General features: G+C 53.5%; 1 protein-coding gene across 1 annotated transcript; it reads left to right on the forward strand.

The window, feature by feature from the left end:
- Window positions 1-25,386: 25,386 nt before the first annotated feature.
- KIRREL3 (kirre like nephrin family adhesion molecule 3) lies at window positions 25,387-116,740 on the forward strand. The gene is made up of 16 exons (XM_061202573.1): window positions 25,387-25,480; window positions 25,596-25,745; window positions 30,327-30,476; window positions 76,180-76,337; window positions 85,031-85,181; window positions 91,338-91,443; window positions 96,471-96,619; window positions 98,101-98,228; window positions 99,342-99,468; window positions 102,886-102,986; window positions 105,524-105,722; window positions 107,040-107,075; window positions 110,342-110,524; window positions 111,877-111,986; window positions 115,714-115,800; window positions 116,272-116,740. Exons 1-16 carry the CDS (start codon window positions 25,387-25,389, stop codon window positions 116,713-116,715), a joined length of 2,373 nt encoding a protein of 790 aa, XP_061058556.1. The 3' UTR covers window positions 116,716-116,740.
- The last annotated feature ends 5,156 nt before the right edge of the window (window positions 116,741-121,896 follow it).

Raw genomic sequence — 121,896 nt, forward strand, 5'->3', positions numbered from 1 at the left:
GCTTTATGATTGTTATTCAATTAGCTCGGCGCCTTGGAACAAGGAACCCACCATTTCCATTCTCCTGCCTCCATCTGACGGTGGATTTCGGAGCTTTTCCCCAGACCTGTTTCTCCAGCCACCAGTCCTACCAGGAGACCTGCTGCTCTAAGGCGAGCTGGGGGCCATCTAGACCACAGACCCTGCCAAGCTCCTTTTCAGACTTCATTTTCCCTCACACCCCTATCCAATCCTCCCCAGCACCTAGAAATGTTACCTCCAGAATATCGCTCGAATCCGTCCATCTCTGCCCATCGGACGGCCAGCGCCCTTACCCATCGCCAACCCCCTGACCAGGACTAAAGCTGTGCTCTCCTAACTGGTTCCTTGTGTCAATCAAGCTCAGCCCCTTCCCTCCCAGTTCTTCTTCCATCCTTTAGTCACAGCAATATTTCAAAATGCAAATCTGAAGATGCCACTTTCCTCTTGAAAATATTTCAATAGCTTTCTATTGCCGGTAGGGAAAATACCCAAATCCTCGGCATGTTTTATAAGGCTCTCTGTGACCTAGTTCCTACCAACCCCTGTGGCCTCATGTTGCCCCCTTAATACTCTGTACTCCAGCCACATCAGCGTGCTTTTGGCTCCTCCAACAGGGCATGCTCCCACCTGCCATACAACCTTTGTCTACGCTGGTCCCTCCTCTTAGGATACTGGCCACACTCGCCACACCCCACCCCCAAACCTTCACATAGTGACTCCTGCTCAACTTTCAGAGCTCAGCTGAAGTTATCACTTCTCCAGGGAAGCCTCCTCAGACCCACCCCTCCCCAGTCTCGATCAAGTTTCTATGTTACATGCTCTCATATTTCTTTCCTTCCAAGGTCTTAGCTCAGTCTGTACATAGAAGTTCATTTTGCAATTATTTAGCTCAGACCTGTTTCCCTTCCCAGTCTGTAAGTTCTTCTTGGTCTCCATTATCTCCCAGGATAATGTTTCATGGCATCATGTTTGCACAAAGTAGACAATGAAAGAAGAGCAAGGACAGTGAACTTTTCTGCCCCTGGTCAGTGGCTCCCAAGATGCTGGGACTGGGCAACTTGAGAATCACAGAAGAAACATCAGAAATCACCTGGAAAAGAGGAAGCCGAGACTCAGGACAGTGACGGGCTTGCCCAGAACAGCACAGCTGGCGAGTGGTACAGCGAAGGCTTGAACCCAGGCTCCTGAGCCCAAGTCCACTCCCCTCCCCACCTCACTGTGCTGAGTCCTTGAAATGTGGGCATGACCGGTTGAGCAGGTCTACCAGGGAGGTCCGCCTGCTAAAAGTGTGTTTGGGGCCGTAGGGTTTTTTTTGTTTTTTTAGAAAAACCAGGTCTTCCATTTTTATTTTAGGCATTCAAGCTTTGCTGCCTAGAGCTTATGTTTATTTTAGAGGTAAAGAACTCTCATTTTCTTGGACCACTTCTGGGGAGGGGTGGGCCGTGTTTTGAAAGAGACAAAAAGCAAGGACCTCTGGAGAAAAGGAAGGGAAGTAGGTTTTTTGGATACAGGGGTATGTTTTGACATGAAACATACCCCTGTGAGCCCAGTACTGTGCCGGGTACAGGAGCTTCAGAGGCTGGATACAGCCTCCGTCCTCAGGAACTTCATCCTCTACTTGGAGAGATTAGACCTATTTCAGGTCAAGTTGATTTTGTGGTTGTTTTGGTTTTGGTTTTTCTCTTTAGCCTTGTGGTTAGTATGCTTAATGGTTAAGCACTGTGGCTTGGGAGACACAGAAGTTCAGGTATCGTCAGAGCAGGTTGAGAACCATATCATCAGAGATTCTCAAGGCCAGAAGGGACCCAAGGTCTTCTAGTCTACACCCCCTTCTGATGGCTCAGTATCCCTGCCAGGTACCAATCCACGTAAATACTTTTGAATACTGTGGTGCTGCGTGCTCATTCATTCACCAACCATGTATCAAGTGCTAACTCCATGCCCAGCCCTCTGCCGGGCCCTTGGCATGTAAAGACACAGTCCCTGCCCCAAGGATATCACAGCAATTACAACACAGTGTCATAATGGCTGTAACCAGGTGTGTAAGGAGCTATGGGAACAGAGGAGGGGAATCCAGTCAAACTGTAGGCCAAGTGAGCAGGGCCCAGGAAAGCCTCCTGGAGAAAGTGATACCTGAGCCCTGGGAACAAATTTTATTATAAGAGGCTATTGTAATACACGCACCCCAATGTTCATAGCAGCACTATTTACAATAGCCAGGACATGGAAGCAACCTAAGTGTCCATCGATAGATGAATGGATAAAGAAGATGTGGCACATATATACAATGGAATATTACTCAGCCATAAAAAAAAATAACGCCACTTGCAACAACATGGATGAACCTAGAGATTGTCACACTGAGTGAAGTGAGTCAGGCAAAGAAAGACAAATACCATATGATATCGCTTATAGGTGGAATCTAAAAAAAATGATACAAATGAACTTATTTGCAAAACAGAAATAGACCCACAGACATAGAAAACAAACTATGGTTTCCAAAGGGGAAAGGGGGGGAGGGATAAAGTGGGAGATTGGGATTAACAGACACACACCACTATATATAAAATAGATAAACAACGAGGACCTACTGTATAGCACAGGGAATTCTACTTAATACTCTGTAATGGCCTATATGGGAATAGAATCTAAAAAAAGAGCTCATATATGTATATGTATAACTGATTCACTTTGCTGTACACCTGAAACTAGCACAACATTGTAAATAACTATACTTTAGTAAAAACTTAAAAAAAAATAAGAGGTCATTGCAGCCTATGCTTGAATCCCTCCAAAGACAGGAAACTCACTGCCTACCAAGGCCATGGGCAGCTCCTCGGCTAGGCTCTTATAAAGGAGTTTCAAATAGAAAACACCCCTTCAACCCTGAGAGTCTACAGTTTTGTCATTCTGGCTGCACTGGGGACAATGGGACCGAGTGACAGGTAGCAGCCGCGGGCCAAAATCCCGGGGTCTCACACCATGCCAACTATGCCCTGAGTAGGCATCCTTTCCTCTCTCTGCCTCCCCTTCCTCATCCTCAGCCAGCCCCAGAGGCTTCACCACTGAATGCTGAGACCCTCCCTCCACCCCCCTCCCCAGGGAGGGACAGTCTGAATAAACGAGGGTGCTTAACGGCCTGCGGTGCCATAAAGTTTTAGAGCTGTGTGCCGGAATGAGCAGGTTCAGGCTGAGATGAATTATCCAGACCTTTTATCAAAGGAGAGTCAATAAAAACCTGAAGGAACTTGCCCCATCTCCTCAGAGTGGCCGTGTCACACCGCCGAGCCCCGTGCTCTGGAAATAGTAATCGGCGGGTGCGTCTCCCCCCAATCCATCTGCTTTCTTCCCTATGCCTTCCCTTCTCCAATGTATTCGTTTCCATGGTAACTGTGTTGTTACTGGTATGGGAGGAGTTTAATGACATTCAGAAGTACCAGATCAAGTCCATTTATATAATGGTTTGAAATACACATAATGACCTGTGGCATATAGGACACAGTGACAGTTTCAGTAACTGCGTACAGACTGTAGGATAAATAGAGCGATGTGACACTCCCCCCAACCCCCAAATCAAACGTACCAGGAATAACCACTATTCTTACTACAAGAGCAGAACTTCTCAACCATTACTCAGGAAAGGGTCTCAAAACACAACACCAAGCTGTTCTCTCGTTGAGGAAGGATGCTGGCCAGACCGTGGGTCCTCTGCACCTGCCAAGGTTTGAGCAGGGTGTCGGGTGGGGCAGGTGCAGAGGAGAGGATGCACCGTCCAGGGGAGTGGAAGGAACAGCCGTCCTGCCCTGGGATCCTCAGGCACCCCCCTCGGCCAGCCCGCGGTAGGACATGGGCTTCAAGTGCCTGTGCTTATGGCTCCTTTCTGTCTGATTCAGAAAAGACTCATTAGGCACCCACCGTGTGCCTGGTGCTAAGGGTGATGTGGTGATGAAAAACACGTAGAGGATGCCCTTATCTTAGCTCGGGTTCCCCCAGAAGCAGACCCTAAGCACAGACTCATCCAGGAGGTGCAGAAAGCGCCAGAAGGACAGTAGGGCATTGACAAGAGAAAGGGAAGGTGTCCAAAACAGAGGGTACCATCAGGTCCCTAAATGGCGGGGCAGCTGGAGCCTCATCCCAGTGGGAGGCTCTGGGAAGTGCTGTGGAATCCATGCCTCACAGTCAGGCCACCCAAGGATCAGGGTATCTACAGAGCACTCTTGCCAGTAACTGGCTGAGGGCTGCTCGGGTCGGAGTGTTCGTTCCCTGGCACTTCTGTCCTGCTCTTTGCAAGAACAGAGTGGCCTCTGCAGCTGAAGAGAAAGACCTCAGGAGAAGGGCAGCAGGTGCTGGCAGTTGGGAGTCGGCCTGAGGGATACAGGTGGGGCACTGGCAGAGTTGGCTACAGCCCCCAGGGAATTTTGAGTCCAATGGGGAGACAGGCATATAATGAAATAGCAGAAGGCAGGGTGGTGGGAGAGCTAGAGGGGTGTGCAGGTGAGATGCTCTTGGAGCACAGAAGTCGGGGGAGCCATTTGTCTGACTGCAGTAAGACTGGAGGGACTTGGGGAGAGCGGGAGAGGGGAGGGGGCACCTAGCCCACAAAGTTGTGGGGCTAGGGAGGCACTTTCACACACATGTCGTTTAATCCTCATGACATCACAAAGCGGGTGGTGTTAGCTCCATTTTGAGGACAAAGCAAGTGAGGCTCAGAGAGATTAAGTCATCTACCAAAGGAATAGAGCTAAGATTCAAACCCTGGTCTTCTTACGCCTACTCTGCTTCGGGGAGCTTTGTGTATGTGGGGAGATGGGGATGGGGTAATTCCCTCCATCACCGTCAAGGGCAGACGTGAGCAGAGCCTGTTGTGTATCCGTGTAGTTTTCTCCCCTTGGCCATGGACTGCCCACTCCCGTATCTCCCCGCATTGCACTGTCCATGGACCCGCACTCAGCCAGTCAGACAGCCCCTCTGATCCTGCCCCAGATGTAAGCTGGACTGACTGTACCTAATATTGAGTGAATTATCTGGAACTCACAGCCCTGCGGGTACAGGAAAGAGAAGAGGCAGCCTGAGATGAGGGCTTCGGTTCTAACAGGCCCCACGAGCATGCTTGCTGCCTGTCCTTGCCCTCCCTGCTCTGCCCTCCCAGCCCTGCTCCAAACCCCATTGCCTCGGAAAATACGGCGGAGGAGGGATTACGTACACGCATTTCCCTGGAGCAGCATTTCTGTCGCAGGTTAATAGTTTTTCTGTGAAATAGAGTCTGCATAGTTAAATAAGGTGGGCAGAGGCTGGGTTAACCCTGATTAAACAAGTCTCTCCTACAGAGCCTCTCAGAGCCTTTACTACGCCAAAGGGCCTGGTGAACCCCCAAAAGGAGGATACGGTTCTTGGAGTTTCCCAAACTTACTTGACCACAAAACACTTTCCCTAGAGCACGTTTTAGGACTAGGATTTCTTGGAATCCACTTTGGGACATAATGGTTTAAGGCCAGCTCTGCCGCTAACTCGTCGTGTGAGCTTTGTCAAGTAGGAATAAATGAAGCCTGCCTCATGAGGACCAGTAAAATAACAGGGGATGAAAACTCTTTACAAACCATAAAGGAAATGGTGCCATTGTTTTTTTACATAAAAGATGGTGCTATTGTTTATTCACATAAAACAAACACACTGAGTTTCCCAGAGAACATTTCATTCGGAGTCCAAAATAATAGTAATAATAATAATAGTAATTAATAATGTTTTTTAAGTAATAAGTTCTGCTCCTGACTAGGCATGTGACCTTGACCTTGATCTCTCTTGACCTATGTTTTCTCATCTGCAAAATGGGTGTACTCACGATGCTAGCTCTCTTTCCTCCGTGAATTTGTTGCAATGATAAAATATGCACAATGGTTGTACGGGTGCTTTGAGAAGCATAAAGCACCATAAAATGCAAGGCATTATTATTAGTGCTCCAGGTTAACACCCTCAATTCCATCCCACCTGTGCTCAGGCCAAAACAGGAGACGTGCTGGGGGAGGGGATCGGCTAGTGGGAGACATAACGATGACTAATAATTTTCATCCATATTTATGATGTTAGGAGCCTTGTGTGAGCATGTCGCTGAGGGGAGAGAATGAATATTTCATGAGTGGGCACTAAATGTAGTATTAAGATGAGATGGACAGAAAGAGCCCCACTTGCCTCCGCCTCCAGGTGCAGCTGGGAAGTCAGCACACGTCCAGGCTCATGAGTGGCTCTGGGGAGCAGGGCAGCCAGTCACGAGGGAAGAGCACAGCCCTCAGCACAGATGGGGAGCCGTCCAGCTCGGAGTGGCCGGGGGACTCCTGTCCGGGGAAGCAGGAGAGCCAGCGCCCACTCCATATTCCAGCTGGGTAGCCTTGGGCAAGTGACTGTCACCAACCTGGGCCTCCACTTCCACGCTGTAAAATGGGGTGATAAGATCAGCCCTGCACGGCTGCAAGGTCTCAATCCAAGCTCGACTGTTTGGAAGACGGCTTTGCAATGCACTCAGGTGGGAAGTGTTATTATTCATGGATTCACTTGACCACAGCTGTTGAACATCTACCCTGTGCCGATCACTGCCACGGTCACAGTGTTCCAAACACTGCGTTCATCACTTTATACACATCACCTCGTTTAATCACCACCATGATCCTGAGAGGTATCTGTTATTACTCCCATTTTCTACATGAGGAAAGAAAACCCGGGAAAGATAAATAACTTGCCCAAAGCCATACAGCTACTAAATGGCAGAGTCCGGGGTGGTATGAAGCCAAAACCCTTCATTCTGCACCGACGGCCCATCTTTGTCTGTACTTCTGCAGAACTGGTAGGTACCCAGCCTCCACCCGCCAGCAATTCCCTATTCCGTTCATGCCTGTGCTCCCCCTACCTGCCTTGCCATCCCCTCTTGGCCCTCCAGGATACCCTCCCTTTGTTTTCCAACCCCTACTCCCTTCCTCCAAGCCTCTTTTAAAAGGTCTGTCTCCCGTACAGTGGTCACCCCGAGGATCTAATTTCTGTCCCCATCCATCAAGACCTTTGCCTCCCAAGACCCTGGGCAACCTGTATCTCTTATCTGGACCAACCATCGAGTGGTGTAAAGATTGAACACCTCGCCCTTAAATGCCCTCAGAAGATAAAGCAAGGACAGATGGGGCAGTGCCAGGGATAAACCCAGCCAAGTCTTCCCCGCCTCCTGATGGATGCCTCTGGAGGAGGCTCCTGGCTCTCTCCATCCACCCCACAGCATGAAGACACCCCCATCCCTGCAAATCTCTTCCCTATAGGGCATAACTTCCATGTTGTCTCGGCTCAGCCCTCCTCCAGAGATGAAGAGATTGTTTTAAACCTGCCGCTCCAGCACCTCTGCTTCTGGCTTCCAACGTCATTAAGTTTCATTATAACGAATAAACACCACAATGACATTTATAAGTTACCACTGAGCACAGAAGCACAAATATGAAGCAGATAAACTGGATTTGATCCAAATAATTACTGCAGGCAATATTGGGCTTAGTTTGAGCTGGCAGCCAGGTACCGAGTAATTTATTAGATTGCGTAAGGCAATGTTGCACGTTGCGTTTTTCATTATTGTGTCTCTTCCCCTCTCCGCGGTCTAAATAGGTTAGAGGAGTTTAGACAGTGCACTGCCAAACAAAGACAGACTTTGCTCACGCAGATGGAGGCTGGGAAGTGTCCAGGAATGGCTGCTTCCTGACCAGCACAGCACTTGCGAGAGAAGAGAGGGGTTCAGATTATCTCGATGCTGCCAGCCAAGGACAGTTCCCTCTACCCCGCACCCACTGGCCCAGATACAGAAAGAGGCCCAATGGAGGGAATAAATGGAAGGGCTGGATGGAGCCCCCAGGACACCAGGCCTGGTTCCTGCTGCTGGCTTCCTGCTGAGTTCCTATGTGTTCAGCCAAAGACCCTCTCTACCAAAAGGCCCTCCATAGCCCCGGGCAGCCCCGGGCAGCCGCAGGCCCCAGTCCCAGACCTCTCCTGCAATAAAGAAAGGGGAAGGAAGCAGTCTGCAAGCCAACTCTGCGAAACAAAGCAACGAGAGCTGGCTACCAGCTGCCACCTCCCTGCCGAGCCCAAACTCATAAAGTTTGATTCAGGGGGTTACAATACCTCCTATTCTGAGTCCCTCCTGCCCCATTCTCCAGCCTTAGTAAATTACCCAATAAGCAGCAAGGACCTGTCCTTATTGTGCAGTTAAACGGTAGTTGCCCAGTAAATCCTGAGCAGAGTACTAACGGTGATATACAGTAACTAATTACGGACATGAATTCTCTCCCCAAGACACCAAGTGGTACCAGATATTGTTACATTTCGGGGAGGAGGCTTGAAAGCTGCTCTGTTCTCTCCAGTGAAGCCATGAGTAACTCTCCTATTAAAGGAGTCGGCCCCTCCAGGGGCACTCCAGGCTGGAAACAGAGACGTCCTGGGAGAGCCTTCTCCCAGGAAGACTCCCATTCGCTGCCCCCAATCCCGTGCCCAGTAGAAGGCTGGGCACCAACTGGTCCTCCTTGGGTCACCTTTACAACAGAGAAGACGCTCCGCATCACACAGGCCGTTTCAAAGGCCCAAAGCTCCAGCCGTGTAGGGAATGGAAGTCATTCCTCACACGGCCCTGGATTGAGCTAAGAGAGCTATTTCAGGGGGTCGCCTATGCAAAGGGCTTCTGAACAAGGATGCAGCAGGGTGGCCCGTGCCTCTGCCTGGGTGTGGATGACTTTTGCCCTAAACTGTCACTTACGGAGCCGATCTCAGGCCCAGGGGTTCCCCGGGAGGATCACAGGTCTCTTGGCTGATTGTGGTCTGCAGGTGGGACAGGGCCTGTGGCCAGCGGCAAGAAGCAGATGTCCCGTCCGCTTCCTGTGTGTTTTGGGAGCACAGCTGGGGGCAGCTGGAGGACACGGTAGCCAGCCTTTGCTTTCTGAAGAGGAAACCACACAGCTCAAACACTCTCTGGGCTTACCGGGGACTGTCTAGCAAACAAAGGCCCATAACTCGGGTCAGATGGTTCAGATACCAGCCTCCAGCGCACACGGTGACCTTGGGTGGGTTTCTTAACCTCTCTGAGCTTCCGTTTCCTAATCCATAAAGTGGGATTGATTCTCTCAACACCTCGGGATTACTGAAGTGAAATAGCTTGCCTGCAATTGAGGCTACTGCTTCCAAGGAGTAGCCCGTCCCACCCCATCCTTCTGCAACGCCTGGGCTCAGTGACCCAGCCTCAGCCTCCTGGAAAGGAAGACAAGCCCTCAGCCCATCTGGCACCCCCCAGCAGCCTGCACACTCCCTCGCCTTCCTCTCAAGGTGCTTCCAGCACAAAATCTCTCCCTTACCAACATCTCCACTTCAAACAATCAAAACAAAGACAGGGCAGTAATTGCAAGTTAGTTTTATTTTGTTTCCTTTGCTGCGGCATTCTCAGGGTTGACGCAAATAATCTGAGCCCTTCCCAGGGCCACTGTTAGGTGGTGACAGGAGAGGCCATGTGACACAGAAGAGGGCTGGCATGGGGCATACACTTGCATTAGGACCTTGGCTTGTCATCACTTTGAACCTCGACATTCAAGTGTCTACATCAGGACTGATGACAGAATCTTCTTGACAGGGTGTCAGGGGAGTAAGTTAAGTAAAATAATGTAAGTGAAGAGCTTTGTGATGTATACAGCATACACAAGAGTTAGTTGTGGTTAATATCCTAGAGCAGCCAGAAGACAAGACCCAGAATCCCAGGGCTGTGAGAAGAAGAATCGCCTTTTTAATTAGACACATATATAGTCAGCTCTCAGTTATCTGTTGGCAAATATCCCCATTCCTGGCAAATGCTCTCACGAAGATGCTTAATGAAGTCCTCTGTTAACATTTCACAGCTTCTTATTTTTTTCTTATTTGCATGCAGCCCAAAGGGAATGAAAGTCCTTTAAAGGCAAAATCAGCTAAGATCTCCATCCCCTCCTGAAGAAAGTGTGAGCCATAAAGACAGCAAGCTGGGGAGGGTGAGTGGACGAGTACCAGGGGTGATGTTTTCCACCCAGCTGAGCAGGAGGCCGGAGGGAGCTTCATCGCTGGGTTTTTGTGGCTTTTCATAAGTATTAAAAATTCCCAGTACATCAAACACATCCATATTCAAACATGAATACCAAAATGCATTCCAACGTTGAAAATAAATGTTACTTAGGATTATTCATTATTTTGAAATGTCCATCATTTTGGATTATGCACACTCTTGCTCCTCTCCATTAACAAAGATCATGAAGAGTGGATTGTCAAAACTACAATGAGGTACCAACTCACATCAGTCAGAATGGCCATCCTTAAAAAGTCTACAAATAACAAAGGCTGGAGAGGGCGTGGAGAAAAGGGAACCCTCCTACACTGTTGGTGGGGATGTAAGTTGGTGCAGCCACTGTGGAGAACAATATGGAGGTTCCTCAGAAAACTAAAAATAGAATTACCATACGATCCAGCAATCCCACTCCTGGGCATGTATCTGGACAAAACTATAATGCAAAAAGATACACGCACCCCTATGTTCACAGCAGCACTATTCACAATAGTCAAGACATGGAAACAACCTAAATGTCCATCCACAGAGGAATGTATAAAGAAGACGTGGTATATATGCACAATGGAATACTACTCAGCCATAAAAAAGGAACAAAATAATGCCATTTGCAGCAACATGGATGCAACTAGAGATTATCATACTAAGTGAAGGAAGTCAGAAAGATAAAGGCAAATACAATATGATATCACTTATTGTGGAATCTAAAATATGACACAAACGAACCTATCTACAAATCAGCAACAGACTCGTAGACATAGAGAACAGACTTGTGGTTGCCAAGGGCGAGGTGGGTGGCGGGGGGTTGGGGGAGGGATAGACTGGGATTTGGGGGTGCAAATAGTTAGTAGATGCAAATTATTACATATAGAATGGATGGACAAGAAGGTCCTACTGTACAGCTCAGGGAACTCTATACACTGTCCTGGGATAAACCATCATGGAAAAGAATATTTAAAAAAATGTATATATATGTATAACTGAGTCACTTTGCTGTACAGCGGAAATTAACGCAACATTGTAAATCAACTCTACTTCAATTTAAAAAAACAAGAAGAGTGGATTGTATTTGGGCTCTAAGAGGGGAGAAATTCAGGACATTGCACTGAGATGATCTGCTTCCAATCAGGAAGGTCTTCAGCAGCCACGAGAAGATTCTTCCATAAACACCAGGTCTGAGTTGCTGTCCCTAATGCAGCGCGAGTGAGTGACCCAGAAGTAACCCGTGCTTCAAGGCCAGGCTGCCTCAGCCACAGTGTCCCCTGGATCCCCAGGCCTGCTTTGCACCTGTCAGTGGGACACAGCAATGTTACCCTTCCTGGAACACCTGGAGACCAGCAAAACTGCCCAGGTCCTTCTGATTCCGGGAGCATTTAACAGAGGGACCTTGGGATCCACTGCAGGGGGCCAAGGGGCCAGACTCTGTCCTTCCATCTCCACCCCAGTTCTGTCTCCAACCACGTTATACACCGAGGTTCCACACAAGATTCCATCAACAAAAGGGTATGTGCACTAAAAAAAGTGTGGGAGCTACTGACCTCATCCAGTAACTTCACTGTGCAGCTGAGAAAACCACGGGATGCTCAGAGACAGACAGCAGCTTGACCAAGGCCACACAGGGACAGAGCCAAGATGGGAAAGAATGCTGTCCCTCTCAGCCTGGGCTGTTTGCATACAACAGTGCTTCTCAGAGGTGGACCAAAAACCACCTGGGAAGCTGTGAAAATCCAGATTCCTTGGCCCAGCTCAGACCCACCATCTTGAAATTTCTGGCTTGAAGCCCAGGAAACTGTATTTTTAGCAAGTTCCCCAGGTGATTCTCATGCATACAGAAGTTTTAGAACAACCCGCAACTGGCAAGGCCTATACCAGCATAAAAATGATTTTTTTAAGATGTTTGTTTTTTAAAAAATGATTTAGGGGCTTCCCTGGTGGCGCAGTGGTTAAGAATCTGCCTGCCAGTGCAGGGGACACGGGTTCGAGCCCTGGTCCGGGAAGATCCCACATGCCGCGGAGCAACTAAGCCCGTGCGCCACAACTACTGAGCCTGCGCTCTAGAGGCCATGAGCTACACCTACTGAGCCCGTGCACCTAGAGCCCATGCTCCGCAACAAGAGAAACCACCGCAATGAGAAGCCCACGCAACGCAATGAAGAGTAGCCCCCGCTCGCCACAACTAGAGGAAGCCAGCGTGCAGCAACAAAGACCCAACACAGCCAAAAATAAATAAAAATAAAAGTAAATTTTAAAAAGTGATTTAGGACATAGATATTCCCCAAATAGACCAAATGGTCTTAGGAGATTTGCTTTTACTTCCTTGTGCCTCAGTTTTATTTTTTTGGGCCTTAGGCCCTCCCCCAAAATAAGACTTTGGATAAATCAGAACACAGAACATTAGGGCTGAAAGGGGGTACCTAAGGGATTGACTTCTAGTCTAAACCCTGCATTTACAGATGGGAGTTGAGTCTCAGAGATGGGAAGGGTCAGGCCCAAGAGCACACAGCTAAGAGGTGGCAGACACAGCACCAAACTGGTACCTTCTGGGCCTGGGTGCTCATGGCTTCCTATGTCCGGACAGCATCTCTTATAAAAGGGAACAAGACTCGCTGGACTTCCTAGGGTCCGGGATCCACGGCCCCGCCTCCAGCCTAACCCGGTGGTTCCCAAGCTGCTGTGCTCTAAGAGGGCACCATAGGAGCTCTGTCTGCCTGTAACTGATGCCTACAGCTACCTCTCAGGCTAATGACAGTCCATCACCGCTCTTCAGCCCCACTTTATTTCATGCTGCTCCCTACCCTCCCCCAACAATGGTTCAGTGAGCACATATTCCAATCCGGAAGACACAAGAGCCCGAGACTCAGAGAAATAAGGGGGCTTAGCCTGGGCCCCTGGCCAGCCAGCAGCAGGCCTGAGATGACCTCCAGCGTCCTAGTCTTCAGAGGCTGCCCGAGTGTCTCCCATCTCTACCTTCCCCCATCGCCACCACCAAAGCCCACACTGCTCTGCCCTTCCCATCTCGGTCAGACTCCAGGATGACCACAGGCAGGGATGGATGGGCTCCTTCACAGGCACCGACGCGCCAGTATTTCCAGCAGCCCTTATCAGTGTCTTCTTGGCATCCAGAACTTGGCTGAATGGATGGAAGATCACCTCTCCCAGCCACTAATGAACTCAGGGCAGGCTCGGGCTGGGGCTACAGGCTGATAATCAGAAGGCGAAGGATTTATAGTGCCTTTGGAGTCACCTGCCTCGGCCAGCCCCATTGTTTTTCATTAGAGCCCCACGCTGTCCTGGATAACCTTGGCAGACTGCGTGTCCTAGGGAGAGCCGTGTGGGGTTGGGAGGATCACAGGCTCTCCGGCTGCCCCAGCTCAGGCAAGGAACGAGGTGGGAGAACGCGCCCACCGTACTTCTGCCCCTCATCCAGCCCTGGGAAGAGTAGTCACTCTCTCCCGTGTAAGCCCCAATAAAAATTCAGCACAATTTCTGGAACGTTCATGATATTGGCAAGCTTCCCCACCTGTGTTTCAGAGTCAAGGCTACCAACAGCTGCAGATGGCAATGCTGGGGTTGAAAGCCCCTCTCCCAGCAGAGGTCCAGAAGGAACAGACAACGGAGAGAAGGCTTGTCTTCCACCCCTGCCTATTCTTCTGGCTTCTCTGTATTTCCAATCCTGATCCAAAGGAAGGAGATTGACCTCTTTCCATCCCAACAGGGCTCTAAGCCTGTGCAGACCTTGACAGGAGTTAGACGTGCCACCCGAGGCAGTTGCCCCCAGTACTCCCAGCCTGGAGCAACCGTGTCCCTCTTAGTCACATCAACACCTATAACTTTCCAAATTTGCAGATGAGTTCTCAGGTCAACACCCAATGAGAGGACACGTAGTGAAAACACTTCTCCCACTGCCTGAGCCATAGTGATGCTCAGTAAGTGTGAGTGAATCCCACCTTCTTCCGCCAGACCCAAGGATCCAACTACAACCAGGGCATCTTCTCTCTTCTCCTGAGCGATTCCGGGCCCCTCTCCACAAACATATTTACAACTGAGCTCACTGCCCTCCCCCAAACCTGCTTCTTCCCCTGAGACAGCAGCGGTTCCAGCAATCACCCATTCACCCCGTTCTGCAGGCCAGGGAGAGGGGGGCCTTTAGCCCTCCATCCTCCTCGTCCCACCTCAAGTGCTATCAGTTCTACCTCCGTTGGCTCCTAAATCCATTTCCTTCTTTCCGTGGCTGCAGCTTCAGCCTGAGCCCTTGTGAGCAAAATTCTCCTCATCAGTCTTCCTGCCTTCAGGTTATCCTCCTTCCCCAGCCCTCCTCACTGTGGCCACTGTCATCATTCTCAAACTCAGACCTGAGCCTGTGGGTCAAAACCAGTAATGATTTCTCATCAGTGCAAACTTCTTAGCGTGCACTCCAGGGCCTACGCAGCTGGACCTACGACGCTCTCTCGATACACATCCTACATGCACAGAGACCACGCGCCCGTCACACCAGGCTCGCGGTGAGAGGGCATGCAGGACCCTGTGAGCTTTCCTCAAAGTGTCCTGTTCATTCTCACAAACAACCCAACAAGCATGATTACCATCCTATGGGGAAACTGAGGTTCAGAGTAACTAAGAAATTTGCCCAGGGACGCACAGCTGTAACAGCAGAGCCAGAGATCACGCCTGGACCGTGTGGAGTCCGTGCTTTTATTCCCTGAACACGTTCTGACCTCCTCGCTTCCCTTACGCCGTCCCCATCCCAGGGAACATTGCCTCCTTGCCCTCACCTTGCTTACCCTTCCAGGCCATTTCCGAAGCCAGCCCTTTGGCAACTCCTTTCCCCATTCTCCCAGAAGGAAAAATCTTTCTTCCTTGGGACTTTCTTTTTTTATTATTATTATATAAGTTTCAGGGGAACACATAGTGATTCACAATTTTTTTTTATTATTAGTTAATTTATGTATTTATTTATTTTTGGCTGCACTGGGTCTTCGTTGCTGCATGTGGGCTTTCTCTAGTTGCGGCGAGCAGGGGCTACTCTATGTTGCGGTGCACGGGCTTCTCATTGCGGTGGCTTCTCTTGTTTCGGAGCACGGGCTCTAGGCATGCAGGTCTCAGTAGTTGTAGCATGTGGGCTCAGTAGTGTGGCTCGCGGGCTCTAGAGCGCAGGCTCAGTAGTTGTGGTGCACAGGCTTAGTTGCTCTGCGGCATGTGGGATCTTCCCGGACCAGGGCTCGAACCCGTGTCCCCTGCATTGGCAGGCAGATTCTTAACCACTGCGCCACCAGGGAAACCCTAGTGATTCATAATTTTTAAAGGTTATACTCCATTTATAATTATTAAAAAATATTGGCTATATCCTCTGTGTTGTAGAATACATCCTTGCAGCTTATTTATTTTATCCACAGTAGTTTGCACCTCTTAATCCCCTCCCCCTCTCTTGCCCCTCCCCCCTTTTCTCTCCCTTCTGGTAACCAATAGTTTGTATCTGTGAGTCTGTTTCCGGTTTGTGATATTCTTAGGACTCTATACCTCCCTTGGGGCACCTTTTATTTTAGTTCCCTGTGCACATACTTGTCGCCTCCAGACGCTAAGCTCCTTGTCGTGCAAAATACATCAGTCCCTCCCCTGCATCCCCACACCTGGCCAGGGGTCTTGGAGATTGACGGGGTGGGACCTGCCCCTGTGTGTGGCCAATGGCACATCGCTGGTACCATTACACCCCATAATGATCAGTTTTATTATTAGTCAGGGGGCTAGGACGTAACCCCATAACCCCCAATCCCGCTCCCCTGAGTAGGTCACAACAGGGCATTCCAGAAATTCCCCAAAACTCATTCTCCTGCATTAAGAGCTGGCCCTGTGCTGAGCCACAGGACAGCAGCAGAAGTCAAGACTTGGGCCTCCAGGCACGATCTGAGCCATCCTGCCCTGGTCCTTTCCCACCCGCCTGGCATTGTTGGTGTCGGCTGAGCGCTGAGCTGCCTCCTGCCTCCCCTCCCTTCCACCCATCTGTTCGCTTCTTGGACCCTGTGCAGCTTCCCTTAATCTCATAAGAGACAATTTGCGTGCTCCGGGCTGGGAAAAACCTGGCAACAAATAATCCCCGGTACAAGTATTCTTAAGCCTTCCCCAATTGGTCACTAATAGCAGAGCAGACGGTGACATTTGCGCCTTTTCTGCATGGCTGACCAGGTAGCTCCGGGAGGCTGAAGCCAGTAAAGGCAGGGCTGCAGGAGGCTCAAATGCTCACCTCTCTCACCTGCATGACTCATGGGAAGAAGCAGATTCTAATCGGTCCAACTTCAGATTTGCAAAGCCTCCTTTCCCATCCCTGGGACCCCTCGTGGCTCCAGTTTTAATAGTCCTGGGCTCAGGAAAGACTCACAAATAGTGACGAAAATTAGAACAAACCTTTATGAAACACCTTGTGTGTGCCCAGATCATTTACACATGTGGCCCCTCAACCTCGCGGCAGCTTTGCAAGATAGGTGTGTCACGCTCATTTTACAAATGGGGAAAGAGAGGCTCAGAGTGGGTGAGGAATGTGCCCCACATCATACTGCTAGTGACAGGGCTGGAGTTCCTTCCCAGGCCTGCCTGGGTCTGTGTTTTTTCCACTGTCCAGGACCCAGGCCCTGGCAGGTGACCCGTTAGGTACTCAAAGTGGGTCCCTGACGTTACCCGTCACTCACACCTTTGCTTGTAGTTTTCCTCCCACAGAAGGCCATCTTTCTTCCATCACATCCCCGTACCCTGATTCCTCCTCCAGGAAGCCCCTCTGTTTCTTCTCCCCACCCCTACGCTTGCAGCAGGCCTTTCTTAAAGCCCAAAAGAACTCTATGTGACCTCTTTGTGAGACCCATCACCTTCTCCCTCACTGTCTAGGAACTTGGGTCAAGTGCGGCCGTGCACAGACTCTCAGTAAGTTTCACTGAATGTCCTGGGAGTTGCAGCAAGCAGGACTTCAGCCGGGCTGCCCCCGCCTTCAGGAACGGGGTGGCACGGATGCTCCCTAGGGCATCAGAGAAGTCCTTACTCCACCTGCTCCTGGACCCCTGGGCATCCTCGGGGCATCACTCGGCCTCTCCCTCCTTGCCATTCCCTCCCCGCTGAAGGAGCAAGTGAGGGCGGCTGTGCACCGGGCTCCATAAAAGCCAGGCAAGCTTACCAGGTGGCCCTGACATTCCTGTCCAGGTCTGGCTGGGATTAACCCTAAGGGCAGTGGGCACCTCCCCTCCGCCTGCTACTGGAGCAAAGGCCTGGCCAAAGTGCCCAGAGAGACGGGAGGAGGACGGTGAGCTCACTCCACACCATCTCCCGAGGGGGGCTGCAGGGGATATGGGGACATCTGCACCCCTGCTCCCCGCATCAGGCTTCGGTGCAGAGTTTGCCCTGAGGCTGTCTCTCCTGTTACGCTAACTAACCCCACACCCCTTGCTCTCTGCACTAGTGCATGCGGACCCCACAGAGAGCTGCCTCTCATACCAGCATGGGACCACCTGACCACCAGATCAGTGACTGGGGAGAGGCACAAACACATATGCCTGTAGGGGTGGCAACAGACTTACGACACTGCAGTACCAGAATGTGTCCCCAGGAGATCTGGGGTTGACAATTATCCGAGGCAGGGATGGGTGAGCGCCATGGTCCCTCTGAGCCTGGTAGGCAGGACCCCGGCCACCATGGGTGTGGCTCACTGGGCCCTCTTCCTACCTGTTCTACACACACACATACACATAGACACGCACACACACGCACACGCACAGCCAGAGTCAGGCCGCAGCACCACGAGCTCCTGGAACCTTAAAGCCTTAAAGATTGTCCAGACCACAGTCCCTTCCAGGGGTCTCCAGTGACCCTGACAGCAGAGGGAGGCCTTGGCCTTCTCAGCCTACATTTTAGTCCCAGAAAAAATTCCACCACGCTCCCCCCCAAGTTCTAAACCAGAGGCTTTCAAAGATTCTGAAAGAATAAGAAGAGTTTGTTCAAGCAAAATTGTAAGTGGTTGACAAGGAATAGAAGCAGAAAAGGTCTGACTGGAGAAGGGGTGAGGCCTAGAAGTCAATTCATTCAGCCCCACAGACACGCATGCGTGCGCGCGCGCGCGCACACACACACACACACACACACACACACACACACACACACGTGCATACACCATGGCAGCCAGGCCCCTGGAGCGCGGCTGTAAAGGCATCACTCAGGGTGATCTGGCCCTTATCACCTCAGCCAGCAAAGTGCCTCTTCCCTCCCCAGGAAGTAACTGGGAATTGGGGGGGGGGGACCTCAGATCGGGGGGCCAGAGGTGTGTGAGCTCATAGAGACTCACGGGGTCTTCAGCGTTTTAAGTGTTTTCCTGGAAGACAGTGGGGACCTCCCCGCGCCCGATGGTGATGGCTCTCTCCATGCTAAGGTGTGCTGCGAGGCCCCAGAAAGAGACTGAGGCGAGGGGCTGGGCGGTCAGGGCCGGCAGGGGCGGCCCCTTCGGAGAGCCTGGTGGACTGATGGAGAAGAGGGAGAGAGCGGGGGATGGGGCGCTTTGGAGAACAGTCTAGGGAAGGCACGAGAGAGGTGCTGAGCAGAAAGCAGAGGGCAGGGAGCGGCCAGCAGCAGGACAGGGCAGCAGGGCTGCAGGAGGGGAGGCCCCAGGCTGTGCTGGTGCGGGGGGTGGGGGACCTGAGCCCTCCAGGGGCTTCTCCCGCCGCCCCTCCCCCGCCCTGGGCCAGGCTGCACCCGCACCTGTCCGTCCCAGCGCTGGGGAGATGAGGGTCTTCCCCCCACCGGCCGCCACCCCTACGCCTCCTCCCCCTCGCCAACCGTCAGTGCCCGCCTCCATCCCCATCCTGACTCAGAGCCCGCCCGCGGGGCACACGCGCCGCTGGGCTCGTCAAGATGGGGCTCCTCAGAGCCCTCCCTCCTCCTCGTCCTTCCAGCTGGAAGCAGCCCCCGCTTCCCGAGGTTTGGCGAGAAGGCTCCAAAGGCCCCACCTGTTCAGACTTCCGCCTCTGCCGCTGCCCCTCACCTGCTGCCTCACACCTGCCTGCTCACCCCTAATCCTGACTCAGCAAACCTTGAGGGGGTCACGTTCCCTTTCTGGGCTCGGTGGGGAGATGCAGACTCCCTCCCCTGCCTCTGTGCTGTAGAGGTCTGTTGCAGAGTTGGTGAGAAGCTCTCTTGGCCTGGGCAGGACACGGCAGCCTGGGCGTGCCAGGTGACACGCAGGCCGGGGCAGTCGCCTCAGAGGCTCTGAAATGGCCCCGGGACCACAGTTCTGCAGGGCCCTTCCCTTCCTGGGACAGAACCATCCTCCCAGGAAGGGAACAGGAAAGATGGCCTGCATCCACCTCCAGGATCACCTCCCCCTCCGTCTAACCCACCAAATGTGTGAGAGCTCCAGATGCGTTTCCACCCGGCCCTCTCCTTTAACATCTCCTCGAGACTTTTCAGTTCTGGCCAAGGACGAGGGGAAGGAGGTCTCAGGGGGGTTCTATGAGTTCCCCGAAGCTGAGGTCTAGTGAAGGACCTCAGGATGAGGCCCTGAAACAGGACTGCTGGGCCTGCTGCCCCTTCTCCACCACTCAGCACTCTGGGTCCCCGTACAACCTCATGTTCCCGTGGGTCTCGTGTGGTACCCATTTCATAAGACTGACTATGGAGAGAATTCAATCAGATAACCTCTTAACACATGGTTTACATTCAATGAAAGTCAGTTATTATTAATTCTATAATAATAAAAATACTATGAATAATATATAACTAGTTATATAATATTTATATAACAGTATTATATTAATAATGACTAGCTGTATAACAGTAAGTACCAATAAATACTACACCTCCTTTCTTCTGAACACCCACCCCCATGGTGGCCAGCACTGGAGTCCACTCTGAACCTTAACTCTGCTGGGAGGAGGCTATGTAAACTTAGGGAAGAACCAAGAAAGCGCTTTTTCTCCAAAGATCCTCTGCCTCTCTTTAGATGGTCTGAGGGAGCTGCTCGGTCGGTGGGATGAGTACTTGTTTGAGAATCAAAATCCAGGTTCCAGGCCCTTAATTCAATAGCCAATGTGGGATAGTGGAAAGAAAACAGGGTTTGCAACCAGAGACACTTTTGTTTAAATTACACCTGGGCACACTGTGTGACCTTGAACTACACCTGGGCCCACTGTGTGACCTTGAACTACACCAGGGCCCACTGTGTGACCTTGAACTACACCAGGGCCCACTGTGTGACCTTGAAGTATACCTGGGTCCACTGTGTGACTCTGGGCATGTCATTTCATTTCTAGGAGCCTCAGTTCATCTGCAAACTGTGGGTAATAACAGCTAACTAGCATTGTAGTTATATCCTCCATGAATAACTCAGTTATTTTTGTCTGGTAAAGCCTGACTCCTTGGGACGCTGGCCCTTTGCCTTTATTTCTCACCTCACTCCTCCTGTGTGGCGTGCTCAGCACAATATCTGTCTAATCAGTCGTTTATAATGTAAAAAGCATCTTTCTGCAGTGACCACAGATCTCGGGAGACAAAGCAGAGTAGGTAAGCTTCCTGGGCCACAGGCGAATTAAACCTAGTCACTAAGAGCACCAGGTGGAAAGGTAGCTGTGTCCCTGCCCTCAAGGGGTTTACCCTCTAGTTCTTACTTGCTTTTGTTTCTTTGGCATCTAACACATACAGTAGGTGCTCAATAAAGGATTGAAGACATTAAGGGAGATGGGAAGGAGGAAAAGGGGTCAGCGGGGAGGAGGAGAGAGATAGAAGACCCCCTCCTGGTGACGGGAGCTCTAGAGGTACAAGTGAAGGTCATGGGCTGAGCACTCAGCCTTCAATGATGGGCAGAGCTGGTCGGGGGGCCTGAAAGAGGGGCGAGTTCCAGGAGGGTGTAGCAGTGAGGACTGGGGCCGGGAGCCTCAGTGAAGAGCCAGCCCAGGGTTGCTACTGCTGAGCATCCAGGGAGCAGGGCGGGGTGGATTGTGGAGAAGCTTGTAATGCAGGCTGGAAGGTCAGGAACTCTCCTGCAGACAGTGGAGAGCCACCCCCTGTAAAGGGAGAGAACATGAGATAAGTGGTGATTTAGGAAGAAAAATTCAGCGCAGTACTTAAAAGGATTCATAGTCTGTTGAAAGAACCCCAGTTGAGATGATGAAGGCCTGGGCTTGGATGGTAGCTGCAGGAATGGAGAGGAAAGGGTGGATCTGGGAGATATTAAGGGGGGGAGGCTGGGCCAGACTCGGTGATGGTGACAGGTACATGTACCATGGAATACTATTCAGCCATAAAAAAAGAGTGAAATAATGCCATTTGCAGCAACATGGATGGACTTAGAGATTATCATACTAAGTGAAGTAAGTCAGACAGAGAAAGACAAATATCAAGTGATATCACTTATATGTGGAATCTAAAAAAAAACATGATACAAATGAACTTATTTACTAAACAGAAACAGACCCACAGACATAGAAAACAAACTTATGGTTACCAAATTGGAAGGGGGGAGAGCAATAAATTAGGAGTTTGGGATTAACATATACACACCACTAAACATAAAGTAGATAAACACTAAATATAAAGTAGATAAACGCTAAATGTAAAGTAGATAAACACTAAATATAAAATAGATAAACAACAAGGACCTACTATATAGCACAGGGAACTATATTCGATATCTTGTTATAACCTATAATAGAAAAGAATCTGAAAAACAATATATAAATATATATAAAACTGAATCACTTTGCTGTACACCTGAAACTAACACAACGTCGTAAATCAACTATACTTCAGTAAAAATAAATAAATAAACAGAAATAAAGCATGAGAAGGGAGGTCACACGGGCTGCCGGGCTTCACACCAGGAGAACGTCTTTGGAGAAAATGGGAAACTGAAGCAGAAACCTGGGATGGTGTTGAGTCACAAGGAGAGCAGGACACTGGCTGAGGTAGCACACGCTGCGCTCAGATCAGAGCTGCCGGATGTGGGGAGCCCAGACGTGATCACCTGGACGGATGGACCGGGTCGCATTCCCCCACTTCTCACCAGACAATGCAGTTTCTGTCTCCTGGCAGGTCTCAACAGGTGTGTGCTAGTAAACAAAGGTTCTCAAGGGGCTTCCTGTCTACGCAGTATACTGCCCAGGAGGTTATAGAAAATGATCATTTGCCTTTCACCTCTCTGGACTGGAAAGCAGGAAGTGAGGGAACCGGTGAGGAGATTCTTTGGACAAGAACCTGCCCCCGTGGTTGCACGCCGCACCCCCAAGGGCTCCTGAGCCTCAAGAGGAGGCCTCAGGGCCTGTCCCACTAGCCCATCCCTCCACCTCCTCTCCATCCTCTTGCATTGCAACCTTCATCTCCTCTAGAAGTGACACCTGACTCAGGTTCTGCTTGAGAAAGCATCTCATTGATTCAAAAGAGAGTGTTCTTAGTGGCTTGTATTTAATGCACAAAAATTAAAAGTGTGCTGGGGACTTCCCTGGTGGCCCAGTGGTTAGGACTCCATGCTTCCCCTGCAGGGGGTACAGGTTCAATCCCTGTCGGGGAACTAAGATTCCACATGCCGCCAGGTGCGGCCAAGAAAAAAAAAAAAAAATGGTCAGAGCACTAACTACGCCCTCCCCCCAAATAATTTGCCAATCATGTCCTTTGCGGCAGCTTTTTGAGACTATCCTGTGTACCCGTATCCCTCCAGAAACATTCTTTCCATAGAAAAGCCAAGGGGATCCAAACAAACAAAATGTGAAAGCCGAAAACTCTCTCTGAAGCCTGCTAGGATGGGTCGGGAGACTCTGGTCCCCTCGAGGCCTGCTCCTACTTCCCTGCCTCTCAGGGTCCCTTCCAGCGGCCCCTACCCCAACTCCTGGCTCCGAGGCAGCCTCCAAGGTGAAATCGTGACCGCGCAGTGTCCACGCCTGCTTCTGACACCCTCTCCTCCCAGCCCCTCCAGAGCCCGGTTTCCATGGTGACAGCCCCTCTTCTCCCTGGGGCGCTGCCACACCCGTCACCCTTGGGCTTCTCACCCTCGCCCCTGCCCGCACCTTGGCCTGGGGATGCTTCCTGCACTCCAGCTCTCCAGGCACCCTCACCAACACCAAGAGGAAGCGGGATTGGGGGCGGGGGAGACCAAGCCAGTTCCCACCGCAGGCCTCCCTATTCGTGGGCATTCTGGGGGCTCAGGCTCCACTGCTGAGGGCCAGCTCACCCCAACCCCCCGGCTCTCAGCTGACAACCCGATACGTCTCTCTGATCACACACTCTTTGGCAGCTATTGCTGCTGTCTTGACACTGTCCTTGCAAGGAAGGTGCTGAGATAGAAGAATGCGCTGTGAAATCATCATGAGGGCCTGGAGAAGGAGCCTCGGAGAGGACCGCTCTCCCGCGCACTCATCCTCTCTGCATCCCAGCCTCTCCCGCCCCTCTTTCTCCTCCTCTTCTCCCTGCTGCCTTCTCTCCATCTCTCTCCTCCTCTCCCCTCCTGCTCTCCTCACTCCCCTCCCTCTCTCGCTCCTTCTCCGGTCTCTCCCTCCCTTTCTCCTCTCCTCTCTTCCCTCCTTCTCTCTCTTGTTTTGGTGCCAGAAACAGTCTAATTACAACAGGGAACTTGAAGAGACAGAAAGGAAGAAAAAAAAACAAAAAACCACCCCACCACACATAGCTGATGATAATGTCCTATGAAATCTAATTTATAAAGCTCAAATCAGAATAAAAAGTGTTACTCTCACAATTCAGGGCCGATTTGATTTTTAATGAGATTCCTCAGAGACCCAGCCAAGATCTCATCAGGTTGAAAACTCAGCTACCTTCCCGCCTGCCACAGACTCTCCAGTGTGGACCTCTGTCTCTCCTCCACTGCCATCCCCAGCGCCCCTTGGAGCCACACGCCAGTGGCTCCCTTCTTAGGGCCATCTGCTGCTGACAGCTTGGCCCTAACCGTGGTCCAAGCCTGGGGCTCTGCGCCCACAAGTTGGACAGCAGCTGGTGTCCAGGACCTCTGTGGCCACCTCTGACTCTCTCCAGGTGGAAGGGCAGCCTGCCCACCAGGTTCTGTTTTCCTCGGCTGTGTATCTGCATCTGCAGAGCGGGGGGTAGGAAAGAATACAGGCTTAGACGTCATGAACCCCAGGTCAAACCCCACTCATTAGCTGTGTGACCTTGGGCAGGTTACTTTGCCTCTCTGATCTGGGTGTCTTTGCTATAAAATGGGAATAGTCCTCCTCTGAAGTGTAATTACACGGTTACAGGAGGGACAGCATGGGAAGCACAGATGGCACTGTGGGCCGGGAGCTCAGTGGACGTCAATGTCCCATGTCCTGTTGTCCATTCAGCTGTGGCGTCCCAGGGAACATGGGTCACATCACCCCCCTTCTTCAGCAATCCCTCCAGGATGAGGCGTAGGGGCCTGCATGCAGTAGATGAGAACATGGTCCTTAGAGCCAGAAAGTCTTGGATTCCCTGCCCTGGTCCTGCCGCTAGATGCTCCCTGGACAATTTAGTTAACCTCTAAGGCTCAGTGTGCCGAGTCCCTGTGAAAAGGGGTTAATAAGGCTCCACACAAGTGTTGTGGGGATGTGACAGCCACAGAGAAGGCCCACAGGGCACGTGGTGAGTCATTAACATGCGCAGCTCCTGTTACTATTTTTTTACCTCCTTGGGCCTCATTTCCTCATCTGAAAAATGGGGATAAAAATAGTACCTGCCTCATAGGTTGTTATGAGGATGAAAATATTAACAGGCTAATATTTTTAAATCTCGGAACAATGCCTGGCATATTGTACCCAATGTGGGTGTCTCTGTTTAATAAAATATGAACTGCCTACCTTAGATGGTTCAGGGAGGTGTGTATGGGCAGGTGTGGGTTCACACTGATGATCTGCTCCCAGTGACAGAGGGGCTGGTGCAGGGTCTGCTGCAGAAAAGAAAGGGACAGGAGACGATTACCTGCTCACTCAACTCCACCATCCCTCACACTACACCACCCCTCATTCCGCCAAATTTGGCCCTAGTCCCATCCTGGGAGCCACTAAAACGATGATATTATTGATATTTCTTGGATTCTCAGGTTTAACCAAAGCACACCACGCCCTATGCCTGTTGCCCTCTTGAAGCACACCCCGCCTCCCCCCAGAGTGCTTCCAACTGGGGGGTCTCTCTCCTGCCTCTGCCCCCTTGTGGAAGTAGGCGCCAGGAAGTGGCGTTAAGGGGAAAGAGGAATAACACATGCCAAGTGCAGCAGCACATGGTCCGTTTTGGGGGCTGGAGGATGGCTGGACCACAGCGTGAGTGCGCTGGGGATGGATGGGCAGGGAGCCTGCAGCCGGGGCCAGCTCCTGCAAGCGGGGGATGGAGCTGGGGGCAGTGAAGAAGCCACTGCTGGGCCCCAGGCAGGTAGGGAGGCGCTCTGGAGGTCCTTGTCCCCCAGGGCAGCCTGGGCTCTGCTTCCATAGCTCGAGGGGAAGCCCTTCCGGCAAGTAACTGACCGTTGCACTTGTTTCCTTCCTAGGTCAAGTGTACTCCTTCAGCCAGCAGCCCCAGGACCAGGCTGTGGTATCGGGGCAGCCGGTGACACTGCTGTGCGCCATCCCTGAATACGACGGCTTCGTTCTGTGGATCAAAGACGGCTTGGCTCTGGGCGTGGGCAGGGACCTCTCAAGTGAGTACCCCCGGACCTCCCCAGGAAGGCCTAGAACCCACCCCTGCCCTACCCACCCACCCCCCCTCCTAGGGAACCCCATCTTCCTAGGCATTTGGGGATTAAATCTCAGCTTTCATTGCAGATCCCATGGGCAGAGGCAGGCGAGGCAGGCCCTGGGTCCAGGATGCATAGGACTTTGAGGGCCCCTCTGACTTCTGGTGATGAATTACGAGTAAACCCTCAATTCTGGCAGTCAGTCCTAAACTTAACACAGTGTTGCCCTGGAGGGTCCATTCCAAAGTCAAACATGATTCACATAAAGTCAGTTTTCCAGAAGTAAAGTGTTCCTTTTCCTTGGTCCAAAATGTATTCCCCACTTAAGTCACAACCTTGTTCTTCCCTCCTTCCATCCATTAAAGGGAGCCAAGTAGATTGAAAATGCGAAGAAACCTGGTTGGGTTTAGGGGTCGCCATGTGATGGGGAGAAAAGAAAACAAGTGTTTAAAATAAATTCCAAGCCTCGTTCAGCCCACCACCCAGGCTGGTATTCAGCAAAGATGCGCTGGTGGGCTCCCATGGCTGTTGATGGCTGGCGTCTGTGCTGCCTAGTTGGTGCCCACACCCCATCACCTGTTAACTATTGTAAATGTCAACCCTTAAGCCCATACAGACGTTTTTCCAATCCATCCTCTCCCCTGGGAGAAAAAGGAATGAAATCATCCTCCTGGTCACTCACCCATCAGCCATTATTATTCTCCCCTGAGGAGGGTAGGCATGTGGCTGTTTGCTAACTTAGCATAAACCGCAAAATGCACGAACGAAGAATGTGGGTATCCCTGTGGTTGGGGAGTGTCTGGGGGTGGAGAAGGAGAGAAAAATATGTATTCAACGGAGAAGTAGCTTTGCCTCTCTCATGGTGTTCAGCTGCAGGAAAATAAAAATCGAAGTGCACTCAGGAACATGATGGTTGGGAAATTAATATTTTAAAATGTGAGTTATGTCTTGCCAAAAATGTGTATTGAAACATTATAGCAATGGTCAATAGCATCACAGGGTTTGAGTGCTGCAGCCCAGCTGAGCTTGAATAAAATACACAATCACATCTCCAAAATATACTGTGCTGCCATAAAATTTAAGTATTGTGGGAACCAGCCAATTTCAGGGACTCTGAACCCCCTTACCCCAGAGGAACTGGGGGAATAATACGATCTTCCCAAACCGAGTCCTTCACGCACCACGAGGCTCTGAGCTGGCCCAGCACTGTTGCTGGTTAAGGAAGCTCTCTGGGTTCCTGGTCAGTGGTTTTCAGCTTCCATCAAGGACTGGGGTCTTGTTGGGTCGGTGAAGAGGAAGCCCCAGGTCACCATGGATGGTTCATAGAGTGGTCATCGCTGCATGGATAATTGACCCTCTGGCATCCACTTCCATGAATGGCTTTCTGGGATCCAGCATTGGGTCCTGCTAAGTGCTGGAGGGCAATGGGATCTGATGAACTGGGGTCCGTTTCCTCTCCAACTTGACTCCATCGATAGAAAGAAGGTCAGCCCTCTCCTTGCAGAGCCAATAAACCCAAACTCTTGGTAACGTGTTTTCTCTGTATTTGATCACTTGCCCCAAAATAGCATCGTGACAATAATGACAAATATATGCTCAATAAACGCTGCTTGCTTGCCTGTTAAGAACGTGAGTGTAATAGATCTCAATTCAGTTCAGGAAGTATTTGCCGAGCACCTAACGCTGTGGGGGAACGGGGGCCCATGTTATGGGGTTCCAGCCTGCTACAGCTCTGCCCTCTTCTATTTTAAATGTGTAGCCCCATCCAGTCTACCAGAAATGATGCCTTAACTGAAGACCTTACTGTCTTTCTGGTCACCAAAGCTGGAAAAAAACAGTCGAAGGAAGTGATTTATAAATACACTCCCTCATACTGATGGAACATTTTTCTTCTAAGAAGCTCAAATACTTCTCAGACATTATCTCATAAATCTACAATCATCCACGGGTAGAAAAAGAAGGCTTTTCCCCTTTGTTTGGCAGGTAAATAGAATCACAGCTGAGAAAGAAATTGATTCAAACAAATACCCAATCCCAATGCATGGGACCCTGGCTCGTAACCCCAAAAGCCCTTATACCCTGTCTGCTCTCCCGCCTCAAAACAGGGACCTCTTTGGCTACCCTACGTCATTGTTATGTTCATTTAAACTAGCATTTATAGACTACTTACCGAATGCCAGGCACTTTACATAGATTATCCTATCTGATCTTCACTGTAACTCTGTGAGGTACTAGCATTGTCCCCACTTTACTGACAAGGAAATGGAAAGGCAAAGAAGTTAAAGTAACTGACCCAAGACAACAGAGCTAGGCAGAGATAGAGCTGACATTGGAACCCAGGCAATCTGTCCGTAGAACCCAGACTCCCAATAACTTTGCCTCCCCTGGGAGCAGCAAGAGAGAGCATTGATGCTGTGGAAGGAGCTAGAACTTCCCCAGAATCTGTGCTTCTGGGCCTGTGCTCTCCGAAGATGCTGCCAGTCCTTGGGATAGCATCCCAGCTCGCTGCCTAATTATGCAAATGCAAACAAACCCATCACTGATGTTTTCAGCAGCTTATGAGAGCGGAAGCCTGCTGTTGACGGCTTGCAAGTCAACAAAAACACAAGCTCCGGCCAAGATGCCTGCAGGAGACCAGGGGCTAATCACAGGACAGTGGGATCCAGAGGCTGGGCTGGAGGGGCTAGGGGCAGTGCGCCAGCTACACTGAGGACAGCCCAGCAGGGTGACAGCTGAACTAGCACCCACTTCCAGCCCCTCACCCGGCCCCCGGGAGAGCCAGCTTAACTTAGCCGGGCTCCTTCCCAAAGCCCAGCAGAGGGCAGGAAGGGCGGGCAGGGGGGCGGCCGGGCTCTTGGGGGTACAGCTGATGGCCTTGTAGCATCTCCGGCCAGGCCTGAACAGCTGTGCAGGGCGGGACCTCTTGATGGCATGATGGGGACAATGCTAGTCGTGAAAACGTGAGCCTGAAAGGCTCAGCCACACAGGATGCACCCCAAAAGCATACCGGGGAGTCTGGTGGAGGATCACAGCTACCTCCACTGACCAGAAATGGGTGCTGCTTAACAGCCCACCCCCAGGGAGCCCTACCCCACCTCTGGAAGACCCTTAGGTTATGGAGGGTAAAAGGGGCCTAAGAGCGCCAACATTTCATCCAGAGTAGAAATCTCCTCTGCAGTATTCCTGACAGGCGATCATCCCATGTATGCTTGAATACAGCCAGTGACGGGGACCTCACTACCACCTCTGGCAGCCCAGATCTTTGTGGGACACCAGTAAATTGTAAACAATATTCTAAAGTATTTCCCCATGTTCATTCTGACCCTTGGTCCTAATGCCGTCCTTGGGAGCTACATGAACACATCTAACCCCCACTAAGAGACTTGGAAATATTTGAAGAGAGCTATGGCACGTCCCTCTGTCTCTGCTTCTGTCTCTTAAGCACTAGTCTTCTCTTTAAAAGGCCAAATGTGCCCAATTCCCTCCTCCTATGGCACGTTTCTGAGAACTCACTCTGCCCTAGCGAAGGCCCTTCAGAAAGAGGAGCAGTTTGGGGCTGCTGGAGGGTGGATGGGCCTCTGAGGGGAGGAAGGACCCTGTAAGGCACTGGTGGGGGGAAAGCAGAGCTCTGGGAAGAGGACTGATGGAAAACAGGTCCTGCTGGGAGAAACTAAGGAGGTCGAGGGTCCAAGACCCGGGAGAGAGAGGCTCTGCCTATCCCGGCAGCCACGACTCACATTGGCATTTATGTTCAACCCGCAGAGCATCAGGAAAGCTGCTTAATGATTTATCATTCTCAAGCTTTTATTTATCTGTTATTCATTGCCCATGGTGTAAGAGGCCCCAAATTTTTAAGTACCCCGAGTGCCTCCTAAGTGTTTAATCAGGCCCTGGGGTTCAGGGGGTCGTAGTAGGAATGACCAGAAAAGAGCCACTTACAGTTCCAAGTGACCAGAGGTTCCTGGGAACTGGTGGGTGGGCCTCGGTTTCTACTTCCTATCCATCCTGAAACTAAAGTTTTCCCCAAAGTGACTCTTGATCCTTTTCCAAGTTTTTTTTTTTTCCTTCTTCTCTCTCCTTCTGACTCTGTCTTCTCGGTTTGTACATCTCAGCTTGGGTCTCTCTGTCTCTCTGTGTGTGTCCTTATTAGGATGCATGTCTGCTTTGCAAACCACGGTGCCAAGCGCGCTGCTTTCCAGGGTGACAGCCCCGCTGTGTCTGTCCACACTTAGCACCCCTATCTCTGCTCTCTCCTTCCCGCTCTAATAATAGCTTCCCCAACATTCCTAAACTTAAAACCTACAGTACCCTTGTACACATACACACACACGCACACACACACACGCTGCCCCAGCCCCCTGGGGAAACTCTCTTTTGTGCTCCTTATACTGAGATCAGGGCCCTGTGCAGTCACCTCCTGCTCTGCCAGCCCCTAAGACCAGCCCCGGCTCGGGTGTCCCCCCCGGTCCCCCGCTGTGCCTGTCTGTCATGCCCGGCTCCTCCACCCCCACCCCAGCCCTCCTGATATGCCTGCCGTCTCCACAGGTTACCCACAGTACCTGGTGGTAGGGAACCACCTGTCAGGGGAACATCACCTGAAGATCCTGAGGGCAGAGCTGCAAGATGATGCTGTGTACGAGTGCCAGGCCATCCAGGCCGCCATCCGGTCCCGCCCCGCACGCCTCACTGTCCTAGGTAAGAACCGTCCGTACGCTGGGCTGAGGATGCTATGGGAAGCACCCTGGGCTCAGCTCCAGAAGCCAGGGGCCAGACTGGAGGGGCCTCCCCACTGGACAAAGCCCCACGGCGTCGTCCCACAGGGCTCTGACCACTGCTGCCCCACTGTGTCAGTCGCTCCCCACCCAAAGGGGGAACATGAAAGTTCCTGCCCTGGACATCAGAAGGCCAGCACCAGCTGACCTCTGACTTTGCCCAACCCCAGTGTGTGTGACTGCCACATAGGGAGTTAAAAAGGGCTCCTGGGTGCTTATTATTGAATCAGAAAGCATGTTCTGCACATGTGATCCATGTGAGGTCCTGTGCTCGGTGAGGGAGATCCAGAAAAGAAGGGGACACATCCTCGAGTCCCTTCTTTCTGAATTGCCCTCCCCTGGTGCTGACAAAGCCCCATCTAACCCCCTCCCCTGTCAGACTCAGCATGGAACTCAGTTCTCTCCATGATTTCAGCATCCATAGGGACCACCCTGACCCTGCTCCTTGCCCCCTTTGCTGCTCCCTGGGAATCCCGGCTCTCAGGTGGAGGACCGGGCTGGCTACGTCATCCCCAGGAAAAGTCATTTCAGGTTCTTATGCTCAGTCACACCTTTACCCCTTGGTCGTTCTCCATCTTGGCTTCCCAGGAGCCCAGCATCCCTGGGACATCCTCCTGAAGGGGTTCCCACTCCTTGACTCGGGCACACCTGCCTGAGACCAGGGGATGGGCTCATCTACCCCTCCAGCTGCCTCGTCCCAGCTTAGAGTTCAGCCCCTGTCAACTGCCTCCTCCGGCCAGATGTTAGCCAGGAGCCAGGCCCTCGGGGAACCACGCCGGCACATAAGTAATAATAGCTCACATTTGCATAGCGCTGGACAGCAGCCCTCTCAGCACCTCCACTTATGTTACCGAGCCTGTTCCGACGCCGGCCTGCAGGACTGGGATTGTGGCCCCGGCTGAGGGTCTGAGGCTCATAGAAGCAAAGGGCACACATGGGGGATGGCACACAGGCAGCCAGAAGACAGAAGTCCCTCCCACCCCCGCCTCCTGCAGCTGGTGTGAAGTTTGACAACAGGGTCAGCAGCTGGGGTGCTGCCTCCTTGCCGCCGGCTGCTCAGAGGTGAAATATTTACGAGGGTGTCAGGTTATCTTCAGATCTACATGGCCAGCACACGGGGTAGACTGTCTCAAGCACAGCAGCAGACTGACCCCGGAGGACCACTTACCCAGCTCGGAGCTTGGCTTCTTGAGACGGGAAGGAGGAACTGGGGGCCAACCTCAGAAACCCCCTTCCACCTCTGAGTTTCCCCCCACCTGCGATGGAAGGAATGAGAAAAATAAACCTGCTCTGGAGGGTCAGTAAATTGGGATTGACCAGGAAGTGGGCCTCCTGTGTTAGAGGGAGGCCTCCTGTGTTCATCTCTCCTGAGATGTGGCTAAAATGGGACCCAGTCTATAACCGCTGTGGGGATTGAGGGAGAAGAGGGGAGGATTTAGTGCCTAATATATTTTCTGATCTTTAAGGATTGCAAAAGGCCATATAGATTTGCTAAGCAGAATTGTAGGATCTTCATCTCCAGAGGTTATTTAGCACCACCCCTGCCCTTGTACCCCTTCTAGAGGGTCCCAGAGATGCTAAAATGAGAGGAACCTGAGCAGCGCCCACTCCTGACTTCACGCAGGATGGAAAACAGATGGGGACTCCTCTGGTTCTTAAGTTCACGTCCTGGTATCAGAGCTTCAACCTGGTCATACCCAGCCAGTCACAGCCTCCTTTCCTCTCTACTACCTCAGTTAGGTGACAAAGTCCACATTATCCCAAATGTTTTACAGATAAGGAAGTTGAGGCTTAGAGAGGCAAAGGCTCTCATGGGAGGTCACACAGCTTAATTAGCCCTCAAAAGAGACCCCAGATTTTCCAACTCCAAACCACTTATATTACCTCGCCTGTTCCGACGCCGGCCTGTGGGATGGGGATTGTGGCCCCAAATGAGGGTCTGAGGCTCAGAGAAGCAAAGGGTGCTCTCTGCCCGGCCTCCACATCCCTAAATGCCAGGAAGATTGCCTTTGTCTGGCTGGTTAAGAGCCAGGCTTCTGAGAGCAGGGCCTCTGGATCTGATCTGAACAGACTTAATTTTGTCTTGGGTCACATCTAAAAGGCATTCACTCCCCCGTCTCCCTCTCCAGAGGCCTGACCTGGCACTGGCTTCTGGCAGTTTGGGATGGGAAATGTTTCACAAGTCTGGAGATCAGTTGAAGAGGGGGAAGGCAGAGTTTCCAGGATACCCTAGCAGGACGGCCTGGGTAGAATTCCTGAGGCCAGAAAGGGAGACTGAGCTGGCATTTGTCCATCAGACTTTCATAAGGACTCCACAAAAACCACTTCTCAAGCTTCCCCAGGCTCTGCTACATTCCCCCCTGACTCCTCAAGGCTACCCTAAGTCCCTACCCCTGAGCGGTCCTGTGGGTCCCAGCCCTGACCTGGCCCTGCAGGACTCTAGCTGAGTTTCTCCATGGTATACAGCCCCACCTACTGCCCTGGAGGGAGGCCCTACATGCAGAAGCTGACCCAGCCTTCTGGAAAGGGAGCCTGGTCTATTCATGGTGGTGGATAGACAGGGCTTCTCCTGTCCCAGCAGAGAGAGGGCTGCTTCTACCCTGGGCGGGCTGCTTCTACCCTGGGCAGCCAGCTTCCCAACCAAGATCCCATCTGCTTTGCCATGACATCTCAGCCTGGAAAAATGTCCCAGCCAGATCCCCAAGGGGGGCGCTGCTTTCCCTATGTTCCAGGAATGAGAGAGCTTTCCTAATTTAGTCCTTATTTGCCTGAGATAGATTTTTAATTAAATAAAGTAAGAGCCTGATTAGAACCTGCAGAAGTTGTAAGAGCAGAATCAGATGGTATTCCAGCAAAATTGCAAAGCAAACACTTTGGCTGGAACAGAGGGAGACCCCCAGGGGTCTTCCATCAAAGCACCAAGTGAGAAGGGCAAATACGAGAGATTATATAGCCAACAGATGTGCACTGTTAAAATATGCAACTGCCGGCAGCCTGCTTAGAGAGGCCAGAGGGCCAGCTCAGAGTCTGCCATGCTCCAGGGAGGGCATGGGGACCCGGGCCCGGCAGCCAAGCCTAGAGTCACAGACACATTAATTAGCCTTGTGTTCCCAGCTCTCAGATGCAATCAGGCAAGGAGCCACTGTGAGCCGAGCAGTTGCTACCTCAGGGAGACAGAGGGAAGGAGCCAGGGGACAGAGAGGGGAAAGGGGAAGGGGCAGATCCTGTGAAGCTGAGCGAGGCAAGGACTGGGCGCCCCTCCACCCCACAGAACACCTCTGAAGTCGTGGTGTCAGGGGCAGAGCCACAGGCTTGGAGGCAACAGTCATGGTCCTGCCATTAACCAGCTGTGTGATCTTGTTACCCAGCCTCTCTGGGTCTCAGTGTCCTCATCTGTAAAATAAAGGTGGCGATAAATAAGATGCCCCATTACTATGAAGAACCATCCAGCTCCCAGAAAGCAACGACTTCTGCAATAAGGAGCCCAACTTGCTCTACCAGCTAATTTAGGAAAATCCCCCACTGGAACCCGAATTCATGTGGTGCCTGAGTCATAGACAGTAACTGATGAGGGTATTTTAGGCAACATCCCACTTTGAGGCTATAGAAAGGACCTTTCAAAGTCCTGCCCAGCGCTGGGATTCTGGCTGTACACCTTAGCCCCAGAGGCCTCCTCCACATCCAGCTTCCATGCACACCCAGCCGGCTCTGCCGGGACGCTGCTCAGGACCCCCAGCACGTGTGCAGAGCTGTGGTGCAAGGGGAAGAGGCTGGGCCGAGAACCAGAATACCTGCCTGCCGCTTACTCACTGTGTGACCTTGGGCAAGGTCCTCAGAGCTCCCTCTGGGCCTCTGGTTCAACTCTATAACCAGTACTTAGCACAGGGTAGATACTCAGTAACGTTGGGGATTTTTAAGGAATGAATGAATGAACGAATGAGTGATTGAATGAATGGATGGAGTTTCTGGTTCTTCATCTATAAAATGGGGATGATAAAAATACCAATCTCCTAGAATTGTTGTGAGCATGAAACTAACACACGTGCCACTGAGTGGCATGCACGTTCAAGTTACACACCCATGCACACTGCTGCTTCTCCCACCTGCCAGACCCCTGAGTTGAAAAATACCAAAACCGTTCCAGGGCCAGAGCTGTAAGGGTGATATTGCATGATGTGATCCTTCTAACTTCCTGAAAACCCGGAAGGCAGGGATCTGGGAGACCCAGAGCAGGAGGACACGAGCACCAAGGATTTTATCGACACATATTATGTGCCAGGCACTGGAGATTCATTAGTAAATGAGAGAGAAAAGCACCCCTGCCCCGGTGGAGCTCGTGTTCTAGTAGAGAGAGAGAGACAGCCAATACATAATAAACATTAAGCAAGTACATTGTGTAGCTGTGTAGGATATCAGATGGTTAACAAGTGCTATGAAAATGAGAAAGCAGAGCAGAGTAAGGGGGATTGGAAGTGAGGCGGGGGAAGGATAGTGGATGTCAGGTTAATTATTAAGAAGGGGATTTTCCCAGTATTCCTATCCTATTTCCCTCTTCTTCCTGGTCCATTCTAATATTAACTCAGCTGTCTTGTGGCTCCCATTAGAAATAAAGCTTCTTACAACTTAAGTGTCCATCGACAGAGGAATGGATAAAGAAGACGTGGCACATATATACAATGAAATATTAGTCAGCCATAAAAAGAAACGAAATTGAGTTATTTGTAGTGAGGTGGATGGACCTAGAGTCTGTCATACAGAGTGAAGTAAGTCAGAAAGAGAAAAACAAATACCGTATGCTAACACATATATATGGAATCTAAAAAAAAAAAAAAAGGTTCTGATGAACCTAGGGGCAGGACAGGAATAAAGACGCAGACGTAGAGAATGGACTTGAGGACATGGGGAGGGGGAAGGGTAAGCTGGGACGAAGTGAGAGAGTGGCATGGACATATATACACTACCAAATGTAAAATAGCTAGCTAGTGGGAAGCAGCCGCATAGCACAGGGAGATCAGCTCAGTGCTTTGTGACCCCCTAGAGGGGTGGGATAGGGAGGGTGGGAGGGAGATGCAAGAGGGAGGAGATATGGGGACGTATGTATATGTATAGCTGATTCACTTTGTTATACAGCAGAAACCAACACACCATTGTAAAGCACTTATACTCCAATAAAGATGTTAAAAAAAAAAAAAGAAAGAAAGCTTCCTAAATCAACATGAATTATTTAACTCTGATGGAGAGTAAGTCAGTTTAAATGAAGAAGGCATCTTTAAAATGACGTCAAACCCCAAATACTTTGGGGCAAACGAATAAGGTCCAAATGTGTCTTCACTTTGTGCATTTTTCAAAGCCACAAGCGCTGTCTGCAACTCTTCCAGCAGGGGAGCTGCAGGGCAAGGTCTCTAAGTCCACACTGCTGGCAGCATCCCCCAATTCCCAATCCCCTAACCTTCTGGGTAGGTGGGTCCAGAGAGAGACGGTGCATAACTCAGGTCCTACAGCAAGGGAAGGCAGAGCTGAAACAGAGCCCAAGAGCACTGGCTTCTAAAATCATTCTTCCAGAAGCTGGTGGTGAGAAAGCCACCTGGTCACACTTTTAGTAGGGGATAGCCTGAGTGGCTCTTCACGGGTGAGGAAGCACCTCCACAGAACAAAGCCCAAGCTCCCTCCGTGGCACGCAGGCCCTCTGAGGCCTCCCCTCGGCTTGCTCTCCAGCCCCTGGTCCAGTATAATGACCAGCTCACAGCGGCCTCCACTCACCACACTCCTCTCCTCCACTCACATGTGCTTCTGCCTGGAATGCACTTCCCACCTTTCTTCCCTTGGCTAACTCTTGCTCACCTAACAGGATTCATCTTAGATATCACCTCCTCCAGGAAGCCCTCCCTGAACCCCACATGGCCCGACCATCCCGCTCTGTGCTCCTTAGCCGTCCATCCCCACCTCAATCACAACGCTCGGCACATTACATTGAAAGTCACTGTTCACATGTCTGTCTCCCCCACTGAGTGTCTAGGAGGCAGTGAGCAGCCCTCACACCAGCACAGCTCAGACACATACCAGGGGTTCAGTAAGTGTCCATCAGGTGACTGTAGTGATAGGGGTGGGGCTGCCTAGGGGGATTACACAGAGAACCGTACCTGGCAGACAGTACGCCCTCCATACATGGGAGAGTTGTGTTGTGCTGTGCTGTGTCTACAGAAGCAACACGGCTTCATGGTTAAGAGCCCAGACTCTGATAGCCAGCTTGCCTGCACTTGAAACCTGTGGCGTGACCTTGGACAGTTATTCAGCCACTCTGTGCCTCCGTTTCCTTGTGTGTAAAATGGGGGAAGAGTTGTACCTGCCCTTTTAGTGGTATAGAGAGGATTTCATAAAATAATACGTGTAAGGCATTTCTCACAACAGTGCCTGGTATGCAGCAAGACATGCAAGTGTTGGCTGTTGTTATTACACCTCTCGTTGTTGTTGTTACTATTATTCCTGCAACGTTAAGAGACACCAACAAGCAACTCCTCCTTCCTGGGGGATCAGGTTCTGTTTTCTAGAGAAGCTTTTCCATCCAATACAAAGGCAGAAATCCACGATTCCTGCAGGCCTCTCATAGCTCGCGTGCCTGGGAAGACAAGCAGAATTGATTTCCTTATCTCCTCATTAAGCGTGTTTTTCCTGGGGCCCAGCCTGGTCTTAGGCTCCGTGTCACATTTCTGCTGTGTGCCTGTTTCCTGCCACATTCATTACCCTGCAATCACCCCCAAATTGGGGCAGCGAACAAGCCAGAGATGGGAGAGAGTAGCAAAAAAAAAAGCATCCTTATCTCCCAAAGTTCCAGACGGGAGATGGTGCCTGAGCCACTGTGCCCCTCACCCCGTGCACACCTGCCCCTGCCGCCGGCTCTTTCCTCTCCCTTCCTGCTCCTCTGCCCTCTCAGGGACCCAGGCCACCCGCAAGGTCCCCTGGGCCAGAAGCAGATTCCACTCCCCCCCTCGTTTTGGCCAGAGCTCGCCCCTCTTTGATTTCTTGGTTTAACTCTGTGCCCACCTGCTCGCGTAGCTTATGAGGTGGGCGTGGCTTGGGGTCATTGAGTTACCTGGAGCTGACAAATGGTCCCTCTCTTCCAAAGTATTTTTTTTTTTTTTTTTAATTTTTGGCTGCGTTGGGTCGTCGTTGCTGCGTGCGGGCTTTCTCTAGTTGTGGCGAGTGGGGGCTACTCTTCTTTGTGGTGCGCGGGCGTCTCATTGTCGTGGCTTCCCTTGTTGCGGAGCACAGGCTCTAGGCACGCAGGCTTCAGTAGTTGTGGCGCATGGGCTCAGTAGTTGTGGCTTGCAGGCTCTAGAGCACAGGCTCAGTAGTTGTGGTACACGGGCCTAGTTGCTCTGCAGCATGTGGGATCTTCCCGGACCAGGGCTCGAACCTGTGTCCCCTGCATTGGCAGGCAGACTCCTAACCACTGCGCCACCAGGGAAGCCCCCAAATTATATTATAAGCTCCCTGAGGGTGGGGTTCTGGTCTCTGAGGTCCACACTTGGGTTCAATGCCATATGACCCCCGAGTGGCTGCCCATAGCCGTTGTTGATGGGGGATCGGGGGAGATGGAGGATATTCCTGGAGGTCCCTGTAGCCATTGGGTGGAGGTGCATTGACTTTGGAGCTGAGTCACGATGGACCCTCCCTCCTGCTGTGAGCTAATATCGCCCCTACCGCACCACCGACAGTCTCACTGTTCCTCTAATCGGCCATGTTGTGTGGAGAGGAATGGCCTCTCTGCCCACCCCCATCTCCCTGTTCTTCATCTCAGCCTCAATAGGATGTCAGGAGAGGCCGCTGCTCCCTAGCCAGGGCCCATCCATCATGGTGGGAAGTGCGGGGGAGAAGGAGACTCACAGATGCTGGGCGACTCCCAAGGCTCCAGAGGGGATGGGGATCCATCAGGGATGGAGGCGAGCTCAGCAATGCCCCTCTTGGCCTGAATGTAGGTGGCAGGGGGTAGGCAGGGGCCTCTCCGAGAAGGAGGAGACCTGATGCAAGGACGAACGTCCCCCACCCCCCCCCCCACCCGCCATCGCCAAGGGCAGTTGGAGCAGACTCAGCCAATGATAGGAGAGCTAAGTGGTCCAATCAAGTGGCCTTGCCGAGGTGGCCCAGATGCCCGACACGACGCTGGGAAGTGCTCACCGCTCAAAGCACCCACACGACCACCCCAGGGCCAGCCCCTCCCCTCCCTATTCCAGCTTCTCTTGCTTTCAACAGCAGCACAAGGGAAGGCAGGGAGGTTTGTAGGAGCCCAGGGTCTGCTGTACGCAAGGCTCTCAGCCTCCTGCTCCTGGCCCCCCCACCACTCCATTTTTAGCTCTGCTGAACCCCCCCCCCCAAGCCCCGCACCATCATTAAGTGACTTAGGCTGTCCAGGGCAGCCCTGCGGTCCTGAGTGTGCCTCCACCATGTCCAGGGCACCGCCACTTCTCCAGGTCCAAGCCAGACAAGGGCTGTGGCCTGGAAGTCAGGAAACGAGCATCATGGCCCCAGTCCTGCCACTGAGCAGCCGTGAGACCTGGGATCACGATACTTAACCTCTCGGGACCCACTTTCCTCCTCCTTGGGAAAACCAGGAGCTGGAAAGATGGCATGCAAATCCACTCCACAGTTTGACTGTGCTTCTCCCTCATTGCATCATGGTTTAGGGATCATTGTTCCCTCAGTCCTTCTTCCCTTGCTCCTGAGAGCACGGATAATATGTCCTTCCGCTGCTGTAACCAAGCATGACCCTGGGAGACGCTGAACAGGCTCCAATGCTCAGCAAAGGGGAGCGTGGGCTCAGACCACGGAGATTTGCAATCAGGACCTTGATCCTCTGGTGTCAGCCCTTTAGCATGGAACCCCCCGCTCCATGGCTACGCATGAAATTCCAGCCACTTCCCTGTAACTTTCAGCATGCAGCTGCCTTGAGGAGGCCCTCACCAGCTCTGCCATCACAGGGCTGCCTCCTCTGGTCTGGGCGTGGCCTCCAACATCCCTCCCACCTGAAAAAGCACAAGCAAGAGCCCACCTGTCTCCGGGTGCCCCCCTGGGTCTTCAGTCAGGAAGTCCAGCTGGCCACTGGCCATTTACCAGGCTCCCTGTTTATGCATCCAGACACACAATGACACCGTGCATCAAGGACAAATGCACTGGTGTGCACACATACACACACACACACACACACACACAAGTGCAGAGCTTGGCAGATTCATCAGTGCGCCCACGGTGAAAAGACACAAGAACCCTGAATCAAGACAATAGTAACTGTTGGGAAATAGACAAATCTCGGTGACTCCACTCCTTGTCAGGCCCAGGAAAGAATGGAGTAGGCAAAGCATGACACCCGCAGCATGAGGCCCACTTCTCCACTGATTCCCCCTAATGAGGAATGAAGCAGAGGGAAGGGTCACAGCCAACAGAGAGGGGCAAACACAGCCAGTCGCCCAGGAGTGAAGGGCCTCCTCCTGGCTCCAACCTGTGGGGCAGCACGGGTGTCACGCCCAGGACTCTGCCCGAGGCCAGCCCTGGGGAAAGCCCGAGAGGCTGGGGTGGACAGCGGGACCTTGAAAGGGTAAGAATAGCCACTATTTCTCCGCTCCGACCTCAGCGCGGGCCAGGGACGAGGGTTTCATGGCAAATTATGGATTTAAAACTAGCAATGACTCTCCATTACAGCATGAAATGAGAAAGAAAATGCCACTAAATGGAAGCCTTCCCCCAGCAGCCAATGGGCAAGGGAGGTTAGAGATGAAGTCACACAACCCCAGGCAGACTCACAGGAGCGCTCCCAAGAGCCCCCGCATCCCGGGCCAGCAGAGGAGCCCACGGTGACAGAGGATGCGATGCCGGCCAGCAGAAGCCGGGAGCCAGTCTCTCCCTGCAGGCAGTTTTCTGCAGAGGAAGGATGCCCAGAGCCACCTTGGGACTGGGAACGGCCAGAGCTTTGTAATTTTGCCGCTGTGCTGGGATGAGCCCTTTGTTGTAGGTCTAGCTAGAGAGGAGCATTTCGGGAATCTTCACCCACTCGGTCATACACACAGGGACCTTTTTTAAACTTCTCACCATCTCTGGCAGGCAGGCCTGAGGTCTCCTTTTCCAGATGAGGAGGCTGACACCCAAGAGGCCCATTCACTTGCCCCGGGTCACACCACAACAAAGAAAAAGAGCTAGAACCTGAACTCGGGTCTTTCTGGCTCGAAAACCCTTGCCCTTTCTGCTAAGTCATGCCCCGCCCCTTTCCCAAAATTCTGTTCACAGTTACTGCTGCCTGACTCCTCCCCTTAGGATCACAAGTCTCTTTCCAGCCCCAGGGAGCTCCAGGAGCCCTGTCTGAGCCCTCTCACTGCCCAGGCCCCCAGAGTCAAACCAAAGGCTCCAGAAAACCTGTCCTGGCAGCCCTGTTCTCCAGATGTGCCACGGGAGCCAGGGCCCCTGGACCCACAGCATCCATTTTCCATCCCAGTAAGTCTCATCATCAGGGGACTGCCCGCTGCTTCTTCTCCCATCGCCCTGGGCCTCTAAATTATTCTGTCCCTGTGGAGGAGGTTTTCCTAAGTGGGAGGTTCGTAGGCACCCAGAAGCCCACACAGCTGCCCCTGTCTCGCAAAAATCAATAGCTGAGCCCTACAGCCCACGAAGGCTGGCTTCCAAAAGAGTTTCACATTTTCACAAGTCGATCAAGGTGTTTGTAAATGTTTGTAGGAAGGGAGAACTTTCCATATATAAATATGTCAGGAAAGGTGTCAGCAGCTGAGAAATCACCCAGTGCCAGGAACACCACTGCAGCCTCCAGGGTGGAAGGCAAGAAACTGGGGAGCAGGCTAGTGGTCCCACAGCCATCCTCCCGGAAGAGCTGGCCACGCTCTGGCCGCAAACACGCCCTCCACTCGCTTCCCCTCTGTCTACACACAGAGAAAGACACACGTTCAATAAGGTGATCAAGAAAACTTGTTTTGCAGATGGGTCGACTGAGGTCAAAAAAAGAAATAAACCGGAGGCTGCACGACGCCTGGGAAGAGAAAACTAGTCCTTTCTTACTCTGCAAGACAAAGAATGGCGGGCTTTGAGCAAGGGTCACCTGGGACTGCCCTGTCCCACCTCCAGCCCCAGCCTCAAATACCAACTTGACCTGGGCAACAGTTCTACTAAGGACCCAGAGAAGCTCCCCCAAAGCCAAACCTTGATTAGAGAATATTAGAGCTGTAAGTGTTACCAAAAGTGGGGTCTAGCTGCTCACTGCTCGAAAGCTAATACTCAAGAGGCAAGATTGGTGGAAAGGAAAGTTCGCTTTATTCCAGAGGCCGGCAACTGGGGGAGAGGGCAGACTCTTGTCCAAAGGTCGGACCCCCCCTCCCCCCGTCAATCAGTGGGCAAGAGCTTCTAAAGGGGAGTTTCCAGCATTTACAGGCAGAGGGAGGGGGCTACATGTAGAAACAGCACAGTCAGCTCTGACGTCATCTTGAAATTGGTCATGCGGTCATCTGATCAGTGTCATCTTGACTGTCTTCAGTACAATTAGTCTTCAGTTCCAGGGTCGGTTTGTTCCCATTTCTTTGAGGCCAGTTCTCAGAATTGTGGCAGCTTATGTCATGGCTACAGTCCGGTCACCATGCAGTTAACTTCTTCCACCTGGTGGAGGTTTCAGTATCTACCAGACACCTCACAGGATATGTCTCAGAATATTATCTGTAGCCTTTGAGGAGGAACTAAAGGTCCTTAACTTTGCTTAATGACTAAACTATTATTATTTTGTCCTGTTCGGCTGTTTCCCTTTGCTTCCGCATTTTCTCACTTCTCTGATTAAACTTCTTCTTCGGCTAAAGTTTATTTACAGACAACGGGCAGGTGGCGGACATGGTGGGGAAGAACCACAGGGTCCTTCTCCGTTTCAGAAGGAACCCGCCAATCAAGCCTTCTTCCTTCCTTACATTTTTCAACATACATCTATGTACCTTCTGCACACCTGGCACCGTCCTAGGCATGGGGAATATACATCAATAATCAAAACAGACTAAAATCTCCTGACTCCGTGGAACTTCTATTCTAGCAAAGAGTTCCTCAATAAAAAATAAATACAAGAAGAAAATGTTATAGTTTATTAGAAGGTGGTAAGTGCTATCAAAAAATGGAGAGCAGAGTATAAGGGGTGGGGTTTCCTGGGGAAAAGAGTAAGTTGAGCACTCAGGGTAGACTTCCCAGAGGAAGTGTCCTTTTTCATCTTCCCCTTTATTTTTTAAGAGCTTTATTGAGGTACAATTTATATACCATTAAATCCACCCATTTTAAGTGCACAACTCAATGATTTTTAGTAGATAGAGTTATGCAACCATCACCATAATCCAGTATTAGGCCATTTCCTAAAAAGATACCTTGTCCATCTCTGCTCCCACCTCCAGACCCAGAAACCACTGATCAGGTTTGTGTCTTCATAGGTTTGCCTTTTCTGGATATTTCATATAAATAAACTCAAAATATGTGGCCTTTGTGTCCAGCTCCTTCAGTTAGCATCATATTTTTGAGATTCATCTGTGTTGTAGCAAGTGTCCATAGTTCATTTCTTTTTAGTATCCCATTGTATGGTTTGACACATTTTGTTTATTCCTTCATCACTTGATGGACATTTGGATTGTTTCCAGTTTGAGGCTGTTAGGAATAATGCTGCTGTGAGCACTCACATACAAGTCCAAGTGTATGTATGTGTTTTCATTTTTCATGGGTAGATTCCTAGGAAGTGGACTAGCTAGGCCGTGTGGAAAGTTTATACTTAACTTTTTTAAAAAAGTGCCAAAGTGGCACCAACCTTGAATTCCTGGGGAAAATCCCATTGGGTCATGGTGTATAATCTTTTTTTATGCTGCTGCATTCAGTTTGCTAATTTGGGGTTGAGGGCTTTCAAAGTTTCCAAAGTGGCTGCATCATTTTACTCTGTTCCCACCAGCAGTGTATGAGAGTTCCAGTTTTTCTACATCCTCATCAACACTGGGTGTTGTTTGGCTTTTCTGTTGTAACCAATCTAGTGGGTCAAAGTGGTGTTCCACTCTGCTTTTAATTTGCATTCGCCTAATGACTCATGTGTTAAGCATCTTTGGATCTGATAATTATCCATTTTTTATTTTCTTTGCTCTGTTTATACAAATCTTTTGCCGATTTTTAAACCGCATCATTTGTCTTATTATTATTGTGTTGTAAGAGTTCTTTACACACTCTGGATACAAGTCCTTTATCAGATATATAATTTGTGAATATTTTCTCTCAGTTTGTGGCTTGTTTCTTCATCTTCTTAATGGTATCTTTTGAAGCACAAAAGCTTTTAATGTTAAGCCCAATTTAGTATTTTTTTTTCTTTTATGGATTGTGCTTTTGATATTCTACCTAAGAACTCTGTCTAACCCAAGGTCACAAAAATTTACTGCTATGTTTTCTTTACAAGTTTTACAGTTTTAGCTCTTACATCTAGTCTATGATTCATTTTAAGTTAATTTCTAGGTACTTTGTGAAGTAAGGAATTAAATTCATCATTTTTGCATAGAGCTATCCAGTTTTTCCAGCATTGTTTGTTGAAAAAGACTACCCTTTCCCCCACCAAATTGCCTTTGTCAAAAATCAACTGACCAGGACCTCCCTGGTGGCACGGTGGTTAAGAATCCGCCTGCCAATGCAGGGGACAGGGGTTCGAGCCCTGGTCCAGGAAGATCCCACATGCCGCGGAGCAACTAAGCCCGTGCGCCACAGCTACTGAGCCTGCGCTCTAGAGCCCGCGAGCCACAACTACTGAGCCCGCGTGCCTAGAGCACGTGCTCCGCAGCAAGAGAAGCCACTGCAATGAGAAGCCTGTGCACCGCAGCAAAGAGTAGCCCCCGCTCGCCACAACTAGAGAAAGCCAGCACACAGCAACAAAGACCCGATGCAGCCAAAAATAAGTAAATAAATAAATAAGTAAAATATTAAGAAATTTAAAAAAAAATCAACTGACCAAAAATGTAAGGGTTTATTTCTCAAGTCTCAATTATGATACATTGATCTATATGTCTATTCTTATGTGAGTCCCACACTGTCTTAATTACTAATAGCTTTATATTAAATTTTGAAGTCAGGAAAGGAAGGTCCTCCAATTTTGTTTTTTTTCAAAATGATATTAGCTATTTTGAGTTCCTTGTATTTCCACATAAATTTTAGGATCAACTTGTCAATTTCTGCAAAACGGTTGCTGGAATTTTTATAGAAATTGTGCTAAAGCTACAGACCAATTTGAGGAAAATTGTAATCTTAACAATATTGAGTCTTCCAATCCATGAACATAGACTACGTCTCCACTTAATTAGTTCTCTAGTTTTTCCCAGCAACATTTTATGGTTTTCAGTGTATGTCTTATATTTCTTTTGGTAAATTTATTCCTAAGTATTTTATTGTTTTGATGCTCTTCTGAATGCAATTGTTTTAATTTTACTTTCAGATTTTTCATTGCTAATATATAGAAACGTGATTGATTTTTATATATGGATCTTGGATCCTGTAACCTTGCTGGACTCATTTTTTAGGTTTTAATAATTTTTGTGAATTTCTTAAGATTTTCTGCATGCAGTATCATTTTGTCTAAGAATAAAAATAGATTTACTTTTTCTTTTCCAATCTGATGCCTTTTTTAAATTATTGGACTGGCTAGAACTTCCAGTACAAAGTTGAATAGAAGTGGTGAGAGCAGACATCCTGGCTTTATTCCCAGTCTTAGAAGAAAGCATGCAGTCTTTCACCATAAAGTATAATGTTAGCTCTACTTTCTTCATAGATGCCCTTTATCAGGTTGAGGACGTTTCCATCTGTTCCTACCTTGTTAAGAGCTTTTACCATGAATGGCATTGGGTTTTGTGAAATGCTTTCACTGTATCAGTTGAGATGATCATGTGGTTTTTGTTCTTTATTCTATTAATATGGATTATATTAATTGATTTTCAAATGTCGAACCAACCTTGAATTCCTGGGGAAAATCCCATTTGGTCATGGTGTATAATCTTTTTTATGTTGCTGCATTCAGTTTGCTAATTGTGGGTTGAGGGGTTTTATCTATATTCACAATGGACAATGGTCTGTAGTTATTTTGTGATGTCTTTGTCTGGCTTTACTATCAGAGTAACACTGGACTTGTAGAATGAGTCAGGAAGTGTTCCTTCCTCCTCTACTTTCTGGAAGATTTTGTGAAGGATTGATAATATTTATTCTTTAAATATTTGATAGAATTCACCAGTGAAGTTGTCTGGGCCTGGGGTTTTCTTTGTGGGAAGATTTTTCATTATTAATTCAATTTTTTTACTTGACATAGTTCTATTCAGATTTTCTCTGTAGAAGGTGGCTTCTGAACAGACTTGAGAGGTGAAGGATTTAGCTGTGACTCTTGGGGCAAAATCTCTACTAAGTGAAAAAGCAGAGTCATTGAAGGATTCTAAAGAGAGGAGTGACATGATCTGACTTACATTTTAAAAGCCCCACCCTGGCTGCTGGATTGAGACCAGACTGTAAGAGGACCAGGGAAGGAGACCTGTGAGAGACTCTTGCAGTGATACAGATGAGAGGTGAGGGGACTCAGACCAGGATGGTAGTAGTGGAAGCAGTGGACAGCAGTCGAAGAGAACAGCAGGAGCCAAGGGCGATGCCAAGGATTTGGGAGTGAAGTCTTTTATCCTTATAAAATTGGATGCAAAATTCTGAATGAAGATGTGCATTTCCAGGGAGAGGTGTCACATGTTTAAAGGAGTCAGTCAATAAGCTCCCCAAAATTTAAGAATGGCTAATCTAGACCAACATCTTCATTTTTAGGAAACTATGGCTCAGAACGGTTGGGTTACTTCCCCAAGGCCACTCAGCAAACTAGCAGTAAAGCTAGGGCTATCCCAGCTGCCTTGCCCACCACCTCAGGAGTTTACCTAGTGGTATGTGTAATCAGGACCTCTCCCCACCAGTCCAATGAGACCCATTCACTCCTGCCTAGGGGCACCTATGGGAGAGAGCAGGAGTACAGAAATGGCCCCTCCTCTGCGCCCAGCTTCTGGTGCCCGCCTGCCTCCCAGGCCAGGGTGCCCTTCCCAGTGCCCACGTCTGCCTTCACAGTCACCTGCCCTCCTTGCCCACGGCCGTTGGTCCATCCAGGATCCACAGGCTCAGAAACCCCCCCCCAGGAAGATATGAGAGAAAGCCTTTCTGCCACTCACAGCTCCCTTACCACACAGAATCGCAGAAAAGCAGCAGCTTATCTGCCTAAGAGACTGAGAGCCCTTGGTTTTTATCTGTGCAGGAATCTTACCTGAACAGGTTCAGATGGCAAGAGTGAGAGAGAAGAATAATTAAGGAGGAGGCAGGTGAAATGTTGACATTATTATTACTTAAGTGCTGTGACACTTTTAGTTCACGTTTTTATACCTGTGACACCCAGTGAGGGGAAATCAGCTTGGCCCATTATCTGAGCCACACACCCGCTCACCCCACCTCCCCACCACCTATAAATCTTATTAAAAGGGTTCCATTGGCAAGACAGAAAAACAACTAAGGCGAAGGGAGGTTCATTGTTGATGTTATTATTGTAATACAACAGTCTGTTCAGTTTCTACACCAATGAAATGCAACCAAGGGAAATCACTTTTAAAGATTACCTTTCCGAGATGCAAATCGGAGCGCAGAAAGCTGGGCTTACAGACGAGCGTGTCAAACCAGGAAACATTTCCAAGTCTGTGCCAGACTCTTAGGGGCTTTTAAGCTCACAGTTTACCTTTTGACTGCACTCTATTTTCTTGCGAATCCTTTATTTCCCACTTATTTATTGACTAGACATACAGCACCAAAAGCAAAAAAAAAAGGAGAGTGATTCTCCAGACCCTGGTCCTAAAAATCCATAGCAGGAGATGGTTCTCTGGAGGGAGGATGTTAGCCCTCGCCACTGTGAACGGTGCTTAACTGAATCACTTTCCCTCCGAGGTGTGCCCGCCCAGAGGGGATGGATTCTTCTGATGGCCACCGGACAGAGGAGCTGCCACATCTTATCTTACCCCAGGGAGTGGGCTGGCTGCTGTGGGCAGCATTCCCAGGACAGTCCCCTGGGCCTCGCACACATGAGGAGTCTGGGACTCTGTCCAACAAGATGTGTCAGATGCCTCCTCTGTGTGAGGCGGCGTGGGGTCGGCCAAAGAATGAGAGATAGCAGAGTGGGCAGGGACCCTATGACTCACTGAGCCCAGGCTCACGAGTGGCAGCTGGCAGGCCGGATCCGGCACACAGCCGCATCTGGTTGGCTCCCAAAGCATCTTTAGAGTTTTTTAAATTCATCGCCAACATTTCAGGTTCTGAAGGGTTATGTATTAAAAATACAGATTCTGGCTTCTCTTGCAAAGATCTGGCAACATCAGGCCCATTTGCCTGCTTGGCAACATGTGGGATGGCTGTTCCCTCTGGGGCGGTGCAGCTGCCAGCCCCCGCTCACCCGGGGCACTCCATGCCTCCCGTTACCTGCACTGAATCTGCCACCCCTGATCCTGCCCATCCCAGACCTGCCTTCGGGGAGCTCACAGGGAGAATCGAAGGTTAAACGAGAAACAGGAAGGGGAAAGGAGAGGAGGGAAGGCAGAAGGCCAGCAGCACCCAGTCGTGCCAGGGGAGTCACCAAGGGCAGGGTTGAACCAGTTTTAGGCGAGGTTTCAAGTGTGAGAAGAGTTTGGACAATTCAATCAGTTTGGCCTAGAAGAGTAGAAGCCTATTCCTTCCCTGCTAACAGAGGATCTCTTGTAAAGGGCCCAGAGCTTGGAGCTGAACTCTCTTTGCCACTCACTGCCTCGTATGGAAATGCCCCGTATAGGGTGTGGCCCAGAAACAGGACCCAGGATGGCCTGGAGCGGGGTCTGCTCCGCAGGCAGTGAACTAAGCAAAATGACTCATGTTCCCCAACATGGCCAAGGAGAGGCTCTTCCCCGGTTAAGCTTGCATTCCAGTTAATAGAGTTACCATCAACATCATACCCACATCAGCACGGAAAAAGTAAGAATGCACTAAAAACTGATCCCATTTTCAATTGAATGAATGTGAGTCACCGGAATAACTTGTGAGCAACCTCATTTGATACAAAATGGGCTTTGGTTCCAGGCCCTTCGTGCTGCCCTGGGCAATGGGTCTCTGAGGACTCCCAGTGGAGCCTCTAGATCTTGCTGTCCAATATGGCAGCCACCAGCCACAAGTGGCTATTTAATTTTAATTTCAAATCAATTAAAATTAAATAAAACTAAAACTACAGTTCCTCAGTGGCACTAGACCCACTTCAAGTGCTCAATAGCCGCATGGGGCTCTGGGAAGGCTCGTTTAAACAGGATTCAGGTGTTCCTGGCCAAAGGCCATCTAATCCTGCCCCAAAAACCCCACAGCATCCAACAGTAGACACAGGGTCAAAGACTTAGACCTGGAGGCGTAGAGGTCAGCTTCCCGCCACCATTTGCGTTGATGTCATAATGCAGCCAGTGGGTGGAAGCTTCTCATTAATTCACTCCCTGCTTTACTCACCAAGTCTTTATTAAATTCCTACTATGTGTAAAAGCATCATGTAGATGCAAAGGGGAGGTATAAAACATCGTCTATGCCCTCAAGGAGTTTATCACCATGGGAAAGAGAAAACATACAAACCATTTAACAATCATACAAAGCAGAAGGAAAGAAGTGTTTGGTGTGTAAACAAAATACAGAGAAAGTGTTCATTTCAACTGAGAAAGTCTGGGAGGCCTTTGTGAGGAAGTGACTATTGAACTCTCCCTTGGAAGAATGAGTAGAGTTTTAGTAGACTAATTATTTAAATTATTTGATAGATTATTTTAAAATAATCAGGGAATTCCCTGGTGGTCCAGTGGTTAGGACACCGCACTTTCACTGCCGAGGGCGCAGGCTCAATCCCTGGTTGGGGAAATAAGATCCCGCAAGCCACGTAGTGCGGCCATAAATAAATAAATAAATAAATAAATAAATAAATAAATAAATAAAAAAAAAGACGTGCAAACTTGAGAACATCTGCTGAGACTGGGAAACTAGAAAGAGTGATGTTGTTTAAAAGAAATAATCATAAGTGGGGAGCCATCGCAAGTGCTTGAGGAAGTTCATCACCAAATCTGATGGCCCCAAGGAAGAGAACCACATGGTGTATGGGGCATGGATCTGAAGGCAGGGAGACATTGGCTACCTAGATCCTGGTCAACAGAAGGTAGGACAACCAAGACTTTGCCAAAACCCTTGCTAGAGACAAAAAAGAAAGAAGTGCCCAGAGAGAGGGTACCAAAGTGGGGGTGAGAGTCACCCACCTTGCTTTTTGTTAGCCAGGGAACTTCTATGAATGCCTTTCATCCCATTCAATTCAACTATGATTTTAACTGTAAATATCCCATGATGCCTAAGCCATGTACAGTTTCTTTAATGATCCAGAAGTTTCCATGCCTCGGGCTCCTGAGCCACTTAATAATTGGCATTTGCTGCACACCCACTGAGGGCAGCCCTGTGGGGTAAGAGACCTCAGTCTCCGATGTGCGGGGGAAAGTGCCACCACAGGTGCCAGGTGACCCGGACGCCAGTCGGGCTCTGTCCCCGTGGGTCCACCCACTTCCTGGCCTCTGAGCCACGAGTTCCTCTGAGTCTCTTTACTCAATGGAAGCTCAGAGGATGAAAACCACGGATGTGAGGTCGCCCACTCCTCACAAGCCCCTTCCCCTGTGTCTGTGGCTCTCAGCAGCCCCGGGGGCTATTAGCACCTCCCTGGGAATATTTAACTGAAAACAATTTCTAGTCAGGATCTGTTATAATTACTAATTAGATCTGATTATAATTATCTCTTGCTGCCATCCCTTACCTGGCGCACACGGTAGGACTGGGCCTCGCGACAATTAGCGGCGAGGCTTCCCTGATACACTGGCTGATTAGGAACACAACTGCGGGGTTGAGGGGAAGAGCCTGGCTTATTAGAGGGAGGCTGCTCTTTACCGAGGAATGTCACGATCAAATTAGATTAAAATTAATGCGGGGGGAAAGTCGGAGTGCAGAAATGCACATTTTTTCCCTCAACCATCTCCTTTTTGTCTCAGCTGATGACATCATTTGGAGGAAGAAGCTGAACTCCCTGCTGTGCTCCCCTTCTTTCCCCCATCTCGGGTTTTCGGGGTTCGAAGGCCACCCCCACTGCCCAGAGTGATGCAGTGGACATGATCAAAAGACACTAGTGTGTGACTTTGGGAAAATCACCTGAACTCCCTGAGCCTCAGCTTCCTCATCTGTGAAACAGGGACAACACTTGTCTCTGAGCCAGACACCTGCCATTACCTGCAGGGCTCTGGGGCTGAGGGCTCACTGGGAGCCAGAGACCACGGCTTAATCATCTGGGAATCTCCAGGCTCAGCCCCAGGCTTGGCTCACAGAACGTGCTGGTCACTGAAGGAGGAGCCACACTAAAGTCCTATCCAGGACCCATGGCGGGGGCGTCTCCCTCCCCAAGAGCGGCCGGCATCGCCAGGAGAAGAAAGGCCAGCGGAGACGGGGTTATGCGCTGCTGGACACCCTCACCCGTGCGCTCGGCTGCTTCCTTCACCTGCTCAATAAAGTGACACCTTCTCCAAGTGGTTCACTGTGAAGAGAGGAAATCTGGGCTTGAGTATCTTCATCCAAGAAGAGTCTTCTAGGCTCCCTGAGCAGAGAGACGCTCTAACAGCCCTGGAAGAGTGCAGTGTGGCCATTACACGATCAATCTGGTGGCGTGGGCTGGTGCCCTGGGGAGACCCGAATGATTTTTTTTGAACCTCCCGAATTACCAGGCGGGTCCACCCTCGACCTGCTCTATGCGGGTGAGAGACAGCAGAGACGCCAGGCCCACAGAAGACAGCCCCTCTTGTTGTTTTGGTGAGAGGGGGACACTCGCACACGCACACACGAGCACACACACCGCCAAACAGGCCCCAAGCTCAGGTACCCGCAGAGGTCACCCCCACCCCATGTAAAGTATACTAGTTTATGCAGCTGCTCCAGCTAAGTATTTGACTTGCTACCTGAAAGGATTCTCAGGGGAATCCAGGACTGCTTTCCTCTGCCGTCACCCCAGCTCCAAGAGTGGGCCCTCTGTTCCCTCCACCCTTTGTTCCTCACCAGCAGGACCCCTCCACCCTCTTGGCCCTCCAAGAAGGAGTTGTGGATGATCATGGCACTCGGGTGAGGGCAACCCCAGCTCCCGGGGGTCCAGACAGAGTTTCCTGGACTTAGGATCTGTGTCTGTCCCCCTTGGCTGAGCCCTGCTTCCGCAGCCTGGACACCCATGCCTACCACCCCACCACCCCCAACTTTTCTAAGGGCTCCCGTTCAGGGTGCTGACCTGGAGGAGATGGGAGTCCAAGGCTAGCCCTCGGTCTCTTGATATCCACCCTGGATTTAACCTCCTTTTCCAGGAACGGCCCCCCTTCACCTGACCTCCCCAGAGTCCTTCCTTCCTGCTGCCTCCATCACACCCACCCCTCACTCTGAGCTTGGCCAGAGACTTGGGTTCCCACGTGGTGAGCAGTGAGTTGGAACGGAGCCATGAGTGGTAGAGAAAGCATGGACTTATTATCAGATCCCTAAGCCCTAGTACCGCCTGCCCTTGTCCGCATCGCTCGGACTCTCGGACCCTCGGTTTCTCATCTATAAAATGAGGATTAAGAATACCTGCCCTACCAGCCTCCTGGGTTATCACAGAGAGAAAGGTGACTGTGTATAGGAAAGCCCGTGACGAGCAGCACGGTGCCTCGTGATGGTCTGAGCGCAGATACCTTTGCAAAGTCTGTGCCAGTTCTCTGTTGCTACATAATAAGTCATCCCCAAACCCAGGGGCTTAAAACAGCAGGAATCAGTTATTAAATTCTCGTAGTTTCTGCAGGTCAAGAAGCTAAACCCAGCTCGGCCGGTCTGTTCTGGCTCCGGGTGTGTCATGGCCATCAGAGCCCAGTGGGGCTGGGTCATCTCAAAGTCTCCTTTATTTGCAGTCTGATGCCTGGGCTGGGAATATGTGAGCATCAGGGGGCTGGAGTGCCAGCTCCTCGGCCTCTCTCTCCATCTCTGTGTGGTCTCTCCACGTGCAGTGAAGAGCAGTGAGCGCAGTGGCCTCAGGGCAGTGAACTTCTTACACAGCTGCTTAGGGCTCCAAAGCACATGTCCCACCCCCAGTGGCAAATGCACCAGAAGTGCCCTGTTGCCCTGGGGCACCCAGAGCAGGGTGGGGTCTCAGCCACCTGGCCCTTGGTCAGCCATGTTCATGGGGAGCCCCTCTCCCTGACACACAGCCTGCCCCGCGGGCTCCCACCGGCCATGGCATCCTGTGGCCAGAAGCCATGTGTGGGCACCTGCCGACCACACATCAGCCCCGCCCTCTGCGGGGAGTTGCTCTGGGGCTGGGGGCAGGGAGGGCAGGGCAGCAGACACCTTTTCTGCCTCCAGTGGGTTCCAGGGAGCCGGGATTTAAGACCGGCAAATAGGAGGTCAGTTTCTCAGGATCCCAAATCCAAATACGGCTTTGACGGGCTGACCAGGCTGGCATCTGCCTCATGCTACTCCAGATTCTCATAGCAAACTCACAGAGTCTGAGCACGCTCAGGGAACGCAGCCACGGAGTGGCAGAGCTGAAAAGGCACTGGGGACCAGGAGTGTCCGGCTTAGGACCCGCCTCCCTCCAGCCTCCGCCCTCCCCACTGCAGGGTACCCCCTCACTCATCCTCTCCCAAGCGTTAATCACACGATTCTCTCTCTTCCTCTGTGTGGAAGACGCCTCTCCTCGCTCTTCCCCACCCCACGTGCCGCCCAGGCCCCTCCAGGCCTCGGCCTTCCCCGGCCTCTGATTTAGGGTCCCTTCTAGGTTCCCATGCGACCTATGCTCCCCGTGACAGCCCTCACCACACAGTCCTGTGCTGTGTGGATGTCTCCCCACCTGGACTGCGTGTCTCCGGTGGTCAGGGCCTGGTCTCCCTGCCCTCTGCACCCAGCACCGAGCCCAGGCCCAGCACACGACCGCTGTCAGTAGAGTCCGCAGAACAGATGAATGACCACCAAGGTCACCTATTAGCTAAGGGAGTTTACCTGCCGCTGTAACTGTCCAGGTCAGCTCGGACTGAGGGAGGAGCAGCCAGAGGACTCAACCAGGCAGGGTGCCCTCCGCTCCTTTCCCGCCCGGCTGCCCTGCCTCGGCTTGGCCGGCATTCCCAGCAGGGACACATAGCCCTCCCCTCCCACCTTGAACAAATCAGTTCATCTCTGAGCCCCAGTTTTCTCATCTGATAAATGGGCATAAGAATAGCTGCCCATCTAAAAGGTTGTTATGAAAATCAGACGAATACTGAACGTGAGCATGAACTGTGAAGGTCTGAAGCGAAGCTCAGGGCCCTCACCCTGGCACAGTGCGTGCTGCCCAGGAGAGGGGTTGGCGGACGTCTCTTCCCAGCTCTGCATCCAGTGACGACACGTCGGCAGCTTGTAACTGGCCATAATGGGAGGATTTATACCCTAGAAATTGCCAAACATTACAATCAGGGTTTGTTTGGTGTGTTATGTCATGTTTGGAGAGCAGGGTTTACAGCCGGCCGTTGTCCTGGCCCCTCCCCTGTCTTAATCTGTAAAATAGGAGCAAATATTCTTGTCTGTCCTCACTATTCAAAGAGGCTATTTGAAATGAATGGAAGCGCCCTGGGCTCTTCAGCAAAACCAGGCTGGAGAAGCCCCAAGAGTGAGCCATTATTTCCTGTAATTAATGTCCCTTAGTATAATCACCCTTCATCATAAAACAGGCAAGAGCAGTGACAGAACTGTGACTCATACCGGGAACCAAGCCCGGACTGGACAGGCTGAGGATTTGCTCAGCAGCCTCCCCAGGGGCTGGCCTGGACATGGGCCCCAGAGATCACTCATGATTCAGGCCATAGGCCACCCCGGAGGGCTGGGATGATGAGACTGAGCCCCAGGGGGCGTGCCTCTGACCCAGGGTCTACCCCTCACTCATAGGTGACCTCAGGCCTCTCACTTTACCACGTGGGCCTCCAGGGATGGGCAAGAAGATGAAATGAGATCCTGTATTGAAAGCCATTGGAAAAGTATAAAGTGCCAACCTAATGCAAAGTAGGGACCATGGGTGCAGAGGGGGCCTTCCAGCAGAGCATGAGAGCTGGACGTGGCCTGATGGGATGCAAGTCCATCCACCCATATGCAGATGGGAGAACTTTATCCCCCATCATATGCAGCTAGTAGGCGGTAAGCCGTTTGGATAAGCACCTACTGTGTGCCATTGCTTTTCTGAGCACTAAAGATACAACAGTGACAAAACAGAAAAAGCCACTCTTCTCCTGGAGTTTCCACCAGGGTAAGGAGACTGACAGACAAATACTGTAACGTCCTGAGTGTCAAAAAGCAAAACGAAGCAGGATGGAGAGGAGGAGGCGGGTGGAGCAGAGGTGCAATTTTATATGGGGAACCAGGGAGGGCCTATTTGAGGGAGTAACATATAACCAAAGACCTGGAGAAAGCGAGGGAGCTAGCCAAGAAAACATTTGGAGAGCAAGCATTCCATACCTGGGGAGGGCAGTGGTGGGTACAGCAAAGGCCCTGAGGTGGGAGCGTTCTTGTCATCTTCCAGGAACAAGGAGGCCTTCAGGGCTGACTCAGAGTGAATAAAGGAGAGAGCGATGGCGATGGGGTCAGAGGGAGCCAGATCTTGTGGGATCTTGTAGATCACAATAACGATCTCAGAGTTTACTCTGCTTAAGGGAGAAACCACCAGAAGCTTCGAGTAGAGGGGAGACATAATGCAAAGAGGATCATCCTGGCTGCTATTTTGAGACGAGATCATGGGGGACTGGGGGCGAGGAGGAAGCAAGAATGAATGCAGAAAACCCGGTAGGAAGCCACTGTGTGGTCCAGGTGTCCTGTCCTGGTGACCTGACTGGGACAGCAGTAGTGCAGGTGTGAGAAGGGATGAGATCTGTGTATATTTCAATGGTGGGGCCACAGCAGTTGGAATGTGAGACACAGAGCAAAGTCAAGGGCACACAAAGGTGTCTGGCCTGAGCTGCTGGTAGGGGGCAGTTGCCATTTGCTGAGACACTGGGAGGAGAATCCAGTGTCCTGTGCCTCAGGCAGCGATGCCTTCTGTCAGGAGAACCCTGAGAGGGGCGGGGGCTCCCACACAGGCTCACAGAGGGACCAGACCTCTGAGCTCCCCTCCCACTCCACCAGCCTGACCGTGACACTGATGGAGCCCTCCCTCAGCAGCCACCCCTGCCTGCGTCCTCTGCACAACTTGAGAGCCATGGGTCTCAGAGCATTCACAGGGTCGTGTCACCAGCATGTGCGAGGCTCTGAGAAGGGACCCCAGGTATAAGCCATCGTCCAGGCCCTCAGAAAATTCAGAGTCTGCAGGGGGAGGCGACTTATGCACCCATGAGATGGTTCCATGCAGAAACAAGGCCGGCAAGAACCAGTGAGACAGTGAGGGCTGCAGACAGTCGGGGAAGGCTTCGCAGAGGAAGCAGAACTTGGGTCTGGAGGAGGAACCATTGCGGGGTCAGCCGGAGAGGGTGGAGGGCCCTGCAGGTGGACAGCAGAGAGGGGGTTCATGCGGAGGACCTTTGGTGGCTCGGAGGGCAGGACAAGGTGGGGCTGCTCGTTCAGCTCCGTCCTGCAGGCGGGGGGCCCCCCGGAGCAGGCAGAGGAGGGTGTGCAGGCCACCCCTAAGCTGTCTGCCTCCACCCGCATCCGCTTCCTCCCCTCTCTTCCCACACTCCCTCCCAGCCCCCAGCCCTGCCAGGGTCTGAGCAGCAGGGCTGAGGCCCGCCTGGAAGATGGGGGCTAAGAGGGGCCGGACCAAGTACGCAGCACCCCTTGGAACCGGTCAGGGCCCAGCCCGGCCGCCCTGGCTGAACCTCACCCCTTCCAGGCCCCAGCTCAGAGCCTGCAGGAGCCCTCTGCCCACTTGGCTTCTTCCTGCCTCCCTGTTCCTGAAAGCTGGGGCCTCCTGGCCTGACTAGGGTGAGTGTCACTGCGCTGGGAACTTGATGGATGGCCTTGGGAATGGATGCTCGTCTCTGTCTGTAGAGCCTCAGAGCCCATCCATCTTCCCTTGGCAGCCTGTTCCCGCCCCAGTGCTCACCTTCCCGGGGACTATTCTAAGCCTAAGTGGGTCCCAAGAGCCCGAGGGGTTGGGCTGTGTCTTGTTCCCACCAGGGACAGGAAAGAAGGGCAACTTCCCTCCCTGGAGAGCATCAAGACAGGTCCAAGTTTGGGGTGATGCACAGAATGTAAGGGGCATCCAAAAACTCAGTAATCTAGATGATATTTTAAGGCAATATTTTAAAAAATCAAAGTTAATGCAAAAAAATTAATTTCTGAAAAAAATATCAAAATATTGAATAAAGACAGGAAACAGTAGTAGCACCAAGCCAAGACATACTGGAGCCTGAGGCAAAAGGAAACAATGTGTGCCCCTGATTCCATGATTCCATGTATTTTTAAATAGTTAATTTTCTTTTCAGAACATTAAAGTACTTGAAAAAATATTGAAACATTTAAAAGTAGATGTATTTAAACTCACGACATTATTTTATTTACAGCAAAAACAGAGTTTATTTGGCTTTGATGGAAGCAAATACATCAATAATGATAATAATCTACTTCCCTTTGCTTCTCTCATTTTTCAGTTGAAAAAAAATGGCCATGTTTGATCATTTCTCATGACAAATGACCATCTTCAGTCATTTTTAATTAATTTCAGCTTCACGATCCTGTCTTTATTTAAAATTGTGATAGTTTGTTCATCATGAATACTTTTGCATTTGTCTTTTTTTTTTTAATTTTCATTCAATTATAATTTATCTCCATTTCTGAGGTTTTGGGCACACCCATAAATTTCATGCCTGGCCTTGAGTTAGAGCAGAGGTCTTGGACCGCCTGCCCCCAGCCTGAACCAGAAAAGGGTTCCAGGACCCGGGGCTGGGGGAGGGGGCACTAGGAATGGGCCAGTTCTGGGGCAGCCAGCGGTCACCGTGCATCTGTCTAGGCGAGGCCAGCTAGGGATGGTGAGTGCAAGATTTGGGTGGCTGCAGGGTGAGGTGCCGTGGGGAAATCGTCCTGGACCTGAAGTTCAGGTTCCAGCTCAGATTCCCGCTGTGTGATGTTGGGCAACTCTCTGATCCCTGCTGGGCTCTTTGCTCCTGAGTCCCAGAGGGCTATTGAGACCTGAAACCCACCTCGCTGGGTCATGGTGAAGTTCAAGGTAAATAATACTAATGATCGCCCCATGCTGGGCAGCCAGGGCACCCGAGGCTATTCCACAGCCTCTCTGGTCACTCAGCACAGTGTCAGAAAGTTCTGCTTCGTGTCTGACTTAATTCCTCCACCCTCCCTCCCTGGTCCATCTCTTCTGGAAGACCAGCCTAGAGGTCCCTATTCAGTTCTGCAGCCATTGGCTCCCAGCTGGGGCTCCGAGGCGGCCACCTGAATACCCCTCTCCTGAGCATCAGAGAGGGGGTCCTGGGGGCTCAGAGCAGTAAGATGCCAGAGTCTCCCCTGCACAGCCCGCCTCACAGCCCCCTTCAGCACCTAGATACTTCACACCGTGGACAGCTGTGAGGCATAAATCACTTTCAGAAGGAAAGGCCCTTTCAGAGTCAATTTATCAACGTTTGATAGGAAGCTGTAAAAATTGCCTGACTGCTGTCCCCGCTCCAGACCCTGGCCCTCCCCACCCCCAGTCCAGCCCCCTCCCTCCCCGGCCCTGGCCCCTGCTCTCCGCTCCCTTCCTCCTCCACAAAGAGAAACTCCTCTCAGAGAACCGGATGGGCAGAGGCTAATTGGGAGCAGGGAAGAAACTTCCCTGGCTGGGGCCAACTAATGAGCAAGGCTGGGAGCGGACACAGGCCCAAAGGGGCTTTGGGAAGCCATCAGGTCCACCGTCTGCCTCGGGGCCATGTCGCCACCTGTACGCAACTCATCCCAGACAAGGGAAAACAAAAAACAAAAAAACAGTCTCCGGCCATTAAAAAGAATGAAATAATGCCATTCGCAGCCACAGGGCTGGACCTGGAGATTATCATATTAAGTGAAGTAAGTCAGACAGAGAAAGACAAATATCATATGCTATCACTTATAGGCGGAATCTAGAGAAAATGATACAAATGAACTTATTTACAAAACAGAAACAGAGTCACAGATTTAGAGAATGACCTTATGGTTACCCGGGGTGGAAGGGTCAGGGGGAAGGACAGATTGGGAGTTTAGGATTGACATATACACACTGCTATGTTTAAAATAGATAACCAACAAGGACCTACTATATAGCACAGGGAACTCTACTCAATACTCTGTAATAACCTAAATGGGAAAAGAATTTGAAAAAGGATAGATACATGTATGTGTATAACTGAATCACTTTGCTGTACACCTGAAACTAACACAACATTTTTAATCAACTATGGTCCAATATAAAATTTTAAAAAAATGTTTTTTATGTATAAAAAAAAAAGCAGGCTCTGGAGAAAGAGAGAGAAGACCCCTCTCCCTTCCCTGGTTCAGTGCTTTCTGATGTCTAACCTCACTCCCTTAGGCCGCACTTGAGACCCTCTTCCCTTTAAGTGCAGATGGAGACCCCATACAGGCCATCCTCCATGTATCGATGACCTCTCTGTTACTGAAGGTCCATTGTAAGTTATCCTCATATATGATAAGCCCCAGGAAACTGAGTCAAGCAAGGATGGGAGCCACTGGGCTCATTTAAGGTAACTAAGAAAATAAAAAGTCCGGATTCTGAAATCACCCTTTCCAAAAAAAACCACATCTGCGCTGCAGGGCACCCAGAGAGATGGGCGCTAGTAACCAAGACCACAATTTAATGCCCGGTCTAACTCCAAAAACAGCCCTGCCTCCCTGGCCCAGTGGCCCATCCACGGAGGCAGTGTCTTAGCCCCCAGGAGTTCTGAGCACCTGTGAATCCCACGCCCCACCTCGTGAACAAGTCCAGGCTGAGGGCTGCTTCGTGCAGGGAAAGCCCTGCCCACGTCTCCCGGGACTGCGTCCAGTGAATGCAAATTAACTCTAACAGGAGTCTAAAGTAAACATGGTCAAAAAGGAAAGCCGCCTTCCTCCCCTACGCACACACACACACGCACACACACACACACACTCACAGTGTGTTCCAAAGTCAAATGCAAGTGATACTTTCAATTATACACCAAATTTGAACTATCCGTGCCTCTGGCCGTGAACGTTAGTGGCCATCACAGAAGCCGACTGTGGCTTTAAGACACATCCAGTACATTTCACCCCAAACCAGCACTGAGCACCTCACCCCACCCGCTCCTCTGAGCAGCTGGTGGGCTCTTCCCCAGCGACACGTATGTGAGCAGCACTGACTCCCCAGGTTCCTGCACGGTAACAGTGATGTAGATCTGAGCTGAAACCCGTACATTCTGATCCCAGGACACTCCCAGCAACTCGGTGCTGTCCTGTCTCTTTTCATAGAGTATCCAGCGTGCTCAGAACCCTTTCCACAGTGAGTCAATTGCTAATCAAAGGAAAGGGGAAGCCTTAGAAGGGAGATGGTGAAAAGAAGGATCCAAGGGTAGCTAGGCGTAGCTAACAGGTGCCATAGGGAAGGGTGGTTGAAGGTGGAGAGTGGGGAACACAGAAGTTAAAAGACTTGTCCGAGGTCTCAAGAAATCCAGGGGACACCAGCTGTCCTGGGTCCCATTTGGTGACTCAAATCCCTGTAGCCATCTCCAAACTAGCAATGCCCTAAAACTGGCCTTTGAGTCCCACATGGAGTGCCAGTAGGGCCAAAGGGGACCTTCTGGAACAAAGTAGGTCCTCGATACATCTTAGTGTTTATTAATGTTTCTAGGTCTGCTCCTCTCTAAGCATCCCCATCTGGAGGCTTCGTTTTTTCTACCCAACCCCACTTCATGAAGCATCTCTTCCTACCCTTCACTCGTTTACTCCGCGCTCATCTCTTGAGCACCGGCTCTGTACAAGCTCTCGGCTGGGGCTGGAGAGACAAGGAGGAAAACGACAGGGCTGCTCCCCTCAGGAAGTCACCCCCAGCCAGGCTCCCGGATTCAGCCACCTGCGAGGCGCAGGAGCTCTGCAGGAGCGAAGGGGAGGCTCCCAGCCAGCTCAGCCCCACGACACTGGCAGAGGCACCGGGTCACACGGGGATAAGACTGTCCCCTGCCCCCCAGTACCCAGCCACAGTGTAGTGGGGGTCACATGGGAGGCACTTCAGCAAAGCCTGCAGGTCACATAGGTGCCCGCAAGTCAGAAAAGAAGGATGGGTGTTCCAGGAAGAGAGAGCCACTCCTCCCTGCCCACCCGCCCCCTAGGGACGTGAGGGCAACCACGCAATGGGGTACCTGCAGGCAGGGAACCCAGCGCAGTGGCTGCACCTCGGAGGTGTCGGGGCAGTGATGGAGAAGGACTCACACACCCCAGAGGAGGGCCCCTCCCCAGGGCCAGCAGGGGTGAGGGGGGGCCAAAGGAGAAGGGGAAGAAAACATCACTCAGACTCGGAATAAAGAGAATCTATCTTCCAACTGAGATCCGGGCACACACCAGTGAGTGGGATTTTTTCATCCTGAGGGTCCCATCAGGACCACCTTCCCCAAAGAGTGGAAGGGGTCTGAGTGGACTCCGGGATGTCGAGGAGAGTGGGAGCCTGTGGGGTCCAGGCTGGAAGGAGACCCAGGAGTGCATCAGAATCAGGGCCAGGAGACAGCTGGCCCAGGAGGCTACCACCCAGCACGGGGGGGGGCCCCTCCATCCTGAGGCCAGGGTACCTGAGCCCTCACACTGCCCCAGGCTGCCCAGCCCCTGCTGAGGAGCAACTAAGTGGAAAGGTCTCTAGACCTGAGGTCAGAAAGGGGAGATTAAAATCTTCCTTCCACCGAAAAGCTCTGAGGCCTGGACACCAGCTCTGGTCCCTCATCCCTGGAACGGCACCCCTCACCCACCTCCTAGGGACGTCACCCAGTGGGTGACTAAGGCTGCACCTCGCAGGTTTGTCATAATTGACACTGTAAGGTAGAAAGTTAGTATAAACGTTAGGAATGTCTGGGGAGCAGCCTTCTCCATCCCGGGCCAGAACACCACCCAATTCTGCTCCTTGTCACGCTTGCCTGCCCCGTACGGCTTTCTGGGCAGATCTGATAAGGTTGTCCGTGGCCATTGTCACCATGAGACGTCAGGGCTCTTTCCCCGTTGCTTCTCTTATCTTGCACATAGCATTTTACTTGACCTTTTTTTCCCAACTTTATTGAGATATAATTGACTTATAATAATATGTAAGTTTAAGGTATACAATGCATTGATTTGATACATTCATATATTGCCTGTGATTACCACCACTGCGTTAGCTAACACCTCCATCCCATCACATAATTACCATTTCTTTTTAGTGGTGAGAACATTTATGATCTGCTCTGGTGGCAATATTAAAATGTATAATACAGTGTAATTAGCTATAATCACCATGCTGTACATTAGATCCCCAAATTGTGTTAATCTTATAACTGGAAGTTTGTACCCTTCGACCAGCACCTCCCCATTTTCCTCACCCTCAGCCCCTCGTAACCACCACTCTACTGTCTGTTTCTCAGAGTTCAGCTTTTTTCAGATTCCACATACGTGATATCATACAGTATTTGTCTTTCTCTGTCTAACTTATTTCACTTAGCATAATGCTCTCAAGTTTCATCCACGTTGTCACGAATGGAAAAATTTCCTTCTCTCTCATGGCTGAATAGTGTTCCATTTTACATAGATATATGTATCTTCTTTCTCTATATCGAAAACGTTTTGCAAACCACATATCTGACTTGAGCTTTGTTGGCACCCTGCCTCAACCCCAGGGAGCACAAATCAGGAGAGAGGGCAGCCGACCTCAACCTTAGCCGCCCCAGCTCACGGCCACCCCTGCCGAGGACCTGCTACGACCCGCACCATTCGTGTGCTCCTTCGTTCAATCCTGCACCACGAGAAGCCCATATTAGCACCACTTTACAGATGAGGAAACTGAAGCTCGGGAAATTTAGAAACTTGCCCAAGGTCACCACGTAAGGAGGTCCCCAGGTCCGTCTGAGAGCAAAGACGGTGCCCACTCCTCACCCTGACACTGCTTCCCTGGGGCCAGAGAGGCAGGGGTTGGATGGCCCCAAACCCAGCCCACCGACACCAGCAAACACCAGCTGTGGGCGTGACCAGAGGCAGACGGGGAGTCCTTCCCTGCCCCCCGTGAATCAAATCCAGAGCACGGAGCAGGGCCAGCATCTTCTCCTGGCCAACTACCCAGCTGTCCTCCGAAAGGGCAGTATTCTGATACAGAGCGCGCTGGGGCCAAAACCACACCACCCCACCGCAGTATTGATGAGGAAGAGGGGGCCGCTCTGGGAGAAGAGGCCATGCCCCCCTCCTATGCACACCACCTGCAGTGCACGCTGTGATGGCCACCTCCACTTCCCTTCCCCCTTTCAGGACAGAAGGACTCCTTCCCTCAGCTGCTGGGCTGTCAGGTGGCCAGCTCTCTGCTGAGTCCTCTCTGGGGATTACCTGCGGCCCAAGGGGAGGAAGCCCACTGCCAGTGACTGGCCCCTGCAGGGCATAAAGGCCAGCCTGCCCTCCCGGAATGGGGCAACCCAAAGGTCCCCCTCCCGGCTTCACAGCTTCCTGTTGGGTCCGCTGAGATCTTCAAGGTGCCGCCGCCGCAGTCCAGACTGCCCCTCTGTCCAGTCCCACCTCCCTGATTCCCATCAGGGGTGATCCAGAGAGGCCTCCCCGCTAAACGTCCTGAGGGCTCTGTCTCGGACTTGGCCTACAGGACCCCAGTCTGCACTGCCCCCACCTGCACCCTCCCCAGGATGAGGATGAGCATGACTTGATTTCCCTCCGGTTGCAAAGAGGCCTCAGCCTTGTCACGTTGCACATCGCAGCATCCTGGCAGATTGTAAAGAGGGAATGTTCACCTATAAAATGCACCCTCTCCATAGAAAACGCCATGCAGTGCTCACCAGTTTCTGAGGAGAAATGTGGTCTCTCTCTGTGAAAAATGAGGAAGATAGGAGATTTCAAATATATCTATAATGCTGAAGTACGGAGGAGCAGTGAAGCGCTTTTTGCAATGAATTCTAAAAGAATTGCCCTTTTTCAAATTTAGAGGCTCGTGCTTTTCCCAAAACAGGCTCAGAGCAGAAAAAAAAAACCTTGACTTTTTCCTCTTAAGGATGCTGGCAAATAGTGGATTTGGTAAATTTGCATAAAGTTGAAAGGTACGTTTAGGGGTTTTCTGGGATTCCCTGAAATGAATTTTTGTGGCGAGAAGCCCAGAGAAAGCATTTTGCTTTTTTCCTTGCTTGGCACGCTGCTTTACAGTTCCCCCTGACAAGGGACAGGGTGTTTTCTCTGCTCCCGTTTATCATTTTCCCGAGTGGATGACTTGCCCATCGCTTGGCTCCGTCTCTTCTCATCCCGCCTGTCTGACCCTGTGTGTCCCCCTCCCTGAACTTTCTCGGTCACTTCTCCATCCTTCCCTGCACTTCCTCAACCAGCTACCATAGGGAACAAACACACATTTTTATAATGCAAAAATCAGTGTTCCTAGTGTCTCATCTTAAAAGCCAATTATTAGGATTTCATGTGTTTATTTTTTAAGCCCCTTAATGAGGTGACCTTTTCCTCGTGCCCCTCAATCTCTGTGAGACTCCTGAGGCTCCGGGTGTTGGTTGGGGAGGTTCCACCAGCCTCACTTCCCTCCTTAGTGAAGCCACGGAGCCTCTTGAGGACCCTGATGTGACAGATGGGAGCCTGTTGCAAAACCAACCGTATCAGTTCTGCTTTCTATTTATGGGACCGACCCAGGCACTCCCGAGTCCCGCGGTGTTTTGCTGGGTCAGGATGGCCTCCTTGAAGCTGTTAAAGAGCCAAAGGCCCTGAGACAGCTTCTCACGCAGTTGCAGCCAGGCAGCCCTGAGGTTAGGAGGGCTAACCTCAGGGGCCTGAGCCAGACTCCTGGGTCCCCCCATCGTGAGTTGTATCACTTGTTCCGAGTGGATCTGCCGCTTTGTGCCTCGGTTTCCCCATCTGTAGAATAAGGCATAAGGTTACTGTGAGGTTGAAACCAGTAAATGGCAACCCATGCCACCACGCTAGACTTCTCCCCCAGACCCAGCCATGCTGAGCAGGAGAACCCCAAAGTCAAGTCAAGGTCAGGACGAGCTGGAGAGCTTTGGAAGGTGCTGCAAAGCAGATATGGACCTGAGAAGGGCATTCAGCCCGCCCTGTGGCCATCTGCACAGCAGCCGAGCTGGAGAGGGAGAAGTCCCTTCCTCCTCAGGATGACCCACCTCCCACGTGGCAGGAGGGATGTTATCCCCTGCCCCCCCCTCCCCCCCCCCGCCTGCCCCAGGGTTCCACGTGCTCTCCCACCCCACGCTGTTCTTGCTGCCACTCTTCTCACAGGTCGCCCTTTCCCATCTGGTTTCTCCCTCTGGCCACCAAAGGGTGCTACACCTGCTCTCCACACACCATCACCCGCCTGCGCCGCGAACACACACACACAGACGCACACAGACACACACCCCTCTGCCTGCGTGGCGCCCGCCACCTGCGCCCTCCCGCTCCCCCTCATCTCTCCCTCTCTCTGCTCTGCACACACCCTGTGATTCATCTGTGTCCCCGGGAGTAAGGAAACATCCGTCTCCTCGCAGATGGAGTGGCTCAGACCCTTTTCAGGGTGTAATCGGAAATAAACAGAGAGCACACCCTTCCTAATCTGAGGGGCGAGACAAGCGACTTCGTTTGACTTTGTCCCTACAGCATGTCTCCCTTGCCGCGTCTCTCCCCCCTGGGGGCCCTGCCCATCCTGGCCTCTTACCTCCTGCTCGGCACCATCACCATGATGATGGTTTCGTCGGTGCTTTGAGGCAAGGTGCTGACCAGGCCATCTAGGGAGGCGGAGGCCAGGGTGCAGAACAAGGAGGTAACAGAGCAAGAGGCTGAAACGAGCAATTTCACGTGTAACTGCTGCTCTCTGCGTCCACTTATTGAACACACAGTACTCATATCGGGAGCTAATGAGGGCTGAGTTCTTACTGTGGTGTCGAGCTCTGGGACCAAGCACTTGTATTAACCCATTTCATCAGCACACAGCCCTGTGAAATAGATACTGTAATATCTATGCCATCCATGCTATCTTGCCCGGGGAATGAAGCCGACTGCCCACAGTCACACAGCCAGGAGCCAGGAGCCGAGCAAGGCACCTGCCGCCCGTCTTTTCCCTGCATAACAGGAGCTCCAGGCGAGGGGCGGACTTCCCAGTGTCCGGACCTTTGCAAGTCGCTGGAGTCAGGGACCCCTGAGCTTAGCTAGTCCAGGGCCCCCCAGGCTGGGGGCAGGGCCAGAGCTGAAATGCAGCCTCCAGCCCTCTCTCCTCCTGTCCTTCTGCCCCCAACCTCCCAGGAAAAGTGTCTGGGCGATGGTGCCACAGAATCCGTGGATGACGCATCTTAAAAAGACCCGATTTGCATCTTACCCCAAATCTTCTTTAGGTAGACCTGACTGGGAGTGGAGAGGGTCTGAAGGGGGGGGGGGGGAAGGCACTCACATTTATTAAATTACATATACCTAATTAACACATGTATAGCATTGCCAGATAAAATGCAGGATGCCAGTTACATTTGAATTTCAGATAAACATACTAAAAATTATTTGCAGTTTATCTGAAATTCTAATTTATCTGGGCGTTCTGTACTTTTATTTACTAAATCTGGCAACCCTGCACGTCTCCCAACTCTGCTGCCTACTAGCTGCATGACACTGGGCAAGAAACTTAACTGCTTTGTGCCTCCATTTCCTCATCTCTAAAATACGCATGACCACGTCTACCTGTATAGGGTTGTTGTGAGGATTAAATGACTACTTTTATAGCACTGGAAGAGTTCTGGAGTTCTGGCTGTTAACCATATTATTATTATTTGTTGTTGTTGCTTTCTTCTTATTACTACACCCAAGGTAATAGGCTAGGAAGTGGTAAAAATGCAAAGATGTATTAAGACTCCTCCTGGAGCTGTAGGGAACCTGAAACAGGTCCACAGATCAACGTAACGGGGACCACGGTGGGTGCCAGCATAAAAGGCTAGTGCTAAGGGAGCAGGGGACGTTTTCTTCAAGCTCAGTGGGATCAGACAAGGCACCAGCTAACCAAGATTTATTGAGGCTCCCTCTGAGCTGCACACGGTACTAAGTACTGGGATAGAAAGAAGAACCCGGCGAGGGCCAGTCCTCAAGGAGCTCACAGCGACCAATGGCCACACGAGCTCATGGAGTTGGCACATGGTCTTAGGGCAAGGGCTGAGATTGAGAGAGGGCTTCCCGGAGGAGGTGACAGTAAAGAATGACCAAGAGTTAACAAGGCAAAGGTGGCCTTTGAGCTGCTTGGAGAGAGGATGGGATTCCAGCCTGTTAAGACTCGGGATGGGGACATTCTCGGCAGAGGGAACTTCACAAACCTAAGCATGTAGTTGTAAAGGTGAGGCTATCCTTGCAGAGAGGTGAACAGACCCATCCAAGGAAAGCACACGAGAAAGAGCTGGAGAAAGAAGGCCTAGCTGGAGAGAGCCTTGGATGCGCTCCATGCAGGTGAACTGGGTTTTATCCCGGAGCAGCAGGGAGCGATGGGCATTGTGAGTAGCAGAGATGGAGCCTGTGGGATGGTCCCCGACCATCACGGAGGTGGAAAGGGTTGGAGCAGAGCGGACAGGGTCGCGGCCACGGGCCCAGTGCTGGGACTACTACAGGAGCCCAGCGCTCCGGGCCATCTTCCAGGAGCACACCGGACAGCAGGTTACTACTGAGTGCATCGGTTAGCTTTTGCAAACTTACTGATTCTGTAAGCCAGCGATTTGGCCGAGCCCAGAGGAGGTGCTCACCTCGACTCCACACGGGGTCAGTGGCGCACGTACGCCTTTGCAGCCGTCTAGCGTAACGGCCTCACTCTCATGGGCACAGCATGTGGGGAGAGCGGAGAGAGACCTCTGCTTCCCCAGGGAAACAGAGCACGAGACTCACAAGCCCCAGGCACTCTGCCCACCATCTTTCAAGGGAAGAGCCCAGTCTGCCTGGAGAACAAATAACCTCTCTACAACACTGGACCATTGATAAAGTGTTTTCCCACACTGCATCTCACTTGATCCTGGGAGCTACACAGCAAATCTGGTTTTATTATATTTTCTAGTCTACAAATGAGGAAACTGAGGCACACAGAGGCTAAGAAAGTTGGCCATGGCCACAAGCTAGTAAGTGTAGGGCTCAGCACGTGAACCCAAGCTGCCTGACTTTCAAGTTAGCCAAGGAAAGGGAAAGTGACAGTTGGGGAAGAGTGACTTATTCCAGGAGTTGCAGGTGATTCTCATCCGTAAGAACACATTAGAAGTGATGGAAAATGAAGCAGGAGGGGTTGGCAAGAGCCAAGAAGTTCAGACTTTATCCAGATGGCAGTGGGGGACCTTTGAAAGATTTTAAACAGAGGACTGCTAGAAATTCAGCAAATGGTGAGTGAATGAATGACTGAGTGGATGGGTGAATATCAAACCTTTGCAAAGATCACTCTGGAACAGTGTGGAGGGTAGAGCAGAGGGCGTTAGGTATTGTAACCCAAGTAAGAAATGATGAGGGCCTGAGAGAGGAAGACTGTTGGGCATGGAAAGGGAGAGACAAATTTGAGAGATATTTCAGAGAATTAACCAGGACGGTTCGTAATGCCGGATGCAGGAGAGTGGAATTCAGAAAGACGTGCAGATTTCTGGCTTCAGTCATGGAATGGTGGTGCCATTCCCCCAAATAGAAGTTATGCCTATTTGGGATTTATCGGTGTGCAGATGTTGGCTGCGTCCACAGGAAAGCCTTGTGCTTCTCCACAGATAGTGTACAGAAGGATGTAAGCAGGCCTGAGAATCCCTGGGGAAGACCACCCGTTACGGGTGGGAAGAAGACAGAAAGTAGCATCCAGAGAGGATGGGTGAAAACCAGAAGAGAATCCTAGAGGCCAGTTTAGGATTTCTCTATTCCCTCACTTGGTCCTTTTTTTTCCTTAGTACTTACTACCGACCAACATTGTATTGTGTATTTACCCGTGTATTGTCTGTCTCTCCCACTGGAATATAAACTCCACCAAGGCAGGAGTTTTGCGTCCCCGCTGCTTTGAGCAGGGCCTGGCACATAGTAGATACTCAATATAGATTTTCTGAATACACGTCTAGTGAGCTGGCCCTGAGAAGCCAACCCTTAAAAGCAGGCCCATCCCAGTCGTGTCTTTACAGACTGCGGTTCTGCACTTTGGCCATTAGGTGGCGCATCAAAGTGAGCGAGGAAGCTGGAGGCTGGGGTCGCATGGGGCCCAGAACCTGACAACAGGGCAGAATGACAAAGGTGAGCGAAGCGTGGATCTGAACGGCAGAAATCATTCCTCCTCCCCCTTAGCAGACATCTCTTTCCAACACAAACTGCGAGTCAGGCCCGTGCGTCATCGAGCCGTCGGAAATCAGGCTGGGGGACGGGAGTGCGGGGTCTGAATGCATAGGGATAAAGAGTCAGGACTGGGGCAGGAGGGTTGACGGGACGGGCTGTGAGGCACAGCCCCAGCTTCACGGGCGGCTCTGGGTGCTGCTCTGATGCTGGCAGAACATATCACAGGGGCAAACAAACCTGGGTCTCAATCCCAACCCTACCCCTTACCTGCTGTGTTATCTAGCTAAGTAATTTGCCCTCCCTGAGCCCCAGTTTCCTAGTCTATAAAATGGAGGTCCTAAGAGCACCCGTTTCGAGGAAAACTGAGAATGACATAAGAGGACCCTTGGCCCAGTGCCGTCCACATAAACAAAACTAAATGTCATTCTTAAAAATTGGACCTGATAGTCCATATTTGTCTAGCCCTTTACAAACCTCCCTCCTCATTCTTCATATCATAAAGGTAATCCTCACAACAACCTGCAGGTATCTTTATTGCCCCACTTCCCAGATAAGAGGGCAAACGTTGTCAGATTATATATGTCACCCGCACATCATACAGCTTGTAAAGGGATGGACTCAAGCCAGGTTCAGCTCAGCAAACATACAAGGGATGACCCTGGAGCGGCAGGTGTTCTGTCAGGTGACGAGGACCAGGACGGATGAGGGTGCAGTCTAGGGAAAGGCAAACACACTCGGATCATTTCCATAGAAGAGGTGAGATATTGAGACAGAAGGATGCCCGGGATGCTATGGGATCATAGACAAAAGCCACTTGGTCCAACTGGGAGATCCAGAAAGACCTCATGGACTGGGCAACCCCTTAGCTAAATCTGGAAGGCTGGGTAAGAATGATCCAGGAGGAGAAGGACCCCAGCATCCCAAGTTAAAGAACTGCCCAAGCAAAAGAACCTTCTATTTTTATTTTTTATTTTTTGGATGCGTTGGGTCTTCGTTGCTGCATGCGGGCTTTTTCTCTAGTTGTGGCGAGCAGGGGCTACTCCTATCTGAGGTGTGAGGGCTTCTCATTGCGGCGGCTTCTCTTGTTGCAGAGCACGGGCTCTAGGCGCACAGGCTTCAGTAGTTGTGGCGCTCAGGCTCAGTAGTCGTGACTCGCAGGCTCTAGAGCGCAGGCTTCATAGTTGTGGCGCACAGGCTTAGTTGCTCCACAGCACGTGGGATCTTCCCACACCAGGGCTCGAACCTGTGTCCCCTGCATTGGCAGGCGGATTCTTAACCACTGCGCCACCAGGGAAGTCCCAAAGGAACCTGTTATGAAACACATTCATACTGGGGTCCACCTCTAAATCTAGTGTCTAGTGAGCAGGACACTACCCCAGGAAGTCATGGAGGGAAAGGCACCAACCAAGGCACAGAGGTCCCCACACGTGTTCTCACTGTCAGATGCGCCTTTTTTCCAAAGCACTTATCAGTTTGTAATCATCCTAGGAGCCCTCCAGAGCAGTGTTCCTCAGACTTTAACGTACATACAAATTATCTGGGTCATTTTTAATCACAGATCCAGATTCAGGAGCTCTTGAGGTGAAGCACAAGTGCCTGCGTTTCTAACAAGCTCCCGGGTGACGTGGAGGCTGCAGCTCCATCCCAGGCACACGCTTTGAGTAACAAAGTTCACCCTACCAGCTCAAGAGGGCAGGCTGGGTCTGGCTTTACTCGACCACTATGGGCTCAGATTGGGGCGTGAAAGAGGCTGAAAGAAAGACGTGGAGACATCAATTTCAGGAGGGAAGGAAGGAACACTGGCCGTGCACCCGGGACACTGGGAGGAAGGAAGGTTCTGGAGTGTGGGAGGTGCTGGTTAGGATGAGCTCGGAGGCCCCTGGGGGTCCTCCCTCCCCTCCAGTCAGCTCCCCCACTCTCAGCACAAACTCAGTCCGCTCCCCACCCCTTCCTGACTCCCTGGGGCCTGGGGCTGAACACTGACCCTTAAAAGCAGAGAAAAGCACCGTGGAAGGCACACCTCCTCTTCCCTCCAAGCCAGCAGCCCTCCGAGCTGCCACCCTGCTTGCCGCAGACCTCCCCCTAGCCTATGATCCAGACAAATCAGCCGGGGTCCCTCCTCGACCGAGGGGTCTGGTGCTACCGAGAAAACCAGCCGAGAACCACCCCACCACCCCAAGCCCTCCCGCCTGGGCTCCTCCTTTCCAGAAACGGCAGGAAGCAACCACTCCCCAAGGTCCCACCATAGGGAGTTCCTGTCCCCGCGAGGGGTGGGAGGCCCCTCCTCTTTGCCCGCCACCCCAACTCTACCCACCGCTGCACACACACAGCATAAAAACTGCTGGCCTCGGAAGCAAACGCCTATGCCAGACCCCTCACCCAGGGATCTTTCATTTATTCATTCAACAAACATTTACTGAGCACGTACTGTGTGCCAGGCACTGATCTAGTGACCAAGAGAGACAAGGTCTTTCTTTGCTGTCAGGGAGCCTCCTTTCCGTAAGGGGAGATACAAATGAACCCGGTGATAAAGAGGCAAGGGGGCTGGTGTGACAGAGAGTCATGAGGGGCTGTTACACGGGGTGGCCAGGCCTCGCAGAGGACGTGGCATTTAAGCTGCGCCATCACTGACAAGGAGAAGCCAGCAAGACAAAGACACAGAAAAGAACATTCCAGACGGAAAGGCCCTGGGGCGGGGCGTGGTGAGGGCTGAGTGGCTGAGTGGAAGGAAGCCGGGTCCCAGAGGCAGGCCAGGACCCGGGGTGCAGGTGCTTATAGACAACAGAGAGGATTTCAGATTACGTTCCAGGGACAGTGCAGAGGCCCCAGAGAGCTTGGAGCAGAGCAGTGACACAACCAGACTGTGTTTGAACAGCCCGCTTGTGGAGAAGGCACTGCACGTGAGTTGAACAAGACCCGGGCCTGCCCTCCAGAGAGCTCAGCGTCTACAAGGTGCTCCCGGTACTGATGGGGGCGGGGGGATGGCCCGCTGACCGCCCCACCTCTGCCCCTGGCAACATAAGCTCTGTGTCCGGGCTGCTGGCCTCTGCTGGCAGATGTGTCCCATCCCCCATCTCTGGGGACCAACCATCTGGGCTGACGGAGCATCTGGGGAACCCTGGAAGCCCAGCGGGCTGGAGGGGGCCACTTAGGTGACCAACTGGACTTTGGAGGAAACCCCACAGCGCTGCCCATGGCCTGGCACCGAGAGAATTTTCCCAGCCTGTTGGGGCAAGGTTGACCAACCCGGCAAACCAAGACCAAGGAGTCAAATGAGCTGGGCACAGAGGCAGTGAGCAGTTCCAGAATGAGGCGGAAGCCCTCTGAGCCCAGCTCCACTCTGCTCTCTTTCCAGCCGATGTCCTGCGGGCAGGACAGTCAGATGGTCACCCCTAGCCTATGCTCTAGTGCAGGAGGCCTTCTGATCACAGGAGCACGTCTTAGAGATAGCTGTGGGGCTGGGGATCGGTCCCATACAACTTTTAGCCACAGAATCTCTCGTTGCTGTAAAATGGTATGAAGAACCCTAGTACATAAAACAGATGAAAGCTTTACCCCGGAGATGGAGCCAGGATGCACTTCCCCATCCTCTTACCCTCGCTCCCTGTGACTTTGGGAAGCCACCGTGCTCTCTGGCCTCACACACCTGCCCGCCTCTCCACTGAAGCCCGCTTGCCCTGGGCAGCAGAGCCGGGAGAAAGTCCTCAGGGGCTCCCTCCCACACAGGGAGCGCGGGGCCTCCGCACTGTACACCCACGCACGTGGCACTGTCTACACGGCTGATGGCCAGAGGCGGGCAGAGCAAGGAGGAAGGCCCCCAGCCGCCTGCCCAAATCCTGGATGACAGGAGGGTAAATGGCAAAGAGCCAGGCACCCCCCCCCCCCCACTGTAGAACCCTAATTCGCATGATGTGTCCCTTTCAAAAGCAGCGCCCCGGAGCCAGCCCCTGTCCCAGGGAGGGTGTGACCCCTGAGCTGGCTTCCAGCTCCTGGCACCCGCTCTGCCCGGGCTCCATCAAGTCCTCCCAGGCCTCAGTCACCCAACAGTTAATGCACTTCTCCTGACCGGCAACAAGCTCAACACCAAAACAGTCAACTATTTTCATCTCCGGATTAATCACAAAAGGCTAACGCTTCCACCTTCCCTGTGATTAAATATTAGGAGACCAAGCTCTATAGTGGTTCAGAATAATAACCAATCCTGGGAGGGGGATAATAATGCATCTCCAGGCTCGGGCTTCTCGAGACTTTCTCCCCTCCTGGCCCCCCAGCTCCGGGCCCGGGTCTGAATGGAGATGTAATGAGTCACCCCACCTCCTGTCAGGACCACAGCTGCCAGGAGCGACTGTTGATTTCTATTCAGCCTGCGGGCCCCCAACCTCCCCCCTCCTCCCCCTCCCACCCTCCCCCACCCCAGCCCCCATCCACACCCCCTCCTACCCCATCTGGTGTGCACCGAGGCGAAGGCCGATCCATAATGCATGGTTACGTGAACAACCGGCGTGATAACCACTTATTTGGGAAGATGTAATCAGGGCCCATTCTGGGGGGGGGGGGGTGTGTGTATGTGCGGGCACGTGCGCCTAAGGATCACACAGCACAGGCCCACTCCCCAGTCCCCTCCTCTAACCCGACATTCCAAACACAGCACTAGAGAAGCAGGAAGGAAGGTCCCGGCCCCTCGCTGCATTTGCTTTTTGGAAAGGCACCTTCTGTCTCCGTGCCATGATCACAGGTGGTTACACTGAGCAAAGGCCCAGAGACACTATGTTCTCAAACCTGGTCACACAGCAGAATCCTCTGTGACCTTTAAAATGCCCTGATGCTCTGGTCTACCCCCTGAAATGGGGATTCAGCTGGTCAGGGTGTGGCCTGGCGATGGGACGTTTAAAACCTCCCCCAGAATATTGTAAACTGCAGTGAGAACCACTGTCTCGGGCCCAACAAATGTCAGTGCTGGGGGAACATTCCAGATCCCCTGTTGTACTTCCACATTTTATATCTGAGGAAATAAAACTGGGCAAGGGACTGCCTTCCCACTTCGGCCTCTGGTTTAGGGCACGTCCACAATCTCGCCCCCTGGGCTCAGCACTGGGGAGGCCACGGAGACAGGATGGCCAGGTGTTGATTCTGTTCCGGAAGCTTCGGATGGTTCTTTCCAGTCTCCCTGGCCCTCAGCAAGCTGAGCCTGAGCACATGCATCAAACAGCTCACGGGGAGAAAGCCGCCACCACGGAGGGAGGGGGCAGGAGCCCAGCCCAGCCCTCCCTGCTGGAAGGGCCGGCCCAAAGCAAGGAGATAAAATCCCCTCCCCAGCACTTGTAAAGCCCTCATTAGCCTCCCTGTGGCTCTCTGGCCGCACAGCACCAAGGAGGCCTCTGGCACTAATGAGGGGGTAAAGGGAGGGCGGGGTAGGAGGCTGTCTTTACTGTCCGGCCCACACCCACCATCTGCCTGCACCCAGGGCCCCCTAGGAGGCTGGGCAGGGTTGAATGAGGCCGACTTCCTCCCTGGGCCAGGATCACGGTGGAGTTCTGGGGCTGATGAGAGCAACTTGGAAGCCAGAAGGGTTTTTTTTCCCTTAGGAAATAGAGACTTGGGGGATGGCGCTCGCCGGGGCTGTAGTTCTGAACTAGACGTCCTGGAGGCCGGAAAGGGAGGGGGCAGAGCCACTAGCTGGAGGCATGCTGCTTCAAGTACTTACCTGGCCCCAGGGTCTCCTGGAGTTTCCTGAGGAGCCTGGCGGGTGCGGGGGCAGGGATGGGCCCTGGGGAGCGGAGGGAAGCCAGCAGGTTGCTGGGGGTGCCCTGGGTGGGGAGGGGCTGGAAGGCAGAGCTGCTGGGTCTGGACGTGCCTCCACTGCCTGGAGAGGCTGCCTTCCTGCCCACGGGCCCAGAAGGTCGCACAGGGCCTGGCTGGAAGGATGGACTTTCTCTGGCTACTGGGCAAAGAAGGCCCTTTGTGTGAGGACCCCAACTCTCACCTAATGACCCCTTCACCCATTCACTGAGCAAACACGCAGCTCAGCCCTCCTGACCAGCCCCTCCTTGGGGAAGAAGGCCAGGGATTCCTCAGGTGGTCTCCAAGGAGCCCTGCCCCTTCTGGTTTGTCCAGGGAGGAGAGGCAGGGAAAGCAGAGGCCTGAGACCCTCGTGAGTCCACAAGCACGAACCTCAGAAGAGGCTCTGTGACCTTAAGCCAGTCACTTAACTTCTCTGGGCCTCTTCTCCGAACAGTGGTCATTCATCATCATAACTGCCCATCCCGCGTCGCACGGTCGTCATGGGGATCAAAGGCGTGATTGCACTGGAGTTAGCAAACGTGTATGGAGCTTCCACCAGGCACCGGGCCCTGTGCCGGGCGCTATGGGAGGCATCACTCTCCTCCTGGCAGTCCCCGTCTCTTGGCGGGGACCACGCTGCTATGAAATGGGGTGGAAGGACCAGGCAAGAGAGATTCATTCTGACTCTGGGATGAGGGAGAATAAAGTGCTAAGGAGATGCCCAGCCCTCTGAAACACTGTCTCAGCCTTGAAGGGTTGCCTGTCACCTGTCCCCTGCAAGGGAAGCAGCCAGCCTGGTGCTCCAAGTGTCAGGGGACCTGCTTCCAGCCCTGGCTCTGCCACTCACGCACTGTGTGACCTTGAGCAAGTCACTTAGTCCTGCTGAGCCTCAGTTTCCAGATCTGCGTAATTGGGATAATAATGTTTACCTGGCAAGATGGTTGTGAGGATTAAATCAGACGACAGATGTGACACTGCTTTGTTTTAAAAGAGGGAGAGAGAAGTTAAAAAGAATGATCTGATCCAGGCAGCCGTGCCGTGCTTCCCGATCTGCAAATCACAGCTAATGACGCCTGCCCTGTCCCGTCACGGGCTGCCGCGCGGGATGAAATGATGACATGAGAGTCCTCTGCAAATAAACACGCGATGCCTGTGTCAGGATTACTGCTGCTGTTGCTGTTATTGTTATCCTACAAGGGGATTATACATTTTATTAAAGAATGATAATTACTGTTTGTCATCGGCTCCATAAAATCCACCTAGCCCTGCCCGAGGGGAGGGGCGCCCTCAGCCTGACCTCTCCCCTCCTCTCCCCGCAGTGCCACCCGACGACCCCGTCATCCTGGGGGGGCCTGTCATCAGCCTGCGGGCCGGGGACCCCCTCAACCTCACCTGCCATGCAGACAACGCCAAGCCTGCAGCCTCCATCATCTGGCTGAGGAAGGGAGAGGTGATCAATGGAGCCACCTACTCCAAGGTGAGGCGGGGTGGAAGGAGGGGAGGGGCTGCAGGAGGGGCCGGCTCTCCCCCTCTCTCTGCAGCTCTTGCTCTGCCTGTATGACTTTCTGTCGCCTTTTGTTCCTGGCTCGTTGTCTCTCTCTCTCTGTCTTTTTTCTCTCGCGCGCACTGTCACCTTTTCTCTCTTTTTCTCTCTCGTGCTCTGGCTCTATTTATCTGACCTTTTCTGTCTCTCCTCCACTTTCTCTCTTTCCTGGGGTAATCGCTGAGCTTGGTCACCCTAAGAATAGAGCATGGTCAGAGGAGAGGACTCAGGGACAGAGGTGTCCAGGGCTGAGGGTTGCCAGATAAAATACAGGATGTCCAGTTAAATGTGAATCTCAGGTAAACAACAAATAACTTTTCAGTGTAAGTATGTCCCAAGTATTACATGGGCCGTACTATGGGCCATATTTATACTAAAGATTATTCATTGTTTATCTGAAATTCAAATTTAACTGATGTCTGTATTTTTATTAGTCAATCTGCCCACCTTCCCAGAGCTGCAAGGTGAGGCTCTTTAGGTTCTTTCCTGTCCCAGGTGCCTGGCTTGGGGTGGGGGAGGGGTGCTGAATCCAGCCCATAATCCCTTACCAAGCCCCGCATCTGCTGTACCTACCGGCTGAGGTGATTTTCTCTAATTCACACAAGGTGCCATGAGCTGGAAGGGCCCTGAACTGGCCCCTGTATTTGTCATGTTTTTATTTTCTATATTTCATGATGCTTTGACATCTTGTAGTTGAGGAGGGACGGTCCCTCCTAGGGCTAGCTAATGCCTAGAGAGCAAACAGCTGGGAACAGGCCTCTACTGTGCAAACCAAACCACCCTGGGTCCACATCCTCACCACCTCCTCTATCGGACTCCTGCAGTCCCAGGCGCTCTCCCCCTACCCTAAGTCGCTGCAGAGCTGGATACCAGGTAACCAGAGACCACCGCTATAGCTTAGAGCCCACGGAAATTATTCTAACCCTCCAATCCTAGACCTGTTCAGCTGCTTACCCTGCCTCGTCCATTCTTTCCCACAAAAACCACAGTAAAGGCTTGCACCCGTGCTTTCCCCTCGCTCCCTCTGCCTCCTGCCCGACCCGGTGCATTCCGGCGGGGCCAGTGCTGTACATGGAGTCGTGTGCCCCCTCTTCTAGGGAGCTGAGTAACAAACTACCTTTTCTTTTTTCCTTTTTTGGCCATGCCGTATGGCTTGTGGGATCTTAGTTCCCCAACCAGGGACTGAACCCACAACCTCGGCAGTGAAAGCCCGGAGTCCTAACCACTGGACCGCCAGGGAATTCCCCAAACTACCTTTTCAATGGCCATCTTCTCCTGATCTGTCGGCCTCACCAACCCTGAATAAAAACAAAATCCTGGGCACGTTTTAAAACAGCTCCCACCAAACTCCACTCCAGGAGGCTGTGAGTAGAATTCCAGGCGGCGTTGACATACCACGGAGCCTTTAAAGATGAACGGGACCTTGGGGAGGGATGGTCTGACTCCCTGATCTACAGACAAGGGAAGCGACGGCCCTTCTCACCTGATGACCGTCCTCACAATGGCGGGCCTCCTCCTCCTCTCCGTGCAGCCTCAGACACATGGGCAGCTGCTCAGAGACTGGATCAGGCTCTGAGGCGGGAGGCCCAGGCCGCCAGAACCGTGGCTCTCCTTTCCCCTTGGCCCTCCTTGGCCTCAGAGAGCAGGAGGGGCACGGCCTGCTGCCCACTCCCAGTGCACCAACTTCCTGGGCCCTGGAAAGATGAGCACGGCCTCCACCATCCATGGAGGATACGAGATAGGACCGTCCCTCCTCTGAGGGAGTGTCCTTCCTGTCCAAAGCCGAAAACCCAGCCAAGGAGTCAGCTCCAAGCCTGCAGATCGAGGCCTGGGCCCCTGGCCCCCACCCAGAGCTGGTGCCAGACCCAGGACAAATGCCTTCCCTCGGGCACGAGTCCTTCCAGGGGGAAGCTGCTTTACTGTGAGAGAAATCTCGCACTCACATCCGGAGCTGGAGCCACCTGTTGTGTTAGGAAATACAAAAATATGACACAGGGATGGATCATCCAGATGAGGGTGAAGAAGGAAAGGGGTGTTCCTTCAGTCTGGGCATCTGTCCAGTCCCTCCCTGAAGCTGGACCAGCCTGGCCCCTGCCAAGATTTCTGCCCTCAGAGGACATGCCCCCATCTGGGGAAGAAAAAGGTCCGGGTCACCCTGCTGGACATTGCCCCCAGCACGTCAGCCTCGTCCATGAGGGGAAGGCCCCTCCGAGAGCCCAGCCCCGTGCCCCTGCAGACCAGAGCAGGGAGGCCACGCTCCACCCTCTGCCCAACCCGACCCTGTCACCTTCCCGCCAGCCCACGACAGGAACGATGGTACCACCAGCCAGGGCCCTGGGATCCATCCCTACTGTGTAACTTCAGGAAAGTCACTCCCTGAGCCTCAGGCTCCTGTGTGTAAAACAAAGGGGCTGGATCAGACACTCTGTATTAGTCTGTTTGGGCTGCCATAATAAAATACTACAGACCAGTGGCTTAAACAACAGACATGCATTCCTCACGGTTCTGGAGGCTGGAAGTCCAAGACCAAGGTGCCAGTGAGGTTGCTTTCTGGTGAGACCTCTCTTCCTGGCTTCCTATAGACAGCGGTCTTCTCACTGTGTCCTCACATGACCTTTCCTCTGTGTGTTCAGAGACAGAGAGAGAGAGAGAGAGATCTCTGGTGTCTCTACCTCTTCTCATAAGGACTCCAGTCCTATTGGATTAGGGCCCCACCCTTATGACCTCATTTAACCTTAACTACCTCTTTAAAGGCCCTATGTCCAAATATGTGCCATTGGGGGTCAGAGCTTCACCATATGAATTCTGGGGGGAGACACAATTTACATACAGCAGGGGCCTGCCAGCTCTGATAAGCTATAAACCTGTGACTTGGGGCACACGGAGAAGGCTGGATCATCCAGCCATACTCATATGGAGTCCGCTCTGGGGGCTGTCAGAGCCCAGCCCTCTGCTGCCCCCTCTTTCCCCAGGACTGCAAGTGCCACTGACCTAGGAACTTCTGATGTCCCAAAGGCAGAGCAGCCCCAGACAGCCTATGCAAGAGAAGGGGCCGGGGGCATGAGCAGCTGAGAGAGAGACAGAGACAGAGAGACAGGGAGAGAGAGAGGTTGAGAGGACACACAAGTACCCAAAGTCAAGGAGGGTCCACCGTCTACAGAAAAAAATCCCACAGGGCGGCCCTGAAAGCCCTCATAGCTGAAGCCTCAGTATTTATCATATGGTGGGTGGTTAAGCCCATGGGCCCAGGGGGCTGGGAAGCCTGATTCCAGGCTCTGCCTCCTTCTAGCTCTGTGACCATGGGCAAGCCCCCTAACCTTGCTGTGCCTGAGAGTCCCCATCTCGACAATGGGAGCAATGGCACCTGCCTCAAAGGATGGTCGTGAGGCTTGAATGAGCAGAGTGCCTGGCAGAGGGAAGCAAGGCTGTTAGGATCACTGCCTTCCCTCACTTGATCTGCAAGGTCCCCATGCTGCACCCTGCCAGCCACATTTCCTGGGTGAGAGTGACAGTGTCATAGTAGAGCAGGCCCCATGATCCTACCAACTTGGTTCAAACCTGAGCCCCATCACATATTACGGTAACTTCAGCTCTCCGCCTCAGCTTCCCCATCTGCAAAATGCAAAGATGATAACTGCGGACCCCTGTTAGGATTGCTTTGAAACGTAGAAAGAATAATGCGTTGAAAGCACTGTGTAAAGTGCCTGGCATAGAGTCAGGGCTTCGTAAACGTTCGCTGGTATTACTGGGCCCTTCCTCCCAGAGCCCCGTCTCGCTCACCCTGTTCTCCCTCCCCAGAGGTCACACAGCAGCCCAGGTTTCGTGGGGTGTTCGTTTTGCTCCTCCACCGTGCGGCCAGCAGGGGAAGGATGGGCTGGTGGGACTGAGGATGGCATCACAGAGGATGGCTAGGTCCCTCGCCCTGGGAGAATCCTCGGGAAGAGGATGCACCAGCACAGGCTGTGGGGCCTCTCCCTGAACCCACGGCCGCCAGAGCCCTCGTGGCCCGGGTGTTTGGGTGAGGGCCCGCAGCTCCCAGCAGGTGCCTGGCTGCAGAAGCAGGGGAGTGGATGGCAGGGCCTCTCTCCAAGTCCTCTCTTCCTGGACACCCAGCCTCAGGCCGTCTTCTCTGGGCCTGGCACCAGAACGGAGGCCACCTGGCATTCATCTGGAAGGCAGACCAGGGGAGGCAGGACAGACTGTGGAAGAGGCGAGGAGACAGTCTGGGCTGAGGCCGGAGAGAGATCTTCCCTGGGAGCCAGATTCCTGCTCCAACTGCTACTACCCCAGCAGCTGCCACACTGGGGGATGAGGCCTTGACCCTGACGCACAGAACAGGGGGAGGGTCGCTTGGTCTTAGGATGTACAGTCGTGTACATCTCTACCTTGAAGCCCCTTACCCTCCAGCCCTACCCCTCTGCTTCCTCCAGCTTCAGACTGCTGCCTGCCCAAGGGGCCACCCACCCACCCCCAGGACCAATGAGCCTCATTAGGTTCCACGCTGGGCCCTCACTGGGGCCCAGCTCTGCAATCTCTCCCCACCAGTCACCCCAGTACCCCCCATCCCATCTGTCCATCTTAGGGGCCAAGAGTCTCTACTTGATGTGCAGCTGCCACTCATCCCGGCCTTCTTTGTGAAGAGCATCCTTCCTGGTCCCAGGGAACAAAACTGGGGGTTGGTCCCTGAAGACACAGGGTCTGGGGCAAAAGGCACCATGCAAATCTCCACCTTCCCTGACAGCCCTCATTCAAACCACATAACAGGCACCAATGGAGTCCCCAGGCAGCTATAAGAAGGGGAGGCGGAGAGATGATTAAAAAAACTTGAGGGACATGGCAGGTGGGGGAGGTGAGTGAGGAGGGAGAAGAGAGGAGGCCTTGTTGCCAGGCAATCAGGCCGGCTCAAGCCCTTTCCAGGCTGTTTGCATATCAATGAACATCCTATATTTAGCACCAGGTTTGGGCCACCCACCCACTGCATTCCCTCCAAACCTCCACCCTCCCTCAACTGTGGTCACGAGGCCTCCCAGCTCTTGGGGCTCAGCCTGGCTCTCCACTGCCCAGCTGAGGCTCCAGGGGCTTTGGAAAGAGCAGAGTGGTGGCAGCTGCCCACACTGGATAACCTCACACAGGGTGCAGTCTGCGCCTGGCCAGCCCAGCTCCCCCACTACCGCTGCCAATTGAATGCCAAGTGCCTGCCCTCAGGGGTGGGACAGGGGGGCTGGATGCACAGACAGGAAGCAGCACAGCACAGGCAGGGTCCAGAGATGAGCCCTAAGCCTCCCACAGACACTGGGACAGTCAGGAAGGCTTTTTGGAAGCAGTTAGTGGACCAGAGGCCGGTGGACACGCACACAGGCCCTGGCGTGTTCACCCCTGTGCAGGTGAGGTATATAGGCCCCGCTCCTGGTCCATATCTGCACACACAGGTGGCACCCGCAGGAGAGGCCATCAGGGTCACCCTAGTGCCCACCAAGCTGGAGGCAACGCTGCCCCAGGCCTTGGAGGTGGTGGCCCCAGAAACAGTGATTCACCACTAATAACCCACTTCCCCTCCTGAAGCTGAGTGCGTGCTTATGCAGGTTTCTCAAGCACAAGGTGGGGGCCTGGGGGTGTGTCCCCAGAGCCAAGTTCAGGGGAGGGAAGGGGCAGGGAGGACGGGGAAGTGACAAGAATCAGCAAACGAGAGAGTGGCCACCTGGCCTGGACCTGGAGGCCACAGAGTCCCAGGGTTTCATTTGCATGTGAGAATAGTGGAGGTTTATAAGAGAGGAATGATGGAAAAGAAAAGAGAAAGAAAGGAGAGGGGAGGAGATGCGGAAGGAATGAACGAGGGAAGGAGGAAAACCAGAGTGAGAAGACCAAGGCCCCCTCCTCGCCCTGCCCTCGGCTCCCTCCCCAGGAACGCGCTGTGGCCGCGCCTTCACACCGCCGAGCTGCGGGCCCCCACTGGGGAGCGGGCGCTGAGCTCTCCCCCGGTTTAATGAACACATCTCCCCTTCTCTAATTAGGTGGAACAAACAACTTGAACCAGAATTTTTATTTCCCAGAAAAGCACACGCCCGGACACAGTAAATATGTCATTAATCATCATTCTGGGCGAGGAGCGCCCTGGGTGCGGGGGAGCTGGCAGCAGTCAGGGGCCTAATTAGGAGCTCGGGCCCCCGGCTCCCCTCCCACCGGCCCTGCACCCCTCCAGCAGATCAATCTGAGGGGTCCTGGCAGAGTAAAATTTATGTAAATGCCCCTTGTTAGCACCACGGAAAAGTAAAGAAAAAGACAGGGGGAAGAACAATACGATCTCCCTCCCTCCTCAACCCCAGCCCCGAGGTCTTATTTTCATCCAGGAAATTGTTCTGATTATCGCTTGGCTATTTATAGACGCGTGCGGTCAGCAGAGCCGGAGCCAGCAGGTTACGATGGTGCGGCCGCAGCTCCCTGCTCCGGCTGGGCGGGGCTACACCGCCCGCACGCCAAGCCCCACCCCCGGGGGCCGGCCTCCAGGTTAGCGCCCTGGCCCTGAGGCTGAGCTCAAGACCCTCACCCCACCGGCTCCTGGGACTGACCGTATCACCCTCCCCCAGCCCCTCTCCGAGACCCCTCCGCCCAGGGCTGAGACCATCACCCCACGTCCCGGGAGAGAATATGGACAGGAGCAGGCCTGCGCCCAGGCCGTTCTAGAGCAGAGGAGAAACAGGCCGGGACTGCTGCCCTGCTCTGCGGATCTCTCCGGCATCTGAGTCTGGCTTTGTTTACAGCGGGGAGCGCTGTTCTGGACCGAAGCTCCCGTCCTGTCCTCCTAGTGTTGGAGGGTACTGAACTGAGGACCTAGAGGCAGGGCCCAGCCGCCTGCACGTCACTGCTAAACTCGGAAGCTACTTAATCATCTAACTGTTCCCACCTTTAAGTGGGGATCACACCACCCAGCTTCCAGGTCCTCAGGAAGCTGCAGTGGGAGGGTCATGGGCTCAGGGCTCACTATTCTCAAGTGCAAATCCCAGCCCTGCCCAGCAAGTTCCTGACTCACTTTGAACTCAGTTTTCCCTTCTGTTATTTAGGAGACCTTTCCTTCCAGGGTCCTGTGAGGATTAGAGAGGATGTCATGGTTAGTTTCAGGGAGGTGTTGAGGAAGTAGAGTCTGTCCATCTATTCCTTGGCTCCAATCATGGCGAAGTAAGACTGCATCCGGCACCTCCCTGCTGCAGGATCAAGTTCCTTCCTGGGGTGTACTGAGCAAGTCCAGTCTCCCCACCTCGTCCCCTGAAGTGACCCGCCTGCACACTGCACCTCCCCAGTATGCACCCACCTTCGTGGGCCACCAGGGAGCTCAGGGTGCAGGGCAGCAAACGGATGGGGAAGTAGCTGGAAGGGGGCTCAGAGGAGGGAGGGGCTAGCGGCAATGTTGGGGAACAGCGGCTGTGAGGAATGACCTCACGGTCACAGGGAAGACAGGAGACCTTTAGGCTTGCGTTAGTTTCTAGGGCCGCTGTAACCAAGTACCACAACTTGGTTCTTCAGACAACCAAAATGTGTTGTCTCACACTTGTAGAGGCGGAAAATCAAGGTGTGGGCAGGGCTGTGCTTCCTCCAAAGGCCCCAGAGGGAGAATCTTCTTGCCTCTTTCAGTTCCTGGGGGCTCCTGGCTTTCCTTGGCTTGTGACAGCATCATTCCAATCTCTGCCTCCTTCTTCCCATGGCCCCCTTCCTTGTTTCTCCCTGTGTCTTTTCCTCTTCTTACAAGGACACCAGTCCCTCGATTTAGGGCCCACTCTACATCCAGGATGATCTTGTCTCAAGATCCTTAACTAATTACTAGTTACTTAACTAAGTTGTGAAGGCCCTATTTCCACATAAGGTCACAGTCTGAGGTTCTGGGTGGACATGAATTGGGGGGATACTATTCAACCCACTCCAGGACCCTCTTACTTATGTCACCACCAACTTGAAGTGAGTTTGATCAAGCTCCATAGCCTCTCTTGATCACACCTGTTTTCTCACCTGTCAAATGAAAGACGATGGCATCTGTCCCGCCTGTGGCTTGGTCCGAGCTCTAATGAGGTCAGGAAGTGAAACGATTGAAACGTTGAAAGTGTTTGTACAGGTAAAGTAATGAAATGGTCAGTGTGCATTGATTCTGCCCACATCCCTCCCAGCCCTGCCCTTACCCCCACCCCCCAAACTGTACCCCCTTCTACAGCCTGCGTCATCCCCAGGGGCCACAGCACCTGCATGTAGCGCCCATCTCAGAGCTTCCTGCAGACCCAGAGACACCCCCAGACCAGAGGCAGAATAGTTACAAGTTCATTTCTACATAGAACCTGGTTTCCGTCAGGCCCAGCCTGGTTTCTTTTATGTGTCAGGGTGGGCAAGTCCAGGCTGATTTTCACACATGATGGAAAATTTTCCAGTTCATTTTTCCAGCCGAAGCCCAGCACTCAGCTGGGCCAGGGAGCCAAGGGTAACCCCTGGCTCTGCATGGAGACGGGCTTCGCTGGGTGTGTTGAGCTGACCCACCTCCATCCACAGGGCTCCCTCCTCCTCTCCAAGACTGGCACATGTCCTCTCCGACCCACCCAGGCCGTCACAGCCGAGTGACAAGTGACAAGGGCCTTCTCTCCCCCCTGCAGACCCTGCTTCGCGACGGCAAGCGTGAGAGCATCGTGAGTACCCTCTTCATCTCCCCCGGCGATGTGGAGAATGGGCAGAGCATCGTGTGCCGAGCCACCAACAAAGCCATCCCTGGAGGGAAGGAGACCTCGGTGACCATCGACATCCAGCGTGAGTACTGACCCAGCCCAGGGCAGGGACCACCCGGCACCCCCTGCCCGGATCATGGGTGGGGGGATGTAGCCAGGCCAGAGCCACACCCCTGCAGGAGGGCTGGAGACAGGACCTGGGTCAGTCCACCCCGGGGACTAGCGGATTTGTATGGGCACCCAAAGGACCATCTTGTCCTTCTTACTGTCAGAGATGACGGTGACAATCTTCTTAAAAACACCACTGGGGACTTTCCTGGCGGTCCAGTGATTAAGACTCTGCGCTTCCACTGCAGGGGGCACGGGATCTATCCCTGGTCAGGAAACTAAGATTCCGCCTGCCACGCAGCGCGGCCAAAAAACAAACAAACAAAAGAAAACATCACTGATGAGGGTCCTTTACAAACGACAAGTTGAAACCCCATTTCCATACCTGTGTAAGGTAGAACTTCCACACCAACAAATAGGGTGGTCAGCCCTGGCAGTGCCGGCCCAGCCAGGCAGCCTCACACCCTCCCTTGGAGAGGAAGCCAGAGCAGAGGTGCTGGGAGCCGAAGGGACACCCAGGGCTCCAGAGTGGAGGCACAGCACCAGGCCCTGTCCTGGAAGGGTCGGTCAAGGAGAGAAGAGGAAGAGGAAGAGGAATCATCACTCAGTCAGCTCGTACTTTGCCCGTATTATCTCATGTAATCTTTTTTTTTTTGGCTGCATTGGGTCTTAGTTGCTGCGCACGGGCTTTCTCTAGTTGTGGCGAGTGGGGGCTCCTCTTCGTTTCGGTGCACGGGCTTCTCATTGCGGTGGCTTCTCTTGTTGCGGAGCACGGGCTCTAGGCGCGCGGGCTTCAGTAGTTGTGGCTCGTGGGCTCAGTAGTTGTGGCTCGTGGGCTCTAGAGTGCAGGTTTAGTAGTTGTGGCGCACGGGCTTAGTTGCTCTGCAGCATGTGGGATCTTCCCGGACCAGGGTATGACTGTGGTCCCTATCTGGGAAACCGAGGGCCCCCAGGCCGCATGGGTTTCTGAGGTGGGCAGCCAGCTCTCCAGAGGCCACGCTGGGAACTCCTCTTGTAGACGTCCACACTGGGAGCCCTCAGCCAGGGTCAGTTATTACGACGCACGTGAGCAGTGACACTTTAAAGCTCCTCCAGCACTGCATTCCCAAAGTCCCTAAAGGAGACTCCTGAAGGTCTAAAATCTCTCTAATGTACCCGTCAGCCTCCGCGAACAAAGGTGAGCTCAACACAGGGGCCCAGCAGCTTTGCTCTCCATACTGGACTGGCTTAGGTTGGAAGTGTCAGCCCTCGGAAGTCGACTTTTCTTCTCTTAAACCCCCCTCCCTGCCACAGAGCATGAGGCCACCATGAGCTGGTGGCTTTGGTTGGAGTCTCTGAAGGACAAGGCCAGAGCTGCAGGCTGGCATTTGTTTCTTCCTTGTCATTTTACTCATTTTAATTCAAATCCACCTAGAAACACCTCCCAACAGCCCTGGCTCATCTAAGTGTCTGGATTCTGTGCTCCACGTGGCTCTCCAGGGATCTGGGGTCTGCAGGGGCCGTGTCCTGGGGCTTCCAGAGCCCGTCTTGGGAGCCAGGGAGCAAACTTCTCTCAGCGTCTGGAATCCTGGCAGGCGACGTTTAGGTTCCAGAGGGCAGAAGAAACAGTTGAAACCCTCAAATGGGCTTGCTCTGGACACCTAGACACAACAGCTGAGGCCTTGGAGAAGGTTTTGTATTTGCCATTTTCACCAGCTGTTAACACCCCCCCCACCCCCATCTGCACCAAGCAGAGGGCTCTGGCCAGGTCTAGGACCAGGGTGATGGGAGGGAGGCCCTCGCTCTGAGGGTCATGTAGGTTCAGGGTCACCCTGAGAGGGATGCCGCCCTCCCCAACCCCAGTCCAAGCCTTGGCTCTCCACACCCGCCTGCTTCTTCCGGGCAGCAGGCGTGGCATCGAGCAGCAGGCCCAGCTATGGAGAGGAAGCAAGATGCCGGAGGATGGAGTAGTCCACATCCAGAGAGGCTCCACCACCCACGAGCTGTGCGGGCCTAAGCTTGACACCTCACCCCAGAGATGCCAGTTCCTTGTCTGATTTGATCGAATGACATCCGAGCTCTCTATCTGCCCTGAGATTGACCGTGAATCAGAGCTCTCTCCAGATACGAGCCAAATCTGGGAGGAATGAGGGTGGGAGACACAGACACCCAAGCCTCCTATAACAGGCTGCCAGTCGTGAGCACTGTGCAGCGCCTCCCTCCTTCGCCCACCAACCCCCCAGCTGGTCAGGAGACCTGTGCCAGCCACGGAACCCTCACAAAAGGACCGCCTGGTCGGCTCCTGGGCCCTGGCAGGAGAGACCCAGGGCAAGGGGTGTTTCTGCTCCCTCCAGCCCGTTATCCGTCACACAGCAGAACCTCTTCTGTCAACAGGAAAGTCATCATCGTGACAACAGCCCACCAACTACTAAAACACGTCCCTCTAAACACACTCTAATGAGATGATCGATCTACCAGGGCACACAGACCACAGTCTGCACAGGAGGAGGACGCCGGCCTTGCCAGGTCTCTGGGCTTTGCTGGCCTTCTTTCCAGGGACAACTCAGCCACCTGAGGGGGGAGGCATCGGGAATGAGGTCGGGCTGAGGCTGAGAACCCAGGTGCCCGGTTTCCTAGGTGGGCCCCATCCAAGGCAGTCTAGCGTCGTGGTTAAACCCTTCCTGGTTTGAATTCTGGCTCTGCCACTTATGAGTGATGCCGACCTGGTTATTTAACCTCCTTGTGCCTCGGTTTCCTCATCTGTGCCTGGAGGTAGCAACGCTTGGCTCACACACTGGCTGCGAGGATTACATTAAACCATTCATGTGGCGACCCTAGCACAGCGCCCGGCACCTGTCAGCTGCTGTTACCGTGCACAGTCATGGGGGTGCAGCTGCCCCTCCCCGGTGCCCCCAGCCCCAACAGGGGGAGGTCTGCATCCATTTGTCCCCTCTCCTGAAGGTGTCTGCGTGCGCCTGCCGAGCCAAAGACCACGCTCCCGCCACGCCCTCCCTCCTGCTCTCCCCCTGCCCCCGTTTATCCCTTTGTTCATTCAGTAAGCATCCAGCTGTTCACTGTGGACACCACGGGCTGGATCAGAGCTGCCTTTACAAACCTGCTCATTTTCTCAGTCAACCAAGAAGCATCCAAACTCAGCAAAAACACATTTGTTGTTTGTTTCCCTTGGTCTTTAGATGTTACCCAACGGAAGACAAAGCCCCCAGATTGAGTAATGGGAGAGAAAGCTTAACACCCCCAAAGTCTTGCTACATCTGGACTCTGCATCCAGCTGCTAAGTTTCAAATGGATGTGCTACAAAATCACTGAGTCATGGAGTTTCTCTCTTATCTCACCCCCTCCTCGATGTACTACTTCCCCTGAAAACACACACACACACACACACACACACACACACACAGAGGCAGGTTGCTGATGGATACGCTAACAGACTCTCAGCTGTGACATCTGTTCAATGTGATCTCAGTTCCACCAGCTACATCAAAGCTGCCCCCATGCAAGTTATTCAGCTGACATCACAAATGGGATTAAAATCATGTTTAATAGTTGGATATGACATAAACTATTTATACCTCCGGAGCCTGGTAGACTACTGAAAATTCATATCCTGCATATGCAGAGGAGAGGGGTGGAGAGAGGAGCATGGCCAACTCGGGCCTGGGGTGGAGGCACAGATGAGACTGGCAAGTGTGGAAGCTTCCCAGGGCCTGTTCTTTTGGGTACCGAGCATGTTGCAAAGAGGTAGGGAAGCTGCAGGAGAGTGGGGCCCACAGGATAAACGGAGAAGGGCAGCTCTGTGGTGGAGAAGGGGAGCAGGCAGCCCGAAGGGGGTCCTCCATCAGGTGTGTGCCCCATCTCCCTGCCACCAAAGCCTCATCACTTTATAAAGCACATCCAGGTGGGGGCAGACCTCCTGGAACTACCCCGCACGTTCTGTGGCGGGTTTCTAGAGGCCATTGAACTAGCCCTGGAAGCTGGTGGTCCTCGGCTGGGTGGGCCGGCACCAGGGTGATGGGCAGCAGCCGGGGAGAGGCTGCAGGGTTCTGGGGGTGTAGCTCTCCTGGGAGGTGTGGGGAGAGTTCTCATGGCGAGTCCTGGCCTCGCATCTTTGGGACCACTGGAGTTACGCTTTAGAAACCAAGATTGAGATCACTGAAGTACTTCCGCGGTAATTAGCTTTCCAGAAAAAGGCAGACAGGCCAGCTGTTCCAGTAGCAGGAGCTCGTGGTCCCCAGCCAGAAGCGGGGGATAATGTGGGGAGAGCAGCCCCGGCTCAGTCGCCAACCTGCTGCTCAGCAGCCAGCGTTCTCTCCCGTGTCCTAACAAGCTGCCTGCAGACCCCGGCACAGCCCCTGTGGGTCATCTCCCCGGCCCCGGTGCCCCAGCGCTGGCAGCCTGAACACCAGCAGGGCGCAGGGAGGCCGAGTGGCCAAAGGATCCCGGCTCCGGGGTGGGTGAGGCTCCATCCATGGCTGGGCGTCTGCACAGGTGACTCTCTGAGGGGCTCGGGGACCACCCTGTCGTCTCGGCCACGAGCTGGGCCAGGCGGCTGGAGCCTTGCTCCCCCGGTGGTGCCCTTCACAGGCACCCAGAGGGCTCAGCGTTTTCTCGATGGTCTCTGAGAAACCGACTTCCTCACTTCTTTTTCTGAAAACGGGCTGAACCCCTGGAAGGTTCTCATGCCCTTCCAGCACATTGCTGTGCTTACTGGTGAGGTCGGGCTAGAAGATGTGGCCCCGGGGCCTGGCTAGGACGCAGGGACCAAGCTGCCCTCTTCACTCAGCCTAGAGCTGAACTCCAGCCAGACCTCCAGGACCCAACAAGGAAGAAGGGCGGGCACTGGCTGTCATCGCCCCTCCCCTGAAGCGCAGATGCCTGGGGTGCTGGGGCCTGGGCGCATGCCCAGTAGCACAAGGATGCCCAGCTTTTAGAGCAGGTCCCGAGGCTGCTTCCCCGGAGCTCAGGAGGGCCAGGCCGCCTTGGGGCCTCTCTCTGGGCTGATTCCCCGCCTCTGATCTCTGCTGTGGATCCCTCCTCCTCTTGTTTCCATCTCTAGGTCACTCCGTGTCTGTTTCTCCCTCTTTTCTCAGCAGTTTCTCATTATTTTGTTTGGCTGTTCTCCCCAGCACCCGATCATTTTCTGTCTCCAACTGTTTAGTCTCCCTTGGTCTTTCTGCCTTAAGTCTAAAATTTTTGTCTGATTGTGTGCCTCTGTGTACATGTCAGTCTCTCTCTGAACCTGTCCATCTCTGCTCTCTGCTTCTCTGGGTTTCTGCCTCTTTTTCTTAGTCTGCCTCTGCACTTTCTCTCTGTCTCCCTCTCTCTGTCTCTCTCTGTATATGTCTCTCTGTCTCTGTCTCTGTGTGTGTGTGTGTCTCTCTCTCTCCCTCCCTCATCTCCATGTCTCTCCTATGTAGGCATCTCTCTGCCTGTCCCCCCATCCCTTCGGCACGGATCTGTGTGTCTCTGCGTCTCCCCGTCTCTCTCACTCTCTCTGACTTCTGTCTCCTCCACCTTCGACCATTTCGCACTTCAGAGCTGGGCTTCTCGTCATGTTGAGTGAGAAAGACGAGCCCAGCGTGGGGAGCTGAGGGCTGGGTGACACCAGTCAGGACTCAGCAGAGATGATTAGGCTGATGAAGGGGTAAAAATGCCACTTTCAAGGCAACAGATGCACCAGAACCTTTACACAAAGAGACACGAAACAGACACTTCAGAGACAGAAAGTTTGTATTTAAAGGGGCTTAGTGTCCACATCCCCCTCTGGCACCTGCACCCCCTCTTCCCACCTCTCCTTTCTGCAGTGGTTGTTCTCCCAAAGCTGGAAGGTGGACAGTATGCTCTGAGGCCCAGGCAGCCCTGCTTCCTGGCTGGCCGTTCATTTAAACACCGGCCTTGAATCCACAGTGGGAGCCCTGACCCCACCGCCAGACGGCCTGAATCCGGCACTTCCAGGGAGGGAGGGAGCCCCCTGCCGAGGCCCCCAACTTTCTGGGGCCCACCAGGGGAGTGGCTGCTCTGACGGTCCCAGGTGGTGGAATCACTGGCCTTTACCCTCATGTTCTCCCGGGGATTCAATCCCCAACCCGTGCATGCAGCTCCCCATCTGCAAGGACACCTCTTCTCTCCACAGACCCCCCGCTTGTCAACCTGTCGGTGGAGCCACAGCCAGTGCTGGAGGACAACGTGGTCACGTTTCACTGCTCTGCAAAGGCCAACCCCGCCGTCACCCAGTACAGGTAAGAGCCCTGCTGGGGAGGCCCAGACCATGGCACCCTGCACACCCCTCCTTTGTCACGGGGGCGTCACCTGTGGTCCTGGGCCTCCAGCGCAGTGCTTGGCCCACTGTGGGTGTCCTCAGCACACCCGCTCACCCCTGGCCAGGCGGACTTCTCTTTTCCTTCATGAGCACACACCCCCCTCCTCTGAGGCAGAAGATTTCACTCCTTCTGTCTGAGCAGCTTGTTTACCCCTTATTTCTGAAAGGAGGGAAAGAGGCTCAGGGAAGAAAAGCTAAGACAACCCGGAGAACGAGCAGGATCACTCAGCATCTGGATTCCAGTCCTGTGCTCGCCGAACCGCTCTCCTGGTAGGGTAGGGTCTCCGGGACCGCCAGCCCTGAGCGGCGGGTACCCAGAATCATTCATACCCACCGCCCCTGTGCAGCCTTTGCTCACCACACTGATAAAAGCATCACTTTTTTTTACATGCCTGTCTTTCCCTGTTGACTGAGCTTCTCGAAGGCGGGACCGCAGTTTAGTCACCTAACAGCCCTCAGGTGCAGCACTTGTGTGGCGGGCACTCGGCGCTCCACAACGTTAGCTTGCAGACTCCGTAAACACGTAGAGCAGCCCCTCTGGGCACCCTCCTGCCCGGGCACCATCACCACCCAAGACTTCCAGACACAGAGTGGCCTCAGAGGTGCTCCGGGGGCTGACTCAGACACTCCCCTCCTTGAGGCATCTGTGCAACTCACCGCAGCCCTCACTCTGCCCCGTCCCTTCCCCCAGCCCAGACCTGATGGAAGAGCCTGGTGTCGCCTCCACTGTCGAGATGGGCTATGAAGCCCCAGCATCAGCCAGTGCCAGGAATGCTGATGGTCCCAGACAAGGAAACAAGCCTGCCAGTGGGAGTGGAGGACAGGGAAGACAAGAGGCAGTGCGGCCCCAGAGGGCAGAACTCGAGCAAATGGGCCAAAGAGGCAGCCAGAGATTCAGGCTGGACATAGGTGGTACTCCCTGCACTGCAGATAATTAACGCTGGAACCAGAAACCCAGGAAAGGCACAGAGTCTTTATCCTTGAGAATATTTTTAAGTAGGATGAAAACCCATCTGTCCTGTCGATTTAACCAGTCACTGGGCTAGAGGCAGGAGAAAGATCAGACAACCTTCAGGCTCCCTGGAGTCCTACAGCCCCTTAGGTCCAGGAGGCAGGTCTGGTTCGGCTGGGACAAGTGACAAAGGTGCAGAAGGAAATGCCCAAAGAGTCTCTGTTTTTTTCTGAGCTTCCACCCTGTACCTGCAAGACCTGGGCTCCATCCACAGGTGGGCTTCTCTCTGTTGTCTGCTCTCTGCTCACCAGCACTAAACACCAGGCACCATGTGCCCAGAAAAGACCTCTAATGCCAGTTTCCCTGGGCAGCCCTTCTCTCCCACTGACCCCCCCGGGCAGGCACACCCACATTCACCCTCACATCGTTGACAATAATAAGGTATAAATCTACATATGGAGAGATCATCAGAAAGCAAATGTGGCAAGATATTAACAACTGGTGGATCTAGGTGAAGGGAATATGGCAGTTACTTGGGCCATTCTTGTGACTTTTCTATAACTACAAAGTTATATTTAGCTTTCAAACTAAAAAGTTAATGAGCCAGGACGTGCAGGTTTCCCCAGGCTCTGGGCACCTGTGGTTTCCCTCCATCCGCATCCTTCCCTGCAGCTCAGAGCCTGGGTCAGCCCATCACACACAGAGGAGGAGCCAGAGGCGCAGGCAGGCCCCCTGCAGATATGCACCTGTTCTTACTTGCCACCTTCCCTCCTGAGCTTCCCATAAGCCAAAGGCCCCAAAAAGGCTTTGGTGCGGATCAGGCTCCCTCCAGGACTCCAGAGGCTCTCAGGGAGCCCTTCTGGCCTCCAGGAAAATGTGGGAGAGCTGGGGTGGCCCGGGAGGAAGGGGGTGCAGGGGCCATGGCAAGCGGAGGCAGACGTCTGTGCCCACCCCCAACTGGCTCAGCCCCTTGGCCTCAGGAAGGGCTCACCCAGCAGGCAGATGGTCCTTCTAGACGTGGTGTTGGGATCCGAGAGGAAAAGCCTTGAGCAAATCTCGGCACGTAAGCACATCGATTTTTCCCAACTGACTTTGACAAGGCTAAGGGGTCTTTGTTTCTTAACTTCCTTTGGTCTTGATTGCTTCCTCCTGTTCCGCATAAGAGGCTGTGATCTTGGAAATTAGAGATATGCCCTCGTCCACCCCAGCACCCAGCAAGGGGACCTGGGGGGTGGTGCAGGGGAGCCCATCCAGCTGGACTCAGCAGTCACTTTGGCTGCCCCACTGGACCAGCGGCCCGGGGCGAGCAGAACAGGCCCACGCACACCTGAAGTGCATCTCTTCCGGCCTCTCTGCTCCCCTCTGAGGCTTTCAGGGCCACCCCACCCGGCAGGTGACAGGGCGGGTCCCACCGCCCAGTGTGACAGGCAGGGCTATTGAGAACAGCCTGTCAGCCTTGACACACCAGCCTCCTGATTGTGTGATATAAATAATTAATCCTCTTACATTTGCTCACGCCAAATCAGACATTGATTGGGAAAGGTTTCATCTGACTCCTGTTCCGAGGGCTGGGAGAGGCGGTGAAAGCAGCAGTGGTGGCAGGGGCGTAGGTGGGTGGTGGGAGAGTGAAGAGACAGGAGGAAAGAGGAGGAGGAGGGAGCGAAGCTGGAAAACAGAAGACAGATGGGAGGGAAGATGGGAGGGGAGACGGGAGAGGGTGGGACTCGCTCCCTGGCTCACCCTTGGTCGTGTGACCAGCTGCTTCAGTGAGTGGTTTGAGCTTCTGGAAGGGATGCCTACGAGGGACTTTTTGGTGTGGGAGGGGAATAAAGATGGGGAAGAGAAAGACTGGCTGAGTGGGACGTGAGCAGGGGACTGTGGGGTGTCCCCCAAAGGCTCAGCCCCACAGCTGGCCTCCTGTGGCCCTGGGAGAAGACGGCCTAAGACTTCCTCTGGCTCCCCCTTCACCTCCAAGGTGGGGACGGGCCCTGAGAGCTGAGAGCTGCAGCCGCAAAGCCATCCGGCATCCCTGAAGTCTCCCTTCTTTGGCTCTGAGAGGGGAGGCCAGCCTGCTCTGGGGAAGAGGAGACCCATGTGGCCTGGGGCACTGGGCTCCAGGCCTGAGGATGCCCCAGCAGTTCTGAGACCCTCAGGGCCCCAGTGGTGGAGCTTTCACCCTTCTTACACTATGAGGGGCCCCAGACAGGTGGGGAGAAAGCCCCGTTTTCCCCAGGAACCCCCCAATAATGGAAGAGGACTGCCCAGCAGAGCCTGCTCGCTGGGGCCAAGCCCACCCCTGCCCCAGCGTCTGGAGCTGTGGGCAGCCAGGAGCAGGGGTCCGGGCAGGGCAGGAGGGGCTCACCCGCCTCCCCCCAGCCCAGCCAGCTGCCTGCTCCACCCCCCAGCATCCCACCGCCTAAATCTTCACCACAGCAGGGTAGATGGAGTAGGGGCTGGACATCGATCCCTGACCGTGTGTCTGGGACTGAACTCAGCCACCCCAGGCGGGAGCTGCACCTGACTATTAAGTCTGGTCATTAAATTAAAGTTAGAGATTGAAATGATTCATGAATAATTCATAATAGTTTGTTGGGAAGCTCCTTCAGCTCTCGGGGAGCTATGGTTTGCTCTGTTGTTAAACTATAATTGTTATTATTGTCTTCTTAATAACGACCTGATATTAATTTGAGCTAATAACCGCATGGTGCCAGCCTGATGCTCCCTGCTATGCCGGGAGACGGCAGCCCCCGGGCCGGATGGGCAGGCTGAGTGGGAGCCGGTGGAGGGAAGGGCAGGAGACGGGCCTCTGTGCCCCCGGGAAAGGCTCCAAGAATGTGGTTACAGGGGGCCGTGGCCCCAGGGTAACGACTGCAGGGCCAAGGTACTGGCCCAGCTCTGGTAAAGACATGCACCCCAAAACAGGCCTGAGCCACAGTAGGAAGAGCCTGGTTGGAAGTTCTGTGATTTTTTAAAAGTCTAATCCACAATAGGAGTAAACCAGGGGAGGCTCTGAACTCTCTCTCCTTAGGCATCTGTAAGGAAACCCCAGCTTCACGCATACAGGCACACACCCCCCTGGGCGCACTGCCCCACAGGTAGCAGGCTGCCCAGCTACCGGTCCAATGCAGTGATCACTGCCCCGGAGCCAGGTCCAAGACACAGATCAGCCAATTGGCCCAGCAAAAAAGTCAGCACAGCTGTCTTCCCATCCCCCCTCCCCCACCAGGGTGGGAGGCAGAGGCTGGGCAGGAAAAAGAGCAAGTGCCATGGGGGAGGCTGAAAGGGCTTTCAAAGAGAGAGGGACACCATGAGGGGACCCCCCCCCCCACCAGGGACAGCAGTCAGGACAGGGGGACTGAGAGAGCTGACCGAGTTGGGGAGGGAGCAGTCGGGACCACTGCTCACACCTCTCCATCAGCTTCTCGCCTCGTCTGGAAATCAAGCGTCCTGAGCCCCACGCGTGTGTACACACGTGCACGTGTGCGTGCGCGTGTGTGCAGGAGTGCACGCATGTATGGGCACACACCATTAGACCTTGGCCTCTTCGGTCACGGATTTGGCTTCCTTCATTTCCACTGTGGCCCAGGACGGTCCCCCGCCACCCCCGAGAGAGCTCAGAGCAAGAGGGCCGAGCGGTCTGGGCCCTGACAGTTGGGTTAGCCATCACCTGGCCAGCCAGGTGCGCTGACCCGCTGAATAGTCAACCCACCACCCTCCAGAATAACCCACTGGTCGAGCGCTGCCGGCTGCCTGGTGACCCACGGACCAGAAACCACTGCGCCCACCACCAACCCCACGCCCCTAGCCCTGAGAGTAACCCCTCTGCGGAGGCTTCCCCTGAGGGACCGCTCGGGGGCCTGCCCCACGCCGCCCCTCCCTGGGCCTCGTTTTTCTGCGGGATGGATGTGTCCGGCTCCCAGAGAGAAGAGCGCCCCGGGCGGGAAGGATGCCCTCGCCACCTGAGGTCCACATCAGCCCGGGCGCCTGCGTTGCAGGTGGGCCAAGCGGGGCCAGATCATCAAGGAAGCATCCGGGGAGGTGTACCGGACCACCGTGGACTACACGTACTTCTCAGAGCCCATCTCCTGCGAGGCAACCAACGCCCTGGGCAGCACCAACGTCAGCCGCAACGTCGACGTCTACTGTGAGTGGCTGTTTGGGGGCTTCCGGGCGCACGGGCACCGGCTGGTCGCTGCTCACGGCAGGAGGAACCGTCGTGGGCTCGTTGCACGTGCCATAAGAATGCCTCACAGGCTCGTAATCCGTGTGCTTTACGAAAAGCTGCCCTCGTGTTTATCTTGACCCTCATAGTCACCGAGGGAGGGGAGTTCCCCGGCGGTCCAGTGGTTAGGACCCCGCATGTTCACTGCCGCAGGCGCGGGTTCAATCCCTGGTCACAGAACTAAGATCCCACAAGCCAGGCGGCGTGGCCAAAAAAAAACGAAAAAAAAAAAAAAATCACCCAGGGAGGCTGGACTTCTCATTCCCAGTACCCAGATGAGGGGGTGGAGGCCCAAGGTCACGCGGCGAGTAAGTGGCACGATGAGGACTGAAAAGGGTCCGCCTCCCATCAGGGGCTCCCCCTCTTCCCCAGCGGCCCGGAGGGGACCCTCGGGGAAACAGCCCACAGCTGTGTCCACAGCGCTGAGCGTCAGCTCACCCGCTGCCCTTTACAGATTTAGAAGCACTTTTGCAAACTTTATGCCTGACCGCCCCCTCGCCCGCACCGGCCTCAGCAGAAAGTGCTATGACTCCCTTTTTGCACCAAGGGACTCATCTGGGTCTCCTGACCCTGATTTCACACCTTCTGCTCCCTGAAAACAGCACACCCTCCCGTCACCACCCCTGAAATCCCATGGCTGCACGCACTCTGGGAACCAAGGCTTGGTCTGCAGAGGACTCGGGTTAGGGCGGGTGTAGGGGGGAAGCAGGAGGAGCCTCCATTAACAGCAGGGGTGCGGGCAACAGAACCAAAGGCCACCTGCTTTGTGGATTGAAAAAGAGGTGGGGCGGGGCTGGACTAGAGAGTAACCTGGGCGGGGCGCCGGGTGTGGGGGGCACCTCCAGGAGGCCTGGCCTCCCCATTCCTTATCTCTGAGCCCTGCGGTGGCCCTGCGGGGCCCTGGGTGGGCCCAGGGAGCTGGGCCAGACGCATGGGTACCTTGACTCCCGGTCACAAGACTGAGGCCTGCAGGAGGTGGCCAGTTGACTTGAAGGCAGACACAGAGAGATTCTGGGGTGGGGGAAGGACCCTCTGCCCACACACTGGGGTCAGGGGGGCTTCCTGGGACCAGGACAGAGGGAACGGGATGGGAGAGCCCTTGGGGGCAAATCCAGGCAGAAATGGGACCAGAGCCGCTTTCCGGGGCTGGTGCTGCCTACTCCCATGGTGGGCCCGAGGGAGGGCTGGGCTGGGGGAGAGGGGTCTCCTCCTTACTGCCCAGACCCGGGCCCAGACCAGTAGAGGACTGACATGGAAGGGAAGGGAATGGGCCGGAGTGGAGGGACGTGGCACCAGTGGTGTCCCCTCCCCCAACCAGAATGGGGGAGGGAAGGCAGCAGCAAGGAGGGTCCCCAGAACTCCCGGCCCACGAGAGCCCTGTCTCCTCCTTCCTCCCATCGCAGTCGGGCCCAGGATGACCACGGAACCCCAATCCCTGCTCGTGGATCTGGGCTCCGACGCCGTCTTCAGCTGCGCCTGGACAGGCAACCCGTCCCTGACCATCGTCTGGATGAAGCGGGGCTCTGGCGTGGTGAGTCCGCAGCTCAGACCCTGGAGGGCCCTGGAGGGGTGCGGGGTCCACAGTCCAGGAGGGAACTGCCTCCCATGGCCCCTCTCACTCTTAGATTGCGGACGTTAGCCTCCCATGTAAACTGAAGGAAGAAAGGCCCCAGAAAGAGGAGAGGGAACCCCAGGTACCCACACGTACCCCCCTTGGGTCTAAACACATTCAGCCAGTGCAGTTTTGCCTTATCCTGAACCTTATAAGAAAAGCAGGTGGTCACCAAGATGCTGGGGGTGAAAAGTCACTAGGAAGACTTTTCAGCTTTCCCCAAATAGTTGTAACCCTTTAACTTTGGGGTTAAGCCTTGCTTTCTTCCTGTGTTCCTCTTTTAAAGTGTATGTGTTCCTTAGTGTGCATAGGAGTTTCAGACATCCCTCCTCCCAGGAGGACCAGTGAGAGCCTTGGGCAGGGAAGCAGGGGGAGAAGCAACAGGAAAGTGACTTCTATGTGCCCTACTGTGTGCCAGACACTGCACCATCCTCTGAGTGTCACTGCCCCCATTACAGGGACAAGGAAAGAGCCTCCAAGAAGATAATTAACACCCAAAGCCACACAAGTAGACACCGCTGAAGCCGGGATTCCCACTCAGAGCAGCTGTTGCCAAAGCCTGTTTTCTTTTCATCACCCCAAACCTCATTCCAAAGGGATATTGCAAATGACTCAGGAAAGACAGATCCGGGACCCTCAAAGATGCTCAGCTACAGGATAGCTTCACCCCTGGCCAGCCTGGTACAGGCTGGTCGGCAGACCCCCTGGATGAGAAAGCTCTGGGGGCCCCAGCCGGGGAGGCCCCCTCCTTCTCTCTCACCCCCCACTCCCTTGCATACCCACCCTTCAGGGCTGCCGCTGGGGCAGAGCATCTTCAGCCTCACGGGGTGCTCTGTGCCGTGGGCTCCCGCACCCGACAGCCCTCCGGGCACACTGTGTAAGAAGACTTCTGGCTCCCAGCCCACCCCCTGTTGTTGCTGAGATGCTGGAGACTGTGTCCCCTGCCACCCGACCTGCCTCTCAGCCTTTCTGGTTCTGAGACAGAGAGCGTGGCCCCTGCCCTCGGGGTCTGACCCTCCCCACTCCTCCTAGGTCCTGAGCAATGAGAAGACCCTGACCCTCAAAACCGTCCGCCAGGAGGACGCGGGGAAGTACGTGTGCCGAGCTGTGGTGCCCCGGGTAGGGGCCGGGGAGCGAGAAGTGACCCTAACTGTCAATGGTAAGACCCCACTCGTGCCAGGGCAGGGCTGGGAGGGGGCCGAGAGGATCCCTGGCATTGCCCCAAGGGGCACATGTGGGTTCTGGGCCTCACATCCACCTCCGACTATGGGTCCATAGTGATTACATCCACCTGTTCCAGTCCGTGTCAGAGCCCAGCCCTGGGGTGACGAAGGACCTGGGTGGTTGTCTGGTCACCTCCCTCCTCTGTGTTCCTTCTAAGGGGTCTCAGCCCTAAAAGTGATGGCTGATGAATTTATTCCTGGCCAGGAAAAAGGGTCAGAGAGCTACTGGGCAACCAACATAGATCCCATATCTACCCTTTGACCATGATCTTGGCCCTGGTGGAGAATTTAAGGGGGCATCTCTGTGACTCCTCGTCTGCCTCTTCCCATTCTTAGAGCCACTCAGTGAGGAAGACCTGCCACCATCCCCACAGGGCCAAGTTCAGGGGGTCCCCTGAGGGCAGGGAACTTGTCTCATGATACGTAATAAGATCGCCACAGCAGGAGAGTATTGCCATCTCTCTCCAAGAACACAGTGTGAGTTACCAGAGGACTGGTACATGAGACATTCAGGGGACGGGGCCTGGTTGATGGGATGTAGAAGGTCACAGAGAAGCTGGGACCTAGCTCAGGTCAGACCCAAGAAGGCTGTGGCACCAGGACGGAAATTCGATGTCCCTGCCGTTACGTGTGCTTGGGCCACGCCGGCAACCGACGCTGCTGGTCTGAGAGGGCGAGGATGCTAAGACAGCTCCCTCTGTGTTTCCAAACGCCCTCCTTCCACTGGGTTTCAGTTTCCTTGTGAAGCCTCTGCTCCCGCATAGCCTGTCTCCCGATCAAGGCTCTGAGCCCCAGCAGGAACCAAGCCACAGACCCACGTCTGTAGGGCCTCTGCTTCCTGTTCCAGACCAGGGCCCTAGCGCGGGGCTGAGCCAGGATCCAGGAATCAGCCCAGGTGGCGCACAGCTTCCTCTAGTCTCCGCTTTGCTAGAAACTAAAACCAGCTTGGTGCTGTCCCCGTTAGCCAGCCCCCCTCCATCTCTTTCTTTTCCTCCCGCCTCCCCAAGAGTCGTGGCAGCCCCAGAGGGATGGTGAATCTGCTCAGACCCCGGAGCCGTCTGTCCGGGGCAGATCCCTGACTCGGGAGCCTTCCTGCCTTTCCTACGTGTCCCCAGGACGCCACCAACAAATTGGCGCTGCGGGGCTAAAAATAACAGCATCTGATCGCACCTCCATATATCCATGGCAACATGGGCTGCAGCCTTTTCCTGCCGGCTCCAGCGTCTGACACTCGGCTCAGGCGCCAGGCCCTGGTGAAATCAGCGGCCTCCCCCGCTACCTGCTGCCCGCTCTGGGAGGGCGCCGGGAGTCGTGCTGGCCCATGACTACGGCCAGCTCCGCTCCGATGGCCCTGTGACCAGCCGGGCTGGGGACCCTCAGACTCACGTGTGGCCCCCAGGGTCCCCAAGCCTGAAGCTTTTAAATGAGCATCCTCATTTCTGGGGAAAACACGATGGATAAAGGAAGGACTAAAATCCGTTGTCACTTTAGACTTTCAAGTATTTCCCAACAGGGATTCAAAGCGGTTCCTTGAGGAGGGAATGCACACCTCAAAGGGACATTCCTTTTGGATGGGACACCCCAGCCTGGGCCCTGGTGTCTATCCAGGATTTAATCTGCACTCTCCAGTGTCCTTCTTTCCAACCCCCGCCTATGCCTCCAATGCTCTGACACAAGCTCCCCTAGGCTGCTAGGAAGAGAAACACCCAAGAGATTGGAGTGAAGCAAGGAGGAGGCAGTGTGCTTGTTTCTGAATGAGGGTCATCATGCCCTGAGGCAGGAGGATGCAGGAAGTGGCCCACAGAGGGGAGCCGGCCAGCCCGCACATGCGTGGACTTGGGAATGGACTTGTCTCTACCTGTGTCTGGAGCACAGGTGGGGAGGGGTGGTGAAGCCCCTTGGGCAGGCCTGGACTAGGCTGAAGGAATCAACACTGTGAACAAATCCAAAATGCGATGAGGTTCTCATCAAAATGCATCCCGGCCGGGGGGTGACTGCTGGCCATTGCCCTTTGGGGAATAAACGGGCCCGTGATTTGGCTCAAACCTGGGATTTGCAGCAAGGGGGAGATAAACCATACTACTGCTGCGTTCTGACTCTCCCAACCGCATCTACCCTTACCCCGATTCCTGTTTTCTTTTAGGAAGCCCTTAAATGTGTATGCATTTACCTGATCGTTTTTAGAACAGCTGATGACCACCCCCACTGCCCCAGGGAAATCCTAGCTCCTGGGAAGTGAAGGGGAAAAGGTTTTACAGGATCAGCACTTTCAGCCCGGCAGCAAAACAAAGCGCCACCCAAGGTCCTAAAACATGAAGCCCTCCTGCCTTTTGGCCAAAAGCTTCTTGGAGCTAAGGTACCTAAGAGAGGAACTCTGAAGGCCCCCTGAGGGTGGAAGCCCTTATCTTGAGGGTCCCTCATGTCTGCCTCTCCCAGCTCCAAGACCTTTCCCTTCCCAGCCTAAATGCAGTCATTTGGGTTAGTTAACAGGCAGAACTGGACCGAACCGCTGCTGGAATCCTGGTGGACCCTCCAGGCTGTCCGAGGCGGTAAACGAGCCAGGTGTCCCCAGAGACATCCATAAACATGACCCATACACGCACGCACGCCCGGCCGGATAAGATAATGTCAGGGTCAGCTTTGGAGCTGTGGTCCCACCTGGGCTGTCCGGGTATGTATGTGGAGGCGTGCAAAGCGATGAACTAAGGGATCTCCTGAGACACATGTGAGATGAAGTCTATGAACGTGCCCAGCCCAAGCCACGTATGCCGGCGGGGGTGGGCGGGTGATTCCCCGCTTCGTGGAGGAACATTTTTTTACCTCCCTTCCTGCCTGGTTTTCCTGTCCTGCTGAGGACAGCGGTTTGTTAGGCAAGCGCGCCCTCTACTGGAGACACCAGGGAATGGTTTGAAATCCAACAGCTGGCCAAGGTGGAGGTGACATTAGTTAGGGGAGGTGACATTACATTCCTTCCTCCCTGACACCTCCCCCACTCCCTTCTCAGGTGTACCACCTCCTTCATAAAGGTTTCCCCACCTGCCAGGTGGAGTTCTCTCTGCTGTGAAGTCGGTTAGCACTTTGCCTGGTGCTCACCTCCCCACCTCCTGTGGCAGCTCTTGATGTCTCTGGGCATCCTGACTTAGAGGCACTCACTCACAATCCCTTGAGAGGTTTATGACTGAAGCCTCATCTATCTGAGTCCCCTGCCTCGCCCGTCACCTTGCATATACAGGCCTCCAGTAACTGTTTGCTGAACGACTGAATGAATGTATAAACTTCTGAACTTGCCAAGAGGGGCTCAGCCAGGTCCTACCCCCTCCCAAATCCCTGATGTGATGCTGTCTCCCCAACAGGACCCCCCATCATCTCCAGCACCCAGACCCAGCACGCCCTCCACGGGGAGAAGGGCCAAATCAAGTGCTTCATCCGGAGCACGCCGCCACCCGACCGCATCGTGAGTGCCCCGGGGCGGGCAGGGAGGGCCAGTGGCACGGCCCCCGGGCTGGGCAGCCTGGCGGGTCATCTCTGCCTGCAGCCGCTCGACCATCCGGCTGGTCAGTCTTGCCTCTGCACTGCCTTTCCCCGTTGGGGAAAACTACTCCTGCCTTGTATCTCTTGGAAAGGCATCACGAAGACAAAAATCACAGGCAGCCTCCTTTCTCAGGACAGGCTATGCTCCTCGCCTGCAGGTGTGTTTAACTCTTCTCTGCCTCTCAGCTGTGTGCCAATACAAATGGTTCCGACCGAATTCTGCATCTTGGGGGCAGAGGGCAAGTGAGGGCAGCAGAAGGGAAAAAAACGATTTCTTCCCTTTCCTGGGTTCAAGGCCAGCCTTTAGCAAAATCGTAAACAGGATGCAGTTTATAGTCGGCAGACCTCTCTCTGCGCCTCCAAAGTCCTCCTCTGCTTTGATGCCCATGGAGAGCGCTGCCCCAGTTAGCAAGTTTTCCCTCTGAAAGCATCACTCCATTCTCCCCGCCCCTCCCTCAAAACCCTTGTCCCCCGCAGTGCAGCTTGGGCCGCCTGACTGGCTCACACATAGCCCTCCCAGGTATTTGCATTTGTAGAAGTGGGGGTCTCCCACCCAGGTTCCGCTGACACTGGTAGAAGCTGGGGCGGGAAAACAGAGAGGTGAGCATCTCCCCGTACTGTTGGGTGTTAGGGGAGGGGTGGAGATACTGTTGTTGGCAAGCCCAGTGCCCAGGCGGTCCTGCCGGAAGACGGCCCAGGTCAAGTTCACAGGGCGGTCTCACCTTTCCCCAGGGCGGCAGCACCAGAAGGGACGTGGGAGGCACACGCCAACAGCTAAGGTGTCACCCTGTAGACGAAGACCTTGTTAGAGCGCCGGTGCGTTACACACTTCCTCAGGCATTCAGTTCATTCACTGTCTGAGTCACACAAAAATGGCAAGAGTCCACGCGTAGAACTAATGCCTACGCCTCCCTCTTCCCTTCACTCTAATCTTTTTAAAGTGTAAGTGTAACACGTGCCGGTGTCGATAATATCCTGTTCACTCCTCAGCATATTCACAGTCTTCCTCTTCGTGGAAATGGAACCCTAGGCCAGGGGTTCTCAACCTGGGCGGTTCTGCCCCCAGGGGACATTTGGCGACATGTGGAGACATTGTAGGGTGCAGCTAGGGCAACACGGCGGGGCGGGCGGTGACAGTGTACGGGAAAGGGCTCTGAGAAGAGGTAAACGCTCACCGGCCAAAACCAAGCTGCACTAAGATTCTCACAATCGCAACTCTCAGAGCGTAACGTTTGAACAAAGACACGCACAAAGTAACCAAACCAGACTCAGTCAGCCTGGGGCTGGCCTTCACCACCATCTGTCAGGGGCCCCAGCTGACGGAGGGGCTCCCGTCGCCCCAGAGTCCCCTGCTTGCCTGGGAAAATGTTCCAGCACAGAGCCGCGTAAGGCCCCGTGTCGTTGGAAATACCCTCTGAGGCGGCCCAACCCCTGTGTGTGTACACGTGTTGGCACTGTGGGTGGGGCGGTAGGTGTACCCGTGTCGTGATGTGTGTGTGTGCTGTGTGCACGTGTCTGTGCTGTTTGTTGTGTTGTGTGCGTACTTGTGTGTACACGTGTCGGCACTGTGGGTGGGGCGGTAGGTGTGCCCGTGTTGTGACGTGTGTGTGTGCTGTGTGCACACGTGTCTGTGCTGTGTGTTGTGACGTGGGCGTACTTGTGTGTACACGTGTCGGCACTGTGGGTGGGGCGGTAGGTGTGCCCGCGTTGTGACGTGTGTGTGTGCTGTGTGCACACGTGTCTGTGCTGTGTGTTGTGACGTGGGCGTACTTGTGTGTACACGTGTCGGCACTGTGGGTGGGGCGGTAGGTGTGCCCGCGTTGTGACGTGTGTGTGTGCTCTGTGCACACGTGTCTGTGCTGTGTGTTGTGACGTGGGCGTACTTGTGTGTACACGTGTCGGCACTGTGGGTGGGGCGGTAGGTGTGCCCGCGTTGTGACGTGTGTGTGTGCTGTGTGCACACGTGTCTGTGCTGTGTGTTGTGACGTGGGCGTACTTGTGTGTACACGTGTCGGCACTGTGGGTGGGGCGGTAGGTGTGCCCGCGTTGTGACGTGTGTGTGTGCTGTGTGCACACGTGTCTGTGCTGTGTGTTGTGACGTGGGCGTACTTGTGTGTACACGTGTCGGCACTGTGGGTGGGGCGGTAGGTGTGCCCGCGTTGTGACGTGTGTGTGTGCTGTGTGCACACGTGTCTGTGCTGTGTGTTGTGACGTGGGCGTACTTGTGTGTACACGTGTCGGCACTGTGGGTGGGGCGGTAGGTGTGCCCGCGTTGTGACGTGTGTTTGCGTGCGCTGTGCTGTGCGCACACATGTTGTGGCGTGCGCGTCGACCTGTGCCGCGTGGCGGTGAGCACGAGCGTGGGCCTGGCAGCGTCCGCCTGGGAGCAGGGAGGCAGCATGGTGGTCCTGGCGGGGTGGCTCCAGCGGGATGTCCTCCTAATTCTGCGCACCTGGGCAGGCCTGGTCCTGGAAGGAGAACGTGCTGGAGTCGGGGACCTCGGGCCGCTACACGGTGGAGACGGTCAGCACCGAGGAGGGCGTCATCTCCACGCTGACCATCAGCAACATCGTGCGGGCCGACTTCCAGACCATCTACAACTGCACCGCCTGGAACAGCTTCGGCTCCGACACGGAGATCATCCGGCTCAAGGAGCAAGGTGGGGCCGCCGGAGCCGCCGGGGCCGTGCACCGCGGCCGCTCCCCGTGAGGGCAGGGCCCCAGGCAAGGTCCTCCGGGGCCCTGGGGGGGACAGAGCGCCTACACGGTGCGTGCGGGCGGGAGGCCCTTCCTCACCTGCCACGCAGCCGCTGCCGGTCAGCCAGCTCCCCCGAGCGCAGGGCCACTGGCCTGCACCAGAAGCGAGCAGGCCGAGAGCTGCCCGGGTGGTGGCCCCTCAGGAGGCGCCACATCGCCTAAAGGCCCTGGCTTCCCTGCTCTCAGCAGTTCCCTGGGGCCCTTTGGGGGCGTGATCTCTGAGCAGTGTCCCCATGGGGATGCACCAGGATGGGCGTATCGGGGAACCTGGCCCAGCCCGTTAAGACAACAAGCCAGTCCAGGTGCCCCAAACCCGAGGGTGCCCGTGCTAAGCTAAGGAGTGGCACTTGAGCTGTCCAATCCCTGGTGTGCGGGAGGACTGGCCTCAGGCTGTCTGCAGCTCCCCAGGGGGACACAGGAGACACTTGGACCGCTGTGCTCTGAAGGAGATCCCGGCCAGCAGGGCAGCGCTGGGCAGAAGGGCTCAGAGCTCGGAAGGACTCAGGCTCGGAGGGCGGGGAGCCTCAGAGGGGCATGGAGGGGGTTCCAGAGAAACGAGGCAGTCAGCCAGTGGCACACCAGGTCCTGAGATGGGCTGCAGATCTAGCCCCTTGGCCAGCAGGGGTTAGTCCAAGACAGACAGGAACAGTCCAGGGGGCCTCGGCCCTGGCAGTCTCCGACCCCTCCAAGCTGAAGGCCCACCCACAGGCTGTCAGGCCTTGGAAGAGATTCCGGGCCAAGCAGGTGGTCTCAGCTGGGCCCCTGGGGCCGCAGTGCTACCCTGTGGATCACGCATTGCTCCCAACCCCTCTTCCCTAAAAAGTGCTGCTTTGCTAATGCTTTGCACATAATTTGCATAATATCATCCACACATCATCCCAACCCTCCCGGTCCACTGTTGCTTCCCCTCTGTGTCTTCCCCTCAGTGCCCCACTCCTCTGCCCGCCCCTTAGTGTTCTCACCCACCCCTCCTCAGAGCCAACTCCCACCCCAGCCTTGACCTCTCTCTCTGGTCCCACCCGTCTGGAGTCTCTAAGTCAGTCTGAACGAACTCCAGGTTCAGTTCAGCCAGCCCGGATCTGTGGAGCATCCTGGAGACGTGAGGCAGGAGGGAGCCCCCATCCACCCCAGACCCTCCAGAGGGCCGCCCCCGCCCCCAGTCCCACCCCACCCTGGCCAGCCAGGCCCTGGCTGTGGACACTTGCTTTATTTCCAAACAGGTTCGGAAATGAAGTCGGGAGCCGGGCTGGAAGCAGGTACGAAGGAGACATGAGACTCCCCGGGATGGGGGAAGGGACTGCTGGGCTAGTGGGGGAGGGAGCCCAAAGTGTGGGTAGGGAGGCCAGGGCAGCCGCTAACTTCTCTGCCCTCCCCCCCCACCCCACCCCCACCCCGTCTTGAGGCTTTAGTGCAGTCAGAGCAGCAGGGAGAGGGTCTCCAGGCAGCATGGGTCTAGAGACCCCGGAGACCTGTCTCCGCTGCCGCTGCCCCCGCAGGCTCCTCGCAGCCCAGGGCACTGGCTCTTGCCCCTCCCCGTCTTTCCTCCCGCCCCTCCTCTTCTGAAGCCCTGACTCCTCCCCCCTGGGGTCCGCTCACCCCGCCTGACTCGCGCTTCTCACCCTCACCACCAGCTTGGCCATCGCTTCCGAGAACACCTGGGCCGCCCAGCCCGGCTGTGGCCTGCCATAATCCATGCTGACCCCATGCTTTCTGCTGGCTGGCTCCTCCCCGCACTCCTGCATTCCCCGTGGAACTGTCATCCCACCCCCGGGCTGAGGCCGCTGGGCAGTGCCTCTCTCCCCGGGGACTCGGCAGCAAAGGGGTCACCAGGCTCCCTGGGTTGAGTTGCTCTCTCTTGGGACCTCACAGGAGACAACTGCCCCCCGCCCTCCAGGGAGAAACCCAGAAAAGAGAATCAGGACATGGCAAGCCAGACCCTACAGGGTCAACAAAGGCCATGACGAAGATGTGGGGTCCCCTGCCCTAGTTCTCCCGCCACACCAGCCCAGAAGGAGCTTCAGCAAGTCCCTGGTGGGTCCCGCTCGCCCCCTCCCCTCTGGGCGGACGGCCCCTTAAAGAGCGACAGGCCGGGCACAGGCGGGCTCAAGGGGGGGCACACGGTATCAACGCCTGCTGTGTTCTCCCTGACGCCCCTCAGGGCCACTCCTGGCGCTGAGCTGGTGTCACCCTCTGTCTCCATCTCTTCTGTGCCTGCACCCTGGGTCCCCCGCCCAGGACCCTCTTCCTCTGCCCCCGCCCACCCACTCAGGACAGTCCTCCAGATAAGATGGCTACCACCACAACCCCCCAGCTGTTAACAACTTACGGAAATGCGGACGCCAGAGGCAGAAGCTGCCTTAGATACCGCTTCCCTGGTTCTCTGGTTTCACAGACCTTGAGGCCCAGAGAGGTTAAGGACCCTTCCACCGTCATCCTTTGGCTCTGAGCTCAGCTGAGACACGACCCGAGTTTTCCAAGGAAATTCCCTAGGAATCTAGGAGAAACTAAATTCAACTCAAATCAATAAAATTCAAAAGCATAGAAGCAATGAACTTCCAACATGGCTTTCCTTTCCTAGAGGAATTCAAACCTGGAGACAGAACCATCTCACTGTCAGAGCAAGCTCACAGGGCTGGCCGAGGTCAAGTCCATTGTCTCACCCCTGACTGTTGAGACCAGCCCAAACGCCTCCCATTTTCAGTCCCCGAGTGTTTGTCGCACCCACCCCCTCCCCGTCGCCTCCCCTGCCACCCCTACAGGGGTCTTGGGCTCCAGTAGGCAGGTGATGAATGCACCAGTGTGCCTGTCCTGGGCTGGAAGGAAAGCCCCAGCCTGACGGCCAACACTGCCAACCATCGGACACGCGCTCCTTCCGGGAGAGGGACCCCACCCCCTCCCAGCAGCGTCTCCAGGGGCCAGGGTCTGCGGGGTTCTTCCTTTCTTTTGCTCTTTAAAGGAAACGACAGTGAGAGGCAAGAGGCTAACCTCCAGCTCAGGACAGATACCTGGAGTCCCCAGTCATCCACACTGAGAGCGTGGGGTAGGGGCAGCAGCTGAGTCTCCAAAAGGGACTTTCCTATCCTTGCATCTGCTGCGGTCCTTCTTCCCACACAGACACGAGGGCAAAGGCTTGGATCAGTTTGGGTGCCAGGCTCTGTGCCAGCCTTTACCTGCCTGCATTCACCCATCTAAACCCCAGACGTCCGCCCTGAGGCAGGCACTGTAGTTATCCTATTTTACAGATAAAGAAAAGAGAGAGAGGTAAAGTACGTTGCTCTGGGCTGTACAGAGGATGTGAGATTTGTAGGATGCCATGGCACGCAGTGTGCGGAGCTGGGGCAGGATGAGGGGGGCGGATAAGAGGAGACGTGGATTTGCACTGGCTCTATGGCAGCTGTGTGTCCTTAACCAAGTCACTTGACTTCTCTGGACCTCAAGGTTTCCATCTATAAATGGGAGGCTAGGACTCTCTGAGCCCTAAGCTCTCCTGCCCCTGCATTCTCTAGTTCTATCCCCCCGTGGACTACTCAGGGCCCCACATCATATGCTCAGGCCCCCTCTGCAGACACAGAAGGGTCAGGACTGTCTGGCAGAGCTCCCACCCCAGCCTAACATCACCCTCCCCACCCCCATCTCTACTTGGCTAGGGCAGGAGACAGACTAGAGGAACTCAGCAGGGAGTGAAGCTTTGTCTAGCTGGAGCTCCAGGTGCCTCTCTGTCGGGGTGGGGTGCCGGGATTCCTGCCCAGAGGACTGGCCCAGGAGAGGAGGGAGCAGGACTGGGCATCTCTCCTTAAAGAGGTGGGGGGAAGGACTTCCCTGGCGGTCCAGTAGTTAGGACTCCGCGCTTCCACTGCAGGGGGCACAGGTTCGATCCCTGGTTGGGGAAGTACATGCCATGCAGCGCGACCGAAAAAAAAAAAAAAAAAGGGACGAAACAAGGAAAACAGAAAGAGGTGGAGGGAGCTGTGATCCTGCCCTCCGGCCCCTAAGACGTGGCCTCTGGCAGTTACCACCTGTGATGCCCAGGTCCTGAGGGGAAGCTGCCGCAGACCTGAAAACTCTCCAAAAGCTGCTGATCCATGCCCACCCTCTGCACCTGGGAAAGGGCAGAGAAGGAAAAAGCGAAGCGAACAAACAGCGGCAGTGACCCTGGTCGTTTTCCAAAGAAAAGCCAGGACTTAACGACTCTCCTGGCTTATCACCTCGGAGAGCTCAGTGTACCAGCCTTGCCTCTCACCTCCGACGCTCCCCTCCCCTCCCTGTGTCTGCTTGCCTCTCTCCCCCCACCACTGCTGCCATCTTTCCGAGGCCCTCTCCGCCACACCGTGTCCCGCCCGAGCTGACCCCTGTTGGACTGTGCCCGCGCCTGCCCAGGCCCCTGTGGCCTTTCCCAGGAGCGCCCACGCGCAGTGGTCTGGCCCCAGCTCGGCAGGGGCTGCGCCCGAGGAACTGGGTGAGATCTGGGGGGAGAGCGGGCTGTCCCAGCTCCCTCATCAGCCTGCTTGCTTCTCTCCCACAGAGGCTGTGCCGATGGCCGTCATCATCGGGGTGGCCGTAGGAGCTGGCGTGGCCTTCCTCGTCCTTCTGGCAACCATTGTGGCCTTCTGCTGTGCCCGCTCCCAGAGAAGTACGGGAGGGAGACCCGGGAGCTCAGGGAGGGGGACAGAGAAAAAGGCCAGGCTTAGACTGCCCCGGAGAGCAAGTAAGCAGGCATACAGTGAGCAGGGGCCCTACCAGTGCTGTGAGCTGCTGGGGCAGGGATGGGTCTCGTGCATCTTTTCACATGCAGCGCTTTGCTCGGCATCTGGCACACAGTGGGCGCGCCACTGCCGTTGAGCTGGACGGAAGTGAACTTCATGCAGCAGGGCCGTCAGCTAGCACCTCGGATTGAACATACGCAGCGGGAACTGTATTGAAACCCAGGGTCGGCGGGTGGGGGGAGGTGATCTTTGCCCTCCAAGATCTGCTAGTCGAACCAGAAAAGCAGGTCACCCACACAGGAAAAAAAAAAGGCGTTCAAGGAATTGCTTTGTGCGGACTCCTAAAGGTCTTTTAGTCGTTGGCCATAAAATGCTGGTGTTGATGCGCTCTTGAATCGTGTGTGTCTGGAGTCTCCGTCCTGGGCGTAGCTCTGAAGTTACGTGTGCTAGACAGACACGTGAAAGGGTAAATGGGACGGTGGAGACTGTGGGAACAATAGAGACTGTCTTGTGGTCCCGCCTCTTCCACCCCGTGACCCTGGGCAAGCCACAGCCACTCCAGGCCTCGGTTCTCTCCTGTGTAATAGCAAGGGGTCGGCTGATGTGACTTTCAGGGCCCCACCCGGCTCTGACATTCTATGAGCGTAAGGCACAAAAAGAATAATCAGGGTAAGCCTGCTCCCTCCTCTGCTTGGCAGCCTTCACACGTTGGAAGAAAGTTGCCTGTGTCCTCCCCTCCAAGCTGAGCAGCCTTGCTCTCTTGAGGGCCCCCAGTGATGCGGTCTCAGGCCCTCCCTCACCACCCACTCGGTGGACATCATAGGGGAGCATATTTCAGCAGGAATTTTCTAACAGAGCTCTCCAGGTATAAATCGGCTTCTTCCTCTAGAAGCCGTAAGCTCTCCATTACGGAAGCTGGACCACTGGTGCAGGGACGTTTCTGCTTTGGGCGGGAGGTTGACCATGGAATCTCAAGGTCCTTTCTAACAGATGTGTGATTCTCTGAACAGAGAGATCAGAGCCTGGTAGAGTAGGTCAGGGAAGACTTCTAGAAGGAGGTGAGGATTTAGTAGGATGACCAGGTGGCCGAATGGCTGGGGATGACCACCCATGCCACGGGAGCGGCAGGGAAAGGCTGAGGGTGGTGCAACCAGGAGCCAGCAGAGAAAGTACTCTGAGGTCCCAACAGCCCATGGCACGTCCAGACAGGTTCTATTACCAGGCGGGCCCTGAAACTGCTGAGTTCAGGGGCTGGAGGGTAAACTGGAGGGGAGGGGAGAGCTTGACATCTCAGGCCCTAACGCCTGAGATGACAACTGATTCTGTCATCTACGCTTTCCTATTTTATGTCCAGATCTCAAAGGTGTCGTGTCAGCCAAGAATGACATCCGGGTGGAGATTGTCCACAAGGAACCTGCCTCTGGCCGGGAGGCTGAGGAACACCCCACCATCAAGCAGCTGATGGTGAGAATGTCATCTTATCCCCGCCCCACCCCGACCTCTGTGCCCTGAAGCTCCCAGAACCAGAGGCTTCTTGATGCTCTAGATGCTCTTGAGAAGCAAAGCATCAGCCAAGATGTGCTTCTCCGCCCGTAACAGGCCAGGCATCTACAGGCAGACCTAGGAGACACTGTGGGTTGGGTTCCAGACCACACGAAAGTGAGTCACATGAAATTTTTGGTTTCCCAGTACATGCAAAAGTTATGTTTATACTATATACTGTAGTCTATTAAGTGTGCAATAGCATTATGTCTTTAAAAAGGTACATATCTTAATTAAAAAATACGTTATTGCTAAAAAATGGTAACCATCATCTGAGCCTTCAGTGAATAGTAACATCAAAGATCACTGATCACAGGGACTTCCCTGGCGGTCCAGTGGTTAAGACTCCGCGCTTCCACTGCAGGGGGCGCGGGATCTCACATGCTGTGCGGCGTGGCCAAAAAGAAAAAAAAAAAAAGATCACTGATCACAGATCCCCATAACAAAGATGATAATAATGACAAAGTCTTAAACTCTCGAGAATTACCAAAATGTGACACAGAGACACAAAGTGAGCAGCGGATGCTTTTGGGAAAATGGTGCCCAGAGACTTGCCCTCTGCAGGGTTGCCACAAGCCTCGGACTTATAGAAAATGAAATATTTGTGAAGCGTAATAAAACGAAGTGTGCTCGTATTCTCCGCCAACAAAGATTTATTGTGTGTCTACTATATTGTGCTTGGGGTTCTCGGAGACTCAAAGGCATCTAAGATGCAGTCCCAGCTTTCAAGGGACCCATTGTCCGGTAGGGAGAGAAGATGTGCACGATTGCCATAAGATGTTGTGATATAACACAGAATCCTCCACACATAGATGTTACCAACATTCAGTACATGCCCTGCTCCCCCCATCTCCCCAGAAGTCTGCAACAAGCATAGGTTCCTCTTTGGGAAGTGGATTGCTTTAAACTCGTAACTTCTCCAGCAACCCCAAGGCCACTTCTCCTCCTGATCCCCATCGATGGACCGTCACCCATCCATCTGTCCAAACAAAATCCTGGAAAACTCTGCTAGAAAACTCTGGTGCCTACTGTGTCACGGTTATAATATGTTGGAGTAGCAGCAGCAAGCAGGTGGGTCAAGAGCATGGGCCTCTCTGTGCTTCAGTCTCCTCTTCTAGGAAATGGGATGAAGGTCATGGTACATGGGGTCGGGGTGAGGGCTCAGTGGATGAACGCCTGAAGAGGCTGGAGCCAGTGGAACACAGTGAGGGCTCAAGGAACGGTAGCTACTTGCTTTGCTGTGAAATCACCTGTTTCCTTATCTGTCTCCACTAGATGGTGAGCAAGCTGCCTTACTCATCCCTGTGTCCCCAGAGCCTTCCACGGTCCCTGGCAGATGCTCACCAACGTTTAGTGAATTGAACTGACGTTTTCTCTGCTGCTCTTTTTCTATCCAGTTGATTTTCAGGTCCCGACAATTCCACTTCAAAATCTTTTCAGAGCTGTGCCCCTGCCTCTTCTCCACTATAACTCCTCAGTGCAGGCCTCACCACGGCTCCCCTGGTCCATGACAGCATCCTCCCAAGTGGTCCCACATTCTAATCTTTCACCACTTTACTCTCCACCCTCCAGAGTCCCACAAAGGGTCCTTCTAAGATGCAAATCTGATCCTGTTACCGTCCTACTTAAAGACCCTCGGTGGCTCCAGATCTACTGGATAGTCCAGCACCAGGCGGGTCATCAAGACCCTTCAGCAGGAAGCGGCTTCTGGCCTGTCCAGCCCCATCTTCCTGCCAAATGCATCCAGCCCTCCAAAACCCCAGTTCCCAGCCCGAGTCTTTTATACCTCGGAGGCTTTGCACTGCTGTTCCCTCGGCCCGTTGATTTTGTCTGTTGAATTTCACATTCTCCTTTGAGAGTCAGCTCAAATGTCACCTCCTCCACAATTTTCCAGGCTTGCCCCACCATGGCTGGCAGAGCTATGCACTTTCCTGGTGCTCTCCCCAAACACTTTGCATGTTCCTCTTTCATAGTGCATTTCTCTAATTACACGTCAGCCTCCCCAAGTATCCCAGCGTTCCTCAAAGGCAAAGGGATGAATGTCTACTTCGCCCAGACCTAACATAGTGTCTGACACAGCTGAACGGTCAGTCTTACAAGGGAGGGGACCACAGTCCAGACCTGGGCAGGAATGGACGTCTCTGTTGATGAGATTTATTGAGTCTAGTGTGGAAGTACCCACGCCTGTCCTTCATCCCCTGGGGACCTTGCATTCCCTCCCACTGGGATATTCTGACTGCCTCTGACTGTTTCCACACCATTCTCCAGTCCAGACCCTCAGGGAAGAGGGGGGGGTCACTCAGTCGTCAGTTAAGAGTGGGAGATAAGAAGAACCCGCTGAGGGCTCCCCTTGGGGAGACCTTCGTTCCGCCACTCCCTTCACCCCCGGCACCGATACAGCCCCAACACTGAGGAGAGGCGGGCTGAGAAGCTGAATCTGGTGGAAGAGAAGAACTCAATCCAGATAGAGCCACAGCATTTACTGGAAAATGAAAAAAGCAGCATTAGTGGGGAAGTGACAGGATGGAAGTACGCTGGCTGATTCTGTGGGGGTCCAAAAAGAGATCAGGAAAGTGAGTCACAAGGGAGAAGACACATCCCAGTTCTGAGAGTGGGTGGGAACCTGGCCCAGATCATGTCATGTGCAGAAGGGATACATGGGAAGAACATTCTGTGCCACAGGACCAGAACCACTGTGGCTGTTCACATTCATTAATAACCCCACTGTGTGCCAAGTGTGCTTTACTTTTCACCTTAGGTCTAATTATTTTTTTAATTTCTGGTAATTTAGCGCCATGCCACTTCATTCATTCATCTGACATAAACTTAACATTTGTGACAGTCCTACTGTATGGCAGGCACCACGCTGGGCACCGGCAAATCAAAGAATGAATAAAACACAATTAAATATGATTCCACTCCAAAAGGATTTTGGTCAATGACCACAGTATGTAAGGCACTGTACCAGGTGTGCTGGAGAACCAAAGAGAAACAGGAAGTGGTCCTTGTCCCCAGGCTCTCTGGCCTCTGTTCAGGAAGATAACTTTGAATAATCTAAGTCCTTGCTGTGAATGGCAGGTGAGGCCCTAGCTGCCAGCACCTCAGAGGTAGTTATTCACTGATTCCTTCCCAAGGCCGTCATGAAGCCTAGCACCGCTGAGGAGCTGTGGGGCCCCGACCCCTGCCCAGAGGTTCTGCAGTTATTTATCTACAGGCCCAGCTCCCTGATGAGCACAGCTGTTCTGTCATGTCTCCTGACCTCTGTTTGCCTGGCCCTGAGCACAATGCCTGGCCTGAAGTCAATAAACGCTCACTGAATTGAACCAAATCAAAGCGAGATCTCTGGAGGAGATAACCGTAGCCCACGGGAAGGAAGGTGGTGGGTCTCAGAGACCTGCCCTGCACCTACCCACCTCTCTGTCTCCGGCTCTCAGGAGGGGTGGGGCTAGGGGGTCCAAGAACAACAGTGAGATCTGGAATCTCCTCCAGACTCTTGTCACCTGCCTCCAGGGGCCAGGCAGTGAGAGGTGGGGGGGAGGGGAGGCACAGATGGCAAGCATCTTTTGAGTGCATTTCTCCGGCTTTTCCTTGGGGGAAGTGGACGATTAGCCCACCTCCTACCCACTGAGCAGCGATTTCTGGGTTGTAGATGGACCGGGGTGAATTCCAGCAAGACTCAGTCCTGAAGCAGCTGGAGGTGCTCAAAGAAGAGGAGAAGGAGTTTCAGAACCTGAAGGTAAGAAGAGCCCCGGGTCACAACACGCCGGGCATCTGGTCTTCAGCTCTGATGACCCAGGCCCCAGATCCAGGCACAGATAGAAGGGACAGCCCCCCACAAAGGCACCTGCTCTCTCGCCCCAACACCAAGGAGGTGAGAGAGTTAAGGCTGAGCTCTCACAGTTCTCCCCTCCCACGACCTCCTCACCAATAACATTTTTAATAACGTTTCCAAGTTCCGGACTAAAACAAAAAACAATGAAAGCCTGGTTTTCACATGGCCTTGAGCTGCCCTGAAATAACAAAACGTACGGGTCAAGACCCCACTTGAACACCTGCCAGCATCCTGCCCAGGCTGACCCTCCCGACCGCCACCCCCCCGCACCTCTCCCGCTGTCCCCTTCCTCCTGTGTGTCCCTGGCCCTCCCCGTGGAGGGCGGGACTGGCGCCCGGCCGGCGCTGTGACGCCGCTCTCCCCCCGGCCCCCCAGGACCCCACCAATGGCTACTACAGCGTCAACACCTTCAAGGAGCACCACTCGACCCCCGCCATCTCGCTGTCCGGCTGCCAGGCCGACCTGCGCCCCGCGGGCAAGCAGCGAGTGCCCACGGGCATGTCCTTCACCAACATCTACAGCACGCTGAGCGGCCAGGGCCGCCTCTACGACTACGGGCAGAGGTTCGTGCTGGGCACGGGCAGCTCGTCCATCGAGCTCTGTGAGCGGGAGTTCCAGCGGGGCTCGCTCAGCGACAGCAGCTCCTTCCTGGACACGCAGTGCGACAGCAGCGTCAGCAGCAGCGGCAAGCAGGACGGCTACGTGCAGTTCGATAAGGCGAGCAAGGCCTCGGCCTCCTCCTCTCACCACTCCCAGTCATCTTCCCAGAACTCCGACCCCAGCCGGCCCCTGCAGCGGCGGATGCAGACTCACGTCTGAGGATCCCGGACCGAGGGCGGGGCGGGGGGGGGGGCCGGGGCGGGGCGGGGGCTCGGCCTGGCTCTGCAGAGACTTTGCAGAGGACCCCGGAAGCAGCCGCCTCCAGGACGGCCCCGAGGGCCTCCGCCACCGCCCTCCTGACAGCCCCGATCAAGCACAAACGAGGGCCCAGCTGCAGGGCATCGGGGCGTGGAGGTGGCGACGTGGCCAGAGGATGCCGCTGAGCGCAGCGGGCTCCGTGCTGGCCGCCCCGGGCCCCCGGTCCTTTCCCGGCAGCCCCTCCTCTACCTGCTCCTCCCACAGGCTCCAGAGGCAGCTACAGCTCTGCTTTCGTGAAACTGCGGTCCATGCTCCGGGCTTCGGAGGAGCTCTGCCCCTTGCTGCCCGCAAGCCCTCCCCCCACTCCCACCGTGCCTGTGCTCCTGTACAGCCCCGGGGAGCAGGGGGTCAAGTGCTTGCCGGCACTGAGCTGCCCCAGAGACCCCAGCGCCCCCTGCCGCTCCTAGTGCAGACCCCAGAGGCTGAGAAGCCAGAAGCGGCCCTGGCTGCCACACTGGCCCGGGGCCCACCCCCAATTTGTTCGGTGTTTTGTGTCCATACTTGCCAGTTCTGTCCTTGGACTGGATGCCTCTCAAGTCTGAGGTGGGACTGGCCCAATCAGAGATGGGTGTCTGGGAGGGAGGGGGAGGGAAGGAGGGGGGAGCGTGACACTCGGGGACCCCTCGCCAGGCTGTGCGACTCAGAGCCTCCCCATCCAGTCCTGCTTCGTGTACTCCCCTCCTCCCCTCTGCACATTCAGAGTCAATATAAGGAGTGTGAGAGCTTCTCTGGTCAGGGTTCTTTAAACAGCCGTTGGAGAGACTGTGTCCCAGGATCTGTGGGGTTTGGGGGGACTAGGGGGCAGGCCTTTAAGGTGATGAGACTTACCTTCTCAGCTGAGCCTAGATTCACACAAGGAACCATGGTCCTGTCCTCAGTAAGGCTGCTGGGGCAAGAGAGAAAGCATATCTGCACCTCACTCCTGCCTGCCACCTGAGAATAAATGTTAGGGGTCATTCCTCCAACAGATGCGTTCTATTCTTTCGTTCCTGCAGAGTCACAGCAAGACCCCAAGAGCTCAGAGGATGCTTTGGGAATGCAGGGTGCCTTGCCCTGCTTTGATCTGGTTTTCCCAGGCAGTGGAGAGCTCTGGCCGTGGTGACAATAGGACCTATGGGCCGACTCCTCTCCTTGCAGATGTGCCCAACCCAGAGGGCGCACGAAACCGGGCCTCACCAACCGCCTGACTCATGCCAAGTACAGCTCAGGGGCCAAGGGGTCAGACTGCACATTGGAGGGTCCTTCTAGGCCTTTCTCTCAGCAATATTCTGCAAGGGCGGCTCCCTCCGTTGGGGGTTCAGGGGAGGAGGCCCTCTTCAAAGAGCCTGTGCCACCAAGCAGCCCAACACTCTGAGACTCAAATGATGTTCTAAGAATGGCTTTGTTTGGGTGGAAAGGCTTGACATGGTGATGGCAGACAGGCTGGGGTGGATAAACAGGGCCAAGTTAGGATGCTATCTCTGCAAGTAGGATTCAAATGGAACTCTGGAGAACTCACACTGTCCCAAAGGTTGGAGGTTCCTCCTCAGATTTAGACCCTTCTCCTCCAACCTTCCCCGGGAGTCCTTACCCACCTTGGGAACCTTCATCACAAAAGTCTCTGCTTCTTTCCTCCACTGATGCCTTGGATGGCCCCAACCCACAGATGGTATACATAGCCTTCCTAGAGCCTCCACCCAGAGGATGTTTCTGCTTCTGCCATATTTCCTATTGCTTCAGAACCCTCCACTTCCTTAGATGTCTTCCTTTGCAGCACCCAAGCCTGAGGTAGTAGAAACTGATGAGAAATATAAGTGTACGTCCCAGCCCCACATCCTGCTCCTGGTACCATTTCTGGCCCAGCACAGATGCCTGTGGGCTCCAGGTTAATCTTGACAAGTTCTCTTCCTTCCCATATACGTTTTGCCTTTGCCAGCAAGGAGTAAGGATCTAAGATCAGATGCAAAATGCCTTGGTGTGCTAGAATAAGGAAGAGGATGACCTAAGAGGATCTGTCCATTCATTTCTCCTAGTCTTCCCCACCTTGGAGGTGGGTGGGAAAATCTACCTCCTAAGCCTCACCACAGCCTACCTTGCCCCTTACCCCCTGCCCACATCCTCCCCCAACACACACACAGCACTTATAATAGGATGGAGGTACCCATTCTTTCTTGGAACCCAAGGTTATGGCACAAAATAACCTGGAGAACAGGGAAGAAATCTGATCTCCTGGAGAACAGAACCCTCTTCTCCCTTGGGAGCCTCAGACAATCCCAGGGTGGGAACGTGGACATCACGGAAGATGGGGCTGCACAGTCAAGACTCGGCTACACGGGGCCCACCCCCTGAGCTCTCTCCAAGGCACAAACACAGCAAAGAATTGCCGAAAGGGTAGGAGATCACAAGTAAGGCCCTGGTGAAAGAGATGAACATAGGCAGGGGAAATCAGTAGGCTCTGGTGGCCTCTGGACCATTGAGGCACTGAGAAGGACGCTGGACTGAGCAGTGTGCATCCTTCAACCCCTCTGACTCCATTTACTTCTCACGTAGCAGTGAGGGGACGAAAAAGCTGGTAAAGGGAAGTGTTAAAAAAAAAAAAAAATTAAGGCAGTGGGAAGCCCTGAATTTCCCTGTAGGTGATTTCAAATTAACTGAAATGAGTGCTTCACGTTTGTAATCATTTAATTCTCACAATTCTACCAAGTATTACCATTTTACAGACGAGGGAGTGAACTTAAAGAAGCCAAAAGACCGGCCCAAGGTCACAGAGCTAACAAGTGACAGCACGAGATTTAAACATATGATTTCCTCTGTGAAATGTTTCCATCCTACAGTGCAAACCCAAGGCCACTTTCATCCTAGAATAAGATGAAAACGGCCGACGCTGAAGGCCATGAGCTGGGACCCCCTCGGGGGCAGGCTGAGCAAGGACAGGCCACAGCTCCAGCAGGAAAGCAGGACTAGCACCGTCCACCGCCAGTCCCCAGATGACCTGGAAAGACCACAACGCCCTGGGAAAGCTCGTCTGTGTATCAAATCACCCCCACCCCTCCCAAGGCCAGGATCCAGTTTTCTGATAGCTTTACAATTCGTTACTGGCTCCGAGTCACTGGATGGGGGCCCAGTTTCTGACTCTCAGGCTCACTATCAGTCTGGAAAGGCCAGGGTTATTTCCATCACGTCTTCAACTTTCATGGAACAGGAAATGGTCTCATACAAAGCACTAGAGCACCACAGCAAATCCATCTCTGATGGAGACTACTGAAACAGTGCTCTAAAGGAATAGGCCTTGAAGCTGCCTTTGAGCTTCTGGAGTGGAGAGGAACGGGGGTCGGCGGGGGCGGGGGGAAATAACAGCAAATGTGAAGCAGCCCTTGGGAGATTTCTCAGAACAGGAGAAAAGAGCCAACAGGAATTCTGCTTCTCGCTTCCTATATGGGGGCGGCATACATGAGGCACCGTGGCCTTTGCTATTACGGAATCAGAACTGAAATCGCCAGGTACACACTCCAGGAGTCCCATCGGCCCTTCCCAGGTATCGTGCTCGGTTTATGATGGCGCCAGAAAAAAAGACGAGGGGGAGTCCTGTGATTAGTTTCTTCTCTAGTAAGTTTCCCTATAAAATCAACTCTTTATTAAAATAAAAGTATAAATATTTAAATAAAAACTATCCTAATTTGCATATAGATTTTTATTTAAAATACCACTTGGGGGTGCCTGCTTAAAGAAACATGAAAGTTTAGACATAAACTGATGACATCTCAACTAAGTCTTGACGTTTACTTCCCCTTTAAAAAAGCCTTTTAGAAGCCTCTTATGGAAGCTGTTTTTAGGAGCTGTAACCACAGGCCAGCCATTTACAGCTTCAGCATCGAAACTACAAGTGATCTCTGAGAGTCACTGATAAAACATTCCCTTGCTCTGACAGTTACTTCTTACACCCAGTAAGGCTCTACACATCTTTTCCCCAACCCCCTACTATGTTTCCATCTTCCTAACTAGGTCATAAACTGGGAAAAAACAAATAAGGATTTGTTTTCCTGGATGAATCCATTTGTGTTTTAGGGAGAGGACCATCCACTCTTTCCCTCTCTAACATGCCATTCACAGGATCCATTGTTGAGTTTTGGTCTACATCCCAGGTGCCCATATCTGCCTGCCATTCCATGTTCCCAGAGCTCCTCTCTGGACCAGCCCGCTCGGCCCACCCACATGGCCGGAACAGCCTCAACCCCTGGGCCAAAAGCCTCCCTTGAGCTCACTGATCAGGGAGCCCCGGTCACACAAAGGAATCTCCTTCCACTGCTCCTCAGTCTATGACCCTTGGAAATATCTTGGAATGCTATGAGAACATTCATATAATGCTCCTTAATAGCTGTCTTCTTTGTGGCGAATCTAAAGTATTCATGTTTAAAGACAAGGTATGTGAAGTCTCAGGAAACAGGTCTTCTTAGGGAGAAGTGGGGTCTTATTAAATAGACCTTCTCTGAAATCTACTCCCCATTATGCAAGAGGAAAAGTGCTACTCAGGGTGGGAGCTGAATATAGGGATTCATTCCCCCTGAATGGATTCATCCCCCCTCAACTAGGCAAAGAAAAGTTCAAGGGGACTGAGCTCAAGATACCACCTTGACCACCTTTGTAAAGAAATTAAAGGGCCACAGCCTTGCTGCCCAAGGACTAGAAAACAAATTCATGACACTAATGGGAGAAATACGGAATGAAGACGGCATTAGAGATAAAGTGATACAGATAAGGATTCAGGACTTCTACAGCAGAATTTTCAGATGAGAATTTCCTGAGTTTTTTTTACAAGTTTCCCTAGCTCTCTTGCCATGCAGGGCTGCAAGTGGAACAGAAATCTACAGAGAAAAAGAACAGAACTGGAGAGAATCTCCCTACCAGACTGTAACTTGTCCTCTTGTGATATTTTTCCTCAGGAAAGAAACACATTTTTAAGCAAGTGAAGACACTCCTTAAGTGTTAAAGTTGGTGATGTACATAAATAGTGTTTTAGGAAACCTCAGAATAACAGACGGTTCTGGAACAGCTTAGTTCAGTAATTCCAACTTCGATTCCCCTGGGGTGATTTCTCTCATTCCC

This window comes from Eubalaena glacialis, chromosome 10 (genome assembly GCF_028564815.1).
Source record: "Eubalaena glacialis isolate mEubGla1 chromosome 10, mEubGla1.1.hap2.+ XY, whole genome shotgun sequence".
Taxonomy (NCBI): Eukaryota; Metazoa; Chordata; class Mammalia; order Artiodactyla; family Balaenidae; genus Eubalaena; species Eubalaena glacialis.

Excerpts from the sequence above, each read along its gene's own strand:
- KIRREL3 (XM_061202573.1), top strand. The coding sequence starts at position 25,387 with ATGGATGGGCAGGGAGCCTGCAGCCGGGGCCAGCTCCTGCAAGCGGGG. Across the intron at positions 76,338-85,030 it reads ATGGAGCCACCTACTCCAAG|ACCCTGCTTCGCGACGGCAA; the intron begins GTGAGGCGGGGT and ends TCCCCCCTGCAG. Across the intron at positions 110,525-111,876 it reads TAGACTGCCCCGGAGAGCAA|ATCTCAAAGGTGTCGTGTCA; the intron begins GTAAGCAGGCAT and ends TTTTATGTCCAG.